This window comes from Neopelma chrysocephalum, unplaced genomic scaffold, assembly GCF_003984885.1.
Source record: "Neopelma chrysocephalum unplaced genomic scaffold, ASM398488v2 Primary Assembly neopelma1_22, whole genome shotgun sequence".
In the NCBI taxonomy this organism is placed as follows: Eukaryota; Metazoa; Chordata; class Aves; order Passeriformes; family Pipridae; genus Neopelma; species Neopelma chrysocephalum.
In genome coordinates, this window is record NW_020897689.1 from 1 (window position 1) to 123,882 (window position 123,882).

General features: G+C 40.5%; 4 protein-coding genes across 7 annotated transcripts; 3 read left to right on the plus strand and 1 right to left on the minus strand.

The window, feature by feature from the left end:
* Nucleotides 1-725: 725 nt before the first annotated feature.
* On the minus strand, nt 726-11,739 carry LOC113963222 (RING finger protein 151-like; the record flags this gene model as incomplete). Its single annotated transcript, XM_027674215.1, has 4 exons — nt 11,642-11,739; nt 4,446-4,585; nt 2,223-2,385; nt 726-858 (listed from the first exon to the last, which is right to left on the minus strand). Coding segments are annotated over exons 1-4 (525 nt in total), but the record flags the coding sequence as incomplete, so codon positions are not given.
* A 153-nt stretch (nt 11,740-11,892) lies between these two features.
* On the plus strand, nt 11,893-77,791 carry RAD54B (RAD54 homolog B). 3 transcript variants are annotated; one of them, XM_027676504.1, is made up of 15 exons: nt 11,893-11,987; nt 15,249-15,402; nt 16,076-16,199; nt 52,854-53,054; nt 56,133-56,420; nt 58,900-59,062; nt 59,771-59,996; nt 65,186-65,393; nt 65,941-66,080; nt 66,594-66,884; nt 68,241-68,416; nt 70,565-70,826; nt 72,119-72,185; nt 72,486-72,692; nt 76,963-77,791. In XM_027676504.1, the coding sequence occupies exons 2-15, from the start codon at nt 15,265-15,267 to the stop codon at nt 77,187-77,189; spliced, it is 2,718 nt and encodes a 905-aa protein (XP_027532305.1). In that variant the 5' UTR covers nt 11,893-11,987; nt 15,249-15,264; the 3' UTR covers nt 77,190-77,791. The 3 variants fall into 3 exon arrangements, with proteins under 3 accessions (XP_027532305.1, XP_027532399.1, XP_027532489.1); XM_027676598.1 differs by having other exon boundaries at nt 11,906-11,987; nt 15,254-15,402; XM_027676688.1 differs by lacking the exons at nt 11,893-11,987; nt 15,249-15,402; nt 16,076-16,199 and adding an exon at nt 37,636-37,978.
* FSBP (fibrinogen silencer binding protein) lies at nt 30,610-37,537 on the plus strand. Its single transcript, XM_027676808.1, has 2 exons — nt 30,610-31,698; nt 36,016-37,537. The coding sequence occupies exons 1-2, from the start codon at nt 31,328-31,330 to the stop codon at nt 36,539-36,541; spliced, it is 897 nt and encodes a 298-aa protein (XP_027532609.1). The 5' UTR covers nt 30,610-31,327; the 3' UTR covers nt 36,542-37,537.
* A 32,813-nt stretch (nt 77,792-110,604) lies between the features above and the next one.
* On the plus strand, nt 110,605-119,035 carry GEM (GTP binding protein overexpressed in skeletal muscle). Of its 2 annotated transcripts, none has more exons than XM_027677012.1 (5): nt 110,605-110,753; nt 112,463-112,805; nt 115,929-116,005; nt 116,477-116,681; nt 117,869-119,035. In XM_027677012.1, the coding sequence occupies exons 2-5, from the start codon at nt 112,472-112,474 to the stop codon at nt 118,144-118,146; spliced, it is 894 nt and encodes a 297-aa protein (XP_027532813.1). In that variant the 5' UTR covers nt 110,605-110,753; nt 112,463-112,471; the 3' UTR covers nt 118,147-119,035. The 2 variants fall into 2 exon arrangements, with proteins under 2 accessions (XP_027532813.1, XP_027532723.1); XM_027676922.1 differs by having other exon boundaries at nt 110,605-110,748; nt 117,869-119,034.
* The last annotated feature ends 4,847 nt before the right edge of the window (nt 119,036-123,882 follow it).

Genomic DNA, 123,882 nt, shown 5'->3' on the forward strand with positions numbered 1-123,882 from the left:
GGACTGAGCACTCCCACCTGAACTGGAGAATATATAAAGTGGGAGTTTCGGAACCTTGGCACCACTCGTGGGATCCAGAGGAAGACTGCAGCTCACCGCTCTCAACCAGACTGAGACCACCACCCTCAACTGGACTGCAATCACCACTTTCTGACCAGACTGCAGTAGCTCTCCCACCAGCAGGTTTTTCCCCTCTCTCTTTACTTTGGACTCAGGGGAGGCCAAGGAACAGCACTTTTGTTCATACCCCAGGGTGCTGGGTTATACATTTGGGCTTTACGGGTTAAAACCAATTGTCTGTCTGTATAATTGTACTTATTGTATTATTTTAATAAATTGTTATTCTGACTTATAATCTCTCTTTTGATTTGAGTTCATTTCCCCTGCTGGTTAACTTTTAAACCAGCACAGTGGTGTTTGGGATTGGGAAGTGTATGCCTTGGTTACACAACCGTCCCTTATTTACATGTCCATTCCTCACTGTGCTGAATAAAGCCTTACCCCCACAAATTTTTTTTTTCTTTTTAAAAAGAAGCAGATAAGCCACGGGAATACAGCACTCAGCCTGCTTCTCCACAGACCTGATTAACCTGACAAAGCTTTGCCAGTTTTGCTTCCCACACCTAATGTCATTCTCCTCCGTACAAGACTATATTTACAAAATAAGAGACTGCTACCACTCAAAAACCTAGACTGTTAAGAGAGAAAAAAAAAGAAAGGAAAACGATCATATTTACCTTTAGTTCTTCAATTTCATTTTGCAGAATACTCTCTTTTTGGACCATATGCCTTCTCTGTGAATCTAACCTTGACTCCATCTCATGTTTTGCCTCCTCCACTCTGCAGATCATTTCTGACCTAAAAAGTTTATTTTTCCTTGTTAAGTCTTGTAAGCATGGAAAAGAATGATTTTCAAATTCCAGAAAGCCGCCTTGCAATGGCCTGATCTGATTCCCTTCAAACTCTACAAGGCACACCTGTAGAGGCATGATTTGTTAATTAAAAAAAAAATCTAGCATAAAGAAGTGCATCTTGCCCAGGGGGACTAAAGTGCCCATGAACACCCTATAGAGGGTCAACTGTATCATATTCCTCAAGCAATTTTATGAGCTCAAAAACATGTATTTATGACTTCAAGTGATTTTCTGCCACTTGCCTACAGTATGTGCTGGCTTAGTATTGCTAAATGCAGGCAGGCAAGATAAAAAGCCTGAATCCTACAGTATTGCTAAACATGTAAAGTGAGACTAAGTAGATATGGCACTTTGGGACACAGTTTTAGTGATGGGCTTGGCAGTGCTGGGTTAACGGTTGGACTTGATGGTCTTGAAGGCCTTTTCCAGCCTTAATGATTCTGTGGTTCTGTGTACTCTTGTCACTTTCATGGTGGACACTAAATGACAGTATGCACTAAACCATATCTAACCACTCACCAAACCTAATCACTCAAACAGCTTCACATCTAAAAACTAGCTTGTACTACATTAACCTGAGTTCAGAAACAGGTAGAAGAATCCCTTGTGTCTCAACGCATTTAAACCATATTTGAGCCTGACTTCACAGCAATGTTCAAGAGCACAACACTTAGAGAGCTGAAAGATAGAAATCGGAGGGAGCATGAGGAAAAAAAACAAAGAGAGTGCAACTGAAATATAATGGAAAAGGAAAGCTACAGAAACATACATAAGAGGAAAAGGAATATGCTGGTAAGAAGAGTCATATTCACTGATTGTTATTTATCTATCAGAATTTTAACAAAAAACGAAAATTAGATCTTCAGCAATTTAATCTACCTGTATCTGCCAAAATAATTACAGATTTTTATCTTCTGCATCTGTAAAAACATAAACTTAATATAATTATTAAATAATGTGACTTTGGGTCTGTAACAGGCCAATGGAAAAATTAAATCGCCAACTTAAGTCCAGGTTTCTTAGGATTTTGTCATTTTATGTAGTAAGCTCACAGTTTTGTTCAACTGTAAGCAATAGCATTTTATAACTTATAGCAACTTAGAAAAAAAAAAACAAAACAGAAAAGGAATCAAACCAGCAAGAATTTAAAGTCTATGCTGACACATAATAAAACTCTGGCCCATTAGTATCAAGTAATTAATAGACCACTTAACACACACCAGGATCCAGTACTAGTATTTGAAGTGCTTTATGCAGTGATTTTAAGCCCAGACTAAAACAAACACCGAAGAAGCAGAAAATTTGTACCGAAGCAGTTCCAGCTCTGTTCTTAGCTCTGCTACACAGTTGTGCTGTGTGTCTTCTGTGCTGAGAATGGTGTAACCACAGCCATTGGGGCACTCACGACTCCGGTACTCACACACAGCCAGGTGACCATCCAAGTTACGCCGCTCAATCTGCACTGTACAACCTGAACAAGGATGAGGAAGGTGAGCCAGTCAGTTACAACTAACAGAAGCATTTTGATGAATTCCAAACAAAAACACTCAAGAAAGGAAGATGCAAAAAGGGATTTCTTTAGAACATGATATATGACAGTTATACACACATAGCTAGTACTACAACACTGTTAAGAAATCTTAAGGTATTTATCCATTAACTGAAAATAGAGATCAGAAGGACGTATTTTCTGTAAAGTCTTCTACTGCTGGTCTGGTATTAAACCAACTTCAGTAATGACAATGCTGACGCCAATCTAAGACACTGGCAGCTTGCATGTGCTTCCATCATAGATTGCAGAGACTAGAATTGATGAAGAATGTGCATATGTAAAAAAATATTAGGTTATCAAATTTAGGGAAAAAAACCCAAAGATATGCGTCGTTGGGTAACTGTCGTCAGGTCTTGGTCCGTGGGGGAAGAAAGACGCACGACACACAATAAGGTGATGAGACACAGTAGGGTGATGAGACAGAGATATCTGCCTGCTCAGCGCAGCAGGCAGCCTTCACTGAGATCACTAACCTCTACTTTCCCACACATACAACATAAACATACTCTCACAAAAACACCCAGGAATTCAAGCACCTGCACATTACCAAACAGTCTTAACCTTGTACTCTTGGCAACTCAAGGCTGTGTCCATGGAAACTATCTAATTAGTTCCACTGCTCCCATGGAACACGGCCTAACTTTTGCAATACCTCAAACCTTTCAAACTTCAATTGTGGGGCTGCGACTTCACCCCACAGATATGTAGTAAGAGAGATGGAATGTAACCTTGTTTTCCTGAGTTTGTTGGTCTTATCTATAATGTACTAGACCACATAAATAAGAAAGAACATTTATGTATGAACATTCAATACCTCATACAAGAATTGAAACATTTCCACACAAATTCTAGGACACAAACTTTGCAATTCCAGAGTGATTAAAAGTAAAATGTAAAGAATCAGAAATTAACACTATATAAATTATCGTTACATTTAACAGTCTCAACTTGAAGTTTGTAGGCTTAACATTTAATCTTTGAGGACCTGTGTGTTGTAATACACAACTGCATTTAATTTGAAGAGAAAAATCAACATAAGGGAACTGAAACAATGGAGTAACGAAACTTTCCAACAAACCATATCAGAAAATGACAAAAGACCCCTCTAGAAGAGCTTTAGTAATAATGATTTGTAATTGAGGTACTCAAACTACACTCCAGTGTATTCTTAGGAGAGAGTTCAAGAGATGTAAGAACCCTCACACTGAATACCAGACATCAGGCATGGTAACTCTCTAGACACTGCTTCTGTAGAAACTAGAACAGGTGAATTTGAAGCATCTGCAGGAGTCACTTACTGCTGAGAGAAATTATAACTTCCAGTAGAGCAATTCTAGCACCTTAATTATCTCATAATTAATTACAGTGGCAGATTCAACTATGCTCTTAGCATTATTAATTAGAAATTAACTTTATCTAGAAACATACAATATTTTGAATGAGATCAACTGGGAAATTTTAGCAGCCTTTTAAAAGGCATGTTTCTTCCTCAGAAGGTGTAGGCTTGTTTTAAATAAACATCTCAGCATGAACAAAACAATTCTAACAAGAATTTAGCTTAGAACAATTCTAATTTCCAAGATACATTTTTGTTAAAACCACGAGACAGAGAGAGCACCAGGCAACCAGTTGTTATAGAAATAAATTGTGACCCATGAGTGTTCTGCAGGTGCTACTGCATTCATTCAAACATCAGAATATGCAGTCAGAATTGCAAAACAAATGCATTGCTACATTTGAAGTCCATCATACTCATCCATTTTGATTAGTTCTTGGATAAGAAACAGCTTTTAATCATCGTGGCTGCCATAAATCGGTACCATGTTTTGTTCAAAAACACTGCTGTAAAGAGCAGATCATGCCAAAGCTTTGAATTTCTGTTTGAAATTAATGGCCATTACTGCAGTTCTGTTGACAGGAAGATTACAAACACATCTTTTCTAAACATAAAGGATTCAACTTCTTTGAATGTTACTCACCGGCATTGGAGCAAGGAATCTGACTGTACTCACACTCCCTTTCATGCCTATCTATAGACTCCAGAGAACAAACCATTTCACAGCCGTACTCTCTGTTTCTGCAATGCAGCTGAAGACGGTTTAGATCATTTTTCATGTATCTATGTTCAAAGAAAAAGAATTTGGTCTTAAATCTTGGAACATTATTACAAAACTTTATTTTCAACTTTTGGACTTCCTAATTCCTCCATCAGGAAAAATTGTGAGCAACCAGCTTAATTTTTTAAAAAGAATTCAAGTGATCATATTGGAAAAAAAAACAGCTTGAAAGAAACAATGTTAAAGGAAAATTCAGTCTCCAAAACTAATGTGCAAATAAAATCTTTATTTTTGAATAATTTCTAACTGTGACCTTTCACTGACTCAGCAGAGATTACCAATAACAAACACCAGGGCTACTCATTCATCATTTAAGTTTTGTATTTCTAAATGTGCTAAACTAAACAGACTACAGTGAGTACAGACAAAATAATCTAAAAATTAAACTCTAGTGCTCTGTCTACACTGCAGTTAACTTCCAGACAGTAAAATCTCATTAATAACAAAACTAGGTTGTGAGTACTAATGAAGTAAATTTAACACCTGCAGTTGAAGACTTTAAACATAACACAATTCTTAATCTGGGCAAGACTAGACAATGCAGGTGTTAAACAGCAAGCAGTATCTACTGATGAAACACTGTTGTGCCGGCAATAACAGGAATTAAGAGTTTAAAACAGAATAGTTTGTTTGGAAAGGACCGACAACAATCATCTAGTCCAAGTGCCTGACCAGTTATGGAAGGCACTTGTAAAAACAGCCTGCTTTACATGACAAGGTGGCTCACAACAGGCATTCTTTTGTCTAAAGACCTTTTTTTTTTTTTTAAAGAACTTGAAGGTCAGAAGTTTGGTTCACATCTCCAGGAATTATTCATTACAAACCCCACTACAGTATGTACATAAGACTGAAAAGAAAGAAGATACAGTGTAGTGACTGTTGTCCAGAGTTGTTTTCCTTGCTTTCTCTAAAATAAAGTACGGAATGTTTTGATGCTGCAGAAGGCATTCAGAATAATGTCCAGACAGATATCTAGAAATGGCATTCAAGACATAAAAAGGTGGAGAATAAACTAAGTATTCTTTCAATTTTGAAATCTAAACACCCTGAAAGTTAAGAAATGCTAATGCTTTTATGCAAGTGATCAGTTTCTGCCACAGGCATACTGGAAAAAGACAGTCTGAGTGAGTAAATTGACAAGAGATGAAGCTGTGCAAGCAAAATTGATAAATCCTAAATTCGTGTAATTTCAACATACAGCAAGATTGTGGAATACCTGTAGAGAGGCCGTAGCAAAGACACATCAATCGCTTGTCTGTCTTCAGGGCAGTTACTGTGATGAACAAGCCAGCCATGGATGCAGGCAGTGCAGAAAGCGTGTTCGCAGGGAGCCTGCAACGGATTCTCTAACACGTCTCGGCAGATGGAGCACAACAGCCCTTCGTTAACGTAGCCCACAAAACGCTCAATGTCATAACCCATGCTCTCCACACACTTTCAACCTATTAAAAAAAAATCTACGCAGAAGTAAAGCCATCTTTGTGCTCAATCTGTATGGTTAGATCCACAAAAAGGCCTGAAAGCAACTCTAGAAACATGGGGACCTTAATGTGAATAAAGAACTTCACAGATGTGAATGCAAACACATACTTTGGAGACTTTGAGATTTCCATGAGAATTTGAGGATTGTACTGTTGGACATCAGAATTCCTATTTTATATCAATATTCTCTGAATTCTGAAAGCAAAGACTTTAGCAGATAGTTGAGCTGCACTTGTTCTGAACTCTGTTATTGAACATAACTGTAGCAGGCACTGTAAAACATACTGTTTCTGTTTACATCAACTCTACTTGAAGCAGAAATATCATCGAAGTTCAAATGCAAATGTCTGCTTTCTGTTTTAATGCCTTTTATGTAATGCCTTACAAGCTTACAAAACTGTGTCCTTACAGACAATAGCTGTGGCACTTTCAACTAGCAGATCACGTATTTATGAACTGCGCATCCCTTAAGATAAGAATTTCATACTTTCATACTGCAAAAAAAAAAAGACTAAGATTCTCTTTTCATTGTAGACTTCCATTCCAGAGGGAACAGCATGAAATCTCCACATGCCTAAAGAAATACTTAATATTCAGGAAGTAAAAGAAGCCAAAACTGCAGCTAACCCTGAAATCATGAGGAGGTAGCGTGTTCTCCTACATGGTCTATTTTATAAAACGGAGTAGCCTTTAAATGGATTTGAAAGCTTTGTGAAGAAGAACTAATGGGTAATCTGTCTTCATCAAAATCCTATAACTGAAAAGGCTAGTGGAACTCAGTAAGATTTCACAGAACTCATTTAAAAGAATATGTTTTAGGTTCCACATTGCTCCTTAACATACAAAATTACTTTTGTAACCCCACTGAGACTTGTAAAAGAGGTTTTCATTAGTTATGAGGTTTTCTAAATAAAACAGAAACAGAAGATATCCTACCTTCATAGATTTTACTACATATATATGTAGTTTGTATATATAATTCTGAAGTATACTCCAGAAACAGTTTTCTGATCAGTAAGGCATATAATACCTCCTTCAGTGTCTCTTCACTGCTTTATTATGCCTAGGAGAAAAATTAGAAAGAGTAAGGTTCAGTAGTGTTTCCTAAGTTACTAAGTCCTATGTCTAACCAGCCAGCTACTGAATAGATGCTATCCTAACAGCCCATTAAAACCAAGTTTTCCAAAGCAAGCCATTGAAAAACCTACAACACAAGAGATCTGACTAGACTTCGGGGAAAAAAAATCATCAGTCTCTCTTTCAATCATTACTGATTCAGATACTTATCACATAACTGAACACTCTGCTGCCATTCAATTTTGAAGCCAGTTTTGTTTGTAAGACTGAAGACAACAGAATTCAATATTATTGAAAAGCAGCACCTGAAATCTGATAAAATTATATTCCTCAAAAAGATGGAAGTTTCTTATCTCATCTGTTTTTAACCAGGCATGACATGCAGTTAATTTTTAAAACAGAACTATTAAAGTCAAGTTCATTGCATTGAGAAATATCATTGCTCTGATGTGTAGCATAACTTGCTACACAAGCTTGCTCACTTAAAACAAAAAAGGTATAGCAAAACATAAAGGATGCCATTACTTAAATCTCTTAAGTTGATACATAGCAATTGCAAGGATCTCTAAGGACTAACATCAAATTTCGTTCTGAAGAGAAAAAAGAACTCCACAATTCCTCTTCATGAATACAACATAAAACTGGAACTTAGAAGTTTTTATATATCTGAGTATCAAAGCATATCTTCACTGATTATGAAATGTGCTTGTGTTAAAAGGCCATTTGCTAAGACTAAAGTTAATAAAAGCTATAATAACAGCACACATAACACAAGCAGGCGTGCACATTACCTGAACACAAAACACATCATCTGCTGCATGGTTTCCATATTGTGCTGTGTTTCTACTGGTACGTTTATGGTACAGCCAGCACCAAGGCTTGCAGAGATGCTTGAGCCAGCTTTAGAGCAGCTGGGACACCTATCAACCATGTAACTTACTGAGTGTTGCCACAAAAGCAGGGACAGGCTCCTGACCATGTCCCTGGCACATTTTACAGGCTGTGTTTAACTCTGTGCTTATGTAGCTACATTGTCACGAACAACACACTGCAAGCTAAATTTACAGGTATCTGGGCTATGCTGTTCCTTCCTCCACAGCATAGACATTCTATGTCTTAAAAGAGTCTTTTTTAGTTTATCATCTTAGAAGATGATAAACAATTATTTTTACACTGTTGTTACTTGCACGTTTTTACAGGTCTCCTGCAGACAGAAAACTCAGAATTTTGCCAGTTCAGTGCAAACAAAATGTCATCTTTGCACAAAGCTGTGATTGTAAGGAAAGCGAGGACCACAAGGGAAAGTTTAAAAAGCAGAGAACAATGCTAATTATCAGTAAGGAGAATGTGAAATCAAACATCAGTTTCCAATACTGATGAAAAGATTGAAACATATATGTTTATGCTGGAAGACAAACAGCATACATAGATTCAGTACTTTGAACTGTGGGCCTATATTTTCATTTGGCTTGGCTGATCCCAGAGGATTCTGCTTTTAGAAAACTTTCAAGGACGCATAAAAGAAGTCAACAAAACTGTAAGTATTTTTGATGTCCTAGAGTCTCTGTTCACTGGAATTGTGGATGCTGTAAGCTACATTTTGCACACACATTGATGATCCCGGAGGACCAAGTCTTCAAGAGGCTCTTTGGCATCTTTTAACAAGTTTGAAGTCTAACAGAACACAGGAAAGAATATTTTTATCAAAAGGAAACAAAAACTTTATTTGTGCCTGACAGAAAAATGAAGTGCAACAAATACATATATATGATGATGTATGTATAAAGCCCCAAACAAAACCGTAGTTCCAATGAAGAGTGGATGGGAACTTTGAGGCAAAAAACACAACGAAGGGGGTTCTAAAGATAACGTCCCAGCTGTTACTGAAGTGCCATACCTCTTCCAGTAAACTTTTCCTGACCTGAAAAACCAGAGAAGTTTTATGTTCTTGCCAGCTTCAAGAGATAGACTTCAGTCAAGAGAAAGGCAGAGAGAGAGAGCATCAGATGAATGCCACTCTAGCAGTACAGATCACTTTACTCAGTATTTCCACCACAAAATGAGGTAATTTACAACCTCTGCTCATTCCCACATACTTCTCTTTCCTCCATTTGGCCTCAAAACTTATTTTTGTATTACAGTTCACCAATTGTCACTCTCTTTTTTTGTTTGTACCTAAAAACTACTTTGTTGACAATTATTAATTGTTTAGCTTAAAAAAGTAACTTTTAAATAGAACGAGCCACTTCACATAGTTACAACACTGTGTGATTTAGTATGCTGTTTACTTATGTTTATTTGCCTATTATGAGTAAGCTTGAGTTGCTGGAAGCTGGCCACAAGCTGTGGACTTTCATCCAGATATGCTTTTGGCTGGAACAGAGTTAATTTTCTTAGCAATTTTCCTAGTAGCCAGTACAGTGCTGTGTTTTGTTCTTTAGAATGAGAAGAATGTTGCTAATACACTGATGTTTTAGATGTTGCTAAGTAATGTTTAGCTTAAGTCTAGGACTTTCCCATGCTCTGCCGGAGAGCAGGTGCACAAGTAGCACAAACCAGAAGATAAGGAGCTCACAGCCATCAGCAGAAGCTACAGCTCCACAAGATAACAACAGTTAATGGCTTGCCTGCATGCAGATGGAGAGAGAATCCACTAAGGTGTTAGAAGACCCCAGACCACAAAGCACCAAGACTAGCAAGGCGCATGAAGAACACATGGGGGAGGATGCATAAATTGTAAAGGGTATAATTGCACAGGGATGTCTTTGTCTGGGAGAAAAAAATAGAAACTATTACATGCTATTTGTTTTCCATTGTTTCACATATATTTTATTTCCCCCCATTGCTTTTGACAAGCAAAAATCTCCTCTAGACTTCACAGGTATTAACTTCTCAGCAATTGTCATCCCATGTTGTTTGCCAGGCAGATGCACACCTAAAACCAGCCTTGAGCTATAGAGCTACTCCCTCTGACTGGTGCCCTGTGGAGTCTCTTGTGTAAGAGAAAGGGAACAGAAGAGAGTAAGAATGAATGGACAGCAATACCAGCTTACACTGATGTAAACAACTGACTTTTTTCAACAAAAGCTTCTATAATGAGCAGTATGAGCTACACAGTTAAGGCCTCTACCAGAAACTGGAACTACTCTGACAAAGAACATTTTTACACAACACGAGTCATTGCACTGCAAAACCCACTCAAAACAGTGATCAATGCACGACCTGACTCTCACAGACCAGAGTCCAGAGAGGGGCAACAGAGCTGGTGAAGAGACTGGAGCACAAGTCCTGTGAGGAATGGCTGAGGGAGTTGGGCTTGTTTAACCTGGAGAAAAGGAGGTTCAGACCTTATCACTCTCTGCAACTCACAGAAGGCTGTACCCAGGTGGGGGTTGGCCTCTTCTCCAAGTAACAAGCGAGAGGACAAGAGGACATAGGCTTAAGGGAGAGGTTTAGGTTGGACATTAGGAAGAATTTCTTCACAGAAAGGGTGATTAAACATTGGAATAGACTCAGGGAGATTGTTGCGTCACCACCTCAGAGGTGTTTAAGGAAAGACTGGATGTGGCACTCAGTGCCATGGTCTAGTTGACAAGGTGGTGTTTGGTCAGAGGTTGGACTCGACAATCCCAGAGGTCTTTTCCAACCCGATTGTTTCCATGACTCTGTGTGAGCACCTCTGAGGCTGTACAGGGCCAGGCTCTGCTACACAGAGGCAGGAGCAGGGTCAGAGGAGCTTCTCTCTCCTCGGGGTTGTGGGAGGGGGAACTTTGCACAGGAAAAAGTGGGAAGGCCTCCGGGTCCGGCCTGGAAAGGCACTTCAGGGAAGGGCAATGATCCTGGTCATGGAGCACAAAATTGGCTGGAAACATCTGGAGCAGCAACCTGACGCTGAGCAACAGCACCTACGTGGCCTCAAGCAGCTACACACACAGAGAGCTGCACACACGCACACACGCAGAGAGCTGCACACGCGCAGAGAGCTGCACACGCGCAGAGAGCTGCACACGCGCACACACACGCAGAGCTGCACACACGCACACACGCAGAGCTGCACACACGCACACACGCAGAGCTGCACACGCACACACACACACGCACACACAGAGCTGCGCGCACACACACAGCTGCACACGCACACACACACAGCTGCACGCGCACACACACAGCTGCGCGCACACACACAGCTGCACGCGCACACACACAGCTGCACGCGCACACACACACAGCTGCGCGCACACACACACAGCTGCGCGCACACACACACAGCTGCGCGCACACACACACAGCTGCGCGCACACAATTACCTTTCCCTTCAACACACGACGGCGACGCCGCCGCCAGCCCGGCACAGAGGGCGGCGGTCGAACGGGCCCTGACAAACGCTGCGCGAAGCGCCCCACGGCTCATTCCCGCACGGCCCCGCTGCCCGCCGCCCCTGCCGCTCAGGCGACCCCCTCCGGGCCCCCCCGGCCCCCCTCCGCTGCTCTCTCACTCACCCGCCGCCACCGCCCGCTGTCGCGCAGCCCAGCTTCCCTTTACGGCCGCTCTCGCTTGGCGGCGGCGCGGCACGCGCCCGCTCCGCCATGCTGTGTGTGGCATTACGCACGCGCAGTCAGCTCCTCCCGAGGGTGGGAAGGGCCTTCCCAGGGCCCCGCCCACCGCCCCCCTCCCGCGCGGCCCCGCGCACGCGCGTCCGGCGGGAAGCGCCACCGCGCCCGGGCGGGCGGGGGTGGCTGGGCAGGGCGCATGCGCGGCGGGGCCGGCGGGGCTGCCGGGAGCCCGCGGCGGGACAATTGAGCGGCGCTGAGGCGGCGGGACCGGCGCGGCATGGGGCGATTGGAGGTACGGAGGGATCGGGGGCATGGACGGGGGGTCTCGGTGGAACGGACCTTAAAGATTACCCAGTTCTAGCCCCCTGCCGTGGGCAGGTACACCTCTCACTAGACCAGGTTGCTCAGAGCCCCATCCAACCTGGCCTCGAACACTTCCAGGGATGGGGCATCCACAGCTTCTCTAGGCAACCTGTACCAGTGTCTCACCACCCTCATAGTAAAGAATTTTTCCCTAATATCTAATCTAAACTTACCCTTTTTCAGTTTGAATCCATTCCCCCTTGTCCTGTCACTACATGCCCTTGTGAAAAGTCCTTACAGCTACTTATCATATGAAGTGATTTTTTCACTGATATCTGGTGGCCTAGTGGTTAGCATGCAGGACTCTCACTGCTGCGACCCGGGTTCGATTCTTCGGTCTCCCGGGCAGATGGAACCCGTTAGCCCTGTGAGGCCATCCATCTAAGAGAAGGTCACTCTAAACAAACCTACGTCCTGAGGACCTCACTGCCATTGTCCAAGCTTGCTTGGCCCCGGCAGATGAACCTTAGGATTAAAGGGTGGGCTCAGTTCAGCGCAGGCTGTGTCTCACCTAAAAAATCCATTGCGCAGGCTGGAAAGATAAAAAGACCTTTCCCCAGATCTTCGTTTGCGAAGACTGGCCATTATGTTCAAGGCGATGCACTCGCTGCCTTCAGTTTAAATGACTAAAAGCTGATCCTGTGTCACACCTTTGTAGTTGCCCACAACCCCTGTTTGCCTCACCATCTGTGCTGGGAGTGCCTTTTCAAACACTCAGGAGAGCAGCCTGTTAAGTTTGGGCTGAGGTGCTTTTAGCAGGGCTCTGTGCACACCGAGTTGGGCTGGATATGTAAAATTTTGAAATGTTCTTTCTATGTGTGTTTTGTTGTAATGCAGATATTAATGTACCAAAAGTACTACTGAATGCAGTGCTTGCCAAACCAGATGCACTCCCAAGACGGTTTGGGCTGTGGTTTCATGGTGCACTGGCTTTGGTCAGGCCAGGTGGTTAATAAAAGGCAAGAGCTGTGCTTTTTGCATTGCTTGCAGGTGTTTCCCTGCAGCTGTTCCCCTGCAGCCAGACCTAAGGGTAAGGCAAGTACAGGATGGTTTGGTATATAGGTGGTGTCTCTGAGGAAAGGGCATAATTGCAAGTTAATTGATGTAGTTGTAAGGTGGAGCTGTTCCTTGCCCTTGCTACATCCACTCTGATCTCATCTACAAACAAGATTTGGCATCAGTCATTTTTTGCACATCCATGATGGTCTATTTTTTTCTGTGTGCTACTGTAAAGATACAAAATATAAACATTTTAATTATTATATTTTGTAATTTTTGTTTTTATTTTATTTTATAAAAGCTTCTATTTTGAAGACAGAGAGGAAGATGTATTGCTGGAAACAATGTTCCATTTTAAAAACACAAACCCCCTAAAGGTTTTGGTAGCTGCAAGTGGGTAATACTGGAAATACTCTTACAGGTTCTAAAATTTACCGTGAGTGAAGTTATTGAGTTACCAAGGGTAGTGTCTTTAAATTTCTTACTATTTTGGAAATTTCCTAACGAGTCTGATTTTGTGGTTTAAGACCAATAGACAGCACAATGCCCAAACGAATTTGGAAACCAAAACACTTCAATCACAAATATGTGCAATTTATGAACTGCACAGCTCCCCTGTTCCACTGAAGATGTGACAAGCTCTGGAAGTGCATGGGCAGGGTTAATGTAGCAGCTCAGCCATGCTATAGATGGTCCTCATGCAGAGTCGTGGGGTGTCACTGTGTATTGTTGGGTTGGGTAGAGAACTCGATCAGATTCACATGGCACCTGAAGCTGGCTGTCCTCAGTGCTTACACTTGCAGTCTGCTCCTCTGGAAGGTTCTTGACTCCTCTGCAGTGTTCACAGTGACTATCAGTTGTTCATACTACGGATACTCCTGTTATAATAACCAAGCTACTCCCTTATTGCATAGGGTTAACTGAAATTCATATGCTAACGCTGTTGTCATGTAGGCCTAACTTAAGTGAACTGCTGCTTACACGTAGTCAGGGGCTTCTTTCCTGTATTTTTAATAACAGTCACAGTGGAAGTGACAACAGTTCAGGCCATTTTGCCATTAAGGTTTGCATATAGTAACAGCATCATACATATCCTAATTGTTCAGATATGGAGGAGAGAGCTTTGCTTATGTTAGTGACTGCGTGTTTGCAAAGTGTTTTGATCATACTCCATTAAAATTTCTATGCAAACCTTGGGAAGAAAGGTGGTTGTGCCCCAGGAAGCCACTGGAGTGCAGAGTAGCACCAAAAAAAGTGCAGAAACACACTGGCTGTTGCAGCAGGATGCAAACATGCCTTAGAGATAGTAGAGAAGTTTGTATCTGCAATCTGTATTATGGTTTGTTTTTAACCTAGTAGTTGGAGGGATCAATTAAAAGAAACAGTCCATGAGAATGAAACCAAAATATGCTCCATAAGTTGCTGTACTGTGCCTGGCTTCTTCATTTCAGCTGCTGTGTTATTTTATTGGAATTTTCTTCTCTTGTTTTGTTTCTGTCTACTGCTTTGAAGCATTAAGATTATAACTCATTATTCTAGTGGTTGCAAGTAAACTTTGCCATATTAACATTGGCATATTGGTTTTGTCCTAAGGTTGTTCAGGGGAATAATATTCTTATACTTTGGGGGAAAACCTATGATAGATTTCTTCCATTATTCAAGTGGACACAACATGGAGCTCCACTCTAATTTTGAGCTTATTTCTTGCCCAATTGTAATCTTATTATAGTGGATGAGACATAACTTCAACATTCATTGTTCATTGCGCACTAATAAAGGGCTTTTCAAAGTAATGTTTTAAGTGTTTAGAATAGTTAGTTTTGCTTCAAATTTTCTTTCTTTTTAGAAACTTATGTAAGTTTGTTAAGCAGCCCGACATTGTTTATCTCCAGAGTATTTTTTGTGATTGGTAACTGCACTATTGGCTTTTTAAAAGAAAAAGGAAGTGTTCAACCACAGAATTTGCTGTACTTGATCCTTCTTAGTACTTAATGCATTGTAACGATACTACTTTTTCTTAAAGTGTATTATGCTTGTGAGTTAAGATTGTTATTTGAAAATATTTTATGATATCCTTTATGTTGTTTTAAAATAGTGCTTGTGTTGTTATCTTTGGATGTATTTTTGTATTTAAAGCTATTCTGACTACAGTTGACTTTATCTGCTTCCTTCCTTCCTGTCCACCTGCCAGAGCAGTAAAACCAAATATGAGGCGATCTGCAGCTCCGAGTCAAGTCCTAGGAAATGCAGCCAAAAAGCCAAAGTTTACACCACCAGGAAAATGTATTGCAGTTTGTCCCAAGAATGAAACTAAGGAGATGGACCAAGAAATGAAATTAAAAGAGGTAAAATGAACAGTGCACTCACTAAAAAGTATATTTGTTTATACAGTATCATGACTAAAAGATAGTATCTGAGCTCACCACAAACAACCTCTGCTTAAATTATCAGTTCAGAATAGATTTTGATAGCTTTACTCTCAACACCTTTGATCTTGTTTCTCAGGTAGGTTTCTCTAACTCTGTGAAGTGGATACAGAAAAATGTTTTTCAAATAAATAAAAGTAATCAGTGTTGAGCCCAAATACAATTTCCAGTGTAGCTGAGGTAAGGATTGTATCTTTGCGTGGGCTTTGTTGGATATTTTTGGTAAAAGTAGTTAAAAACCCAAGATACATGTAATAAAGTGTCAGTACATTGAGTTGCAGTTTTGCTGCGAGGAACTTTACCTGAAACCTTTAACAATAACCCAAAAAAGCATCACAATTTTTATTTATTTATCTACATAAGATTTTTATTACATTCAATTAATAAACTATTGGCACAAGTGGTGTTTGATATTGTGTGCGTATACTTTCTGTTGTGAACGCTGGGATGCATATAGTTGTGTAGGGATGTATATATTTATGTAGACAGTTTGATAACAACAGTCACTATTCTTGAGATCCCTTGCTATTTTCTCTATTTCTCTTCACCTGCATGAAGGAAATGCTATTGTGAACTCATTTCTCTTTTGCAGAGAGATGAGAAAGAGGGAAGTGCTTTGTTGCTTTCTAAAATATGTGTCCAGAATCAAAATGAAAATTTTACGCAGTCTGTGGAGTCAACTGGAAAAGTAAAGACAAAAGCAAGTTTCAGCATTTGTAAGTGTAGCAAGGTGGAAATGAAAACAGTATATGTGCCCAAAGCTGGTAAGATGATATTTCTTATTTACTGCCATGTATCATTAGAGAATTTTAAAGCTTATGAATAACAGGTTGCTTACTAAACTTTCATGGAATACTACTATAAGGGTTGTGCAATGGTGGCATTATTTAGTGTTCTACTGGCTAGAGAGTAAAAGAAACAAGCGTTAAATGACTTTTATAATAAAAAGGGGGAAAAAAGTATTTTAGAAGCCAGTTGATAGTGTCACTATTCAGATTTGTGTCTTCCAGAAGAGCACTATAGTCAACTCACTAATCCACAGTTATAGCAATACAAGAGCTGTGATGCCCTAAATAGTGGGAAAGTGTTGTAATTTGGAGACCTTGCTGACCTTGCGCAGAGAATGCTAATACCTGAATGGATTCAGGTTTTTTTCCAGAATTCATGAGGGTTTCTCTTCTTCAGTGTCTCCAGTGGGCATTCAAGACTCAAGCCAACTCTACCAGCAGAGCAGAACTGGCTCTGCTCATTTGTGTGTGTGTAGTCTAGTTGTTTGTGCTCTGGTAATGAATATTACTCTGAAAAGCTGGGTAGTAAGCACTGCAAAGACACCGAAGTGTCTGAGCTGTAGCAAAGGCACTTTGACGAACCTGAACAACTGTGTGGGGTTGAGTGTCTTCATTTCCCAGTCTTGGTGTGCCCTGACCACAGAAAACAGCATAGTTCTCTGTTGTGTGAATACAACCTCAGAGTCGAGTGCATCTTGAAAGCCTTGCACTTGAACTGGGTTATTAACATTGATGGATGAAAATCGCTCCTTTTGGAGCCAGCTCAGGCATTTCAACACCTGTCTTACAGTTATTTCACTGTTGTTTCTTCATAATTAATGACATTGATAATGATGTTTTAGGGTTCATTTAATTGATACTTTGTGTAATGAGTAGAGTTTAAAAAGAGCATTTCATGGCCACTTATCACCTTGAGTTGTTGGAAATATAATTCAGAAGGCTTTAACAAAGTCTTATTTTATTTATGATAAAAGTTGCTAAATCTTGAAGCCTGACTGAAGCAAAGCTGCCATAGCTTTGCATCCCAAGGTCCAGCCAATAGTGAGGCTAATTCCCAATAGGGAATTATTCCTAATAGGCACTCATACATCCAATATACGTATACACACGGCTGGTAACACAGGCCAACGCAGACAGAGAACACAGCATTTGGGCAAGCACAAGCAGTGCCAATGGATGCATCTTGTTCCCCTCTCTGGTGGATTGGGGTGAAAGCCTATTCATGGAAAATAAATGAACATGGACACAGAGAATACAGATCCCTCTGGTAACTGATCTTATGCACTCAGTCTGTTCAGTAACCGGCTCGTTGATTTGCTGGACACCCCAGCTGTGGGCACATGAGCCACAAAGGCCCACAGCTCCCAGTCCAGGTGCTGGTACGCAGACCTGCCCTCCCACAGGTAAGAGCACACTATAGTTCCCTCAAGTACTTGGCCTTAGCCACTTGGTCTAATTAGTGGTGGGCTCCTGGATCCACTTGTCTCCCAGCTGCTTTATGCACAAGGGATGCACAAGTAAAAATATGTCTGTCTGGTAGTGAGACTTACCAGTAGCCAACCCCCAGGTGTCCTGGTGTTGAGTAACTTGCTTGGACTTCTTAGTCCCGTCAGTAACCAACTCTCAAACCCCCTGGTCTCTCCAGTAGTTGGCCCAGACTCATTGCTGCTCCAATATTTGGCTCCCAAGCCTCTTATCCTACTGCCAACTAATCCACGTTGGTGTTAGCCAGCGATCACACACTGACACCTGGATCCAGGCAGTGTGTATGGTTTCTGGCCTCTCTGCTGACACTTCACATACCTGGGCCCTATGACCTGTGTGTGGTCCAGCTCCAGCTGCTGGCATGTCCACTTCCATACACACTTTTACACATAGAATAGAGTCCTTTCACCTGGGAAAATATTTAGAAATGTAGTTTAGTACAAAGGTGGGACTGGCTCCGGCAAGAGGATGCAGTGTGTTGCTGAAGAAGCTTACTGATCATCATCACCTGTTTAAAGGTGGCTGCCTTTTTCCTCTTATTGTTATGTGCTTGGTCCTCCCTGAACCACCTTCATCTCTCCCTCTTGCTTGTCCTTGTGGTTTGCTTCCCCCCCTGCCCCCAGTCAGAAATCTCATTATAAGCCTTGTGCAATCTCTAGATGCCCCTTCTCGCACAAGTTTCAGGCCCTAGGCAGCAACCTCCTCCATTCTGTAAGGTGCTTTGGAGAGGCTTTCCCATTGACTCTTCCTGCTGGGTTTCACCTCCAGAAAAAGGGAGTGTGATAGCCCTGAGAGGGTGCTGCCACTGGCATGTTATGTGACCCAGAGTAATGTATGCACTCTGGATGAGCTAAAATGGAGAAATTCAGCTTCCCTGTATGTCTTTGTCTTATGGCTGGAACTTCCAGTTCCTCTGATGAAGCTTCTACTTGCAGAAGATTCTCTGTGTGCATGGGACAAGAAGTTTGAGGCGTCATGCTTCCCTACAGGTACATCTGCAAAAATTTCCATCTGCTGTCTGACTAGCAGTGCACTTGAAAGATAAACTGTGGATTTATTTCCAAAATAATCTGGGAAACCAGCAGTCTTTCCACCAAAAAATGTTGTGAAATGGAAAAGATACTAAATGCCTTTTCAGTATCATGAATTCTGGGTGCGGCTGGTATGGGTCCTCTGTGATGACTTTCAAAAAATAACCGAAAAGCTGTGGAGTGAGACTGGGTGAGCTGCTTCTGTTGATGTGCTGCTGCCTTTCTAAGTAACTGAACAAGCCATTTTGTGTCAAAGCCTTTCTATGCCTGCAGAATGGAGCTAACCCTGCAAGGCTTCATAAAGCTATCATATAAAAGAAGGATATCTAATGTCAGTGTTGTTATGGTCTTCAGGTTCAGCGGTGATGCAAGCACTGTAGTGAGAAAACAATCCTATCTCCGTTAAATCTTAAGTAATTTCTTAATAACTTAGATTTTCCAAGACGATTTCTGCCCTTTATGTCACTTTTGTCTGCTATTCATTACACTAATGTAGCAATTACATAGATTGTGTAAACCATAGCCTCCTTTGTAGTGTGAAATGAAATTGTTTTGTCGAAGCTGGTTTTGGTACAAAATTCAGAAGTAATGGAAACCATTTGTGAAAGCCAGAGTCAGTTTGGGGTTTTTATCATTATTAATATTGTAATGGAATTATATCTGACTGCCAGTCTCTGCAGCCAAAGAATACTTTCCTGTTAAAGGGGCACTAAAATAATTTTAAGATTGAAAAAGTGTGTGCGTATGCATTATTTTGGTTCGTTGTCTCTGTATCATTTAATGCAGACGATAAACAGTTTGTTATTTTTATATCATGCTCAAAGCTGCTGTGTTTGGGTTTCCAGTGCAGCAGCGGAATGTGTAAATATATACCCTAGTTTCCATTGAAATTCTTAGTGAAACACCTGTGAACCACTGGACAACTGCACACTGTTCACAGAGCTAATCTTTCTGAAACCCAGCCTTGAAAATGCTGCACATTCTTTCAAAAAAGCTTGTTATCTGACACATGGTGTCCATTTCTTGGAGTAGACAAGTAAGTATTTGAATAGACAGCAGCAATCTAAAAATTATAGCATATCTGGCTTAAAAACCCACTTGATTTTCTAGGCTTCTTTTCAAAAAAACTTCTTCCTAAAAATGCCACTAATAAAAGTAAAGCATAAGGGACTCAGAAATTCTACAAGATGAGCTATTTCTAAAGACGTTTAATAGTTTGTAGCAACTGTAAGTGAAACCTATCTATGTGTTGTGATTTTAAGACTGAACTGTAAGATACTGAACATGCAGTTCATTGGGCAGTTTACTATTTGTGATTATAACTTCTGAATACTGGAAAATTATGTTATGTATCTTTGTAGGAAAATGAACTTTACTACTGCTTTTTGAACTGGTATTTGCTTGTGATTGAGAGGCAAAGAGCACAGCAATCTCCTTGGTACCCTTGTTTTGCATTCAGAATACAGTACTTGTTGACACTGACAATGGATCTGGGTGGGGGGAGGTAATTTATTTGACATTGTCATTAGTGTTTTTTCTCACACGCCTCCAGAGAATTCTATCAGCTAAGTCTCCATGCTCTTTAAAAATGAAAATTACTTTAACATTCCTAAACTATTTAACAGTAAGTGAAAACAAAATCATAAATGTGTTTGGAAGGATATTGCACCTCTTGAGTGCTTGGTGTCTACTTGTCCTCATTACATTCTGAGAATCTATAAGGAATAACAAGAAAATACAAATAATTTGAATGGAAGAAACAATGGACAGGCAGATCCCTGAACTGTACTTAGTATCTCAGTGTTGCTGGTGAGCAGGATTGGCCAGAACTCAGGGTTTTACTCACATTTTCTTCTTCAACCTAATGTTTTTAATATATATAACTTTATTTATATAAAACATAATGAATTTAATTGATGCCTATTATCTGAGTTTACAGCTTGCCTCCTGTTGGTATTCTTAATTTAGGAGAATGTTGCTCTGTTTTACTCTTTGAGCTTACTACACCATGTGAGGAAATCAATAGCTCTTTCACCTGCACACTTAGATGCAACATTCCAGTTGGACTGAGATTTCATTGTTTGAACCTAATGTAAGTGAACAGAAAAACTGGATGTAGAGTTTTATTCTGTTACAGCTCACCTCCTGTTTGGTTTTTGGTTCAGGAGTACCTTGTCCTTCATCCGTCTCTAACATCCGTTCATGTGTCTTCCAAGAGGAACTTTGTCAGAAGTCATACTCAGATATTATCTTTGACCTAACAATGAGGACAGATTGTAAATATGTCACAACAAGGTTAATGTGTTCATCCTGCGTCTCTCAATAGATGTTGCTGAATGCTTTCCATGCTGATGATATTAATGGTATTTATTATTTGGGTATAGTTCTGAATATATTTTCTCTATCTTCTCTGCAGTGTTAATGTTTACTGAGTACATTGGTCTGTAAGGTTTGGACTCTTTACACACTTAAGCTTCCTTTTCCGTAATGGGAATCTTTGTTGGCTCCTTCAGCTTTCTAGAACATTGTTACAAGTTTGTCTGATATCTTCTGTCACTTGATATGAATAAAGATCCTCTTAACCAATTAATTTGAATATTATAAGAGACAATCCACTGTTCATTTATGACAGTAGCAATCAATTACCTATCACTTTTAATCAGAGGATTCAGAGGATTAAATGATGTTATTTTCAGGGTTTGTCATATTGTCCAGTTTCAGTCTAACTGCTTACTTTATGTTTCTAGATAACACAAAGACATTCAGGCCTGGCATCTCATAATCAAGCATATTATTGCTAGAATTACTTGGATGTCTGCAAAAGTAGAAATATTAATTCAATTTCTGTTGTTGCACTTTACAGATGAACTGGAAAAGATATTCCAGTGAGGAGTATTTTTACCATCTGTCTATTTCAGTGGTGGAGCTGCATGTATAGCTGCAGCTCACTGTGACCTTGAAATGTTTTTATAAACAGCTGGTAAAGCAGTTAAGTCTTTGGATAAAAGATACTGCATAAACATCTGTAGCTCTTAATAATTACCAAGTACACCTTAGCACAGCTAAGGTGTAACTGGATGCCTGAGTGTAAGTAATTTATTACTGCATTGTTTGCAAGTTAGATTTTGCAAGTTTGTAAATTTGTTATAATTTCTTATTCAGAATATTACCAAAGTACTTTGCTAGCTCTTTATGTTTCATAATGACCTCCTTCTCCCTGCGATGTTCTAGACAGAATAGTTCGTAATGGAGAATAGACACATTAATAGACAAGCTGATTCTCAGTTCAGAATAGTTTCGTTGCTATTTAGTGTCATCTGTACCTGTTTGATCAGGCCATCTTAGGAAATGGGGATTGGTTAATAAAACTGGACTGATGTACATGTATCATAAGAGAAATTGTCTATATCTCTGGTCGGAAATTGCTTCCACAAGCGTTCATTTATTGCATCAGCCACAGTGGGTATACACGCACAGTGTCACTGGCCCAGTACCACACTGCCCAGCAGTCAATGTGTTGCAGGGAGACTTGTCAGAGAGACTTCTGTCCCCTAGATGGCTTGTGTTTTCACTTTGGGACTCTTGGGCGTTTCCTCAGGACAACACCTTTTAGTTGGTGCTCTTCCTTAGGATGTGAGATGATGTCTTCTACTCTGCTGCTGTTTTAAGACCTTCCCTGGCATTTTTCCCAGGTGACTGTAAACACTTGAAATACCCTGGGCTGTTGTCATGTCCCTAACCGTTGTTACTCATCCTGAATTTGGGATGCCCACCAGCGGAGTGGTGAGATACATGGTGCTAATAGAATTAGCAGCCAAGAGTGAGATGGGAAGAAGGAACTTAGAGCAGCTTCACCACCAAAAGCATCATCTCATACAATGTTAAGCAACTGCAAAGCTGCTTTCCTCGACGGGGCAGCCATCGGCAATGCTGCTGTAAAACAAATCCAGACTTGCATAATTCTAGTGTGATATTTCCATAGTTAGTACAACCTAATTTATAATTTCATGTGATCATATCTTGCTGTCATGTGAATAACTAGGCTTTATGTAATTATAAATGATATAACCAGGATATTTATGCATTTGAGAAAAGAGCAGTGAATTGACAGAGAAATGTACTTTTCATTTGTCCCAGTTAACTGTGCTCTGTATTTAAACTTATGAAGATAATGAAAGAGAGAGGAAGAAAACCAGAAATCAGAACGGTATTACATGATCAGAAAATAAAGAAAAAGAGTTATATTAGATGTATGATATTCAACATTTTCCAAAGAAGTTGGAGAGATTAAAATGAAAGTTTTCCAGTCACAACTTGTCTATTGAATGGAACTGGGGCTGCTTCTTTATGATGAAAAATATAAATTGCCAGGTTCCTTACTTTTGAGTAGCGATATATCCACTATCAAAGAAAGTTGTGCTCCATGTAAAGATGATAATCTTTCATGTATTTTCCTTTAAATTGCTAAGTTACTGGAAATTAAAATTTGTAAACAAGAAAAAAAAAGACTCTTTCTTGTGCAGAAACAGAGACCTAATTTTGAAACTGCAGACAGAAAGCACACTCCCCTTTCCAAGGGCTGGCAGGGGATGTGGTGGAAAATGAACTTACTATCCCAATATATTTATTGCAATTTAGCTCCCTGGAGTTGCATGCAAACATACAGCATATAGTCTGCCATATATATAAAAAGAAATTATCTACTTTTTCACTGAATCATTAAAAATTAGGAACTTGGAAAATACTCTGTATAGACAGTATTTTAAACAATTCAGGTTTATCAGTAATAATTCTTTCTGTTCCCTCATTCATTCAGAGAGAAGGTATTCACAGTTTCTTCTTACTTTTTTTCTTGATTATCAAAATTTATTATCAGGCTATGTGAATGTAAGATGGGCAAAAGAGAAATACATGGCTATTCGTGTTTTCTTGCATGCTTTTCCTTTACATTCTTCCACACTTTGGAAAGTCCTAGTTTGGAGTGTTGACAGTTGGGGTGTGTGTGTTCCCAGCTCTCCTGTCTCTAACAGATACAAAGGTGGACTTAAGGGAAGACTGAGAAGATGCAGCTATCAGGTGGAGGGACAAGAAATGCCTTACTGAAGGGAACTGCGAGGTTTTCTTGAGCTGTCATGAGTATTATTGCAGACTAGGCCTGGATGCCTTCAAAGACAGTTGTCAAATCTTTCTGGAGCTGTGCTCATTGTTTGGATTCCCTCTGTTGCCATGCCAGAATAACTGGAGTCCAGCCCCAGCTTTTGGCTTTGGGCCTTAAGTTTTCCCCTGAAACAGAAGCTTTGTCACAATATGACTTTCCTGAAGTCAACAAGATAATAGGATGGTTATCTCGCTGTCCTCAAAATATCCACTGAGCAAAATTAGAAGAATGGAGAATGCTCCTCTGTCTAATGCAGGGAATAATGCATGGTAAAGTATTGAGGTTAGTATTTAAAAGCATAATCTCCAAAATTTACATGTCTCTATGAAAAAATGTCAGCATTGCAGGAACTTGACTTCTCTTATACCATTTCTTTTTCTAGGGATATCTTGCTAGTGGGGATGTGAGAATTTAAGCAAAATATCCTGAGAAAATCATACCTTCAAACATTTCTCAGCTGCTTCTCATCAGTCATCAAAAAGCTTGTTGGAAGAGAGGATCAGAGAAGATAAAAGCATGTACTAGGAATGGACTTACTTCTTAATTTGTAAAGAATGGTGCTCTTAGCTCTTCTATTTTTATGGACCTGACTTATAAAGTGAAGAGCTAATTCATGGTGCCATATAGTCACATAGTATTATAATTTATAGTTCTTTAGCTTTAAGCCAAACTTAGTTTGAAGAATGGTTACAGATCTGAATGTGTGGGCCTTGGAATGTCAGACTGAGATGAAGATAAATTCTTTAAAATTTGGCATGGAAGGCATTTTAATTGTCTAATGGATATATTTATTCCCCATTTCAGTGGGCTAAATGTTGAGAGAATGCCTTATATCAGCAGATGGAACGGAAGTGTAGTTAGGTTTTATGCTTGGAATTTTAGCTGATAAGAGCCTTGTTGTTGCAGCAGTTGCAGGAACTGTTAGAGGATAGAAGTTAATACAGGCTAGATGGTGATCATAAAAATAGATGCAGGAAAAAAAAGAGGTAGAGCTTCCCCTTGTTTGCCCCACCCCCCCCAATGCAGGACAGAGGTTTTAGAATAATTGTACAGGAGAAAAGAAAAGAGTTGTCTGAGAGGTCCAGGTACACCAAGGATAAGAACAAGGAAGTACAAAAGTGATGGTAAAAGTGTTGATGAAGATGAGAGGAAAAAAATCAAGTGACATGAGAAAGCCATTTGAAATACAACTTAAATAATCTAAAAGTACTTCTAAAAGATCTGGTGCAAATGTATTTAAGCACTCTTAACTTCCAGGTGGGGTTGTCTTGCAATTTTCATTTCACAGAACTTTGTCATCTTCAACCCTCTCCTTAATGAATAATGCCTGCATCCCTTAGCTCTAGAGATTGCCCATGAAACAACTGTTCCTATGAGAAATCTCTGGAGTTGAAAGCTTTCTCACCCACCCTTTGCTGCAGCAGGCTCTTAAAGACAAGCAGATTGAATGACCTGGCACTGTCTTGCTGTTGTGTCAGTAGAAAGGACTATATGATGACCTAATGGTCAACTGTCTTGATACTTGCCAAATGTTTCCATTGCCAGTATAGCCCAGTATATTCACTGATGGGTAACATACACCATCCTATCTGCTGAATCTTCTTACAGTTTATCATGAGCACAAGAGTACCAGGGTTTCATTTTAGCTTTGATTCAAATCTTGCAATTGTCCTCTTGTTCTCTAAGACTTTCAGGCTCCTTGGTGATTGAAAATGCTAACTGCAGGTCTCTGTAGAGCTGGTTTACTTGTGTATTACTAAATAAGAACAGAAGTCCTTCAGACTTATCCTGGGGCTACCACTTTGTGGGCAAAGCACCTTCACAGGTCTTAGCAATCTGTTGGTTTGGTATTTTTTGCACTGGAAGGTCCCAGCCTGAATCACTTAAGCTGGTGTCATTCCCTTCAATATTCATGTTTGCTGTTTGATCCAAACTGCATCTTTCAAAACAGCTGCTTTCTTAGGGCATCCTTAATTCTCTCAGATGTCTTTTTGCCTTTGAATCATATGCTTTATAGTGATTCTTTTTTTCATGTCTGTCATGGAGAGAATCTTTCTCAGTTCTGTGTAATAAAGGATCCTCCCTCTCCCTCTAAGATGCTCCCCTGATTTAAGACATTCTCCTTTTCAGGGTGTTCTGTCTCGTAATGTGCCTAAATTTACATGGGCCACTTGATGCAGTTATTGGCCATGATATAAACCTATCACTTGTAAAATTTATGCCCACTGAGCTTTTTCAGCAATTCATACTAATGCAGCTACTTTAATCCCTGATTGTGTTACAGCTGTGATTAATTAATCTCAATAGCTTTCCAGACTGGACGGTTTGTATCTTTTTTTGGTAGTAATTCTAGATGTTTTCACGGCAAAACCCCTGAATTTACCTGTTACCTGTAGTTCTAAGTCTTATTTCCCAGCTGTTGAAGTTCTGCAACTGTTGTTGTCCCCTCGGTTGTGTTAATACAAGTCTTTAAGAATATGGTTTGCGATTCACCCTACAATCATCCAGATAAGAGGCTGAAAAAGCTTTCTTTTTGTGAATTATTTGTCCTGTGGCATACTGGATCAGGGAACTACTAACCCAGCTCAGAAAAAATTATTAATGTGAGGACACATCAGTTCCCTGGTCTGATTTGCTCAGAAGATTTGTGAATGCTCATACCAGCACAGTGAAGGGGCAGGAACATGCCACAGTTGGGGGGAGACAGAAATTACTGTTTTGGCAATGTACCACATTTATGTTGACTTAAACCAATTATTAAATTATTATGCTTGCAAAATAAATAAATAAATAGATTATTCTGTAGCTGGATCATCTTGCTGAACTGGCTGTACCCTGTGTTGCGTAAGCACAAGTGTTGGTGGTGGAAGGTGTAGGATGAAGGGTGGATTGTGGAAACTTTTTTTTTTTTGTAATTGTCTTGGAGCTACACCTATTGTTTCAGCTCAAAGTCTATATGTATCATTAATATCCAGGCTTTCCTCTTTCTGTGATTTCTCATCCAAGAAGTAGCTCTGCAGCATTTAACATCCTGCTTTGCAGACGCTGCTGAGCTCTTTGGGCTGGAAGTCAGCTTAAAGAAGACAGAAGTTCTGTATCAACCCGCATCTCAGGAAGTGTTCCACCATCCCCATATCACCATTGGCAAATCAGAGCTTAAGTCAGTCCAGCAGTTTAATTACCTAGGTAGCCTCATCTGCTCGGGTGGTAAGATTGACAGGGAGATAGACAACAGGTTAGCAAAGGCATATAGTGCTTTCGGAAAGCTTCATAAAAGAGTTTGGTGAAATAAACACTTGAAGAAAAGTACAAAGATCAGTGTTTACAGAGCCATGGTTCTGTCTACTCTCTTATATGGATCCGAATCATGGGTCATCTACCGTCACCACCTGCGACTCCTAGAACGCTTCCATCAACGCTGTCTCCGCACAATCCTAAACATCCACTGGTCAGATTATGTGACTAATACGTCTGTTCTTGAACAAGCAGCAGTCACAAGTATTGAGGCCATGTTGCTGAGAACACAGCTGCGTTGGGCAGGGCACGTCTCCAGGATGAAGGACCACCGCCTCCCTAAGATCCTGCTTTATGGTGAACTTGCCACTGGCTGCTGCAAGAGAGGAGCCCCGAAGAAAAGATACAAGGACTCCCTGAAGCAACATCTCAGCCTTGGCCATATCGATCAACATAACTGGTCTACTCTGGCCTCCAATCGGGAGGTCTGGAGACACACCATCTATAACGCTGCTGATGTTTTTGAGAAAGCACGTAGGATCACTCTTGAGGAGAAAAGACAACGCAGAAAGAATCGAGCCTTGCAGAATATACCATCTAAGGAGTCTTTCTGCTGTGCCTTTTGCAACCGGACGTGCCTATCTCGTATTGGCCTTTTTAGCCACCAGTGCGCTTGTAACAAACGGGGGTAGAGCCCTTCCCAAATCTTTGTTCGCGAAGCCTAGCCATGATGACTGGTATGACCTTAGGCTGATGAGCAGAGCTATTTTAAAAAGGAAAAAAAAAAAGGAAGGAAAAAATCTTGGTTGGCAGCCAGCTTCATTTTTTACAAGGGTTATTTTACAGTCATGCAGAACAATATGTAATTCAGACATTCCATCAGGCACTTGCTCAAAAGAAAACTTTATAGCAGTATTTTGCTATAATTATTTGAGTGTGGAAACTCTCTAACAACATTAAGAGTAAGGTGATAGAATGATACAAGTTTAGGTAGGTCTAATATAAGGAGTTGCTGCATCTGGTAGCCCATTATAGAGGAGACTGCTGCAGCTCCCTGTGGCCAGGACCATAAAGATGTATCCCTAAGAGGCACATGTGCACACTGTATGTGTATATACAGCCAGACATCAAAAAATGCAGCACTTGCACAAATACAAGCAGCTTCAGTGGCCTCATCCTTTCCCTTCACTGGCTGACTGTGATGAAAACTGTTTGTGGGGAATACTTATGTACATGACATGGATCCAGCAGCAAGTGGCCTTAAATTCTTATTCTGCTCAGTTACTGGTCTCTGGATCCCCTCGTCTCCCAGTTGTCTCACAAACATGCACTGGGTCTCTCTGGCAGCTGGTCTGGGTTTATGACCTTGCCAGTGGCCAGTCACCAGGTGTCCTGGTGTCCCTCCAGCAGCCAAATCTCAGACCTTCTGGTCTCTGCAGTATCTGGCCCAGACTCACAGTCGCTCCAATTCTTGACTCCCAAGCCTATTGCCTGTCTAGTCCGGCTTGGTGTTTGCCAGAGGTCACACACACACAGGTATCCAGGCAGTGTGCCTGGGTTCCAGTCTCTCTGCTTGCCAGTGCCTTCAGCACCTGGCCCGCTATGACCTGTGGTACAACTCCAGCTGCTGACATATACGCTTCCATACATTGTTATGCAGAATGAAGATTCCCCTCACACAGGAAAATAGTTTACTACAAATGTAGTGTAACAAGAAGATAGTACAATCTGCAATGATCAGGTGCAGGGCATGGCTGAACAACTATACTGAGCAGCTACCTGTTTACATGCACCTGGTCCCTCTTATGCCTTTTTCCCCCCCCAGTATCTTCTTATGCTTGTTCTGTTCCAAACCACTTCCATGGTTTACCCTCCCTTGTCTTGTCTTCATTTCTTCCTCTAAATATCCTATACTGGCTTCTGCAATCCCAAAATACTATTCCTGGCATCTCACAATGAGTCCCAACCCAGTGGGCAGTAAGCCCTTCCTTCAGTCTGCAAGGTGGCCTAGAGAGAGCCTCTTCTCGGAACTTGTCCCTCTAGGTTGCACCCACGGCCCTGGGAGCAGCCAAACTGAGAGCTTGGTTTCTTTCATTTGGGTTATGTGGGTTCCTCTGCCTGACACTTTTCACTTGTGCTCCTTGTGTCTGCGGGGAGGAGCCTTTAATCACAGAGCCTAACAGTGACTTCTTTTTGTCACTAAAAAATCAAGAGACTGGGCGGGCACTGCACAACTGCTTCAACAGGGGATGGTACAGCTTGCCTCTGACTATTTAATTCTAATACGGCCAGAGCCTAAACTACCTGAAGCACATCCAATTTTTTTTTTTTTTTGGTTACAGAAGAACAACAAAGTGCATAAATTAGGGGGAAAAAAAGGATAGCCACCACCCTTGTACTCTTAATATTAGTAAAGTGCAAAGTGAGAGGAAATAGGGAAGGATTAGGTGTTTAAAAGTGGTGGTTTTCATATAGTGCTTCTAACCACAAGAGTATTTGGTTTCTCAAATTTGAGTATAATAGGCTTCAGACTATAAAATGCTTTATTTAATCTTGGTTTGAAAGCAATTCCAGCAAAGTGGACTGGTCCCAATTTCGTTGGGTGGTACAGGAAAGCCAAGTCTCAGAAAGGGTTCCAGAAGTGCTTGTTATTCTAAATGCTAATTGATTTTCAGCAGTTAAAAGTCTCCTTTTGTTTAATGTGAATTTCTTGTTTTGAATGTGGCTTGTGTCTGCTTTGGGTTTTCTCCCCTTAGAGCAAACAAGTTTATACCTAGATCTTTATAGCCTTAGGATATTTCAAGCTATATAATTATTTCTCTTTCCTCCCCCCCGCCCCCCCGCCCTGCTTCTAGGCTCCCTTGTTTTCAAGGCTGAACATGTTAAGCTTAGGAAGCTGTTGCCACTATCTCAAATGGTGTTTGTTTCCACCCTCCGGACTCTTTCAGTGGAGTACGTAATTTTTCAAACTTAGTTTTTGCTTTTCGTGTTTGAGAGCACCTCTCCTTCCATCTGCAGATTTTTCCTCTTTCTCCCATTTGTTGATTTAGTTTAGACCACACAGATGTAAAGCCTTGCATGCGTTTTTATGTGAAGACTTGGCTTAAGGCGATACGTTGTTGAGCAGACATTAGGAATGCAGGCACGTCTTGCTAACAAAAATCAGATTTTTTTTATCCTGAAAGAATGCTGGATGTGTTATAATAGAAGTCGTTTGTTTGCTGGTGGATATTAGAAGATCCCGGTACCCGCACGCTGTAACGCACTCGGTGAATTCGTCACGACTCGGCCTCAGCCCTTGTGGCTCCTCGCAGCCCGCGGCCGAGGGGCGATGCCGCGGGCCGGGGCGAGCCGCGAGCCGCCTCAGGGCCGGCGCGGCGGCGCTCGGGGCCCGCTCGCACCGGGGCGTTCGTGCCGCTCCCGCCGGTGCCGAAGCCTGGCCGGGGAGCGCAGCGGGCTCTTTAAGAAGCCCCCGTGTCGGTGGCTGTCGCCGGCTGCCAAGTGCGGGAGAAGCCGAGCTTTGCGGCGAAGCCCGAGCGTAACCAGCCGGCTGGGGGAGATGCCGCCCCGCGGTGACTGACAGCAGGACCAGCTCTATGCAAATGGCGCCGGGGGCTCTGCCGGGGCTCTCTCCACACGCCGCCGCCTCTCGCCTCCCGCGCCCCGTAACGCGCCGCGCCTCGCACAAAGCAATTGTTGCTTTTTTGGGGGACGTCGTTTTACACGTAAAATCATCTCCAGCACGGTTTCAGTTTGAGATACGTGTGAGGGAGCTGGGGAGATGTGTCAGAGCTTGTTACTCAAGCTAAATTAGGTAATTTTTAGCTGGGTAACGTGCTAATCTTTAAACCTTTATGTTTCTAAATCCTGCGTATGTCTGGTCTCTTCATACAAAAGTGTATTTTGCTTGTTTCTTCTCGCCTTCTTCAGTCTGAAGCCTTATGTAGGTCAGGCTTGGCTTAAGCAGATTTCCTGAACCTGCGTCAGCTTAAGCTGAAGGAATTTTAATAAACCCTCCCTTGTAGGCGTGGGCCTAAATGAGACTAGCCTAGTTAAGCCTGATCTTTTTCTGTTTGTGAAAAAGAGCTGAGCAGAGCTAGGGGCTGCATGGTGGCTCCAGGAACGGCTTCCTTAATTCAAAGGTAACAATGGTTGGGAAGGCCAGATCTTCTAATTTTACCTTATCTGAAAAGCTCGATTTGCTAAAACTCGTGAAGCCGTATGTTAAAATTCTCGAGGAACATACCAATAAGCATTCTGTAATAGTGGAAAAAAACAAATGCTGGGATATCATAGCTGATAACTACAATGCCATCGGAGTAGATCGCCCTCCTCGTACTGCACAGGGCCTGCGCACGCTGTACAAGAGGCTCAAAGAATATGCCAAACAGGAGCTATTGCAGCAAAAGGAGACTCACTCAGATTGTCAAAGCAGCATTTCCGAGCCAACCAAGAAAGTTGTGGAGATGATTCCACAGATTTCCAATGTGTGTTTAAGAGACAGGAGCGGTGTTCAAAGGTGAGACAATTCTTTTTACTTTGTTACTGAATGAAAATTATGGCGCCTCCTATCTACTATGTAACGCTTTTGCTTGTGCTCAGGCTCCTAGAGGAAATGTTTATCAGAGAAAATTCCCAAATGGGGAACAATGACAAAAATAATACTGCTTTTGTTTTATGGGAAGCTTTATGGTGACTTAGCACTGCATTCTTTTTTTTTTTTGTTCAGCTCTCTTTCAAAGCTTGTTTCAGAGTCTTTGTCATACTCTGGAAAGTGAGGGTTAAGAGAGAATCAAAGGGAAACAGTAGCTCCAACCTCTACCCCTCCCCTACCTTTTAATAGGCAGATTATTCAAACACTGGCAAAGTGATGGCTATTCTCCTCCATTTAAGGTAATACTGCAGTCATTTTGCAACATATGGAACTGTTAGCAGTTCATATAGGATATTTAATAAAGTTAGTTCCCAGAGCTAAGAAACCTCACTCACACATCTTTTTTCTTTCATTTACTCTGGTGTTTGTATGTTACATTTTAGTTGATTCCAACCCTTTAAAAAAAAAAAAAGACTCCACACTGCAGTGCCTTTGTGAGTGCAAATGTTTTTTTAAATTACACTTTTCTTGCATTGACGGTGGTTCCCTGAAGCTGGAGCAAAGCTAATTGAAGTCTAAACTCCAAGCAGTTCTGTGTCTTACATGAGGTAGTTTAAATACAGAGAGAAACTAAGAGGTACAGCACTAGAAGTTTTTTTTTTTCCCTTTTTTTTTGGTAGGTTATTTTTTTTTTTTACTGCTCAGTAAAGTGAGACACACTGTCTAGATTTGAGCCAGACATAATACAGGCAGGCAGCGTTCAGGCTTTCTCCCACAGCTGGCTAATGCCCCTCATATCTGACTTGCAACACTCTGCTGGTTCTGTATTGGTCCTTGAGGGATCAAAAAATGCCTGGGTCAGGTTTTGGTTTCTCCAGATACAAAAACTAAGCTTGGGGGGGGCGGGGTGGGGAGTCAAATAACTCCCCAGCAACCTTGAGAAAGCTCTGATTTTTCTTATTTTCCCAAGCAGATTAATGGGAAGCAAACTTTCCATATTTTAATCAGATGTACTGACAGTGGGTGCAGCAGCGTAACACTCTAAGAAAACCTGGCATGCGCACACTTGCTGAATTGGACTCATGGTGCCACTGGTTGAACTGAATGGTAACAATTGTCTAAATCCCAACATGCCAGATGCTCTAAAAATATGCTGTTGTGGGTCCTTTGCGTAAAGAAGTCTAAAGCAACTGGGCTGTGCTGCTGCTCCTGGTGAATGCCCCTGGAGGAACCATTCCAAAGAATTCTCTGGAACAAAACGAGGCTTTTAATTGCGCTAATAAAGGTTGCAGTGTCTTGACTACCAACTGTTGTAAGGAGGGGAGAGAAAAAATAGTGTGAGAACTTTGGTTTGTAGATCGGCTTATAAAAAGCACTGACGCTTTTAGTGAATGATTAAGAGCTAATGATCTCCATAGTTTGTCTCCTATAATTTAAACAATTTTAGCAATTCTTTATGGGTCTGGGAACACTGACTTGATTATTGCTTGCCCAAAATGGTTCATCTTAGGAACAACCACTACACTGTGTCCTGAAAGAAAACAATATAATTTAAAAGATTATTTTTTTTCCTTCCCAAACACATCATTGTTTGATACTTCTAATTTTAACTCTGAGTTGCATTTTACCCTAGTTTTATAAACCCTGTGCTGGGTTTTAACTCCCTGGGATGTGGCTTATGTTTTGTAGGAGGGAAATACAACTTAAAATGAGTCCAAATTCTTAATCGCACCTTTAAGCAATTTCTAGCTCACTGTGATTAAGCAAAACCTGGTGAATCATGGGTGCCTGCAGGGTTATAAACACCATGCCCCAATTGTGGTAACTGTTGTTTGTCTTTCTTTCAGTCAAGTTGTCAGAAACCACATTAGTAACCACCATACAGGCAGCTCTTTTGTTTCTCAATTCTTTCTTTCTCTATTTGCTGTCTAATTGTTTTCCTCTTAAGAGGCTGACTAAGGGGAAAAAAAAGCCTCATCAGAGTTACCTGAAGATTTGATAGTTTTTTAGTTCTGTGTGGATTACACTTTGAGAGATGGATTTTTTTCACTGCTTGGAGGCTCTAGTCTATGTTAGACTAAATCTTACCTTTCTTTCTTCTATTTAACCTCTCTCACTTTCTCTTTCTGCTCTCTCTCCGTTTCCTTTTGTCAGAATGACCTGCTTCTCCTGCTGGTTGTTTCCTATTTTCTCAGGCTAGAAGCTGGCCAGGAGCCAGCAAATAAGAAGGAGGGAAGCTGTATTAGAAGCCGCAGTTGGGAAGAAGGAGGAAACCCAGAATTACAGTCAGCAGTAAAAAAAGTGAAAATTTGTCTTCAGAATAATGCTTTCGATGCTCAATAAGAGGAGTAAAAGGAATGTGAGAAAGAAGTATATAGGAAAAGGTGAAGCTTTGTGGCATGAGGAAGAGGCAGTAAGGGGATATAATTGATACTCCATAGGCAGCTCAGGTAACAGTCAACAGAATTAAGATTATCTTGGCGTTTTCTTTGGGGGATTAAGGAAAGGTCAGTTTTCAATACCTGCTTCAGATGGACTGTTTTCAGGGTTTTTTTAAAGAATCTTTAGTTAAAATAGTTTGTGTGGTTGACAGGCTTAATTTTTTGAAAATACATTGCTCTGACCCTGATGAACTTTTTTACAACTGGTTATTGAGAGGCTTTCGTGCTTTTATTCTAGCATGAATTCTAGCATTGAATCTAGTATTTTCATGTTAATGGATGGCAGGCTAGTCAGAGTCCTTTGGAAATTGCAACCATGACTGCTTATTTCTTTTAAACCAAGAGTTTTGAAGACCATGGGATATCTAGAAGTTATGATCATGCCACATTTTTATTAAGGAGTTAGTGCATTTACATGAGAATAGGAAGTACAAATTACATTTCTTCTTGCTTCTGGGAATTTGAACCCAATCTATTACTAACCAGGACAGTGTTTTAATAATCAAATAGTGTGTGGATTGTAGGGCTTTCGAGACATTTAAAAAGTGTAAAAAACCCACCTTCTACCCTCCCAGTTTAATAGAGAGCAGCTTGGGTTCTTGTGTTGGGGAGCGCCCGTGAATATTCTGTTAATCACGGATCCACTCACTGCCTTTAACTGCTAGTTAAGTAGTGGCAGCCTAGTTTTCAAAGAGTTGGGAAGTGTCTCAAATCTGCAACCACCAGTTAGAGACCCTGTTTTAGGCAACCATGGCCATGAGGGTGCACTGGCTTCGCTGTCAATACCAAGTTAATATATTTCTGTTCCCATGTTACACTATACTGCCTTCCCAGTCATGCTGCAAGTATTTATTCTTTGCAGATCTGTACTGTAATAGATCAAGAAGCTGATCTGGCTTAAAAAAGCATTACCTGAATAAAGGAGTGATGTGCAGAAGTGTAGGGTTTCAAGCACAACTGATGGTAGAGAAGTGTCAGGAACAGCTTGAACCCTTATTATCATCAAAGCCAATGCAATGTCAAATCATGATTTGAGATGCTGCTGACTCAGGAGTTTACACAAAGACAGATGAGTAAAGTGGCTGTTGTTCTTTTGAAAAGAAATGCACAGAACCATAGGCTTTCTTAATGGAAACACTTCAGTGTCTTCTCTTGAAACTTCAGAAAAATTTTAAGATTGCCAAATCAATGAGAAGGAGCAGGGATTAGCTTGATTCCCAAATTGACTGGCTAAGTCATCATTTGGGCTCTGGTTTCTTCTCCCAAGGCTCTTTGTGTAATTTTATTTAGTGATTATTGTACCTTTTAAAAAAACCCCAAATACTTGGGTGCATGAGTCAGAAACAGGGAGCATATTAGAACAGAGGGAGATTAATAAGTCTATGAGATGGAAATATTTCTCTCCATTCAATCTCAATTAATCTCCTTGTAAAATCATATTATGTATTATATGAACTCTTTCCTCTGTTACTTTCATGACTTGGTGCTTGGGTTTTTTTATATTTTCATGTCACTAATAGCCTTCCTTGCTTCTCCAGTGCCAGAAGGGCCTCCCAAGGGGAGTTCTCTATTGGCCATACTGCCTTTATAGCGATAGATTCTGAATGTGACATGGCTGTGTCTGTGTCACATTCTGTGTCTGTGGAAAGAGAGAGGGGTACAGGTGGTGTTCAAGCAATGAAGTAGAGGGTCCCAGGCATAGATAGCAGAGTAGTATTCAAATGAAGTTTTGGTTACTTACAGCTATGCCTTTCCAAATAGTTTTTAATGGATTATTTAAATATGATTTTGTGTGTTCTAGTGCTAGTATCGATAAAGAAACAATTGCTGGTACCAGTTCACCACAGGCAATGTTGAATCACCATCCTGCGACTGTCATGATGGACTTGCAATCGGAAGAGGATGTCAAACCTCCTCCTTCTTTGATTATAGACTCGCAGCAAAATGAGAACTTAGAACAAGAGGAAGAACACCAGCTGGTGCGTATTATGGAAAGGTCTCCTTCAACATCAGTATCTTCAGTTGATATGAGAGTGGTGATGTCTCCATCCCCTGTACCAAGAAGAGATGAGTTTTTTAGGCTTGAGGTTGGAGAACGCTTTAGACCGATGTGTAGTTATGACCCACAGATGTTACAAATGCTGAAAGAAGAACATGAGATAATATTAGAAAACCAAAGAAAAATTGGTCTTTATGTCCAAGAAAAAAGGGATGGTTTGAAAAGAAAGCAGCAACTGGAAGAAGAACTGTTGCGAACAAAAATCAAAGTAGAGAAGCTGAAGGCAATACGACTACGGCATGATCTGCCAGAATACAGCAATATCTAAATATTTTATTACTTCTGTCATATTCTTTGATACACTTAATAATAAATGCAGAATTGCTCCTTATGTTAATATGGATGGATCAAAATCTGGGCTTGAGACGTGAAAGCATATTTTCCACATTGTTGTTTATGTACCTTAGAAAAATACCTCGTATGCGTTTGAATGCACCAACTCTTCTGGTCTAAAGTAGTCAAATCCTGTACATTTATGTGTTTAGATTGATAAAAATCCAAACTTTTAAAATATTTCCACTTATCTCCATTGGAGTAGTGATGAGCTAATGAAATTTAGTCAGGTCTTGTTAAAATTTTGTTCATATGCATTGTTTTTTCAAATAATCATCTTTACTATCTTAATGAAATAAGATTGTATAAATACTTAATAAATACGTATAAGAAGGAGAAATAAGAGGTTATGTTTAAATGTCTTATTCTTTTCAAGTTGGTAAATCTTACGACAGTGGTGAGATTTTGCTGACGTATCAGCTTGGAAAACAAAATTACTGGATTGTTATATTTTTTTAATGTTCAGTAGACAGTTGAATAAATGTACATATTTTTAAAAGTTAATACTTTTTAATTGTTTCCAGTGGAGGAGTGTTTCCATAGGATATTATCAAAATAGAGACAATGAATGCAACACTTGGTTTTTAAAACTGCATGCATGTGTAATTTGTGTGTACAGTTACCATGATCGTATATTCAGTTATAGTAATTATACTGGTGATCAACCACATAAATGTCTGACTTCCTCTTTTGCATGCATAATTACTACAGTGCATGTGCAACCAAGACAGTTGCAGGTGCCTTTGATCAGTATGACTAGGACTATAAGCTACTGAAAAGAAATCCTTTCTGTATGTAAATAACATGTGACTTGAAATCAACAGAGGATTCTGTATTATTCTGGGTACCTTTTATAGATGCTGTTGTTCTGATCTTTCAATTAGTTTCAAATAAAAAGCCCCAAATAAAAGTAAAATTGATTCTTCTGTCTATCCTAGTAGCAGCTGTTTCCTCTGTAGTTGTGATCAACGTTCATAACTGGAAGAAAAATATCTGGAAAACATCAGTCCCAGATGATTCATTTCTTCATAATTCTAAGTCCTGCCTGTTATGAATGGATCCACAACTGCCTTAGACCTCTGGCTCCTTATTCCCCATAACAATACTTTCCCCTTCCTCTAACCTTTAGCACAAGAAAAGGAAATGAAGCACAGAATCAAGGAAAAAGAGAGAACAAAGGAGATGTAATTCCTCCTGTGCCTCCCATCTCAGAGGGCCCCAACAACAGAATGAACAAAAGCAATAGGAAGGAGACTGTTTCTTCCTTGCTCCTGTCACCAGTGTTTTCCCAAATTTGCTTCCTTCTCCACACCCACAGAACCTCAGCATGCAAGCATGAGGCATTGATCTGCATCAGCAGATTCTGAATGAGGTAAGCTCCTCTTGTGTCTTCTGAGTGAACCAGGTTACCTTTGTAGCTACAGGGATAGGTGCTTATGGAAAACTATGAAGAATGGGAGCATGTGAGTTTAATTGAAGGGCTAGTGGAGCTTCAAGAATTGTGATTAAATTTTGTGATAGTGGACAAGATAATTGATTTTGACTGTCAGGGCCCGGGATAACTTTAACAGGTTACTGGTAGGAAAAGTTGAGGAAGCAAGTCTTTTGTTTACAAACCGAGGAAAAATACAGAACAGTGAAAACAGATGTTGGCAATACGGAGTTCCCTAATACTTTTTCAGTTATTTTCTAGAGAAGAGAGCACTCTAAGTGTCTTGAGAATTTTTGTATGCGCTGAAAATTATGGTGCCTGGAAAAGTGGCCGTCATTTCTGTACAGTCCTTGGCTTTCTGCTGTATTTTTTAGTTCAAGGACATCGATCTGTTTTTGTGTAGCTGGAAACATTTCAACGAGACATTCACTTCCCTGAGTTCACAAGAATCAAAATGCTGCCTTTAATAAATAAATAAGAATTTTATTTGTTCTACTTCTCAGAAATAGGAAACAACACCGAATTATCTGCCCTCATCTTGTAGTTTGGAAATGTCTGATCTTATCCTTTTAGTTGAAAATCAGAATTCTGGTTTCCAGTGGTAAGGAATTAATTTCTATTTCTTGTTTCTGTTCTTAGATATTATGCAAATGAAGAAGTTTTTAATAGTTCAGAAAATAATTCCCATACAACTCATTGTCTTGCAGTGGTTTTGAATTACAGCTAGTCCTATGCTGACCACCAAAATACTCTAGAGACTTAAGAATATTTTCTGTTGATGCTAGATGAAGAGATGAAGAGGTGACCTCCAGGGTTTCTATTGGCATGGTATTTTTATTTCGAGGACTAGAACCAGAGGAATTTCCAGTCTTGGAAAGCTTACAGTCTTTTCTGAACTGGCAGGCAAAGTAGTTGCAAAAATAGGACTCTGAGTAGAGCAAAGTCTCTCTTGTGTTCTTGGTGTTGGAAGGGGAGGAATGCAAATGAGTAAAGAAATAAAATACACCAACCTGGTCAGAACTGTGCTCTTATGGTCAGTGTTCTTCCACGTTTGGTTGTTCTGGCTTTGTCTCATTTGTTAGTGAAAAGCCTTTCATTCTTATCTGCAGGCAGCAGCTCTAGTTCAGAGGTCTCTCATGCTTCTTGTTTGCTTTGTTCTCAGTTTTGTTTCTTTTGGTTTTTGGGGAGCTTGGGGAAGGGGGAGACATCTGTTGATTCCCCTTGGAGCTTGCTCATTTCTTTACTAGTGAGGTGGTGTTTTATTTCCTTTCACTATAGACATGTTTCCTCCTTTAGTGACATTATATTGCTCTCAGAGCAGTGTGTTGCTGACTATATATTATACCCTCTATATTGGTGAATCTGGATTTCTTTCTCACTCCACATCTGCTTTACAGTATCAGGTTATCTGTCTGAGTCAGATTTCACTTCTCTGTGCTGTTCCTGGGGTTTTTTCCATGTATTCCTAATGTCAGGTACATGCACCACAGCTGTGGCTGGTCCTTCTGGACCATGAAGCGCTATGAATTTTTACTGTTCCAGCAAATGATGCTGTGTTAGTGTGTATGAAAGGGATGGTAGGAAGCCCTTCTCTCCTTCACCCTCATTCTTATCCTCTTACTCCCTTCGCTACATCTGGCAGTGCCATTCACTGTCTGCATTTTTATAATGTACATAGTACAAGCAGAGTAATTTTAAGCAAGGACAATTTTCTATCGTATGTTCATGTCCTTCTACTAAGATAACTGAAATAAACTGGCTCTAGAAGTAATTTAATTCTCAACATCTAATGGATTTATGTTTAGGATTTGAATAAAAAGCTGTAACGATGATAACATTGTGATAATTGTGATGGCATCTTGTGTAATTTCATCTATTTGAGTAATTGTCTAATGATCAGTCTATAATTTCATCTACTGCTCCCTAATTATCTTGCTTTTTTTTGTACCTCCCTGCTTCCCTTCTGTAACCTTTTGACTCCTGTGGAGTCATCTCAGTGGATGTGCTTGCCTTAGATCAGAATTCTTATCAGGTAAAACTGGTAGGAGAGAGTATTTCAAGACCAGAAGAGATTATTCATAGCTAAAGCCCTGTTTTCTAAAGTTTTCCACCTCAGTAGCTTAAATTCCTTTCTTTCATATATATATTTCTAGACATTTTCAGACTTGGGATTTTTTCCCCCGTACAATGAAAACACACAGACTATCTTCTTTGGGAAGACTTGTGCCCACTTAATTTCCAATAGGCAAAGCCATTAAGTTGCTTATAAATAAATGAGAGTTGTTTCTGAGTGGGAGGAACAAATAAGGAATTGTGATACCCAGGCTGCCTGGCTAAGCTGTCTTTTAAAATTTCCTGTGTCTTATTTTAAACTGCTTTAGAATGGTTCAGTGTGAATTTTAACTTCAATAATGTGATAAAAAGGCTACTCAGGAAGATGATAAAGTGTTGTTTTCCTAAGATGTTGATTACTTTTCCATTTTGCACATGAAAATAAAAAGAAGACTTTAAAAAGATTGTTTTTAACATTAAAATGCATTAAATGTAGCTTCTCAGTGTCTATCCCTAACTAGTCATGCTACTTTTCTGTTTTAAATATCCAGGTCTTAAATAATTTGAGAAATGTCACTGTCTATATGTTAGATTAAAAATCAAACAAACAAACAAAAAAGTGCTGTTTACAGTAGTTAAAATAATGTCTGTTAGCTGGCTATATAACACATAACTAAATTTCAGCCATTCTGTGACCTATGTTTCTATCTCTGATAAAAACAAAAGTGCTTGCCTTGGCGTTGACCAAGTTGCCTGTGTATAATGATGGTTGGGGCATCCAGTTTGTCTGGGCAAAATTTTTTCCACAATAAAGATACAATTTCCTGAAGTTCATTGAATGCTAGCCAGCAAAATGTGAACTCTTCCTTGCAAAAGCTACAGTTGTTCAGTGGAAAAGTAGTTGAAAACCTCTGTTCTGATCCGTGTGTGTAGGAAGGTGGATGAGGGTCAGAGAACCCAAGGAAAGCTCAGCCATCTGTAGGCATTGTCATTCCCCACCACCCCTGCCTTTCTTCCCTGCTGTGGGATTTCACACTGTTTTATCCTAGTGATTACACAGAATGATTTGTTGATGTGTCCAAATATCTCTGAGTGAACATAACACCTTGTTTGACTCTGTATTACTCACACAAGAAGAATGTCATATAATAATCATTGAATACTTAATCAGCAGTTACTCCACATAATAGATGATTTTTATTTACTCTTCAGCAAAACTGCAGACTTGGAAAATGCTATTGAATTTTTTGTATTTTACAGATGCAATTAAATTTATTTTTTTAAAGAAATCAATTGTTTCCTGGCCATTTCCTTTTGGCTCTTGATTTTCATCTGTAGTTAGGATAATTGCAATAATTAGCATAATTAAGCATATGTATAGTGAAAAAATAATTCCTCTGGATTATATTGCCCCTCTAAACTCAGTTGATGTCAGGACTTAGTTTGGTTAAGGCTCAGTCATTTTCACAGAATCACAGAATTTTCTGAGTTGGAAGGGACCCACAAGGTTCATCAAGTCCAGCTCTTAACTGAATGGCCCATATGGGGATCAAACCCACGGCATTGGTGTTATTAGCACCACACTCTAACCAACTGAGCTAATCTCAGGGATTTTTTTGTGTACTGTAGCCTGTATGTTGCCATTTGTTTACTTTGTATGTCGTATAAGATCCTTGTCTGTATTGCTAATGCTTTCTCGAAATACATCAGTTTTTGAAGTTTGGAACTTTCTGCATGGTTGAAATAAGAAAATCAGTTTATAAATTACTGATTTTTTTTTGTTGTTGTTTAAGCTTTAGTTTAACAGTGAAGCAATAGGACAAAATGTTTATCTAGTTTGGGGATGGGGAGAAGGGATATGGGAGTGCTAGTGGTTAGTTACAACATTATTCGTGTCCTGCAATTGCATCAGACAAAAACTGGCCATAGTGTCAAGTTGTATTTGTTATTAATCACTGATGATGTCATGTGAAAGAAAGTAATTTATAACTCAACAGCAGTTTGCAGGTAAATTTTATGTAGCCCACTTGTTGATACTATTAAAAGTATCATTTTGTGAAGTCAAAGCATTTATGTGTGGCATGTACTGGAAATACAGAATTAAAATTGGTGTATATACATTGCTATTGACACATTCTCTATCATAGTATGGCATTTGCTTAGGACTGCACTGTAAGGCCCCCATCTCCCCCCCAAAATTGACTTGTAAGTTGTGCAGTTTCACCCAGGTGATCGTTGCATCATTTTGCATTGTAAGGAAGCTTTGGCAGTAGGTTGTACATTGTGCTGGACTTACAGATGACATGAGTAGCATCAACTATCAGTTTCGCCAAACTACTTTATGCTGTTACTCCCTCTTGGGTTATAATGTATGTATTCTGTGTATGCATTTGTACTTTTTTATGTCTCAGTTTTTTTCTGTGAAACAGATTACCTGGAGAATACTCTGTTTAGGATATACTGAGTTTTGATTATCTTTCCTTTGTAGTCTTCCAGTTTCCTTGTGCTTTCGAAAAAGTACTCGAAACGTGGCATCAAGCTGGTCTTTGGCCATTCCTATAAAACCTCATTCAAGTTTGTCTAATTTGTAAGTCATTTGCAAACACATAATTTGGTAATTTTCAGTACAAGGTTGTTACACTTCGGATGTAGCCCATAATAAATGAATTCTTAGGAGAACCTGTCCAGCCTGAGCTCATTGAGCCATTGAGAGTGGATCAAGGACTTCTCAGCTGTGAACGCCTTGAATGAGAGCAAGAAAGTCTGTCCCTCATTTTGCCACTAACAGGACAGACAGGCTTAGTAAAGGAACCACTTTGTTTAGATCCAGAGAGGATGACAGCAAGGATCCCAAGCACAGCTGTCCTTCTCTTGGGGCAGTAAGTTTTTAGGAGGTGTTGAACTGTCCAGCTGGATAGGTAATGGCCCAGCTCTTTTGCAAAAAACCCCAGCAATAGCCTGGAAAATACTGTTTGTAGCTCTGGGATTCAGAGTGCTGCATAGTATGTGCGCAGAAAAGGAGTGAATTAAGCTCATTTAAGGAATTTAGCCATTGCTCTTTGTTATAATTATTTCTGCTAGATAAAATCTATTCCTTTCAGAATAGTTTTTGTTATATAACTGTATGTGCTAATTTGCTGTAGTTGAGTTTTGAAAACACATTATTCCTAAGTGAACTCCTGAGATGGCGCTAAAGATGTTTTTCAGCAGTCCAGAAGTTAAATATATTTTAGGAGTTTCAGATACTTTAACTCTGAAGATCTAGTGGGTATCTGTAAAGATTGTTTTCAGATTAAATATAGTAGAGGTAAATTTAATCTTTTTCTAAATCTCATCCTTCTCTGTTGAGCATGCACATGTACATATGTTGGTAGGCACATACAGACCCAATGAGATACACATATGGTGAGTTGATAAGGAGCTCCATGTGCTGCAGAGGCTTTACAGTGACATCAAGGGTCAAAGAAGTCCCTTGGGAATAACAAGTAGAGCTGGTCTGCTGATGGAAAGCTGCCACATCTCCATGTCTTCTAGCGTTTCCTTATATAAGTGGTCAGCTCAGGACCAAAAATAGGCAGTTAACACAAAGTAGACTCTGCTAAAGGCATAATGAATTTTAGGGTTCCTGTATGGAATCATCTTATTAACTTGCATTGGAATTTCTATGCAATTTAAGTTGTATTCAGTTTTCTTACATCCAGAGCCAGCAAAGGCAACACAGTGAGCACTGCTTACCTCCACAAGGATGAATTTCTTCTCTTCCCTCCTCCCTCACCTTCCCTATTCCAGTTTTGGTTTCCTAGTAAGAATTACAACTAGAGCTCTAGGTTTTTGTGTTTGGGTCATAAATATTACTTTTTTGCTTGGACTACTGAATGGATTACACTTATGTAAATCAAAGTTATGTAACTTGATTTGGAAAGATTACTCTTTCCCTTTCCAAATATTTCATCAGCCACACTGCAAGTAATCATTGCTGCAGAACACATGAAAATTCTAAAAAATATGACTCATCCCTTGTGTGCCTCTTCCCAGGGTAATGCCATAAATTTTAAACACTCCTGTTTAAATAATTTAGGATAGGAATATATTGTGTTTCATGCTTGTGACAGTGGGCGCAAGTTTTATTGGTTATTTGTATTTTAAGGACTCTTTGCTGTAATACATGGACATCAAAGATGGCCATTAATAAACACAAACAGTACATTAAAAGTGTTTTTCCTTCCAGTATATGCTAAAACAGATGTTAATACGAAGGAGACATAATCTTAATAAATCCCTTTCTGCCTGCTTGCGTTTTGTTACAGATCTAAAAGTCTTTGCATTTTAGGAACAGAGATTTTGTACAGTACAGAAATAGTTTTATTTTTGATAAAAAATGGTAGAAGTAATAGCAAATGCTTAAGAGAATGCCAAACCATGTATTTTCAAAGTATCACGTGGGATTAGCCACAAACACAAAAAGATGCACACTTACATCTCTGCAAGCTGCTTCAAAAATTAGTGCTTTTTGAGAAGGTTACAATTAGCCTGTGATTGTGTAATAGCTGATTAACTATTTCTTAGTGATTTGCTTTTTTTGGTAATTTAAATATTTGGAATTTTTTCATATCCCATTTAGACTATAATTTTTTGCAACAACATTCAATATTTACAGGACCCAAGAATAAATTTTACTTTCAGATATCAGTTTTGCATTTATTTTTTGAAGTAAAAACCTTTACTTCACAAATTAATCAAAACAACTTTCGATGTGGATGGCAACATTAAAAAGTGTAGTAAACAATTGATTTGGATGTCATTTGACTGGTTCCAGTGTTTTACCGACCTGATCTGGCTCACTGCACCAAATGATGCCTGCAACCTTTTAGAATTCTCAATGATGCTACTTTTTCCTTTGATAATAGGAGTTGCACATCTATTTCTGTGGACTTGACAGAAGCTTTCAGCTTAGTTCATTAAATTTTTACAGTGAAAGCTGGAGTCAGTTGCATTTTTAGACGGTTGAGAGGTTTGGGAAGAATAGTTTTCTACCATGGAGCTATAATTTTGAAAGTATGTGCTCTTCGTCCCTTGAGAGGTAAATGTTTCATTAAATGGTGATGATAGGATTGTTCCTACTTGTTCAAATTAAGCACATCTGCCATCTCTGTTATTGTATATAGAAGGTTCCTATCTGAAAATAAAATTAAGTTTACAAGCTCAAGTACCCAAAAACTTGCCAATAGCACAACCTGAAGCCAGCTTTCACATTCTGTTGGATAGAGTAATTAAGTACATGATTAAGGGTTGTATTTCTGTACTCTTCCTTGCCAATTCCAGTTCACAGAATGGACTGTGTCCCCTCAGTGAGTCACTAATCAGTATTTTCTTTCTACCTCTTTGTTCTGTTATAGACCTACCCCTTGTTCTCAGCACACTATTCAAACTATTTTGAATTAATTAACTATTTTTTTTCCTCTGTTGCTCATCATGATACTATCTGAGTGCCTCCCAGATGTAATTATGTTTCACAACAATCCTTGTGAGATAAGAAGTTGGTATAATCTCCACTTTTTAGGAGATAAAGCGAGAGTTGAGGCACAGAGAGAATAAAACCAAAAAGCCCCATTTTTATGGAAGGTGCAGACTGAATCATCGAGCACTGCATTGTCTCAGTACTTTACTATACCGTACAGTTAGTCTTTCCCAACTACAATTTCCAGTTACACCCGTGAGTGTTCACTGTTAATACAAATGAGACTGAATCACAAGTCAGGTGCTCAGACAAATATTTATTGCTAAAATTGAGGTGAAATGACTTCCATTACACCACAGAGGAACTCTAGAAGACATGCAAGTAAAGTCCAGTTCTCTAAGGCATTATTCAGCTTATTTAACCACAAGACTGTACTATCAGTCCTTGCATTCTCAGCCTCCTTCATGCCACACCTTTTGCGTATACAACAAAGCAGTTCAGGGATGGCGCAGGCAGCACCAGCTTTTTTTCCTGCCACCTTTCCTGCCTTTCCAGCAGTTCAGTTCTCTGCACTGAATGAGCGAGAGGTCCCCATGACAGTGTAGTGCAGCATGTTTTCTGTAAAGGCTTTATCCTTAATGCATATGCACAGTGGGGCAGATCAGGTCACTGGAACACTGTTATTTTTGACATCTTCAAACTCTGCTTGACTTCACAACCTTAAAACTATTCACTTAATGGAAGGTGGCTTATGGGGGTGATGAGTGGGTGGGTGACGTAGTTTTGTACCACTGGGTACAAAATGGGTAGATGTTAATCTTTTGGCTTTTAGAGCAAATTAACATTTCTAAACAGATTATTCCATATCATTTGTTGTTTTCACCTGTGTGAGACAGACAAGGTTGAAAATCTTATCTTTCCCCTTCAGGGTTATGAAGTGAATTACTATACTAAGAGGTCACTGACTTCAGTGTAGACCATTAATATCATGGCATGCAGTGTTTTGCCCAGTGAGTTTTGCACATGTTTGCTCACAGCAAAGAAACTGAAAGACTGAAAATTTTTCAGGTTGAAGAGCAGAACGTACCGAAGGGACTTCAGGGAAAGTGATATGATGATCCAAGCTTTGGATCCTGCTTTGCCTTCATGGACTTGTCCAATAGAAATTGTTTGATTCTGAGTCTTCTGCTAGTCCTAAAGTCAGAATTGATTTGGGTTTGTCTTGCAGGGTGTGATCTGTCAAACGCAACCAGTTCAGGAGCTTAAGTGCCTCCATCTCTTACGTTGCATCTCTCATTGCAGCCCTATCCACCTGTAGAGCAGCTACCAAACTTGGGTCTGTAAAATTACATAAAACAATGTAACAATTATAGTAGTTTTAAGTTCACTACCTTTAACACTACCTTGGTAGTCTTCAAAATTGAATTAGAGAAAAAATTGAACGATAGGTGAAGAGAAGTTGACCCTGTTTACCACGAGGCTGCATTGCTCTGAGTGCTCTTCATGTCTTTGTGCAGTCAGTACCCTTCTGCACTCAACTGCTTGCCATTTATTATGTTGCATTGCCATGTTGCCCTTATTTCTTCTGTTGTCATTTTCCGCTTCTATTTTCCCTGTCATTGCCTAATCTGCTCCTGTTCTCATTTCTTCCTCCCAAGTCATCCCTTGATTTCCCTTGATGGCTTTCAGCCATATGTTTTTTTTAGTGAACCTTGAATTTTGAGAGTCAGAGATGAGGGACAGTTTCTCTTGCACCAGCTCCTGCTCAGAAAATCCTAATTCTCTCTCTGCTCCTTATACTATACCCTAGTCCCAGTCTGTCCCAGTAGTTCTCCCCATCTGTCCTCCTAACCTAATCTGTTGTCTTCCTACTCTTTTCATTCCCTGTAGGGTTTCTTGCCTTTTCCTGCGTGCTTTGCTTCCCACTCAGACTTACGGTCTTTTACTCAGTTGTCAATTTTCTACTGGTTTAACGTCAGCCTTCCTTTTCAGCAATAATCTTCGTTTTCAGGCTTTGTCTCCCAGATTACTTTTCCTTGTAGACGTCCTTGTCCCCTCTGCCATTTTTCCCTGTTTGTTGTCAGGACAAGGGATGATGTATCTAAAGGAGAGGACCAAGGAAAAATTCCCTGCTGGCACGCATGGAAGAAACCCAGCTTTGGTCTGAGCAGTGAGAGCTGTGACTACAGAGAAGTCTATTCTCAGCCTCAGTTAGAGCATGTCCAGTGTATAATCCTCAGGAAATTAAGAAAATGTGCAAACTGCATTTATTTCCAAGAGCTTTTAGCTTTCAGGGGTGGAAAAGTTTTACCTCAGCCAAAAAAAAAAAAAAAAGGTGTTATCTTCTTTGCAGATTTTTAGATTCTTCTCCAAAGTATTGAGTTAGTAGAGCTTCTACAAGAAATAAGAGTTTATTGTGGCTATGACTGCATGACTCTGTTATTTTTGTTCTCATAAACAGTGATTTTTCTTTCATTGCCAGTTTTTGTGGACATTGTTCATGTGTGTGAATATGTGTGCTTAAACTGAGACAGCTAGCATGGAAGATGTACTATGGACTGATAGTTATTAGCTATGTAAAATAAAATCTACTAATGGAAATCCCCATAGTATTGCATGTTCAGCAATCTAGAGGCTAGTTTGATTGGCATTTCAGATTATAAAGAGACTTTGACACAGAAGTTTAAAAATATTTACATTTTTGATCATTTGTAGTTTTGTTTAAAAATAATTTTGGATGTAAAACAATAATTTGTTTTTCAAAGAAAATATTCCTGCTTGAAATATCCATCTGTAGGTGAGTTTGCTAACAATGCTGATATGTTAATATATTAATTAATGACATAAACATTTTGTGTTTGAAAGGGATACAAAGCACTGGGTTGTAATCAAGTGACTCTGAGATATAATCCTAGCTGTCATTGATTCCTGTGGGTTTAGGGCAAGTCAGCCCGACTGTTACCGGTTGCACTTCTAACAGTGTCACGGAAGTGCTGTGAGAAGAGTTGATACATATTTTTCCATCTCAGAGGCACACTAATATACATTTACATATTAGCTTAGTATTAAGTTTTATTGTTAGACTGAAGTTGCTTTGCAAATGAAGGATGATGCTATCAGTCTCATATTTAAATATTCCTGGGATATCTTAGGAATGTTTAACATGTACATATTTCATATGCAACTAGACATTTAACTACTATGTAAACATCTGTTCTCAAAATGTTATGAATTAATTCAATGAAGAAACTTTTTGATTACTTCCTCTGCTCAGAAGAAGGAGTTGGTACTGGCTCTATGGAGCAAGATCCATGGCACATGTTTAGAGTGACTGTGGAGGCTGCAGCAGAGCACTGCCATCGAGTTTGGGCTGGGATTCATTCAAAGCCCAAATCTCCTTTTACAGTGGTCCAATTTTTTTGCTCTGCCTCCCTCCTAATTATTAATAATTTCCTAATTATTCCTTAGCACTATAGAACGCAACTTGAATCAAAGCTGTCTTCTTTAAGTTGTAATTTTTGCGTTGTGACAGTGCTTTTTATTGAGAAGATTCAGAGCAGTTGAGGGAAAATTCCCCATTGTTCCATACATGCTTACAATGTGGAAGTTTATGGAGCTGTTGGGTTAACTTGACAGGTCCTATGGTTTCAAAATCACCCCAACCTAACAGCTGCTGGAGAAGAATGGGCAGACTCCCAGTCTCCTTGTTCCAAACCTCATGTACCCCTTCCCTGTATTGACTGTAGTTGCTGATGGGATTCATTGAGCTGGCTTGCCTGCAGCTAGTGGATGAGAAAGCAGAAGGGGAGAGGAGAGGAAAGGTGAGCTCTTAGGGTTTGGCAGCAGCCTGCAGCTGGATGGGGTTAAGCCATCCATTAAACCACACCTCAGGCCAAGGTGTCGAGTGCCTGGCTCTCTGGACCCTGTGTCCCTCACTCCTTGTGGTAGTGTGTGTGTACTTACAGTGCTGCAAAAGCTACAGTGCACAGTCCCCTGAAAATGCACACTTGAGTTACCTTCTGTAGTCTTTCATAATGCAGCTACTTTCTTGCTGCATTGGAAGTAACCTAATGCACTTAATTGATGCATTTTCTCTAAATCCTGCTCATCAGAAACTGGTTAAACTAGTTTGCCATTGGAATGCTCCCCTTCCCCTCTCCTGGATCCTGTCCCGATTTCTGTAAATCATCACCTTCCTGAGGCTGCTGAAACTTTTCCTCATATCAGTTAGGCTGTGGTTTATATCTTGAAACTTAAGCCTTTGCTTTCTCAAGCAGAGAGAGAAAGCTTTATTTGTGGAAGTTTTTCAAAGCCCTGTTAGCCATGTCTTTAAAGTTCCCAAGGCCTTCATTCTGGGAGGAGAGACTTTTGCCGCTTGCTGTGGTTTCTTCATGGTTAAGCAAACCACACTGCCAGGCCAGGCGGTTTGCTCATCGGGAGAGAAAGGACTGGGCATGATTTTGTGATGTTTCTCATACCATGGTGCATGCATAGTTCCTGTTACTTATTATTTTCACTCGAAACTGATTAACAGCAGAGCTCAGAATGTACAACTGAAGTTTGTCTTCCAGGGTCTCAGCAAATCCAGCTCTGTTTCAGATACTAAGGTCAGTGAGCAGCAAGGGGTTTCTGCTGAAACCGCTGCTGTCTGTACCCCTACATCAAACACTGAACTTAGTTGCCATGAGTAACATACTAGTCTCATTTCAATTCCTGAAATGCTCATGACACTGTATTTATCAAATTTGAATATTCTGATATTGCACTGGAATAAATCTTTGAAGTTAAATAGGTGTGATACTGAGACAAACAAACTGATAAGATAAAAAGAAGGTTGAATGAAAGTACCTAATCAGCATTGTTGGTGAACAGATTTAGGTTTTCTATTCCAGGAAATTATATGGAAGATAATTTTGAGAAGATATAATTATTTTTACATAAAAATGTTTAATTAAAAAAAACCCCTTACACTTTTATCTGAAACTAAACTGTAGTTATAGGTAAAAGGAAAATAATTTATGTAGCATAGGAACAAATTGTTATTGAATATTTCTATAAACAGAAGTTATGATAATTCAGAAGACAAATTGAGGGAAGAAATCTGAACATTGCAGAGTCCATTTGTTTTTTCATTTTTCCCATAGGAACATAGTAGTATTGTATGAAATATTGGTGCTGATTTGCTTCTCACTGGGGGCAGATTGCTTTGGAAATCCTTTTCACTAAAAGTCACTATTACAAAAGGCTAGCAATTTCCAGCTCTGTTTATAAATTATTGGTTTTCTAATTATTTTAAATGAAGCAGGGATAAGAAGAGTTTGAAGACTTGTTATTGCCTTGAAAGTTAATCTGCCAGTGGTTCAGATAACACCATGCAGGACTCCCTGAGTAAAAGAGCAATGACCATAAAACAGATCTCAGGGGTCACCAAACTCATGCGAGAGGTCAGTGGAGGAGACAAAGAGGTTTGTTTGTGAATGGCCATCCTTCAAGAGAGAAGAAGAAAATTCTGCAATGAAATCTCCAGCTCTTGCAGTAACCATTTAAAATCTTAATACGAGGGAAGAAGTTGCTGATTAAACCAAGAGAATCAGTTGGGGAAAAAAAAAATCTTGTATTTGTCTGTCAAATCAGTTTGCAATTAGAAGCTCAATATAGAGTAAAAGTAGTCTTTTGTATTTTAGCAAGGTACAGGTTCCCCTCTTCCCCTCTCTCTCTTTCACTGCTCTATATCTTATCACTTGTGTTTATTGAAGATCCAATAGAACCTTTTTACATTTTTACAGAACTGCAAGGATTTATTATTGTTCTTTGGCTCGTTTACCAGGGTTCATCTATAAAGAATCTCTGACATTACAAGAAGGACTTCTCTGTTCCATTTTCTCATCCTTCTGTGGCATAGCAGTGTTCAGTAGTTGCTCTGTTACTCTTTGGACATGGGGGCATCTGCCACATGAAAGTCTACAGATGTTTGGCTAATGCCCTAAAGAAACATCCACATATGGAAAATCCTATCTGCTTTAGGCACTGTATTAGCATAGGGTTGTATACAGACAATACAACTTTCAGAGCACTTTGAAGAGAAAATTGGATTCAATAAATATAAGCGTTTTTCATTTAGATAATACCTTTTTAGTAAATGCTAAAATGCACGTGTTTTAGGCATGTAACTTACAAGTATTTTGCAGTTTTCAGAATATGTAGACAATGTAGAAGTGGTAAAGCTGCCTCTCTATTGGACCATTATTGTGAGCAAAAGTTTCCTCTTGCTGCTTCTCCTTTAAATACCAGCACACTTGGAAGTTTTGGAAAGTCTGTGGCATAAGCACTTTTCTGTAAGAGATTTGTATAGTGTTGAATCCCAGATGGAATCAAAGGAGCAAACCGATTTAAGCTTTTAACCAGAATGCAAGGGTATTTTAATGAAAATTAGTCTGATTCTCCCTTTGAAGCTGTGCATGTGCTGAAAAGGAATGCTACAGATATTCCTTTAGGTAATGCTGGGGACTTATTTACCATTACTTATCTCAGATTGCTAACTCTTGAAAGCATGTGTTTATTCTTAATTGATATTATAAGCAACTACTGTCTGTTCTATTATGATTTCTTAACCTTATAAACCTAAATATTTCCTATTAATATTTACATCTGTGACTCTTATAATTGGGTAACTGCTGACAAATCTAAATCAATCTAAGCCTGGTAACGACATTTGAGTTGAACTCAAGAGATGGTCTGTTTCAAGATTTACACAATAATTTATTTTTCAAGGGTGCAAGGAAAGGAGTTGAAATAATATTTTGCATTACTACATTTATGGTTATTCTGCCACTTAGTATGGATGACTTTAGCTCCAGATCTGGTTACTGGCTGCCTGTGTTCCCTTTCCTGAGTTCTGTGTTCCTGTCCTTGCTTCCAGAACCTTGCCCAGCACCATCTCACCAGGACTGTGCTTTCATTTTCTGCTATGGTCATTTCCCTTTTGCTTTTTTCCCAACCTTTCCACTCGTCTTGTATATGTGTCAAATCAGGAGCTCACTTACTAATGCACTAAGTAACCTGCTTTCCCTGGAAATGCATGCTTTCTGAAACAATTTAATGTTTTGGGTTTTTTTCAGGTTGAGTCCTGATGTACTCTTCTCTCTCAGTCCAAATTTACCATGAGCGGCTCAAGACAGGAAATGCACCACATTGTTTATATAAGATGAAATGTATAGATTATACTTGATTTTTTTGAAATGCAAATGACTGTATGCTTTGTCAGGATAACCTGAGATACTCTTTGTTATTTTATTTCCCTTTTAGATGGGCTCAATTTGCCAACATCAGGGACTGCAAAGGAAGAAGCAGCTCAGGAAGCACCTGACTGCCTTGCGAAATATTTCAGTGTTGTGTGGTGTAAGGCATCAAAGAAAAAACACAAAAAGTGGGAAGGAGATGCTATTCTTATTACAAAAGGAAAGTCAGTAATATTGAAAGATATGGAAGGCAAAGACATTGGAAGAGGTACTGTAGATTTGCAACTTGTGTAAGGGAGCAACTGGCATAAAAGCAGTTTGTGCTTTGAATAACAGACACACAGCTCTTCACATAATTTGGTTCTCCATACCAATGTTGATCTTTGGGATGAAAAAACAGTTGGGTTTTTTGTTTTGGTTTTTTTGTGTGTTTTTTGTTTATTTGTTTGTGGTTTTTTGTTTCAGTTTTTTTTTGATTTTTTGTTTTGGGTTTTTTTTTGGGGGGTGGGGGTTAGAAAGGCTGCAAAAAAGCTTTATATTTCTTACATATAGGGCAGATGCATGGGGGAGGCTGGAGCAGGCTGAATAACATTATTCACAGAAACACCAAATGCTAGTCCAGAGAGAGGATCTGGAAATCAACGGCTGTACTAATTCAGCAGTAATGCCAAATGAGGGATGAGTAGTTGAGTTGCTCACATAATGCGGAAGTGAAGGTGTTAAAATTAGGGGAAAATATACAGTTAAGTTCCTTGTAGATATTCCAGTCAGCAGTGCGGCAACCATGAATTTCAGAGGTTGGATCTCTGCTTTTCAGCCACTCTAACAGCTAAAAATATTATCTTTGTTGGAAAGACAGGCAAACAGCTACATTTTCCAACACAGCCAAAGTCAACTGTGTAGCAATTTTTAGTCTTGTAGTTTTAGCAGCAGCTGCTGCTGTAAGACATAGTTTGGGTTGATATCAGAGTTAAAAATAAGACTTGCAAACCATAGGCTGCAGTCAACTTGAAGCAGTAATTTTTTACTGAAAGCAAAGCAAGAATTAACTTTGCTAACCGAGCCAAAAATATTCTGTAAGGGAGTAGGATTGAACAGTGTTGCTACAAAACATAATTTGATAAATTTTAGGTCTGCGATGGCTTTTCTGCTCTTTTGTTACAATCATGACTTTGTGAGCCAGGCAGTTTTGATTTGCAAATCAGTTTGCAACTTAGAAGTTAATTTGAATTTATTTATAGCAAAGCAATATATGTACAGACTTGCTTGTTTTTGAAAAAGGCAGAGAGAAAAGAGAGTAATGCCTGGAATGCATCAGCCACCACCCTGTTGTTCTTATGTTTTTTTCAAGTCCTGTCTTCTTGAATTAGCAGCAAACACAATGGAAAAATGAACATTCCGATTTTTGCTGGTAAAAGTCTTCTTGCCATGTTTGATGGTGTCAGATAACACAATGATACCACTGTCATTGGTGCTAACTTGCCCATTCGGAGTTGCTTTCAATGCTTATTGATTCTAAGAAAATCATAAATTGATCAATTTAAGCAGTGTGAGTTTTAAATTTGTGCAATTACTTAGCCCACCGAGTGAGAAGGAAAGGTCCAGTAGTGGTGCTTACTTCCAAAATTGGATTAAAACTCAGAAGTTTATACTAAATGTATGAACATTCAGGATTGTTATTTTTAAATGGGAAGAAAAAGTCAAAGGAAGAATTTTTGTCTTTTTCATAGGCTTACCAGGGCTGGATCTCAGATGGTGCAAGGGAACCTAAAATCAGCACAGGCTATAACTTGGTTTTGAGGCAGCAGAATATCTTGCTGTTCTCCTCTGCAAATGTCCTAATTCCTTAATAACACATTACAAAGAATTTAGGGGGTGGTCTCTTGTAAATTGGTGTATGTTACAGAAACAGTTATTTCTGGCAACTGCATCAACAGTTGAGCTGTGTAGGATGTTTTTTGCCTTTCCTGTTTCCAAGTACCCTTAAAGCCCATCTTGTCTTAGAATTAGACTCTTCATACCAAAATCTGCACAGGGATACACCTGTATTCAGTATGTTCACCCTGAAGCTATGTGAAGGTAATAATAGAAAGCAAAAACGCAGAGCAAAGGAGAGGTCATAAATGCCCTCCCCAACCACCTTGTTTAGGAAAGCTCATGCATTCTTTTGTGTTCAAGCTCTTTTCTGAAACAAGTGTTCTTCTTTCAAGAACGAAACAAGGTTCGCTGTGTGCTTTTTGAATACATTTAGAGGAGAGGAAGAAAAGTAACTCCCTTTCCCTTTTGGCCAGACTATTTTTCAGCACTTGCTTAGATTGTGAAACACCTCAGTTATTTTTTTCTCTTAAAAGAATTCAAATCCAGACCTTCACCTTCCAACCTTTCACATTCCTAGAAGTGGGAGACCTGAGCTTTGCAAACAGCTTCCAGCAGTCTTTATATGTAGTGTTTGTTGGATAAAATAAATGTAGAACCTTGGGAGGCCTTGCCCCTTTGTTCACAGCTGAGTGATTTAACTGCTGGTCTACACAGTCATGCCCTTTTTTTTTTATTTTGACCCAGCTGAGGATCCAAGCCTGTTTATCCAAACTCACACAAATTCATCAGTTGTGCTCAAGAATTCTGAAGTAATTAACTCTCTGAGTTAAGAAAATACATTATATATGTCCTCTGTTTCTTATGTGAGAGCTTCAACCACTAGAACGTTTGAAAGAAGGAACCCCCACTCTTTCCTACACTGTTATCCTAAAAGAAAGGAGCAGCTCTAGCTGTATTTTGTAATGAGACTGACAGTATGTGTAGCTGCTCTGAGAATGCCCATTCCAAAAGTCCACAGACTTTTGAGCTAACTGATAAATCCTGCTAATAATCAGAGCGTATATGTTTTGGAGCATGTGTAGAAGTAAAGATTTCAGATGCGTCTGAGTCTTTAATTGTAAAAAAACTAATTTAGAATTGTTTTAAAAGAAGAAGGTGCTAGGGGAGTTCATGGTGGGGCATGAAAAAAAGGAAGAAAGGCATAGAATGGTCATTAAGGCAAGCTGCTAGATTTTATGATATGGGGCAAGTTTTTAAAAATTCTCTTAAATGATTATCTGACATTCAGTAGACTTGATTGTGGATGAGGATGACTTGATTATTGGCTCACGTATTCTGCTACCTAATTCTGATTGTTAGCACTCACACGTCAATCTCTGTTAAGGAGAGAAAAGCTTTATGTGTAACAATCAAATGTTTCAGAATCAAATACCTTTTCACAGGTTTTCCTTCCTGCAGATGAGTACTGGTGTTAAGGAGGTAGTATTTGCTGTGTTGTCCTAATTCATAAATATTTATATTCTTTTAGGTACTGGATATAAAGCTAAAGAGCTAGACAGTCTTGAAGAAGGTCAAACACTGATGGTTGGAGGAAAAGAAATTGAAGTGATGAGTGTAATTTCAGCGGATGACTTCAGCAGTGGCAGGTGTTTTCAGGCTGGAATAGGGACTCATGACACAGTCCCAACTGCATTATCTCAAACTAATGTGAAACCGTTCTGTAAACCATTCAAAAATGTCTGTCAACCCAGTAGTAAAGACAATATGCTCAAAGATACTCAAAGCTACAAACCTCGCCACGATCCAAATGCTTCAAGTAAGATGCAGATTTTTAAGTTTCTTTAAACATCCTCTGGCTCTCAAAAAATGTTGAACGTGTAACCAAAATTTTCATGTTCTCTGGTGTATTACTGAAATATTTCTGACATACAGTACTAGTGTCTAACCATGTTAGGATTTTATCATGTGTGTTTCTAACAAGGGAAATACTCTACTCTGCATGAAGTTCCTCAGAGTTGTTACAGATGGCTGTGGAAACACATTAGAGTGATTTCTGAGAGTTTTGCCAAGGAAAATGAGTTATTGATCAGAGGAACAATCTGACACATGCTGGGAGTTCTAGATGATTTCCAGCTTCCCACTGGGGTCAGTTAAGCACTGCCATAATGTGGCAGCACAGTAATTGCAGTGGAGCATCAGTAATAGAGAAGTTGAACCAGATTCACAGAATTGCTTCTGACAGTGCCTGGTCCTTCACAGGCAGCAAGTGTAACTGCACTACTCAAACTCAACCCGATATGTTTTGCAATAAAAGTTTTGGATTATAGTGCTCAAAGTATCATGTGCTGAAGACCCATGGAAGTTCACATATTGGAAGTTCACATATTGTGTAGAAACAGGCTGGTTAAAGCAGTTGTGTAAGAGGGACTCTATAAATAATTGATAGCTTCAGGAAGTGGTCTTGTTTATCTAAACAGAAATACTCTTTTGTCTGTCAGTAATAAACCATTTATATTCTGCTGGTGGCTCTGTCTTTCGGATGGAAAGACACTGAATTTAGAAAATGTTACTAAGCAGAGCAATGCATATTTAAAAAAAATACAAATTTTTTCTACGTTCTGAGTATAATACCTCTATACTTCTTGCCTCATATGTTGATAATATTGAACTTTTTGAAGCCGCTTCCTGGCTGCTATGTAAATAAACAATGAAATCTTAATCGAGTGGTAATAAGTGATATAATTTGTAGGGGAGCCTTATTAAGACTAGCTTCTGGTCTGAATTTAACTTGATTATGTTTTATCTAAGAATGTTCCTTCCTGTGGTTGCAAGATGATGCTGCATTAGCATTCTAACCGAAAATCTGGAAAAAAAGCTGATATATTCAACACACAAATTAACTTCTTTGCTGTTTCTGCACTAGTCTGTTAAAATGTTACATTTTATTCTAGTTGTCTGCTGTGACTTCTGGTGAATTTGAATACCTCCCAGCAGATTTTGAGAGCCCTCAACACATCAGTAGGTTGGACTCTCAGTCATTAGATTTGGTTACACAGAGGAATCACCTTATTTAATGCCTGATTGCATAACCTCTTGCAGAAGTTACTGAGATACTTTACAAGACCAGGAACAGTCCAAGGTTTTCATGTTGAAGTCTATGACTATAGTTGATTAAAATCCAGCTTTTTCAAAGTCATTTATCCCTGTTCTCAGCAGAACAAAGCACAGTGACAAAGATGTAAAGCTGTGCCTTCTACGTATGATTTCTAAGCTTTTAGTCTATTGTTTATCCAAGCCTTGTTTATTCCCCATTTTCATCCAAATTTTTGTCAGAAAAGTTATCTTTTTGTCACCACTGGCTCTTAAATATATACACTTGCTGTTTGATGTAATCTATCAGAACTCAGCCCCTTGTCAGTCAGAAACAAAATCTCCCTGATTGATACAAACCTTCAACCAACCTATTCCCATGAATAAATTATCAGTATAGATCTACTCTAGTGACAGAAGATTATGAGCAGCTATAAGCTGCTTTCTCATTCTGTCCTCTGACGATACAACTTTTCAGTGAAGCTGTGTAGCATCAATAGAAGCAACCCAATATGGCCATTGTCTAGCAGAATTAGGATGTTAGAGTTTGTAAAAAAATTATGGCAAGCAAAACTACTATTCAGATGTAGCCCAATACTTCATGCTCTCTTTGTCTCTGTATGTCTTCAAACTTGTCAACCTCTTTTATTCATGCTTGTGGCAGTCTTTTCAGCTCGTGCTCAGTCCTTGCCTATTTTTCTTTAACAGATCAGTGCTTTTTACCTCTGTTTTTCAGGCAGAGAAGTCTTTTCTGGGAAACTACAAGAATATCCCCTTGAAATGTAGTGTCTAGACTTTATGCAGGTCATTGTTTATGTTCTTTTTCTTAAACTTTCAATTCAGAAGTCTTTTGAAACTTCTGGTTTAAACCTATGCATTCAAAGTCATCGTGCAACATTTATTAGTTAGGCAGTTTCACCCATCATAAAAAAAACCCCCTCAGATGTCTCAGTTTATCACCTTTACCTTTGAGAAAAATGCAAACTATTTGGAAAACGTTTGTAAAAGGATTTTTTGTTTAGAAAGCAATCTAGGTACTCTGTATATGCATTTTCTGGCTGAGAATGGTCAGTGTATTAAACAGTATCTTGAACAGTCATTATATCATTACTTTATTCTGCAGCTGAGTTAAAGACATAATACCCTTTGCTAACAGACTAAAATTAATGTTTTTATTCCATACTCACGTATGCTTTGAATTTCAGATTCTCTAGTTATGCCACGACCAAATGCAAGTCATCAGTGGACATTCAATAAGGCTGGTTTGCCAGTGGTGGATGTAGTTGTAGATCCTTACATTGCAAATAATCTCCGACCACATCAGAAAGAAGGAATTATATTCCTATATGAATGTATAATGGGAATGAGGTAAGATGAAAATTATCCTTTTGGCTTTCAATACCTGTAATATTTTCATGCCCATGTTTGAAATTCAACAATTTGAATGGGAAGATTTGAGCTATTTTTCAATTAATTATTATTACTAATTTTTTCCCAGTAAAGGCTGCACAAGTTTTTTCTGACCTGAACGTTTCATCATGCTTGCCATGATTTTGCCAGATGTGATGAGAAGCTAGTGCACCAAATGACCTGTCTGGAAATACCGAGTCTTGTACACACAGATACAATCAAACTCATGCTGAAGAACACTGCTGTCTGGGATTTATAAATCATAGAATTCATCATTATTCATGTAATTTATAATTCAGACATTTAGAATAAACAAGCTGTTTTGCCAACCTGTTGAAAAATACAGGAATGTTTTCAAAAGTGTTTTCTCAAGTCATAGATTCCTTAAGGTATACACAACTTTTAAAAATATTGGATAATAATTTTAATTCTAAAAGTAGATTAAGGCTCTTTAGTTTTGGAGGACTAATGCAATAATGTAGAAAAGGATTTTCACTCTAAGATCTTCTGATGTAACTGAATGAAACCCTCCAGTAGAGCACAGTAAGTATAAATAGGTTCTGTATACTTCAGAAAACAACCACAGAAGCAAGTTCCCTAAACTAGTTGTAAATAATTATAGATATGTCTTTTAAAATATTACCACTGCCTCATTATATCTTACAGAGTTAGTGGCAGATTTGGAGCTATTCTTGCTGATGAAATGGGCTTAGGAAAAACACTGCAATGCATTGCACTTGTCTGGACTCTTCTGCGTCAAGGGGCCTATGGATGCAAACCTGTACTAAAGCGAGCACTAATTGTCACCCCTGGGAGTCTGGTAAAAAACTGGAAAAAAGAATTTCAGAAATGGTTGGGAAGTGAAAGGATCAAAGTCTTTACAGTTGATCAGGTAATAATTTATTTCCAAAAGGGGGTTAGGTAATAATATTTGGCTCAGAATATAGGAATTGTGATTTTTTTCCCCCTTTTTTTTAACTAGAGACCAAACCTAGTAATTCTCTGTTAATATTTATTTGTAATACTTTATTTCTTCCTCAGAGAATTGTCCATATGGGCATTTAGCTGTCTCAGTAACCAGGACATAACTCAAGCTCATCTGCCTGTGTAGCATATATTTGTCTTATCTTTCCTCAGGTTTCTCCTGTGAAGATGTAAAAGGTGACACACTCCTCCTTGTGCCTCTTCAGTTAAAGGAGTTTTCTGTTGTCTATCAAAGTGCCCACCTTCCCTGCCTGATGTACCAGAGCATCTACTTTGTACTCTGTTTCTGTGGTAGTTGCTTTTGTTCTGTACTGAAAACTTCTGATTTGTTTCAACTGTGTGTTTTGGTTACTTCAGAAGGTTATTCCCTTTACTGTCACTGTCAAGAATCAGATTTCTGTAGGGATGGTTTAAGGTCTCATGAGTTACCAAGCCTAGAGTCTCAGTGTTAGGTAATGTGAATATCTCTCGCCTGTAGAAGAATGCAGACAAGTACAAATCTCATTAAGAAGCGGGATGATGCTGATCCCTGTCCCCTCCTATAGTGAAGCTGTTCCCGTTGGTGTTAACATTGCGGAGTTCCAGGGAAGTGGAGAGCTTATAGTACCTGCATTGGTGCTTGCAACAGAGATAAAGATACTTATATTCCAAAATTATTTTTTAAATCTAATAGTTTCATACTAGTAGCTTGAAGAAACAGCTAGTACTTCTTTCTAAAGGTCACCCAATTCTTACATCAACCAGATTTGCCTTTAGTGTCTTACATTATCCTTTTTGCCTGTGTGGAAGAGTGAATATTTCAGATGAAGTGGAAGTTTTCAACCTGGTTTTTTTAACTTCTTGGTAGAGTGTAGAAAATTTTGTAACAATAATTATTTCTTTAAATTCTACTCGGGACCCCTGGTGGCCTAGTGGTTAGGATGCGGCACTCTCACCGCTGCGACCCAGGTTCGATTCCTGGTCCCCCGGGCAGATGGAGCTCGTTAGCCCTGTGAGGCCATCCATCTATGAGAAGGTCACTCTAAACAAACCTACGTCCTGAGGACCTCACTGCCATTGTCCAAGCTTGCTTGGGCCCGGCAGATGAACCTTAGGATTAAAGGGTGGGCTCAGTTCAGCGCAGGCTGTGTCTCACCTAAAAAATCCATTGCGCAGGCTTGAAAGGTAAAAGACCTTTCCCAAAATCTTCGTTCGTGAAGACTGGCCATTATTATTAAATTCTACTCATTATTGTTAAACTCTTTAAATGGCTGATCTTCCACTGAAGACAATCTACATGTAGGAGGTGCACTTGGCATCATTTGCTTTTATTAGTAGCTTGTTTCAAGATGTGAAAATGAAGCAAACTGACTTGTTATGAACTGTAATGTAATATAGGTTAGGATGAGAAATATGGATGTTTCTAAAAGAAGCAGATACAAGGGAAAATACAATATGGCAATATTTTTACCTGAAAGGATAGTTAGAGGTAATTGAATGTTTTCTTGCATTTTTTTCTGAATAATGTTGGTAGGAGAAAGCCTGAATTTGATGACAGTTACTATGGCCCAAAATTACAGTAGCTTGCATTTTCTTTAAATCTAAATAACTTTAATATTCTTACACATCTTGTTGGACCCATTTGATTGAGGACACTCAGCAGCTTTTAAGATTTTGTTCCCAAATAGCAAGAATACATTGTCATGCAAAATGAAGACACAATATGACTTGCCTGGGGTGTAATGACAGCAATTACCATACTGTTACTTCTCCAGTATAACTCAAAAGGAAGAACTTGTCTCAAATGTTTTTTTATCTTCTTGCCTTTGAGGAATGTATTTAAAGAGCTGGCAGCTGTTTTAAAATGTTTTCCTCACTTCCACGCTGAAACACCACAACCTGATCCGAAGCCTCGGTAATAGACTTTTCAAAACACCGACCATTATCTGCTTTCAAAATGTGATTAGAGTTTAATTCTGTTAAAATGCAAATGTCATGTAGAGGACATCTCTTTTAAAATGAAGGCATCCCCACGAAAGTTGATGTTAGGTCTTGATAATCCATGTTATCACCATTTGAGATGTGTTTGAGAGAATTATTCCTTTCTGTGTTTGCAGAGTATCACTTCTACTGGGATTGTTTTGATTTGTTTTTTAAGTCAAAAATCTTGAGAAATAATTCATTGTAGGTTTACACTGTTTATGATTCAGCATTTTTGAATTTACTCTTCACCAGCTACATTGGATTTAAACTAGTGCAAAGAAAGGTGTATTCAAAGAGGAAGTCTGGGACATTATGGAGTTCTAATACTGATTGACAATTGCTCCATATGTGGCTCCAGGCAACTTGCTTAAACCTGTCAAGTCACTTTGGGTAATTGTGAAAATGGAGGCTATAATACAGACATATCTTGCAGCCAGTTAAGAGAATGAATTAATTACTTGAAATTAGCTTGTAAATTTATTTTAATTTTTAGTCCATCATCCACTGCTGTTTTAATATACAGGGAGAAATATATTATATTTGTCTGCAGGGGACTCACAATATGCCAGGACCCTCCTACTTTTCTTTTAAGAGGTTCAAACAGTCCAGAAGAGTTGATTATTTAGTAGGGGAGGGATGCTGGAGGCTGTTTGCCAATGTCTCAGCACTCTCCTGCAGTCTCACCTCACAGCCTGAAAGTGTAGGAAAACAAAATGTTTTCTGAACTCTGGGCATCTTCTGATGCTTGACCATTGCAAGAGAAGTTCAGAGAGGCATTGCCTCTGTGTTCAAGGCTGCAATGTGGACCTGAATACTAGGCAGGAACAACATTGAGTGTTGTCTACAGGGCTTCTCTGTATCTCTGTTCGTGTGTTGGGAAATTTTCTGCTCCTTTTTTAAAAATGTCAGTAAAAATATGGCCAGAAAACAGTCAGTTAACTACAGTACTGGGAACAACAGGAATGCTCGAATCCAGTCCCAAACACCCTGGGGAAATAGGTGCATGCCCTTGTTACCTGCCTCTCAGTATTCTTTGCTTCATTCAACATGTACTGGGCTTCTTTGTGAGCAGCATGTGGGGGATTGATCCACCCCAAGGTACTTTGAGAGATTAATGTGCCAGATTCATCCCATAGATTCATCTGATTCACCTGCTAGGAGGCTCTAAAGGTTGTGATAATTAAGTAGTGCTGCTGCTTTTACAGTATATTACACTATCTGGCTCCAGACTTAGTTGTCTGTGTTTGGTAACTGATCCTGTTTGGAAATAAAAATATCTTCTGAGGTTCTAGCTTGATTTACTATCATGATTAAAGAGGTTCTTCAGCTTGTCAGCTGCACCCATAGCCTGCTTAGTTAGTGAACACCATTAGGAAGTAGGAAGAAGCAGGCAGGAAATTGGCATCTGGACCCAAGCTGAAAGGTAAGGGACGTGCCCAGAATAGATTTTTTCATTTTTATGCATAATTGCAAGACAGGTAAACAACTCTAGTACATTCACAGGTCTGCACAGAAAGGTAACTATTTCTAGGAAGCCTTTTTTGGAAGAAACTTGCTGTCCCATTACAATGAGTTTTTATTCAGTGTGTGTACTTCCTTCAATAGACATGAAAATTCTTTGTGCCTGTTGAAGGAAAAGGGCTTGAGTGGTATGTAAAAGAGGAGATGCTCACAGACATTTTGTGACCAGTAGTACCAGGTTTAGAAATCTACCAAAAGACAGACAAGTTTTCTGGGGCTGGTTAGGGACTCTATTTCCTGAGTCCCAGGGTACCCTTACCTGTTGGCCAACCCATCAATGTTAAGGGCTAGTAACAAAGTAAATGATAGAATAATCATAGAATACCAGGTTGAAAGGGACCTCAAGGATCATCTCTGAGATTAGCTTGGTTGGTTAGAGCATGGTGCTGATAACACCAAGGTTGTGGGTTTGATCCCTGTATGGGCCATTCATTTAAGAGTTGGACTTGATGATCCTTGTGGGTCCCTTCCAATTCAGAATATGCTGTGATTCTGTAATCTGATCCAGCCTTTCTCGGCAAAAGCATGGTCTAGACAAGATGGCCCCGCACCCTGTCCAGCCAAATCTCCAAAGTGCCCAATGTTGGGGAACCCACCACTTCCTTTGGGAGATTATTCCAATGGCTGATTGTTTTCATTGTGAAAAAATTTCCTGTTGTGTCCAATTGGAATAATCTCCCCAGGAGTACCCATTACCCCTTGTCTTTTTCTATGTGACTTCTGGTAAAAAGGGAGTTTCCATTTTCTCTACAGCCAGCCTTTAGGTACTGGATCATGGTGATACGGTCTCCTCTAAGCCTTCTTTTCTCAAGGCTGAACAAACCCAGTTGTCTCAGACTTTTCCCCTGTGACAGTCTTCCCAGTCAGATGCAGAAGCTTGCAGTTAAGCCAAGGAGGTCTCTTGCTCCACCTACTTCCCTTATCCTTAAAGGGGATGAACTGTTTTCATGCTTCCAGGGGAATGTTCTTGAAAAACTCACAGCACTTGTGAGTTCCTTTACCCTCCATGGAAGCTTCCCACAGAATCCCTCCCAACTGAGTTCTGAGCAATCTGAACTTTGCTCTTCTATAATCTGATACCTTAAACATTTTCAATAGATTCAATAATATTTATATAACATAATATTCAATAATATAATATTCAATTTAAAACTACAAGGGGAATTTTGGTAGAATGCAGTAACTTCCTATGGGACCACGTTACTGCACCTTGCAGGTTGAAATCCCAAAGTGAATGTACAGGGAGCTACCTATGGCTCTTTGTTATCTTGGCTTTAATTATTCATTTGAAGCTTACCCAAGCGCCAGCACTGGGAAGCTGTTGCAGGAAGTCTGTGCTTTTCACCTTCACGGTAATGTGTCTCAGAGGATTTGAAGGCCTAAAAGAATAATAAATTTTCTTTTAATGAGGTGGTGAAACTCTAAATTGCTGTATCAGATCCCATATCTCCTTTGTAAATTAGGAAAAAATCAATAATCCGGACTCATGAAGGAGATAGTAAATGTCTTGTGTCATGCTAGAAGAAATTTCTCTGGATACAGGATGTTTAAGGAATATGATGAGTGATCTGCAAAGATATATGTTGTCTGATGTATTTTTCTTTATGCCTGCAGGACCACAAAGCAGAAGAATTCACTGGTTCTCCACTTTATTCAGTTATGATAATCAGTTATGAGATGGTATTGCGATCTTTGGATCAAATTCAGGCTGTAGAATTTAACCTCCTAATCTGTGATGAAGGACATCGTCTGAAAAATAGCACTATTAAGACAACTACAGCCCTCACCAGTCTGTCTTGTGAGAGGAGAATTATCCTTACTGGTTAGTATCTATAGTTACTTTTAATATTTTGCTATGCTAATAGTGCTAGGTTGGGTAAAGGAAAAAGGTATTCTAAGTATGGCAGGAGATCAATATGAATTTTGACAATGGGTATTAAATGCAGAAAAAAACAGTAAATTAAATTAAATGCAGTAAAAATAGGTTATTTCCAATGTTTTTTAAATAAAGTCAAAATTTGTCAGGGTCCAGGGGCAAGCAAGGAGCCTGGGAACTTCTATAAGGAAAGCAGGACTCTGTTTGCATACGCTTATTGTTTTCCTTTGTAGTTATTTAATAAAATTGATTTAGAACTTGACTTTTTAAATTCCTTTGTCAGAAAATTAGATGTGCAGTCTGTTTAGTTAGGAGGACAGTATCTTGTTATTCATGATAAAGTCTTAAATCAGTTCAGGACTCTGAGTAATTCCCATTGAAGCAAAACATCTATTTTCAAGATGCATTGTCAACATTAAACCCTGCATTCAATGGTTGTACTTTCATCAGTTTCAAGAAAAAATTATTGAATGCAGATTTTTTTTTTTTCAAGGTACTCCAATCCAAAATGACTTGCAAGAATTTTATGCTTTAATAGAGTTTGTTAATCCAGGAATACTCGGTTCTTTATCCACATATAGGAAGATATATGAGGAACCAATTGTCAGATCTAGAGAACCTTCAGCAACAAAGGTACTTTGTTGAAAAAATGCAGAAGAAAAACTCATAGACAGCAAAGTGAAATTTGCTTTCTATGGAATAAAGTGAAGCTCAGGAGTACACGCATGTTGATATCCCCTCATTTCAGCTGCCTATTAATTTGCAGGCAACAATTGTTCTTCCAACACTTGCATTCCCCAAAATACCATGTGCATTGCCATGTGACAGTACTTCATTAATGCTTAGTTTCTCCACAGCACTACAAAATCTGCATGATTTTATTGCACCTTGAGAAATTCTAGAATATAATTCAAGCCTTGGATGTCATCTGGGACATTATCTTCCTTTTTTTAAGACTTTAGAAACCTGATGTAGAACTAAGCTAATGCAGTGATACTAATTGGAGAAGAATTGGTCATTACAGTCCCATGTCAGAAAGTGGTATCATACTTTTAAAACTTTATTTAAATACCTAATTAAAATAATACAGAACATTATTCTGATGAAATACAGGATTATAATTAATTTTGTGGTTTGTTCTTTTAGGAGGAAAAGGAATTAGGAGAAAAAAGAGCAGCAGAACTGACACGCCTCACTGGACTCTTTATTCTAAGGCGAACACAGGAGGTTATCAACAAATTTCTGCCCCCCAAAAAGGAGAGCATAATCTTCTGCCGACCAACAGCACTGCAGCTTGAATTGTATCGAAAACTGCTTAGTTCTCGAGTTATTACATCCTGTTTACAAGGCAGGCTAGAAAACAGTCCTCACCTAATATGTATAGGAGCATTGAAAAAACTTTGCAATCATCCATGTCTTCTGCTTAAAGCTATAAAGGTATCTATTTGCATGGGGGTGGGTGCCTGCAATTAGCCATTTCAGCAGACAGAGGTTACTAAAACTATGTTATGGTCAATGTGCATGTCACTTAAGGTCATTTCCATACTCTCACGTACAATTTGCTTTAGGAAATCTGCTTTCACAAGCAAATGTTAGGAAATCTGAATGTACTCAGGGAAGGTATCTCATCAGTTTCCTATTGCCTTATGGTATTTTTTTCCCATGTATTTTCCTTCTTAATCTTGTCTTTGAATATTTACAAAAAATGACCCTAAATGTGAATTTTATGAAGGACGCTGTTAACTAGAGATTACTGTACATACTTTGTCTGCTGGTTCCTCTGAATCCTCCCTGTGTACATGATAATTTCACTTTCTCAAGCTCAGTGACACTGGGAGCTGCAGGCTGAAGATTGGATGTCTCCATTTCCACTTCTCCTGGGATCCTATCGTGCTGTAGACCTTGTTATTTCTATAGAAATGTTCTCATTCCTGTAGGTAAATAATATGATAATTAGAACTTGGTAATAGTAACTTCTATGGCCACTAGTTGAATTCCAAGTAAGGTGTGTGGAAATGTAAATCTTTCCTAAATTACATACTTCATGACTTTGTAGGAATGTCCGCAGCACAGACCTCCCTGTAATTTTCAGCACTGCCAAGTAAAGTTCATTGCCTTTACTTCATAGTATAAGCATTAGAAATTTTTCATACGCAAAAGCATAAGCCTTCAGAAAATACAGGGATGAGAAGGACTGTATGTGCAAGTCATTTATTGCCATTGTGGTTTTGACATTTAGTCTGGCTTTTTCCTCCCTGTGAAACATTGATTTTCTAAGATAGCAAGATATTACCTGTATTTCTTCTATTTTATTGATTTTGCTTGCTAGCTTTTCTTCATTTGCAGTTGTATAACTGAATCTTAATGACAGCATTTTCCTAAACAGAGTGAATGAGTAGGAAGTTCATGGAAAATTTTATGGGATTTAGAAAGAATAAACAGTGTAATGATTTCCTCTTCACTCCCAAGGTTTAGATATGGGTTTTTTCTGTGGATATATATTTGTGTGGTTGTTTAAATAGAGAAGTTTTATACATTTTTCAGTTTTGAGTATTTCAACTTTCTACTCAGCTGCAAACAGTGGCTTAGATTAGAGGGTGTAAACCAAAATGAACCCTCACAGTATTTTAAAACTTTGCTTTCAATCCAGTGTTGAGAGGTTGTCATGTCACATGATACACTACTTTGTGGCAGCTTTTGATGCCTGCTTTTGTTGTTGTAATAAAATATAGCAAAGTTTAAAAAAAATATATTAGAGGGGGTATAGAACTGTAATCCTTTTATTTTCAATAGGAAAAAAGCTGTGATCCTATGTCTGAGGAACACGATGAGTCCAGCCTCTACGAAGGTGTAATAGATGTCTTCCCACAAGATTATACTCCGGACACTTTCTCTGAAACTGATTCAGGAAAATTGCAGGTGCTGGTGAAGTTGTTAGCTGCAATCCGTGAGCTCAACTCCTCTGAAAGGCAAGTGTGAAAGAAAAGCTGGAAGGGAGGTAATGGGAGTGACCTTCTCAGTATTGATTTGCTTTTCAAATGCATGGGGGCATAACATTCAAAATAAAGGCATTGCAGGTATTTGCAGAGGTGCCAAATGTATTTATGTATTGTAGTCCTGGCTCTTTCTTGTTTAACTAGGACTTGCAGCTGACATAATTTTCAAAGATGCTCTTTGTATTTTTTCCAGATAGAAATACTTGTATTTTTCACACCAAATTCCAGCAAGTAAGATAATTTGCTACAGCCCTTGTAGTATATTAGCTTTGCTTGCAGAGAGTTTACAATGCTTTGTATCTCTTTGAGGAGATGTATCAATCTATTACATTGCACTAAAATATTTTCATTATTAGATTATAAGTTATACTGCTCAGTGCTTGCTGCCTTTTCTGTTCAGGGCAACCAGTCTCAACAGATGAACTTGCACAGGAACCACTTATTTCCCCTGTGGTATGCCACTGGCATGTAGGAAAACCTCTGTTTATTATGGAGTAATGGGATGCGCATGATTAATTTCTGTGCAGTTGCTGATTTGTGGAAATCTCACATGACTTGGTGTCACATGATAATTTTTTATGGACTCATGCCTTAAAGTCCAGCTGTTCCAAAAGTATTTAGCTTTTCTTTCAACTGATGCTTAAATAGGACATGTAATTCACTAGTGGGAAGTAACAGGAGATCTGTTGACAGTGATGTAATGCAGTATGAAGATATTCTCTTTTTACAAATCAGAAAGATGAGCCTGTTGTTGGAGTTGATATACCTAGAATCCACTGAGACCAGCAACAGCTAAATATCTAAAGTACTAGCTTTATTTCTTGTAGGTCAGAAAAAACAGGGGTATCAATAAAAAGCACATCTCCCTGTAGCAGTACTGTAGGAGATGCTGAGTTACAGCTGTTGTTGAGGCATTATTTAACACCTTTAAGTTTTGTTGATTTAATTCAGTGCTTTCTTTTGTTCCTTTTTCTTTTGTTTCTCTGTTCTCATGGGTAGTAAATAGTAGTTTTTGCAATATACAGACTCAATTCTGGTCCTCTTCTGAAGTTTATATTCTATTTTTGAGGGAAAACAAAGGTGTGAATGTGGTGTTGATTGAGAAAAAAATAGTAAATCTTGCAAAGTCTTTAGAAACAAGTCTTGGATGTAGTTCAGTTGTAAAGTGTAATAATAAAAATATTCTAAAACATTTAAAAAATCTTACTATTTTTGTTTTTTCATGAAATTATTTGTCTAATTCTTCAGAACTTGTTTTTAATCAAATAATTTTTAAAAATAATGAAATTTGTTACACCTACTTTGGATTACAAAAGACCTCCGAACAAGATCTGGTAGAAAATGCCCTAACTGTCCCTATTATTTTATTTATGGCTTAAATTCAGAAGATATTTGTCAAATTAGTAGAATCATCCTCAATATCTGGGAGGATAGAAATGTTAGATTTGCAGATCTCTGAAACTTACTTAGGCAAAATTTCAGAGAAAATACACCAACATTGTTTGGGTCATTAGATCAGACTTATTTTGTTTTTCAAAAAAATAACAACAGGCTACCATAAACTGTATTGTTTATGGTATCTTTCACTAGCCTTCATCCCAGTTCTTTTCAATCATAAAATGTCAAAAAGAATCTTGACTTTCCTACTCCACTTTCAGTATGTTTCTTAGAATTTTCTGAGGTTTTCTATAGGAGTTCATAGTAGCTTTTTCAGTAAGTGGAATCATATATATATTATTTATTAGTTCCTACAACATGCTCTGCAAATTCTGCCTTAACAACAGCTGTTTTGTAAAAATAGAGGTTTCTTTTGAAAAATCTGTCTTTGTGATTGGTTCTGAATCCCTGCAATCTGTGCATTATGCCAAATTCTGTTGCAAAGGGAAACATTAATTATTTAACATTTAAATGCTTGACAGTAGGTATAAGACATCCAGATCTAGTATGTGATTCTAGTTAATAGGAAATGTTTTATTTCTTAGGAAATAAAAGTAACCTCAAGTTAATGTGTAATCTTTGCTTGACTTTTAATTTTATTTTCTTAGATGTCTTCAGTAATTTGTTATCAGATTTTAATTTTACCAATGTATCAGATGATAACTTTGTTTTACTGTTTGACAGAGTTGTACTGGTATCCAATTACACTCAGACATTAAACGTATTACAACAGACGTGCAAACGCTATGGATACTCTTATACCAGACTTGATGGAAATACTCCTGTCTCCCAGAGACAACAAATTGTTGATACTTTTAACAGTAAATTCAGTCCAGCTTTTATCTTTTTGCTGAGTTCAAAGGCTGGTGGAGTAGGACTGAATCTGGTTGGAGCATCTCATTTGATCCTGTATGATATTGACTGGAATCCAGCTACAGATATTCAGGTGTGATAACAACTATGTATGTGTGGTTTGGGATGGGCATCAAATGAATTCTTGATTGATTTTGAATTGCCTGTCTTATTGCTTCCCAGTTGTCACATTGTGTCTAGACAAGTAAAATACTTAGGGAAAGCTCTTTCTGAGAAGAAAAGAGGAAATATTTATCTGGCATATTGTATATATTGGGATCACTGGAATGTCTCTTGCAGTAAAAAATAAAACGATTAAATTCTGATTTCTTTGGAGGAGTGAATCATGTATCCTCTTTGTCTCCTGACATCTTTTTAACTGGAGAGTTGCTGTGTTTCTAAAAAGAAAAGGAAAACAGGATTAGATTGCATAGGAGATGTTGCTGTTGATTTGCAATCCCTGAGAAAAACGGAGAGATTCTGATCAGAATTACAAGAATGAGAAAATCCCTTGGCTATGATGCCAAAAGAAAGAAAACAAAACCAATGCTGTGCTATTCTTGTAAAGGCACTGTTCGCCTCAAGGGATTATTTAGTTGGCATAAGAGTATTCAGTTAAAATAGTTCTTAACAATAACAATTAAAAAAATCTTTTTATGAACTCAGTAAGAAACTTTTTATTGTGGAGCAATACTGTGTGCTTAGTACCTGAAATAAGCTCTGATTCTTGGCCCTGTTCCTCTTCCAAGGGTGAATTAGTACCCTCATGTGGTCACTTGTCTTGTTGCTTGAAACAATCTGCTAGATCAGACTGCTACAGGTTGCCAGAGACTGCAAACCATATTGTTGGTACTTGTACCCAGTATGTAGGTGTAACCCATACCATTTTGAAAAAAATCATATAGTAGTACTCAGTTTTACGTTTTCTTTGTTGAAGAAATAAAGGGCATACAAACCACCATTTTTATATTTTTAAAAGAAATGGAAAAGTCACTTTTAAAGACATATTGTGGCAAAAAAACATTTTGGAGATGTGGGAGAACAAGGAGTATTCCTGAAATATTAAATGGTTGTTAGTGCTTGGAAAACAAATACGAAGAGAGGATTTCTGGCAGGAAAGAGTTGAAACCCCCACTTTCCTACTATAGTGTACAGAGAGAAAAGGGAGCATATATGGCAGAAAGTAAATTAGATTTTCAAAACTGTTTATAGTTAATACCAGAAAACTCACAAAAACAGTCAGTTATTGAGGAATGCTTTATTTGGACAACATCTTTTTGAACAAGCAAGTGGAACTGGTAATTCAATCAGTGGAGGCTACAGATTTTATTTCAAATATCATTGTGAAGTAAGCTGTTAATGCCCTTCATCTTTTTGCTTTTTCAGGCAATGGCTAGAGTGTGGAGAGATGGCCAGAAACATACTGTACATATCTACAGGCTGCTAACCACAGGTCAGAGATGGTGCTCAAAATTACTCTTGAGTTGAAATTTTGTCCATAAAAGAAAGGGAGGGAGTGTTTTTGGAAATAATTCGATCTTTAAAAACATATTATTTGTTCTGAATTCAGTTAAAATGGAGACATCACATTGGTTTATTTGCCTTTGCTTTGCTTTTGCTTAAATAACTGAATATAATGGTTTAGCATTTTCTATGTATACTGTTATCAAGAAATGGATTTGACTTCTTCTTTGCAAATACTGATGAAAAATTATCCCAATTTATGTATTTTTCTTTTTTCTTTTCAATACAGGCTCAATAGAAGAAAAGATTTATCAAAGACAGATTAGCAAACAAGACCTTTCCGGGGCAGTTGTAGACCTTTCCAAGACGTCTGAACACATCCATTTTTCCACTGAGGAGCTTAAAAATCTCTTTACTCTTCATGAAGATTCCAGCTGTGTTACTCATGATTTGCTTGAGTGTGACTGTGACTGTATGGGAAAGATTGACCATCAAAGTGAGTTTGTTTTTCTTTATCTCTGGCCATTGCTGAGGAATCCATTCTGAATATACAGTCTATCTCTGGAGAAAACCTTGATGCTCAGTAAAATAGGATTTAAATAGTGAAGTTCATTATAGGGTCTTTCAGATATTGGCTGATTTATCTAATCCGTAGGAGCCCTTGACAAAACTAAGATGAGAAAAGATTAATTCCTTACAGTAACAACCAGTTCATTTATCATGCCTCTTAATTTGAATTAGCTATGTCCAGCTCAACTAATGATTCCTTACAATCAAATGACACAATATGGTGTTCTGTTTCTAAATATTGAAGGACACTAATGAGTAGCTGGTAAGGACTAGTTAAAAAGCAGGTTATCTGAGGGAAGCTATACCAGATGAAGATCTGCACCAGCTCACTGTATATAAGCCTTCATTTCTGAGCTATTAACTAAAGCTGATGCAGAATGATTAAAATAGTTATTTGAGAAATGCTGGAAGACTCCCTGGCAGTTGTAAAGCCAGGTTGCAAATATTTGCCTCTATCCTTTCTGTTGGAACCTGTCTCCTGTTCTTTTGGCATATTAAAATTGGTTTCATACCTTGCTGCATACAGATATATAGGTTTAAGTTAGGAGAAGGATTAAGAAAAAATAAATTGTCATAAGGTGTGTTTGCATCTTATCCATTTTAATTTTCATAGTTCATCTGGTTTCTTAAAGGAAAGTGTCTGTTGCTCTGGTATATTTGCTTTGGGCATGAAATATCCCTGTACGCTATTTACAGGTGTGATAGTGAGGTACCAATACTGATGTCTTCTAAATGCACACAAATACCTCAATAAAAAGGACTCATGAAATGGGTACAAGAGCGTGTGTTCTCAATAGATGTGGGCAAGAAATGAAGTAATGTGTACCCAACATGGGACTATTTTGCTTGATGGTTTGCATGTTCTTAGGTAATAGGCTAGAATTCTGTTTCTTTCTCATCTCATTCTACCCAGAATAGAGAGGACTTTTGCTAGTGAAAGCACAGGGCTTCTGTAACCATAAGAATTTGATTTTCTCCTTTATTTTTGCTCCACATGCTGATTAAATCATCTTTGTATCTTTCTTTAATGATTGAAAAATTAGACCTTCTGTTTTTGCGTAAGCAATGTTCTAAAATATACCAGCCTCCACTTAGGTACTATTACAGGATCTGTGTGGGAAAGGCACCTTTCATGTTAAATGTTACCCAGATTTTCTCAGTGGCGTTCAGTGAGGCAGGTATGGCTCCTGGACTGCAGAAATCCTGAGAAATTTTGTGTTGTCATTGTGAGGAACACTGGTGCGTGTAATTTTATTTAGCATTTACAACTGTCTTAACACTCTTGACTTCTTATCTTATGCTTTGAACATGTCTTAGTTCCATCAATTCAGCCAAAGCACTGGTCTCTTGGATTCTGTAACTGGAACTTCCTTGAGGGTAATTATATCCTGGTCCCAGTGAACAGAAACTTTTGGCAGTAAATCAAGGAAAAGCCTGAAGGCCATTCTTAGACTTAAGTGGTGGTAATGATAGAGTGAGGGGAAGGTTAATTTTCTAAAGAGCAGATGACAAGCTGGCTCATCGTTTCCCTAATGAAATTGTTTGGAGTCATGGTCTTCAGTTTGATCACCCCAGCATGCAGCTACCACTAGTTGATCTCTGCCTTTCCTAAGAACAGAAAACTGTTAAATTACTGCATCAGGGAACATCTGTGCACAGAAAAGCCAAGAACTCTCACTGATTTGTCTCATCCATTTTTAGCAAGTATGATTCCAAACAATATAATACAGGCTTCACAATATGAGCTTTTCATAATGATCTCCATTAGATATACACCAGTAAGACTGGATATTCTTGACCAAGCTCCTGTGGTCCATTCACACTAGGACCATCTTTAGGAAACTACAGGAGCCTTGAAAGGAGAAAATTACCTGTGTATGGATCATGCAAATGTGTTGCTTGCTATTCTGCTGGCCTTCAGATCAGCTACAAAACTGTAAGCCTATTGTTTTACCTCATCATATTATAATTTAAGGAGTTAAGAAGGCAGAATCTCTAAATACATCTATTCTAAATTTTCTTCTGGCCAGTAAAAGAATATATTTCAAGTCTACTTCAAATATGCATCATATGTCAGTGTCATGGTTTGAGAGCCCTAAAATCCAATTCCCTAGTTCTAGCCCCCCTCCCACATCTCAACCCAGCGTGAGATGGGTTTTCCAGACACCACACGAGACTCAGAATAGGGGGAAAGGGATATATTACAATGACTGTACAAAATAAATACTACAATACATTATATGCAATCTTAACTATCTCTACCATGACAAAACAGTATTTACAATGGATCAAATCTCTTCTTCCTCCAAATAAAAGTCCAGGAGGGAAGAAGGAAGAGATCCTTTCTACTCTCAGAGCAGCAGTCCCTAGGGCAGCAGTTTCTCTTTTTCTCTTCCATGCAGCAGCTGTAGCTGGATCTCTGCCAGTACGCACAAGGGGGTCTCCAAGCCCCTCGCGGCCCTTCGATACAGGCGAGGGTCTTCACTTCCATGGGCCGTGTTCACCAGGACAAAGGTCACGTCACCACCTCATATCGCAAAGCACAGGGGTCTTCGGGATGGTCCTTATCTTCAGGAGATTCAAGCCCCTTGCAGAGCTTCGGGCTCTGATCTCAGGCTGCTAGCTTCTTTGTAGCTGCAGCGAGGGGGAGGCCCAAGGTCACCCCCACACACACATTCCATCGGCCGTCCTGGTCCAGCTTTCCAGGGCGCCTGAGTTTCTTAGCTCCTCTTTCAGCAGTGCTGCTGCACTTTAGGACTTCCATTCAGTAGGAGTCCACCCCCTCCATTTTAGGAGGGATCTCAAAGGAATTTGGGGTTTTGGTTCAGTTCTTACCCCAAACTCTCTCTCTCTGTAGAGCTTAGTCCTGCTCTCTCTGCTGCTGGCTCTCTTTCCTTCAGGCAACTCTGTGACTCTCTTCCTTGGCTACATGCTGTTTCTGCTGCTTCTTCAGTTCTTATCTGTTGGCTCTCTGCCACCTTCCCTTGGTCAATGCTGTTCTTGCTGCCGCTTCTGCTGCTCACGGTGGAGAAACATCCCCCAGCCCATAGCTACAGGTATTTAGCCCAGCCTTACACTGTTCCAAGTCCCTGTAGCCCCCCAGCCGGGGGCTGGGGAGGGGCGCAGCCCCCAACGGGCTCCTGCCCCTTCTCCTCGTGGCTCTACAACATGGCTACTTCTCCAACTACAACTACAACAACTACTTTCTTTTCCGGTCTAAGTGTGATATGTTTATATTTTGCAGAAGCGCTCATTGGCTCAAACCCCAAGGGTCACCACCCCCTGGGAGTTTACCATTTTATAACTTCAGGGGGAAAACTGTTTTCCCCCACCACAGTCAGTCAAAAGGAAAGTCTTGCATGTATGAGTCTTTATGGACTCTTCAAAACTTTAAAAAACTCAGGAATACTCTGAGTCATGCTACTCACATCACTGTTCTTTCCTAAGGAGCACGTAATGCTGCTATGAAAATACTTGGTGGCAGGTTTTAAACCAGTAACAGCAGTGATGCAATTTTTTCCCATCCAAAATAATTTGTTCATTTTCCTATGCATCAGATGAATCATAAAGCCATCAATCTGTGATATGCCCTGCAATGACCTGGTACTGTTTGGGGCTTTAGGATCCTTTGTTGAAAGTGAATTCATCTCTTTGTGCTTCACAGCAATTTCTTTTCCTTACTGTGATATATAGTATTGTGTATATTGAACAACTTGTCATAATCTGGATGTACAGAGTGTACAGATCTAGTGTGCTGAGTCAATGAAAGAGCTACATAAACTATTCTTAGCTGTCTGCAATGATTCCTCTGGGAGGCAATTGAAGCTAGTGTGAATTCTGCTGCACCATACATCTAGATTCAGGTTTACTTTAAGAATGGGAGCAGCCCAAATGTCACAGAATTAAGGAAGATAGAGGAAAGGAAATTGCCAGAAAAGATATTTCCTGTCCCATCCATGTGTAAAAGGATTTGTCTTTATGCTAGCATGTGGTGATTTTGATAAACTCAATCACTGAGCAAGAAACAGCCTTCCACCTCTTACTGTGAATACATATGTTTGGGTTTCATTGACACAGAAGGATTATATATGCTGTTTTATTTTCTCTCATTTGTTATCACCAACTGGCTTATTGATTCAGACTGAAATTTTCTGTCTTATTTTTCTCTGATTAGTCTACTGCATCATTTTTTTCAGATACTTCCTCAGAAAAGCCTTCTGTATCTAGAAGTTGCCAGCTTGGACAAAACCATGGGAAGCCTAATTCAAAGAAATCACTCTCCATGTCACAGTTGATGCAGTGGAAACATTTCACTGGGCAACGTCAGACTCTTGCTGATCCTTTCCTTGAAAGAATAAAGGAGAATGTTTCTTTCATTTTCCAGAATGTAACCGATTCAACTTCCCCACCTAATAAAACTTAAGTGCCTTTCCCTGCCACTTGCATCCTGCTGGTCATAGGCCAAGTAAACAACTGATGTGCAGTTACCTTTTGTTCTTTTTGCCTAGTTCTGTTTTGTGTGTTTCTGATGAAGTTTCTGAGTAAATGTGATTCCTGATGTTTATACAAAGTTACAGTTACATAATTGCTGTAATTATAATACAGATTTTTAAAGCTAACTTTACTTTCCAGTCTTCTGTTCCTTTGATTACAAAATTAGTAAGATTGTTTTTATGCACATTCCTACTGTAAGTCTGCTTTGGTTTATAGTTTCCATTTGATCATAATGATTTACTGCTTGTAAAGCTGGAAACTCTTCAGCCAAGTTTTACAAGATTAGGCAATGCTACATACAGGTATATGCTGTTAACAAGATTCTGTTTGGATTTCTGTTATGACAGTGGAAAATTATGTATCTGTATAAATGCGGCTTTAGAACAAGGTAGATGTTTTTTCCCTCAAATTTACAACTTGATGAAATTTAGAGCAATAGTCACTGAAGTCCAAAAATCTGAGGCCAGAGATTGATACTGTGTCAAAATATTCTGAAATTCTCTTATTGCTTTTACTTGGGAAAATAAACTTTATTCTCAGATGTACAGAGTACAGGCTTGTCTACATTTAGTTAACTCCTTTTAAGGACACTTTCTACCAAACACTGAGTACTGAGCATATTTTCATGGTTTATTTTTTAATGACTATATTTTCCTTCTTCTTTGAAAACATAAATATTCAAAATCAGTTCGTAGCTTTTAAGTGAAGTATTTTGAAAGGCCCACAAGAGCAGAAATTGGATAATTTTCAGAAGTACTGCAAACTTACAGAATTTGAAAGACCTTGAGCAAGGGCTCCATTGTGGTAATTCTGCATTGCATCACATGATGTACAACCTCTTGATATTTGGTGTATGTGACAACAGAGGTCAAAAGCTGAACTAACTTTCAGAAAACAGTTTAAATTGGTTTATTCTCCATGTTATAACAGTTACTGCTCCCTTTTTCCCTAGGCTGTCACTGAGTTCAGAGTCCATCCTAACCCATGATCAAACATTCTCTTTGTATTTTGATGCAGTTTGGGAACTGAAAGACGTGCACTGACCTCTGTTTACTGTCCAAATTCACTTCAGAGGGTTTTTTGAGGTTTCTTTGACTCTAAATGCTGAATGACACTAAGAAATAGTGAAGACCAAAGTGAGTGAATGATTGAGGAAGTCATCAATTCTGAGGATCCTTTTGGCATGCAAATTGTGCTCTTGGTAGCAATTAGAATTATGCTAATAGGTAGAGTTTAATTCTTTAATATTTTAGGCTGACTGTTAAAGAGTGTGTTCTTCCCCCTGTGCTTGGGGAGTGTGGCAGTTTGTCCGGGTGCTGTGCTGCTGTGGTGCCCGTTTGCTGTTAGACAAAGTTCCCACAGCTTATTTTACTTAGCAAGGACAAGGTTTGCTTGCAGCTTTGTAACTCAATAAGGAGATTCTAGCAAATCTGTATAATAAAGATTATTGTAATTAATACTTATTTGAGACTGATCACACTTAGATCTGTGCTGCCCGTAAGTTTCTGCAAGTTCACTCCCATCCCTGTCTGTGGGAAGCAGGCCAGCCTTCTCTGTTCTCTGCTGATGCTGATCTCGTATGTGGTTTCTTGCACCTGCATGGACGAGTGTATGGTTCCATGGAACCAGTTTGGTTCCATTGCTCATTTGTTTGTGGGACCATGGTTGTCTCCACTGAACACACATGAGCCCACTCTGGTTTGGAGCAAACCAACTGCAGTGCTGTTGAGGAAAGCTGGGCGTAGAAGAAAAGTTTGCTTTGGGATCCACACCAGGTTGTTTCATCTTCTCTGATGAATGTAGCCCCTCAGGAGCATCTCAACAGGCCTTCTGACCTCACCTGTGGAGTCTTGTCTCAGACAATTGTGCTTGCTGTCATGCCATGCACCACCCCACACAATACAGCTGGAGCTGCATGCTGGCTGAACATGGGTCTGACAGAGAAGCGCTTTTGTTTGTTGGCCTCCAGGGTAGTTTCATTCTGGCAGTTTTTAAATTAAAAGCCAGTGGTGGACCACCATGGAGCTCTCAGAAGGCTAGAGGAGAGGAGCCCCTGGACACATCCTGCTGTATTTGTGAGGGTGATCCAGGTTCAGATCATTGTTCTGGGAAATGGGCTATCACACTAAGTAACGTTACTTCAAGGTTAAGAAGGCCAAAGCAGCCTATACAAACACACATAATTCCAGTTAATGCTTCAGTGTGATTCCCTGTCTGTGCCCTGCTATGCCAGGCTGCCCCAGATCTCTGGCAGTGGCAGCTGCATGGTGATGCTCAGTGGAAAGCTCCTCCAGCATCCACCCAGCCAGCCAAATGTGTCCTTCTCATTAACCTTTCATGACTTGGGCATAGTGGAAGTATGCATATGCTTCTTGTTTGTTTGGGTAAGACAATAATACCCAAATAACAGGTTGCACATGGCATTACCTGTGATGCAAATTGAAAATCTGATTCTGAAATTTGATGTATCCTGGAAAATTATGGTTCTCACTGGAAAAATAGGTTGTTGAAAATATAGTAAGCATGAAGACAGACTCTATTGTGCCATATGTGATTGTCCCACAGCAGTCTGCAATAGCCTTCAAAATGAGACCTGCTCATGTAATCATAGTATAATAATCAGTGTTTTCATACAGACTGCAGCAAGTGGACATGTGAATTTCTTCACCCATAGGCAAGAAATGTCTCCTAGGAAAAGTCCCTGTGCCGAATTTACCCTAATTTGACTGTTGACTGGTAAGCTATATTGGGAATTTCAAGTCTCTGACAATGTCACGTTGCCCGTTCTCTTAACAATTGTGAAACCCTAGAGGATGAGGAGGTGGATGGTGCTGAAAAGCAAGTATCAGGAGGACCTGATACTAGGTCTAGCAGATGGTCTCATCTGTGGCTTTGGGATTCGCTGCCAGTGATGCCAGCTGTAAAGCACTATGTAGTTTATGTTGCATGATCCCATCAGTCAGTTCTAGTCTCCTGGATCCAAGACTTGCACTGCTGAAAGGGGAAGGCAAGGGCTGTTGAAGGGCTGTGGTCTAGTGCAGTGCTTGAAATACAAGATGTTGATTAATATACTTGGTTGCCTTTTTCAGTTTTTGAAGGATGCAAGTGTTCATCCCCCAAGTGGTAATTCTTATGGACACATGCCAAGGAACGAGGCAAGTCTGCTGAACAATAGGTCTCAAGAAGTGCTTCTTCAGTGCAGCATGAAGAGCAGCAGATACTACAGGTGTAAGCACAATGACAAGGAGCTTATTTTTTCAACAAATGCTAATCAAAGATGGCCAGTATTTGACATTAGTGCTATAGGATCAGCATGGAGGTATGCCTGGGGCAGCAGGTGGTGAGTGCAGTGCCAGCTAAACATCCTGGTACCTTTACAGGTGTGAGATGTTGGGGGTTATCAAGTCAGGGTGTGCCCCATCTGAGCTGAGATTGTTGTTGGGCACTCCCTGGAATGACAGTGATTTGAGCTGATTTGCACCAGTGGGCCCTGAGAGGAGTGCTTACCCTGTCAGAAGAAGGGATCACAAAGATGTGTTCTTAGGGAATGGTCTGCTAATCTTAGAGTGGCTGCTGCAGGTCTCTGAATCACAGTGGGCATGGAGGCCTATCAGCCAGTCCTCAGATTCAGCAATCAATACTGTTTTTGTTCCTTGCCAGCTCTTAGATGGGAGGAGGGGATTTTGGAGAAATTGAGTTACTTCTGGTACAGGGCATGCTGCCAGAGAGACAAGTGTACTGCATGTTCCTGCCTGAGACCAACCCTGATTTTAAAAAGCAGAAGGAGTGGTGTTTTATTTATTTCTGTACACTTCAGCAGGGTTTTTTTTTTAACTGGTTTCATATGACTGTTTTTGTTGATTCAACTTTTAACCATCTTGGCTCAGGTTTTCTTGTCATTGAGATGGTGACCCTTTATCATTATTCAGTTGTAGAATAGCAAGCAGAATTGTAGCTCCATTCACTTGTTGTCAGACAAGGAACCGTATAACAAGCTTTGGGTGTCATACAAGTTTGTCTGGCAACTGCCATAGATACATCTTGCAGTCTGACAAGAGGTTGACATCAAGTGCAGTTAAAGGTCTGCCTTTTTCAAAGATCATAAAGTTCTTTCACTCGTCATCTGGTACAGAGAGGTACCAAGTGGTGACTGAATGATTCTGTAATGGAATAAACTCATGGGAATTTCTCAAAATGCCAGATATGAAACAAGCTTTGACAACTGCCTGGGGTTACCACTAGGAATTTGGAAAGACATACTCCAGCCCTCGCAGGCAAGTTACACAGAAGGAAAGTACTTCTTTCATGCGCTTTCCATTGAATGAAAAGTTGACGTAAATCATTATTGTTTATGTGTGGCTTAATGAAATGATGTGTTTGTGGCTAGAAGATCTGGGAAGGCTATAAAGAGCAATGAGAAAAACCACTTTGGGCTTTATAGAGTAACTGAAGAATAAGCTGAATTGAAATCTGTTTTCAACAAGACCTTGTGTGCTGTTACTTAGTACAAAAGCGAGACTGCTTTTGTAGGCATAGGTACTTCACAGGACTTAAGACATATGGTACAGTGTTCCACTCTTGAGGTGACGTGTTTGCACAAGCAGCACCAGTCAGGATCAGATAAGTAATCCTGAACACTGCAACCAACTTGTGAGAAGCTTCCAGAAACTTCCCTTGTTAGGTACATTGGTTGCTGCTACCTTTCAACAGGCTTTTCATCAACACGTGGAAATACAGGCTAATTTGAAGGAAATATGTCTGTCTAAAAGCCTCTCTGGCTGTTGTTGCTTCCAGCCTTTTTTCCTCTTCTCTCTCAGCCTTGATGTCAGCCTGAGTTCTCCCTGTACTCCTTTGTTTGCTTAGTTTGATTTACACCCACTTGACAACATATGCTCTTCATTCTCCTCTAATTCATTTCCTTCCAAATAGGCAAAATGTCAGTCACTGTGACAAAAGCCTGGGCCCCTACAAGCTAGATTTTTGGGTGTTTTCTGTCAATTAGCCAAAAATCTTTTCCTTCGCTTCACGGTGACTGCCTTGGCCCAGGTTTTAGTTTTCTAGAGTGTGAGTTATGGCACATAACAGTGAGTTCCCTCTTGACCCTTGAACCTTTTCAAGGTTCCTTTTGAGCGATAGGGTTTGCTCAACAATAGAAGTGCAGCCTGAAACTTCCTCCCTCCAGCTGAAAGGTGTTGCCTTTTGTGGGGTTTTCATCCTGTCCTGTAGCTAGTTTGGAAACATGGGGCTCCACAGCCTCCTTGAGTCAACAGAGTTCTGTGCAGGAGTCAAGACTTATCCAAAACCTTGAAGACCTGGGATCTAAATAAGATCACCAAATCAATGAGTTAAGCAGGTGAACCTCTGAGGGTTGCTCATGCCAATGCTGTATTTTATATGCATTCTACAAATGTAGAAGGGGTTAACAGCAATTCTAGCTAGACAGCACTTTTCTCCTTCTGTTGCTACTTTGAAACTTTTCCTGTTTGGACTAAATTTTTCCCCCATCAATTTTGTGCTGCCAGGCTGATTTACATTTGTGTTGCGTCAAAAGCTTCAGCCAAAATGGCTGATCTGTTCCTGAGACTGTGGGTAGGAGAAAACAGGTTTTTTTGTCCTTATTCCAAAACTGGAAACCCTTCTGCTGAAATGCCTTCTTGCCTTCATATTTTGGATTAGGACTTAGAATAGAGGTGGGAAGAGATAGGAGGAAAAGGCATTACTTCTGTATTAGCATGTTTTTCACTGTTCCCCTTAGATTCTGCACCAGTTTATAAATATTTGCAAAAAACAGGCAGTAGGAATATGTATGGTAAAGGCTTCTTTCTTTTGAGCAGCTAAATGTCTCCTGATTTCTTCCACACCAGAACTGGAAAAACTGCAAAGTTTTACCAGTTTGAGCAAGCTGCATTCAGAGCTTCTACCTGGGATCAGGCCCTGAATACCCCACATCCCACAGGTTAACTAAACATAGTCTGACCAGAGTTGTTTCAAGAGGTTCTTTCTGTAATTCTTGCTTCCAGTTGCTCTCTGCTGGGCAGGGCACAGTGCAGCAGCTGACGGCAAGGAGCTTTCTTATCTGTGTCCTAAATCAGCCTACCAACATCTCATCCACCTCCAGGAGGAAGAAGAACCAGGTCACAGCAGTAAAACTAGAGCCAAGGTGGTATGGGGTAAGGAAACCAGTGAGATCAGGATTGTCACAGAGAGAGAAAAGGAAGTGGGGAGGACTTAGGGGAGCAAGGAGCTGGTAGGAGGGAGGACCAAGACTGGGCAAACAAAGGGTAAGATGGTGTCCTCCAATGTGAGTCTTTCCCACGGGCTGCAGTTCTTCAAAAACTGCTCCAGAGTGGGTCCCTTCCATGGGGTGCTGTATTTCAGGAAGAAACTGCTCCAGTGTGGGTCCTCTGCAGGTCACAAGTCCTGCCAGCAAAACTGCTCCAGCATGGGCTCCTCTCCTCATGGGTCCACAGGTCCTGCTGGGAGCCTGCTCCAGCTCTGTCCTTCCATGGGGTCACAACCTCCTTTGGGCATCCACTTGCTCTGGCCTCCATGAGCTGCAGGTGGATCTCTGCTCCCCTGTGGACCTCCATAGGCTGCAGGGACACAGCTGCCTCACCTGGTCTTCACCAAGGTCTGCAGGGGAATCTGCTCTGGCACCTGGAGCACCTCCTCCCCTCCTGCTCTGCCACTGTTTCTCTCTCACTCCTCTCCTGCAGTTGCTGTTCCACATTTCCTGCCCCTTTCTCCCTACTCCGCTTAAACATGTTGTCCCAGAGGTACCACCACCATTGCTCACAGGCTCAGCCTTGGCCAGCAGCGGGTCTTGAAGCCGGCTCGCATTGGCTCTATCAGACATGGGGGAAGCTTGCAGCCCCTTCTCACAGAAGCCACCCCTGTGGCCCCCCTACTACCAAAATCTTGCCACTTAAACCCAATACACCTGCATAGTCACTGGCAAAGTGATTGTTTCCTCTCAGCTCATGTCTGTAAGCTTTCAGTCATTGAATTCTTTGCTATTGATTTGTGAATCACTGGAAATTTGAAAGTATGGTCCAGATGAAAAAGTTTGCAACGTTCATTGCAGCATGACCTCTTAAAGGGCACAGATACTGTTTTGTAAGCTGCAGGTGTTCAGGATTAGCATTGCCTTGTGGACATTTAACAGCCCTGTACACATGCATCGCAGTGAAATCTTGCATGAACACATATTCTCTTTCCTTGCTTCAGCCAGCTAAGAGGATGGACAGCAGCCTGGGAGTAAGTTGTGTTGCAGCTGATGTGAATCCAATTTGTGCTTTCTACATATATAGAAATCTGTTATCATTTATCTTAACAGTGCATTCCAAAGTAGCAAATATCTCTGACTTTTAGTTGCTGTCTAGTTAGGCGCTTATGTGCCACCTCGTAAGTGCAGTTAATAACTTTTCATCTGATAGCAGTGGTGTGAAGATAAATTAATAAAATTCTCTGCAACACTTGGCTGTATATGGGGGAGGTAAAAAATCTGATCTGTGATTTAGAGAGAAGGTGCATCTGAACTCTTATCAGAGGTGCACAACAAAAGTGTAAGAGGAGACAGCTATTGACTTAAGAATTAAAAAAATTGACTGGATATAAATAATATAAAATAATAATAATTTTTAAAAAACCACAAACCAAACCAAAACCAAATCAACAAACAAACCCATCAAAAAAAAAAAACAAAAACAAAAACCCACAGAAACCCCCCCAACCAACCAACCAAAAAAACCCGAACAAAAAAACCAAAACCAAACCCACAAAACAAAAAAACCCAAACAAAACAAAAAACCACAGCAAAAGAGATTAACTCTGAAAGAGGCTTCTCAGGTGACTGTGGAAGCTTCCTCCTTAATGGTTTTTCAAAACTGGACTGAAGAAAATCCTGAGTAACCTGATCTAATGTTGAAGTTGGCCCTGTTCTCAGTAGATGGTTGAACAAGATGACCTCCAAAGACTCCTTCCAATGTAAGTTCCAAAGACCTCCTGGACTGTATTAGTAATATGGAGAAAGTACAGATCTGCAAGGTCTGTGACTCACTGACGATCGTCAAGAGCTCCTTGGGGTCTAAAACCTGTGAGAGATGTAGAGCAAAATCTGCTCAGGAACAGTGAGATTTTAAAATTTCATATGACTAAAGAATTCAGGAATCCTGCTTTGTGGAGGAAAACTCAATACAACCATATGAAATCAGCAGCCTGGAAAGAGTTGTGAGGTCTTACACTATGTGTTGGCAGTTTCCAGAAGCCAGTATTTCCCAAGGAGCCTGTGGCACGCAAATGAATAAGTGGAAGGTTGCCTAAATCCAAGAGCCACTTGAAATTGTAGTGCCAGCTTTCCTGAGGATGCTTTTAGCAATGGCTCTACTCTTTGTCTCGTCATTGACAAAGTATGTTGTTTTGCATAGCTGTGCAATAAAGACAAGCGTAACTCAAAAGCAATAATAGTCAGTGTATCTCCTCCCAAAGATGTTGCAAGATTTAGTGGTGTGAAAAGCTCTTTAAGAAACTGCTAAAGTGTTCCAAGTTCTGAAACCTCAACTTTGATTTGAAAGCTAAACACAGGCCAGAAATTACCTTGCTATGGCTTTTCTTTGTGAAAGCCATGATGGTCTCAAAATCCATCAGACAAAATATTAGAAGGGAAGAACATACTGGACATAGAAATATTGCTTAACTTGACACTTTCATGAACAAAACTTGTTTGGAAAATAATTTCTGTTTGCACCCTACTGAGCTCATCCCTCCTCCTGCAACGCTGCAGCCCTGGAATCAAGGAGGGACACTGCCTGCCTTCAGAACAACACCCTGCCTTACAGCACTGGCAGTTCCTCACTCACTGCTCTCTCATCTCACCTGTGTCAAGGCCTGTGCCCCTCAGCTGGTACAAGCTCATGTAAGCGGTGCCTGGTCATATAAATGCAAGCAAAACACTTGTTAAAAAGCAATTAGGATTGCTTGATGCAGCACTTTTTTCCAGCCTTGGCCACAGTAGTAGTCTGACTGGAAATGCACTATTACTGCTGGGGAAGAGAAGTGTAAGGGTCTGAGTGTCTAAATCCAGCTGGGAATTTGCCTGGGGGTGTGCAAGTGGGGAATTTAGGTGACTTCAGGCCACCTCCTTCTTTAGCTCCAGTTTCCAGTTTCCCTCTTGCAGTTCCAGTCCTTGCAGGTATCGCATTCCTGGGGCAGGCACAGCTTGTTTTGAGCTATGTGTTCCTGCAGGCAAGATGCAGCTGCCTGGCAGGTTGCCCAGGTGTGCTGGGCTGGGAGGGTTTTGGGTAGCAGAGAGCTGAGGCATCACACGGTAGAGAGGGACTGTGTGCTGCTCCCTGGCTGCAGGTTTGCACTGCAGCCCCATTCCTGAACCTGAAACTCAGTTCTGTGAGGGGACTCAAGCACTGGAACAGTCTGGCCGGGAAGGTGGTGGAGTGGCACTTGGGGACATGATTAGTGGGGAACTTGGCAGTGCCAGATTAATAGCTCTGAAAGATCTTGGAGGTCTTTCCAATCTAAACAATTCTATGATTCTATGACTGTGGCCCTGCTGGTGCTCCTGCTGCGCCACTCACGTCAGAGGTGCTTCTGCTCCTGCTCTTATGTGGAGCATTTTAGGGCCTTGACGTACCCACAGCAAGTATTGCCAACATGCCAATGAGGTGTGAGAGTCTCAGTAGCTTTGCTGTGTTCGATTTTAATTTCATTTTGTTTTAGAGCCAGCAAAGGCAGAAGTCGAGGTTTCCTGGAAGGGTGACCTGAGGGTGGCAGCAGCTGCTCACGGTCCGTCGGTCCGAATGCCGGCTCAAGGAAGCTGCAGAGCCCTTGGAGCGCTGGGTTATCGCCAGCCCGAGGGACCTCGCAAAGGTGAAGGTGACAAAAGATCACTGTCATGCATCCGGAGCGCCTGTGACCAGGAAGGTGACTCTGCTACAAAAGAAACCTTATGTGAACCTGATTACTGCTTCCAGACAGCAGTAAGGCACGATCACTCCGTTTCTGCAATGAAATCAGTGAGGTACCATTGATCTGGTGACCGGCTTTGTAATGAATTATGATGGGATGATACCTCCCAGTGAGGAAAGGGCAAGCCGTGCAGGTTGATAACTGATGTGAAAGACCACAGTTTGTAAGTTAAAGCTGCAGCTGGCACCTGACAACCCCAGGACCGTGGGTTACAGCAGCAGAGGGATTTGGGTGCCTAAGTACTGCCTTAGTGCAGCTATAGGCACTGAAAAACTCAGAGTCCTGAAACCGCTCTGCAGCTGCAGGCTGAGCTGTGAAACATCTGAACACACTAAATGCCCATTGGAACCAATAAACTCCCTGAGGGTAATCTCAGGTTGGTGTTTAGTTGCCAAAGACTTGTCACCATAATTAAAATGCCCTTCTGATTTTTCCTGATGGTATAGACATTTATGGACCCCACTTGAGGTACCCAGCTCTCTCCAGGCATTGCAGTGTGCCTGTGCATTTGACTCAGAACTGTGATTTCTGAACATGGAGAGAACACTGAAAATCTTGGTGCCATAATGGCTGAGTTTCAGAGCCCCTGTCTCTGCACATCTATCTGATTCTGGCGTCCTTCTCCAAGGCTTACTTATGAGCCAAGAGGGAAAAGTAGAAATTACTGCATAGAACTGCTCTGTTCTTTTCATTTCCAGGACCAGCAGAATTCAGTAGGAGCTTATAAGTAATTTAAGACAGTCTGAGCACTTTCTAAATTACAATGTCTTGTAATAGTTTCAAGAGGTTTTTCCATCACAACCCATTATAGCCTTCAAAACTGCCCTCAGTGGTAGCTAAGACCATGGAAGGTCCCAACTTTATCCATTACCAAATTTGGCCGCTTTGCATCATTCTATCAAGATTCAGGATCTCGGGGTTTTGTTTGGGATGGTCAGAGTCCCATGGGACATAATTCTTACTGCATTACCATTAGGCAATAAAATCTTGAGACCACACACAAAAATTTCTTTCAGGCCACATTTCTCCTGAAATCCTTGGGTAAGAACTGAGCAGAAGAGGAACAACGCTTCAAGTTTGGCTCTTTGGTTTTCTACCAAATCATGGACACGCTCAGAGTCAGTTCAAGCAAGCCTGGCAGTCTCCATCTGCTTTTCCCTGTTATCTGTGAGGCATTGCACCTTAGGAGTGCTCAGCTGCAAATAGAACAGAGTTTAAGGTACGGAGAGCTGACCTGCTAAGGAAGGTATCCAAAACTGCTGTGTCTTGCTCGTTTTGCCTCTTCAGATATGACCACTTCTAATCTACCTCCAGGTGCTCACCATGTGATTAGTATACATCCCACTAAGACATATCTTCTACAGCATCCAAGCCAAACCTGACTAGGTTGATTCCAGCGTGATGACATCAGAAGGGCATTTGTAAGAATCAAGGTAGTACCACCTGAGAAAGGTCACAGGGAAAAGTTTGGTAAAATGTGGGGAAACATTTCCTAATAATCATCTATCAAAGTGGGTGCTGCTTCCATTTTATTTGTCAGTGTGCCAGGCAGATAAGTTCTGGTGACCAGAAATCCCTTCTAGAGGTTGCACATTCTTAGGCAAAGCTGTGTGCTGCTCTGCTTTACCCAAACACGAGAACTTGCTGAGCCACCTGGAGATGGAACTGATGAGAGCTTGTGTTTGAACAAGTGCAGCTTTTAGACCATCTGCAGAGTCAGGTTTAATGAAAAGTTAAAATTAAATATCCAGTGTCCAGCCCCTGACTGCTACCAGCAGCTGTCAGCAGCAGGTCCTGGGGTGGCAGCAGGTTTTGGGGTGGCTGAGGGTATGCTGGGCTGGTTGTGCTACCAGACAAGCAGAAGCTGTGTCTGGAGCCACTACAGGCTTCTGCTGAGCTCTGCAGAACATCTGCTGTGGGAACCCTTTTTCTCTCCTTTCTCCTTTCCTACAGAGAAATAGGTCAGGAAGCAAAAAAACAGGAGCTGGGAAGGAGGATGAGAAGTTACAGCGAGCAGGTGTTCCTCTTAGACTGGAAATGACTTGCTGGGAATAATGCACTCTCAGTGCTGAGCTCCTTTGACATTCCCTCTGCCTGTGGGAGCACCACTATTTGTGGTCATGGCCAGCAAGGAGCTGCAGACATGTCAGGGCGTGGGGACCCACACCAGCCCTGGGCATGGCAGAGTGGAAAGGTAATGGCTTTCTTTCAAACAGACAATATTCAAAACAATGTTACCCCCCTCCTCCAGCTCCCACATGATTTGGAAAGCCAGGACACCTATGGACCTTTTTCCTTAGGGAATCTGATTGAAAGAACTCAGTACATGATTTACAGTGAACAACAGTTATGCTGGTGAGTTGTTCTGGTAAGAAGTTCTGATCTTACACTGCTTGCACTGCCTTGCAGTGAAGGCAACAGTCCCCTGAGGACTGTCCCAGTGCACCGAGGCTGTGGCTGTGGACTGGGAGGCTGTATGGAGATGCTGCCAGTGCGACCCCAGGCCAGGTGTGGTGGTTTATTTGCTGCTGCTGCCACGCCACTGAGTTCCCATGAGAACCCACCCCTGTGTCTTCCCCCTACTACCTCAAGTTTTCCACCTAATGCTGCTGTGAGTGGTCAGGCTTGAGGACGAACAACTTTCAACAATCTTTTGGCTGGCCATCATTAATAAAGGGTCTCTCTGTCCTTTTTAGGAGGGGAGCCACACATTTGTGGTGCTAGAAATGTGTGTGAGAGGAGGCCTGCAGAGAAGATGGTGGTGTGGCTGCTGACATGATGTGCTGGTCAGAGGAGACAAGTCTGATGAGGAATCATCCCAGCATCCTGAATGGGTAGTGCAGTGCTGCCCAGAGGGAGGAGCATCAGCATTTCCCAGATCACTGTGGCATGCCTCTCATTATCAGAGGATAGTTCAATGACAATAAAATGCATTTTATTATGTTTAAATGAAGAACTAAAAAAACAGATTTCTAGAAGTAAAAAATTATTTGCAAGTGTTAGGACAGAAACATATGTTTATAATCACTGGTAACATGGATGAGGACTCCTGAGACCACCCCTCCCTTTGTGCACTCTAAGCTCACAGAATTAACCTGAAGCTGTTAAAGTTGTCCCAGTCCATCAAGTCCGCCTTCATGCTCTAATATGTGATGCCAGGTAGGGGCCATAATCCTGAGTGATTTCTCTTTGTGTATATTATTATTTCCTGGAGATCCACTGGTTATAAACATTCCTTGGGCTTCCTGGTAGTGTAGTGTGTTGAAAATTAATTAATTACTATATAAATTTCTGCTCCTCCTGTTAATTAATTTTAGCAAAGAGCACGTACACTGACCTCCCATAGGTGAGGAAGCACAGCAGGTGGGTGCACATTTCAAAGTAAAGCAATTAGTGGAGGTAAATAAATGACATTGGTGGTGGAGTCTCCTGGTTTTTTATCAAGTGTAAACACTGAAAGCAGATACTTTTCTCCTCGCGCTTCAGGATAGCTGAGATGCCTCTCTCTGCTAACTTTGCTTAGCTAAGATTTTCTAGTAAAAGATATATCTTAAAAAACACAGGGGTACAGATATTCTGAAGTGGCACCTTAAAAACTTGTCAATGCCAAATCAGGCAGGGGGATTTAATGTAATATTGCAGAAAGTGGTTTTGAGGGTGGGATGTCACATTGCACTCACTAGTACATCTGAGAAGCTCCAGTGCTGTTGGAATATGGGGTCTGGAAACTACTCTTACGTAGATAGTGTATGTCAGAGTGATAAAAACTCATGAAATTTGAGAATGGCCCTGCATCCTGGATGGACATTCTCCGGTTATTTATCAGCACTTAACGCTGCACAAACTCAGTGACACAAGTTCAGTGTTTAGGTGCCTTCCAGAAAGGCATAATTTGTGCTCTGGAATTCCTTGATGTTTGCTGTAGTGGACACATTTGGAGCTAAGGTTTGACTGGCTGGCTTCATCAGACTTTTGGGAAAATGGAAGAGTTGCTAATTAACTATGTATTTTAGCATCAGACCTTCTCTTCCTGCCTGCTGTGACTGTCTGTTGGTCATGCTGTTTGTCCAGCCACTGATGGTATCTCAGAGAAAGCACTGAAGTAGGTAATGTTTCCTTTAAAGCCTTCTGAGCTCATGAGAGTGAGATAGTGCATTCCCATGTGGTTAAGTTATACACTCACAAGCCCCAGCTAGAAGTGTTAGCAAAACAGCCTTGGGTTGCTAGGAGGTGCTATGTGGGGATTAATTAATCAGGACGGTTGTGCCTTCTGCTTGCCATCATTGCTGATATAGAGGAGAGGTTTTCAAAGCCAAAAGTTGTGATGGACTCTTGCTGGGCTGAGAGATTTTGCATATAGAAACACACATTAAGACAGTTGCGGCAAACTTTAGTCATTGCAAAATACTGCACAGAAAAAAATCTAAACTGTGAGGCCCGTAAGAGGCTCTGTCTCCTCTAAGCTGCTCCTCTGTGCATGGTGTTATGTGCAGTAGCCACACAGAAACAGCTGAGACTCTGCTAGTCCAGAAGATTTATGTATTACGCTAAATGGGGAAAAGAGGATGATAATTAGCTCAAATATTTTTATTCTGATTTTGAAGCAACATCGTAAACTTTCTTAACGCACAAGTAAGAGAGTTGTCTTGCCCCTTGCAAACACAGGGTATGCTACCACAGGTTGCAGCCCCTTTACTGTAGCCCGTTGAGCTGCCCAGATGATCATTTTCTGATGTATTTCCATCTATATGGAGTAAATCAATAGATGGGGAAGGAGATGGGATAACAGTAAATCAGCAGGCAAAACAGAAAAACCATGAAGAGACTGGTGAAACCTAATAGAGCTTGGAGCAATCTCTTAAACTAGATCATGATGAGTGCCCAAAGCTCCAAACTATAGTAGACACAAAGCAATCTTGACTGCATGCACACACAGAGAATTGAATCCACACAGCTTTTAAATGTTTTTAGACATCAAACTCATCATACTCACAAGCTTTTGGCTAGTTGTCTCCAAGCATTCGTTCTCTGGGAGGTACTATCCAAACAAAAATACTTAGTTTCCCCTCAGCTGAAGTCAGGTATTTCCTCAGCTCTTTGAGAAGAGTGTAGGAGGAAGGCAGGCATGGTGTTTAGATTCCGAAAGCCCTTCACTGGTGACCCTGCAAAACGAACTTTAAGACAACTGTCCCCAGGGTCCCATATTCAATATGCCCAGAACCAGAGATGGGTGCTCTAATTCTGCATCCCATGGGGCTAATGCTCCTCAGAACTGATTCCTCGTAAGTCCTCTGTGAGACTGGGATTCAGAGTTGCCCACAACTATTGTCTGGTGCATGAACAGGTCAGTGTGTGCAATCACAGCAGCATGTTCCACACGTGTTTAGCATGTCAGGAAAGGAGAAGGCTGGACCCAAAAATGAGCAGGTGAGCCCTTCCAGTGCAGTGGAGGGGGAGCTAGCCTTACAGAACAACCCACAAAATCACACCTAATGCCTGTGTGCACCCTGTTGTGTTACCTTTGTCTCTCTTTCAGCCATGAAAAGAGGCACCTGCACAGAAGGTAAGGCAACCTTTTGATTAATAGTCAGTTCCTTACACTGTTCATTCATAGGAGAGCTCCTTGTCCTGAAGGAATTCAGCTCTGCAGCTTCTTCTAAGGAGCATGCCTGAACTCCTGGTTTATAGAAGCATTGCAGGTGACAGGGAGCAGCTTCTCGCCAAAACTGACACAGTGGGCTGATAATATTCATGGAAACACTCTAATATATAAAAGCAGGAATGTAGTCTAGTGGCTAAAAGATTCAGTGTGGAAAGATGGGCTTGAGCTTCCTCTCTGGGCTCTGTGTTGGTTCCTCAGGGATACATTGCAGCAGCAGCCCAGGGAGTGTATGGCTTTGAGTCCCTTCCAGGGGAAGAGAGGAGTCTATACTGCTTTCCCATTTCCTGCATGAGTGCTGTGTCCACAAGGCTGCTATGGGAAACCTGTTGGAATTCATTTCAGGATGGAAATGACTACTGTTTGGGCTGGGATTTTTGTTTGATTGTTTTTTGCTAAATGGATATTGCTGAATACTTTAGACGTGCTGGGAATCCCAAAGGGACCAGGCTGTCAAGACAGTGAGCAGTTTGTGATTTTCAGACAAAGAGGTATGATAATCTTGGCCACAGAAGTGGCACCCAAGGGCATGCACAGTGAAGAATTTTAAGCATCTGAGAATATTGTTAAGGCAAAATCCTTTGCGCCTATAACCCCTCAGGTGTACTGCTGTTCTAGTGAGGTTTGGTAGCTTGTTTTGCCAGTGCTAGTCACCTATATTCCCACTTGTATTGCACTTAAAGAACTCATGCACACATTTCTGTTCCCTTGCACCAGTGTTGGACATGAGGACTGATACAGTCATTGCCTTGACTGTAGTCACAGTAATATATGGGTTATAAGTGCTAGATGTGATCATAGTCACTTCTCTCTCCTGTACACTGAACACTTCCTTGCTAGCCTCAGTGTAGAACGCCTGCCTGAAGTGGAGAAGAGGGAAGGCTGAGCAGTTTTTGTTTTGTTTCCTGCAAGGGGTTTGAGCCCAGGCACTGCAGCATCGTTGTTTCAGCTGCTGCTCTCACAACCCTGCAGCACTGGAGTAGCACAGCGTTGGTAAGCTGGTTTGCAGCCTGCAGCGACACTGTCTGCTCTTTGTAACAAACAGGGTTACGGAAATACTGCAGGACAGCAGTCAACAGACCTGCTGCGCAGGCCGTGGAGCTGCGGTAAATCAGGGTGTGGAGTTAACACACGCAATTCCAGAAAAAGGATGTTATGCTGCTGCTGGAATAACACATTGCCCCACTGGTGCTGACAATTCTTTCTGACCCCTGTAGCTTCTAGCAAAAGATGTGTATAAAAGAGTTGTTACTGTACAAGCCTCTATTTCATACCTGTGGTTACCTACACCTACAGGGCTCATTGTCTCGTGCCCACCTGTGTTAAGAGATGAAGTGACCATCAAATGGCCTGCCAGCGCTGTGGCACAGCTCAGGGCTTTTGGAACTCTCATCAGTACAGCCAATGAGGTTTATTAGTCACTGTTAAGAGTGGCTTTTAATGCAGCTGCTTACAAACTGGTTTTTACTTTGTACCTTTTGGGTGAGTGATGGTGGCCCTCATTCTGGCAGTTATTTAGGTTCCTGCTACTGAAATCTGTGGAGGCACACTGTCTAAATTTAATTTTTCAGAATGTGAGACCTGTGGGACTGTTCTACTTGCTGCAATTCAAATTCATAGAAGGAACTCTATAAATATTTCATGGCCTCAGGGACAAACTGTGATGTGGCTCCAAAACTAGACACACATACATCTCCAGAAGAAAAACCACATTGCAGCAGCAATGGAGAAACCCTGCTCCTAAGCTGTCAGTACTTACAGCTGACAGATGCAGAAAGACAAAGTATAGTTTATGTTTTAGTAATAGGCTTTGCACCAATATAGGTTTTCAGTTTTCAATATGCCTTTTAAATGAAGCAGAAATTACATGCCTATCTGCTCTCAGATTTTCCTCGTTAGCATTAATCAAGCACACTTGACTTGCTTACAAGTGCATTTGATTAGGATCATGTATACTCTTAGGAACCAAAAATAATGAATCATGACTTGAGTGTACGTGCTGTTACAGCCAACATTGTTGCTTGGTGTCTGCTGCAGCAGTGAACTAATAGAAAGCTCCTAGAACTGGGTTCCAAATCATTGGCAACAGGAGGTGGTAAATGGCACACATGAAATAAAGCAAGACCACACAAAATGGAAGGCTACAAAGTGCACAGTTATTTAAATGACTATATAATTGGTTCAAATTCTTTATTTTCTGACATAGAAAGAGCTGTAATGGAAACTTGATTTTGTCTACATACATATACAAATATTTTTGCATATGTTCCAGCCTCTGGCCCACAATGTGTAGCTTTTAGATCTGTGAGCTCACTTACACATCTCATTTTTTAATGCCAACAGATTCTTCTGTTCTTTTAGCACTGAAGAAAAAACTCTGTGTGCAAATCATTTTTTACACATTCACTTCTGCACATGTAAATTCATGCAAAGCCCATGTGCTCAAGCACTGGTTCAGAAGCCAGCAGGGGATGCAGCATTGGCTGCCTTTAAAAATGTTTGTTGATAAAAAGACAAACACAGAAGAGAAGAATGTTTCTGTTTTGACAGTATTGATATTCCACATAATTTATTCTGACCTGTCATCCTCCTTTTTTTTTTTTCCAGTTAGTTTTATTGTGCAGTAATTCTTATTCACACTCATCTCACCGGTGAGGTCCATGAGGACTGTCTGTGTGATAGAAGGATGCAGGATTATATGTAATATCTGTTATCCCTATTATCATGACAGCTGCCTGGCCTTTGACAGATCTGCAATCTACTGAATAATTTACCTAAGTGCCAGAAAATATCTGTTAGAGGAGAAGTAGACATATGAAAAGTGAATAATACGTAAAGAAACATCTGCATTGAGATAATTTGTCATTTTTGGAAAGGCTTTGAAGAACGATACATACATTTAGTACAGTGTCATGCTCATGACACTATGGGCCTTTTATTCAACTGGCAGGCCTTATCTGGCATGTATCAAGCTTTTATCATGTCTGTAGGATCCCTGCTGTGTGCTCTGGCCGCAGGGCCCTCCCTGACCCTCCCCAGTTCTCACACTGGGTAATGAGACACTGCCCTTCTCGCTATGCCATGCTTTGCAATGCTTAGTTTGCGGCAGGTGCCTTTTTCATTAGCTGCTTGCTTTTTTTTTCTTCTGCCATCTCCCCTGTTTACCAAGCAAGCCCCTGGGGCTCTCTGTGCTGTCACTGCTTTCCAGTCTTTGTTGCCGTTGCTGCAGACCTGGCTGCAGGGTGATTTTACCCCAAGCCCCTCTGTCACAATGATATCCTGTGCCTTCAGATCCTCCAAAGCATGTTTTAAAAACTGCCTTTTCAGGAACAAAATCTGCCTATGTCAATATATGCCATGACCAGAGAAGGTAACTGTGCTGCCAACAAGCAGAGGATGCCAGGACAGCAAGTGCTGGTAAAAGATTTTCACACTAATTCAGATCCCTGACAAAGAGTTGTAGTTACCTTGAATTCTCTTTGTGATAACAGCAACAGAAAAATGACCATGGCATTCCACAACTTCTTGCAAGACAAAATGCACAGCTAGGGAGTCACCTTGGAAAGGAACTGAAGAGACAGTGTCCTAACTGGCTGTGGCCATGGGCTGATGGTACAACTCCCTCACTCCCACAGCTTGCTGGTTTATGGAACACTGGAATGGCCTCGAGGTTAGCTCGCTGGCAAATATTGAGCTATTAGGGGAATACACAAAGAAAGGAAAGTTTGAAAAGCAGAAACGTATTTCATACAGGGTTTTAATTGACTTTTTCAAGGGTAGATGTGCCAAAATATTTCCACTGGAAACTTTATATAAAATTATTAATATAAAGGGGTTCTGCAATCCTGGCAACTCTCTCCCCTCTCCTAAGAGCTATCATAGCTCATAACAGCTCTGTTTTGTGTACTGGGAGCATCAGCAGCTGGGATTTATCATTTGTTAGTCTTAGTATTTCTGTAGCTCGTTTCAGAAACTCCGCTGGTAATGACAGCTCTTGCCCTTTTACCTTCAGGACAGCTTGGAATTCATCTTTTAGGGCCAGAAATCACTCAAGCATCAAATTTATAACAAGAAGAAAATAAAAAAGCATTTAGTAGAGTATCAGACCCGATCTTGGCATTCCTTAAATTCCTTCAAAGGACAGTCAGAGGGACGGAGTGTCATTGCAGCTCTGGGCTCTCTTTCACCACTGCTCTGCAATTGAGTGATTCTCTTCCTAAAACCTTCCCCTTGGTTTTTAAGTCTTCCTTGCCTTTCTAAAGATTTTACCCAAGAGTTTTCAGATGCCTCTTGGACTAATAACTACCTTTTAACCTCAGGGCTCTCTAATGAAGTCCCATCCCTTTCTTGCAGAGCTGGGCTCCTGCACACAGATGTGACCGTCCTTGGCTGCCTACTTCAGCTCCTGAGCTATGGTCTCCTGCTTTGGTGGCCATGTGGTGAAAAGCAGCTTTCTCCAAAGAGGGGGAGATTAGGGATCTGCAAGTTTGGGAAGCACAGCATCTCCCAGGGCTTCTGATAAGGTGGATTATGGGACACTTATTTTGATTACAGCTTTTCTGCAATGTCAAGGTCTGCTGAACAGAGGGTTTTCCTGGTGGCTATTTGCTTTCTCAGAAAGTTGGGAGGATTATATTTTCTCTTCTTTCCTGGTTCACAAGAACTATTTCCTTGAAAAGGCTGACATAAATTGAATCATAGAAAACAGAGGGACCTTCACTCCATATATGTCAGAGAAGTTCTTAGAATAAACAGGGTAAAAGAGAATAAAGCTGGCAGCTACAGCCAGTGACAGCAAACAAGGTGGCTTTTCCTTCCTCTCATTCCTCTGAGCATTGTGTTCGCTCTGCTTCCTGATGACTGGGTCTGTACTCTTGAGCAGTGCAGCATCCTGAGGTCCTCTTGCCCCAGATGTTTTAGACCAGGGAACCATAGTGGCTTATATGTATCTCTGTGTGGAATCTCCTTCCAGATGGGAGAGGATGCATGTTCATGCCTTGTCCTCAGAACATTTCCAGCATGCCTACCCTGCCTCTGGGACAGGAGTGGCACTGCCAGCAGGGACCCACTGCCACCGGGATCCCCCTTTGCCAAGTTCTTACACAGCCCTTTTTCCTACTGGTGCTAAGGGTGCCTGTTGAAGGAGCAAATGAATCTGCCACAGGAATCTCTTGTATTGGGATTACATGTGCTATTAATAAAAATTGCCTTCAACTTCTAAATCAAGGCACTTAAAACCCACAATGAATGCATTCTGCAGTAATGAAAAAACCCACCAACTTTTTTTCTTGAAATTTAAATAGGTCCATGAACTTTTGTATCACGCATGCTATTTTAAAACTGTAAATCTATTCCACTTTTTCCATTGTGGTTGTTTTTATGTTTCATTGTCTTCTTACATAGGAAAGTCTTTGGTCTTTTAATATAAAAGATTTTATGTTACCAGGCACAGGTTTTTGTGCCCAGCTCAATATGTTTGGTAAGAAACCAGTTTTCTGGCACTATTTTTTCTATGGTATGAGGCTAAAAAAAAGGAATTGAAGAGAGTACCAGGGCATCAGGAAATTATTGTTAACTTGAAGTTATTGCTAACTTCTGGAAATTTAGATTAAGGTGTTTTAAACGTGTTTTAAAAGTGGAAAAAAAAAAAAAAACAAACAAAAAGGGAAAAATCCAAATACTGACAAGTTAATTCTTTTCTTTGATTTCTGAGAAAACCAAGCAGAACTCAGGCTAACAGACTGTCTAAGTCCAAATGTTATTACGAACATGGCCTGAAACTGGATGATAAAATCTGTAGGTAATGTAAAGGTGTCCTGAAAGACCCAAAGCTGTTTAGAGTTCTGTTAGAAAATGCACTCAACTCTGCTCCCCCTAAAAAAAAAAATCTCTTTTCCATAGTGATGAAGGAGAATTTGTCTACAGTTTTCACTTTTCCATACTTTTTCCTCTGCTGTCCCCTGTGCTTAGAAGATCCCTATAGACCACAGAGCTATTTCATTCTCTGTTAAAGTCTACATGAAAGTCATTGATTATTCTGCAAGTATTTGATGGCTGCTGTGATGCTGATTTGCTCTGACCACTGTCTTTCCTGCTGACCAGTGTGTTCTCTTTGCTTCTGTTTCATGTGCCTCTAGTTTAATAATGAGGCTGGCAGTTGTCTGAGACAAGGACTATATTTTTGATATATGTTTGTATAGTGCTTGGCACGATGTGGCTTGGTTTCTGACTGTGTATGTCAAATAATAATGATTTTGTTTCCAATTCTTTCAATCTCCAGTTTTGTAACTGTTTCAGAACTTTGCTTTAAACAGTTAGAAGGAAATTATTATTTAAGCAATATTTTCCACGTCAGTTATGATTTCTTTTAATAATTTAAGTGCTTTTTCCAATACTCCTCACAAGCACTGTGTTATTCCTGTGTCATTTTACTGATTTAAAGACAAAGACCTAATGATACAGAGATCTGCTCCAAACATCTGAATAAAACTGCACAGTGCAAACACTGAAAGCCAAGTGCTGCTGCTCTGGAGGGAGTGCCTTGTTCATGAGAGGCATCACAAGGAGTACAATGGGTGCCTTCTGAAACCTGGTGTATGCCCTCAGTGTCAGAGATAATTCACTCTTCAGTGTTATTCCCTTGGAGTATTTACCTGTCTCATAATACTTAAGGGATGCCCTTTTCTTAGCACAGGAAATGACGTAAACATCAGAGGTGTCAGACCACTGTCACTGACAAACATCCCTGACCAGTGAAAGCCGCTATTCGCTGGTTCGTCACTCTGTGTGGCCTCTGTTGTTATTGTCAAGTTAATCTCTTTCTATTTCTGAAGTGGAAATCAGGATCTACTTCTGTGTTAAGCCAGTCTCTAATCCTTGTACCCAGCTAAACATAACCATAACCTATTTATATATTGGGCTATCCCCAATTAAACCAAAAAATAGTATAACCTAGTTCAGCCATTGGGTAACACTGAGTATTAGCAGTGGTTATTTATATCTTTAAGATGTTTCAGACTTGCTGCATTAAATAAAAGCTTGGACTGAGCTTTTTAATGTTTGCTGTCACTTACAGCCACATGGGCTTGAATATGTAGCCATGTGATGATAACCTCAAATATTCTGGGCTGGGCTGGCTCCGCTGCAACCTCCTGCACGTTCCCCATCTGGGGTGGCAACTGAAGTCCCTGGCTTGCCTGAGCCCTACAGGAGAGAGCTCCTGTGGCAGCTGTGAGTGTTCTCATGAAGTTTTGAACTTGGCAGCTCCTTCCCTCCACTGCAGCTGGCAAAGTGACAGTAAGCAGGAGGGTCTGTTCAACCTGCTCAGGAATTTCTCCATGTACGTTGGTGTTTGATAAATCATTTTTCCCCGAAATGCATATGGGACAGTTTGTGTATTTAAACAGGTGGGTTTTGGGAACTCGCCGCTCCATTTGCAGGGAAGTATACACTCCATGAGTGCATCATGGAAAGACAATAACTAAAGTAGTGACGCAGACTTTAAATAAACAAAAAAGTTATTACCAGGTGATTTGTGCAGCTCTAATGTAATTAGTAATTAATATTAGAGACAGCATGTTGCATTTGCCTCTGCAAGGCACTATATCTTACTTTGGGTTTATTATGTCCTTTGCATTGCTACAGGATGCACAGAGCTGGTGTGGCTGTCAGTCTTCAGACATTGCTATGACTGTTGTTGTCACTGGGTTTCTTTTTTTTTTTTTAAAGAAGATGAATATATGTGATTGCTACTTCCATTACTTCTAGACCAAGCCAGGGCCAGGACCAGGCAGCTGAGTTTCTCTCAGTATTGGGTGCTGATCTGGTGAAGGTAGAGAAGTATCTTCAGCAGGGGACTGTGATACATGCAGCTGCCACTGAGAAACTGCTGGTATGGTCTGGAGGTGAAATTAGAGTTGTAAGGCCAACAGCAGAGTGTTGCCAAGTATGTTCAAGATGCAAAGCAACCCATAACATAGCTCGCTTCCCACTTGTTGTCTGTTGAGTATCTGCCCTTTCCTTTACATGACTTTTTTATTGCACTTTTCTAAAATTCAGGAACTTTTCCACTCACTGTGCAAAAGATTTTCCAGTGTTCTTCAGAAATGGAAAATAAAATAATCCAAAAAACAGATCTTTGCAAGCCAGGTATGTCCTTCACGGAAAGTTACATTTTGTGTCTGATACCTCCAGAACCTGACGTCTTCCTGGGTGAGGGAGAAGTAATCTCATTTTGTCTCAACTTTCCTCTCATCGTTGATAAAATGTTGTTAACATAGACTGTCCTCATCTCCACATTCTCATCCTCACTTTCTCCCAGTTCCACAGACTTTGGGCCTGAAGTTGATCAAATGTGCATCTTCCTTTTTCTATTGAATTTGAACAAGCCCACACATGACTTTGTGTATTTGCTCCACAGCCCCTGGTGTGAAAAGAGCAGCTGATGCTCACTTCAGGTAGAGCTGAAAGGGTTTTGGAGTCAGCCTGTGTGAGGGCACCTGCAGGGAAACTTCTGGTTTATCAGAAAGCTGAAGAAATACCTCCCCTGCCTGTATGCTGGGTGAAAATCCATGATAAGGATCATTATGTTACTGATGGTTGAGGAGTCCTTTGGAAAGCCAAAGTGGTGGAGGTCTTAGGTCTCTCCTAGTCGTTTTGGGCTGCAGAGGCTTCGCTCCTTAGTATAGTCACATGACTGTAAGCAATAACAGACAGACACTGGGAGCTGGGAGCACTTTCCTGGGATGCTGGCAGAGTAAAAAGTGCGAGTGACACTCCACAAGTGATATAACATCTTCAAATAAAGGACAATGCTTGAACCTGCACCATCTCAAATAGGCTATTCTGAGAGCAGGACATATTTTTCTGATTCTCTGTCTCTTTACCTCTCTTCCTCTCCTCAGTTTTTCTTTTTTTATTCAGCTAGAAGGTTAACAAGTTATATGCAACACATAAGGACGATACTAATCATGTGGTTAATCAAAAAATAACTCAAAGGTGGAGTTGAGGGCCTCCTGGGTGAAGACAGCAGGGAGAATCCAGGGAAATGAAGGCGGTAGCTATGTTCTCTTCTCCATGAGAAGTGTGAGAAGCATCGAGGCACAGGTGTTGTACAGTATTGTTGAACCAGAAATGTGCAGATATATGAGACAGGGGGTGTTCATTCCCTATGGAACATGTGGACTTTTGTTTTGCCTTTGCATAATTTGGACATGTTTTTAAATATCAGTTATGCTTGCTATTGACCTATTTAAGAGTGACTTCTGGTGTATACCACTGTAAGAGAAGAAAGAGGCATTTCATAAGAGCAGATATTTGAAGATGTTCAGGTAAACTGTCAGACAGAGTTTTTCTATGTGATCCTCTAATGAAAGAATGTTTTGTCCACTAAGGGTGCTTCTCATTTTAGCTTCATCTTTTCCTTAAACTGTGAGTGAGGAAGAACATGGAAGGCAATTCAGTACCAAAACCAACTTTAGCTGCTCCGCTGTGCCTGCTGAAGAAGCCCGTTTCCCTCCACTGACTCACTCAGCTGAAGTTGCTCTTGTGCATACCCTGCTAACAAGGCAAAGAGCTACTGGAAGCAGCATTATACTGGCCAGAAGTGGTGATGTAATTGCCAGCAGCCGTCTTGGGTCAGAAGTCAACCAGAAGTGGGCTTGTAACCAGGAGATCCAAATATTTTCTCTTCCTTTTGCAATGGGACGTGTCCGTATTGTTCCCCCTGGTTTCTCTCTTTGTTCACTATGATATATTTTATCATCTCAATTCATGTTTGTGTTACACTGGGTCTTACTTTGCAATGTAACGGAATTGTTTAAAATCCGTCAGACCAGGGTTGCAGGGAGGGCACAGTGTGGCGGGAGGGACAGCAGGGCCGACTCACTCGCTCAGCTCTGGTGGCCGAATTGTGAGCTACATAGAACAGATTTGTAGAGCATCAACAATCAGATCTAGTTTATGAGTCATCCTAGAAATACATTCCTTGAGCTTGTGACTTTGAATTAACTATTTTTCTTTTAGCTTCTAAATTTGCCATTCTGGCCTTTGATTAAACTTCCAGTGACACACCGGATTTGTGAAAAACAGGGCTTTAGCTACTTCCAGAGGCTCAAGGAATCAAAGCTTTTTGCTACTTGTTTCTCTAACCTTGTACTTTGTGGGAACAATGCATGTCAGGTATCCAGCTTCAGAGCAGCTCACCTGAGAAATGTTCTTGAGCAAGTGACAGACATTCCCTTTTATAGTCATCTACATCTTTTAGTCAGTAGCATGCTCAGTGTAGTTGGCTTGATGAGCACAAGTCCTCCCATATTCATGGGAAATTTTAGTAGCTTTCAGTGTAGAAAATAATCAGAAAGCATTAAATAATATGTTAATTACCATGAAGGAGGAAAAACATGTGACAGAGTCCTTGCAGATCCCACTGCTTCTGAAAAGAATGGTATTGTCCTACACATTATCACTGAGATGTACATTTTGCAGACACATGATTTGCGCTGGAGAACAACGCAGTGAAATTATTGAAGTTTCTGCTAGCCATCAAAATGATGATTTATTAATTATGGCTTTTTTTCTTCTATACCCAGCTCCTGTGTTTACTGCCAGCTTTCAAAATTAATAAATTTTATTAAAACAATAGAGAAGAAGCAAAAGACAAACTAGTGGTGGTTGTAGGAGGTCACACAGACAACTTCAGCATTGTCATACATGTGTGCAGGTGCGTGTCCCAGCTAGAGGGCTCAAGAAGTTCCTGCTGTAGCAGTGCCACCCGTTTCTGCCTCCTATGGAATGTCAGAGCCTTCAGTGACAAGGAACTGGCTTTGTGGAGTAAGATAGAAACTGACAACATTGTAACTGCTGCTATTTTATTGAGTATGTTCCCTGAAAAACATGCTGGATGTGATATTCCTTTTTCAAGAGGCTGGCTGGCTGGACCAGGACATATGTCTGTGGTGATGCAGTGACAGCACACTGGCTTGCAGAAGCAGGGCAGAAAACTCCACAAGCCATGATACCATACGTCTAAGGCTGTGCAGAAACAGCAGTTGGTGCTCCGTCAGTGTGGATGGCAGCAGAAGTAATTAGTCTCCGGAAGTGTCCCAGCAGCTACTGCAAAAAGACCCCTCTTACCATCCATGTTGAACATGGCTCATGTACTGATATCTCCAGTTTTGTAACCAAGTTGCTTGTGCATTTATGCATCTCCTGTACTACAGCAGGAAAGTTCTATTCAGCACTGTATATGCAATGATTACATCTTAAACCTTGTCTTATTTATTTGCCATCTGAAAAGGCACTTGTAAAAATCAGCCTTTAGGCTGTTAGTGATGTCTTCATTTCACTTGACTGCCAGTATAATTTTCAGACAGTGCAGTTTAAGGCCAGCATTAGTGCAGAGAGACTCATTTCCCCCCCTCTGTTGTCAGTGGGGAGAGAGACATCTCCATGATTTGTGTAACCTGTGTTGGATGAATCACCCTGAAGCTACTTGGTTAACCCTGTCTGCTTCCCTCTGGGAACAAAGGTGAGTAGTTTAAATGAGGTGAAGTGAATCCTACCTGCTGGGCCCAGTGTTCAGTTGTCCTGCTGTCCTGTCATGGACACAGTACAACAGAGATGAAGAATTAGATCTTCAAAAAGAAAATAAAAAACATATCTTCACTTATATGTTCATTATCACATCTTACATTTTGGAAAAGTGGAAGGTACATGCTGAACGACATGGGAGTAAAGCCGTGTTAATAAAAGAGATACTGTTGTTCAATTAAATAGACATTAAATATGCCTGACTGTGTAGAGCATCTTACTCAGAGGCATTTCGTACGGCTCCAATCCGCTTACAGCCTGACAGTGGAGAGTGTGTATTTTGCTGATAAACATGAACCCAGGAGCCAGAAAATCCAAACAAGGCAGTGAATCACTGAGCAATCGCATGAAGCATCACTTTACTAGGTGCTAGTGTGGTGAGCGGGCAGCCAAGCGCTGAACTAGGGACACTGGATGGGTGATACTGTAAACGGGGAAAGATGAGAGCTCCCTCCAAGAACACCATATTTAGCTGTGGTTTTGTTACTGCTAGTTGACTGCACAGTAAAGATGGAGCTGGGGAGGGATATGATACCCAGACACCATAGCCCAGATGTGACTTGATCTTTTGGAAGAAGAGCTGGTTTAGCCACTGTGCTGTGTGTTTTAGCACGTCACATTTCTACTGGTGCAAATGTGAATAACAGCCCTGGTGCGACCTTGACTGAAACCAGCCCAACCAAACTCAGCTCTGCCTCAACCATGTGCCATTACATTTCCTCAAGGAGTGAGCCAAGTTGGTGTTGGGTCCTGAAGACACCCACAGCCTTGCCCACTCTTCCAGGGCTCCCCTGACTTGCCCAAGACCCCATGTCAGCCCCTGCCCCAGCAATGGGACTCCTCCACCCAGGCAACAAGCCCAAAATACTTTTTAATGATGTGAAACAGAAGGTGTTTTGCAGGCTGAGGTGGGTTGCAGAGCTCAGTGGTGCTCTCTTTCCATCCCAGGCAGGCTTGTTGTGTAGAATGCAACCAAATAAATAAATAAATAAATAAGCAAACAATTAAATGCAATCAAGACCTCAAAGTCTGGCCACCACATGGAATATTTTTAAAGTAAGTTTGCTTCTATTGGTTGGTTTTTGAGGGCTTCCTTTTTACTTTTGTGTGAATATGCCTGAGTATTGATAATTATTGTTGGCTGCACTCAATGTAAGAGTCTTGGGCACCACAGTGAAGAAGAAATGGTATTTGGACCAACAGACCTTTTCTTGGGTCTTCCTTCAACAGTTCTGAATTCCAGAGGTCCATTGTTCTATTGAAATTTCTAACCTACGGTTTGCTGATGCAGCAGTTGCCTGTTGTTAAATTACCACCATCACTTAGTGCTATAAAATCAAGTTATTGAATTCTGTGAATCTTGCAACTGCAAAGGAGACCATGGCTTCTGAACCTGATTGCACTGAGGACTGTGGCATACTACAAAGATCAACTGCAAAAAGTTGTCTGTGCTGGTGCCATTTGTCTGAAGATTTTTTAACTCAGTATTCAAAGAACATTTATGTCTAGCTCACATCCTACTATTATTAGTATATTATGATTTTTTTATTTGCATTGAAAAGCACATCTATTTATGTCATACATGACTTAATCCTGTTCCCTGGACAATTATTGGCAGAATTCATTAACGTCATTGAGTGCAGGAGTGGAAAATAGTCAGTGCTTTTGCTAAGTACTGAAATAATCCAGTTTTGCCGTTTGCTCTTTTTTCTCCCCCCAAAACTGACAGTTGTTTTAATTTCCTTTCAGTTAACTAGACTGAAAAGTAACTTGTATTTTATGATGAACTGAACTGCACTGCTTCCTCTGGCTGCTCATTTCTCACTCCCTGCTGAGACTTCAGCTGTGCTGGCTTAATGAGTTAATGGGGAAAATACCTTTTGGACACCTATTATAGTCAACAAAGCTCTGCAGTGCACAGATATAGAACACACCTTCCTTTTGGTTCATCAGAATCCAGATTATCTGCAAGTAATAGACTAATAAGGAGTTCTCCAATGAGTCAGCTGATTAAAGGCAATCCTATTCCCCGAGAGCTCTAATGCTGGCTTTTACAGCTATCTCATGCACAAGGACTACAGATCACTGGTTCTTACCTATCCTTGTGCTCCCTCACCAAAGGATCATGTTCTGCTTTTAGTGCTCAGTCAAAGAATTGTAAATGCTGCTGTGATGTTGGAGGAAAAATGTTGGTGGAACAAATTCAGTACTCCCCGCAAGCAATTGCTGGGAACAGTCTACCAAATCTACTCTAGTGAAGGGAGTAATGGCCTTTTTTTTAGATTGGATGGTGGCACTTTCAGGTGATCCTGACTGTTTCCCTTAAAACAAATCAGAGTTTTATTATTCCTTAATTTCTAAATGTCTTTCTCTGCCCTGTGCCCCACTTAAGACCCTCAGCAGTTTACCTCAGGCACATAATTCTTCATTTCCCTACTTCATACCTACCAATCTCAAAGTATTTGATCCCTTGTACCTTTCTCACTCAGTGTGAGACTTCATACCCAGTCATTGGATGTGAATTGGGACAGGCAAAGACAAAGCTGTGGACATGAATTGGTGTAAATAAGCTGACGGTCCCATTGCTGTGGGCCTAATCGTGCTTTGTCCCACATCTATTATTGCTTTTTGTTCTACATTTGCTCACCAAGATACCTGTGTCCCCCGTGCAGCAGGAATGAATGATGGCAACGGAGCAGCTTCATTAGGGCACATAGTGACTGTGGGCACTCCCAGCGTGTCCAGCAGTATCCAACCCAGCACCTAAATTAATTTTTGTTCATAGCTGATGTTGCTGGTGGGGTTGAGAATAGCCAAGGGCCATCCAGCACTGCCAGAGGTGAAAGGCAGAGCAAAAGTGAAATGCCACAGTAGTCTGGAGGAGAGTAAGGTGGGTGGACTTCATTCAATGCCTGTTCAGGCAACTCACCACTGGGAACATGGTCTACTAAATCACGTCTTCTGAGGGGAAGAATGAAGATGTATTCCTCCACTAAATACACAGGGAGAAAGTGCACTTTCAGACAGGTTGCATTCAGTTTCTATTAAAATAAATTTGAATTTTGTTTTTCCTTCTTTTTTTATTTCCCCCCTCCCCTTGCATTTCTTTCCTACTCCAAGTTGATTTAGGTCTTCTCTATGGACAACCCTTATGTCAGAAGGTGATTTGAGGAACTACTTTTGCCTTCATATACATAAATACAAACTAGCTAAGTAAGCGTCAGTTAAAAAGCACTGCTGTTTTATATCCAATAGAAAATTTCTACCTAATTGCTTTGTGTATCACCTTGTCTAATCGTAACTGGCTGGGGAAGGATTGCAGAGCTGCTACTCTGTGATGTTTACTTCATTTTGGCTGCAGGGAGAATTCCTTGAAGATATGATTATTGAAACAGAGAGTAGATAAGATGGGTGAAAAACAGTTGCTCTGAATTTTAGTATTGCACTGGGCGGTTACGTTCGAGCACTTCTTTTGCCTCTGTCTTGGGCAGTCTGAGTTGAAGAGGTGTCAACCAGGAAAGAGAGGAAAAAGGGCTGAACAGACCAGGACTGCACTGGTCTGCATCAGTCCATGGGATTGTATTTGGAAATCCAAGCCTATACTCAGCCCTAATGAAAAGGACTCAATTCATGTATTTCATTAATCAACCTGCTGTTATCCCTGAAGTAAGTACCAGAAGGCTGAAAATACTGCACCTCTCCCCAACTTTAAAGACAAGTAAGCAAATGTTTTCCCCACAGATAGAGTAGTTGAAGTTCATGAGTGCTGATGGTATTCCTTGAGGAAGAAGAACATCATATGGAAGAAGACAGTAGTACAGAATAGGACCTGGAGAGCTGATTGTCCAGTTGGAAAATCAGAGTAGGCTCAGAAGAGATAGTACAAAGGGAAACACCCGTGCAAGTTCCCTAAGTACAAATTCTTCATGCCATAGTTGGGACAACCCTTATGGATGGCTTCATGGAAGAAACATATTGTGTGGTTGCTGGAGAGACGTGTTTTCTTTGTCTGTCTTGAATTTTATGAAGAGAATGTGAAAGATGACATCTAGCAATTCCTAATTTAACAGTAACTACAACTAAACACAAATGCTTTTCTGACTTTGGTTTATTTCTTCTGTCTGCACTTTCTGTTATAATGTATGTCAAACACTTGGATGAGATGTTAGAGGCTACAGTTCTGCTGAAATCAGACTGGCCATAAATCTCTCCAGTCCCGCAGCAAACAGGTTTTGCTCTTTTACTCAGCAGTGACAAATTACAGACAACTTGTAGAGAGTAAGTAAACCAGAGGTGCAGAGCACAGTACTCCAACCACCCACTCACCTTCATGATTTCCAGCATGTTTCAAAAAAATCAGCTATTTCAGTTGAGTATGCCAACAGCAGAAGTATTTTTGCAAACCACTGTCCATGCCATAAACCTTCCTTCAAACAGATGTTGTTATGTTTTGTGCAGTAATTATTACAAGCCCCTCTGTACATCCTACACAGTTGGAGGTGGCACTTTGTGATCTTTGGGACTATCACGCAGCAGCAGAGACCCAGAGGCTGATGTGTAAGAGACAAGTGAGGTGGAGATGCAGGACCTGGGACCAAGCACTGAAACACAGGTGAAGAAAATCAGGACATATTTTTTCTCAGTTCTACCGTTGGTAGAATCTGCATGATTCCAATGTACATTGATGAGTGCCTATTACTTTGGGAAAAGCTCCTGGCCCTTCAAACTTGAGAATGGCTCAGGAGGTCCCTGAAAATCCTCATGAAAGACACAGAAATTCAGTAAAGTCAAAGGGGAAACAAAGCAAGCAGATTTCAATTGAAAAATTTTGTAAAGGTCTGCTTTTTGCAGAAGAAAAACCATTTTACTGCGGAAGAATGTGCTAGGCTACAATCACAAAAAGAGATGTTCTTTTCTGCATATCACTGCTCCCTTCAATAAAGGTGCATCATCAGTTAAAGACTTACTTGCCTGCAGTACGAAAAAAATTTTTCCCCTCCTCAAAACCAAGTTGTTCAGATTTTCTACGTGCAGGGTAAGAACTAGTCCTATTAGATTCAGGGACTGATAAAGTAAGAAGGAGATTGTAAACATAAAGGAAAGCTGTAGGAGCTTGGTTTTGAGGTCATCATACTTAATCCAGAGCCTGGATAATTGACAGCTGACTACAGTGCTTACATATACTTTTTGTTGTGGTAGCCCTACCAAGTAGTTTTGTGACAGTTTCTTATTCTTCATTTGTTAATCAAGAAGTACGTTGTTGCAAGTGTCACACACTGCAAGTTTGGATTTTTTTTCCTTCTGGCAAAATGTCTTCTGCTAATCAGCTATGAGACTGTAAGAATTTAAGGACCACACCCTGGGTCTCTGGCATGTACACTATATATTCATCTCTCCTGTGGACAGCCTCAACACTGTGTGTCTTTGTGCAGAGTTTGTGTGTTCTGATGCATCTTTGCTAATATCCAGCTGCAGTAACACTGAATTTCTAGTTTTATGTCTTTTCAAGCCCTTGCTAGTAAAGGGTTGCAGAAGAAGTGAGAGCTGGTTAAGCAGTTCAGGAAAATGGGTGCAGTCACTTTGAGGCTGACAGAGAAAAATAGATTTGTAAACATCTGAGCTTTGAAAAACAAATGAACAAGCAAACTAACAACTCACCCCCCTCATAATATTCCTACTTCAAAGATAATTCCAAAATAACATTGAGATATTTTATTCCGAAGAAATGTTTTATCCAGCGGGGGCTTAAGTGTGTTTTGCAGACAGAGAACAGATGCATAATATATTTAGAGAATTAAATGCATTAATGAAACTTAGGCAACTTTTTAATCATCATTAATTTTGATAACATATGTATTAAAAACTGTCTGAGGCAAAATGGCATGTATTATTTTGCTTTGTTCCACTTTCCTGTTTTCATCATGGAAGAAACAAATGTGTTTATTTTACTGGCAATATTAAAGCAATCATATGATTTTAAGTCTTTTGAGATTGTTTGCAAGTTTTTGCTCTTCTGCATGTCTGCTTCCTCCCAGCTGGGGGCTGGCTGTTGTATGGAAAGGCCAACCACGTCACGGAAAAGCCCTGTCTCTGATCAGATGGGCTTAATATAAACCAGGTTTGCTGAGAAAGAATTAAAGGGGCAGCCCCCAAGCAGGAGAGGATTTACTTCAGCAGAGCAGCTCAGTGCATCACAGCCCACTGAGAGAGAAGGGCAGCGTGAGCGAGGGACTGGACTGCCTGGAGGAGCCTGGCACAAGTAAGGCAGAGTGGATTCTGACTGGTTCTTTTACTGAAGGTGCTAGAGACTCAGGCAGCTTAAAGCAGTATGGGGTAACAAAACCAGTTTGAACCTGGAAGGCAGTGTGTGACAGGGGCGCATTTGGCTTTGTTTAATGAAGTATGGTAATTAGTTAGAGGCTAAATCGTAAAATGTTTGTGTTTGTGATGGTTTTGTGAGTGACTGTTTATTGCAGATTGTGAGTTGTGCTTTGTTGTTTGACTGAATCAAAGCTGGCCATTCTCATCTGGTCTTTTCAATAGGGATACTGCAGGGGAAAAACGCATTTTAAAATTCAGCTGTAGTAAATATTTAATTTTGTTTGTGAAGCAGCCTCTACTGAGTGCATGATTTCTAGTTTAGATATATTTCTTGCCAACAAAGTTACCATGACTAGGACCATGCATATAATCTCATTTTACCCTGAACTACTGCACATCACAGAGAAAATATTGTGTATGCCGTAATAAGTTGAGATAGTACTTTTTCTGTATATTTGACCTATGTCCTTTTGGGCACTTATTCACAGAAGTTTTCAGACAGTCTTGTGTGAAGAAGAATAGTAATTTGTGCATGTTGCTTTGATGCTTTGCTGTACTTTTTATTGTCCACCACCTATTACAGAAGTCTGAAAGTGATTGGGTGCATTTTATGGACAATTATCCTATTTACTAACGTGGAAGAGAGAGCCAAGAAACAGAGAAATATGGCAAAAAAGCAAAATGTCTAAATAACTGTCACTTTGGGAGCTGGAATGTATCAAAGTAACTTTCCTAAAAATGGTAGCTGTTGGCCTGTGAGAATGACATCACTGTTCTCTGCCTCCAAGCAAGGCAAAATAGAGTTTGTTGAGTAAAATGTAATTATGAGCTATACTTAGACAAGAAGAGTGAACTTATCTAACTAATTGTGCAGTAAATGAGGTTATTGATTTAATATCTATAAATTAATGATAGTGATACCTCCTGTAGCAGCTATAACCTGTACCTCCTCAGAAGAGCTGTTGGACTTCACTGTGTTGTCCCTCTTACCAGACAAAAAGTCACTTTCTGAGGCAGAATCATTCTTTGTTTACCTGGCTACAGACAAGACCCAAACTCACCCCATCATAGCAAGACTTGCTTGCGTGGCTCTTTTCTTATAACAGGGTTGTCTAAGAGTGCAGTGAGTGATGCTTTATTGTTTTCCCAAAAGTTTCAGCTCTTAACTGAGACAGTGAGAAAGATGCTGTACACCTGGTCGCACTGGCAGTTGGAGACAACTGTGACCAGTGCCTCTGTTTGCCTCCAGTCAAGCCAAAGGATAGGGAACGTTGCCTTTGCCATAGACAGCCTCTCAGCAGGCCTACAGCTGCTGTGTACAACAGGTGTGGTGAGCACTGCCCCTTCCTTCTTCTCCTGGGACATAGCAATGCCTCCCTCTCTCCAGGTCTGCAGCTGGCATATCTGTGAGCTTGTAAAGGCTAAACAAGATAGGATTTAGCATGTGAGGGTGGCATTATCTCTACGCTCTGACTCACTAACGAGTAGTATTTCTTTGTGTACTAGCAAATACAAAAGAGTGCAGAAAGGCTAACTTTTCTTATATACTAGGTCCCTACAGAGGATGTGCTGCCTTGAAGTTTGTAAGAGAGCATTAATGCATTTCTAAATGTTTTGTGGGTAACATTTGTTATTTCCCTATTTCTCACTAGGAGTTCAAAATGACTCTCAACAACGTTACCATGCGTCGCACCCACAATAGCAGTCTGCACCAGCAGCAGCAGCGATGGAGCATCCCTGCTGATGGAAAGAATCTGCTGGTCCAGAAAGATTCCAATGAGTACAACCCACAAAAGCGATACACCATCAGTCCCGATGAATATTACAGAAGGAGCTGGTCCTCGGAGTCGTCTGACTCTGTCATCTCCTCTGAGTCTGGTAGCAACTGCTACCGGGTGGTGCTGATCGGGGAGCACAGTGTGGGGAAGTCCTCGCTAGCCAACATCTTTGCAGGGGTGCATGACAGCATCGACAGCGACTGTGAGGTACTGGGAGGTAAGTAATTATGTCCTGGGGTCTTTGTGTTTGCTTGCAGTCAGCTCTGCCAGTAGTAATTGGCACAAAAGAAACAGAGACCATTTAATAAAAAACAGAGGTAACAAACATTTGGATCTGATCATCAAAACTAATTCAACTCAAGCATCTCTTTTAAGAAGACAAGAAAGGAAAATGAGATAAGTAAGATACCAACCATGACTGAAAGCCCCTGAAAGAGAGCAAATCAGATTCCCATGCTATTTCATTCCAAAATACCTGTTGAAAACTGCCTCATTCCTGCCTGTGATGATGCTACACAAGAGGCTGTTTCAGCTTTCTTGCTGGTCCAACATTTGTGTCACCACTAGCTTCACGTGACTGACTCCATCTTTCTGTGTGGGAGAGAAAATAACTGAAGGTCCTCATGCTCTACAAGAATTAAATATTTAGGAATTATATATAAAGAAAAAGTCACATCCAAAATATTTGTCATTAGAAGTCATCTCAGCCTTTCTGTATAAACACATTGCCTCAGCACAGGCTGTATGGAGTTTGAGAAAAATATATAAAATTTTGAGTATAGGTCTCATTTCATGTTGCTTGAACAGCAGAGGTTCCCCCAGGGGGAAAGCAGATAACAGTCTTTCAACAGAGTAGGAAAATTCCTATTGCCCATTGGGGAGGAAAAAGCACAAGCTGTAGGGTTTTCTTTGATGCTTCCCCCTTGCTATCCTCCTCTGCTTTGTTTAGGATTGCAAAGTGTTCTTTAATCTGAAAGATCAGATCATGCAGAAGGTGAAGCTGTGGCACCAAGTCCTGAGCTATATTGTGTGCAGGATGTTGATGTGGAAGTGTTGTGCTGCCACAGAAATCTGCAGTGGCTCTAAGGATTCAGTCGCTGTTGCTTTCAGGGGACATGCAGTTTGCTGCCTGGTTTTGCTTATCTGCAAGTATGCAGGACTTTCTTTGTCTCTCCAATATCCCTTTCTTCTCCTTCCTATAATCCCTTGGTGCAATGGTGCCAGTGCTAACACTGAGAGTTTCTGGGCTTCTCTTCCAGCCTTCAGTGGGGCATAGGCTGGACAACTTTTTTTCTGTCTTTAACTCCCCAGATGGGAGAGGTTTTGCCCGGGATTTAATACAGCCCAGCATCAGGAGAGTCAGACTCATGTTTTCCATGCTTGCTGTCTCAGACTGGGGGCACAGATCTTCATGCCTTTGGGGGATTTGAAGTTCATGGATTTAGGTGTGCTCTGCCTTCAGCTTCTGCCATCACCTTTTCCTGTAGTCCCACCAGCTCCTCAGCCTGTAGTATCTCTGATAAAAGTTTTCCTAGTGCTAAAGGAATGACGTAGAGTAGGTCTGTGGGGCAAACAGTCAGAAAGTGCAGCTGACTTGCTTAGCACACCCCTGTCAGGCAGTTTTCTTCTCCTTCATGTGAAGCCGTGTGGTTTCCTCTTTCCATTGCACTCCCAGCAACATTGCTTGGAGTGTAGCAGTGACAGATTTTCAAGGCCAGCTCTGCTGAGGTACTGGAAAACTTGCTGTTGTTACATCTCTCCATTTTTAGTGTCAGCTTCAAAATAAGCACGACATGAACTAAGATCTCACTTTCAGTGTGTTTTATATTCTATGAAAGTTCCTTAGGATTGACCAAGGTGCAAATCAGTGCTGAATATGACTATTTAGGCATAGTATTTTCTAGGAGTACCTATTTGTACTTTCTTTGTGTGTAACAGAGTGGAGAAGGAGCCTTTCAGATGTCTTCTGGTGTACATGGAGCTTATTCTCACACAGATGCTCAGTTACTTGAAGAAACGATTCTCCAAACTTTAGCTAGTAAACTGGAAATTTTATTACAAGAGGGGATAGTTTCGGGGTAGCCAGCTCATGGAGGAGTACAGCTACTTTTATAGACAGGCTTTGCTAGTGACTGTAAGATGAAGCTAACCCACGAGCACAGATGTCATGATATTGGGTCTGCAAGGGAAACCACTCCAAGTGATTAACTCTGTCTTTTTAATCTTGCCATTTTAAACTGTTTCAAGCATGGGCTCTATTTGATTTTATTTTAAATGTGTAATATTTTTGGCTCATTCTTTTTCATGAATTCCTAGCTTTGAAGAAAGACTGATTACAATTTAGGGGAAAGTTCACTCCAGCAATGCCCAGTAGAAGTATTATGAGGCACTGGTTAGACACAGTCCTATCTACAAGCATGGTTGGGGCAGATCCTTCAAATGCTACAGTGAGAGGGCTGGTATGCTCAGAAGCCCTAAGACTGGCTTTTTTCACTGACCAGTAACGTAAGGTTAGAAATGGGTCCAACTCCCTTATCGCTCATCCAAATGCCCTCGACTTTGTGGAAGAGAAGAGAGATTAGTATTTGAAGCAGAAGCTAGACTGAGATTTCACAGCAAGGGGTGATCAAAATTCAACCCTTCCAGAGTGCGAACAGCCTCCTCAGATCTAGGCAGCATTTTGCCACATAGCGTTTATAATCTAGGTATGAATTTTTGTGGCCTCAGTACAAAATAACTGACCTTCTCTGGTTTGTTGATTCTTTTGCTATTTGACATCAAAGGTAATGCGGGAAACTGCGAAATGGGAGAGAATTAGGGTGCAACAGAAGTCTCAATCTCCCAAAACTCAACAGCTGTTGTCTCACACACCCTGTCCCCATTGCTTGGTAGGCTGTTGGCTGTATTGCTCTCAGCAGCAGTGACTGTTCACCCGTAAACTGTTCATGCTAAAGCGAAAGCAAATATTTTCCATTACTCAGCCTCACTGGACTCTGCAGCTCCCATGGGGCAAATGTTCAGCCTTAGGTTATTTCTTCCACTGGTTCTATTTTCTCTCTCCCACATAAGATAAAGAGAATATCAGCCAAAATAATGAACATTTTGTGTCCTGATCTTTCAGCCTCCTTCATATATCATGGAAAGTAAGACAACCAGTAATGAACAGAGTACAGGTTCAGTGCTGATGGAAATGAGGAAAGAACTGAATGTGAGCCAGCCTAAAATTTGGCTCAGTAACTTTAACTGTGAACAAGTTACCCATAATCAACCGCTTGTTTTTTTGTAATGTACATGATGCCACAAAATAATATATTACCAACCTTTCTGCTTTTTTTAATAGAAGACACATATGAAAGAACTCTGATGGTGGATGGGGAAAGTGCAACCATTATACTGCTCGACATGTGGGATAATAAGGTACTTTAATTTGTTCTAGTCAAACACTGAAAGAAAAGTGCATATGAATGACTGCTAATATCAAAAGTAGGTATCTTTTGGGAAAGAAAATACGTGTTTTCCATACAGCAAAATCAGGGAAAATATAGGATTAATGCCACCCCCACACAAGGCAAGCATGCCTAATGGCTCTGCAGTGTGAACCTGAGAAGTGCAAGTCTTCTTCATCTTTTCAATGATAAAACAAAACATTCAAGCTTTTTTCCAGATCATGTTCATTCCAGCACAATGAATTATCTGGGGCAGGTTTTGCCCTCCTTCATCGTGAAGTATTCATACCATCACCGCATTGGAATTACTTTTAGTATAACTGTGATTCAAACCATACCCATTACAGTTTACAGCAGGAATGTATTTGGATTCTCTAATGTTTTACTTTCTAAGTAAAACCTGCTCTGGACATAACGATGTCTGACCATTTCATTTGAACAGCGTGAGGGAGAATGGATTCGGGACCACTGCATGCAAGTGGGAGACGCCTACTTGATTGTCTACTCCATCACAGACCGAGCAAGCTTTGAGAAGGCCTCTGAACTCAGAATACAACTCCGCAGAGCACGCCAGAAAGAGGATATCCCCATTATTTTGGTTGGCAACAAAAGTGACCTTGTCAGGTGCCGTGAAGTTTCAGTGGCAGGTAAGGAAAATGATAAGCATAAACCCAACATAAACATTAAACGTCATCTGGTAGCTTTTGGGTAAACTCTGGCTGGGGGAGTACACTGGGATCAGGACTGGGCAATAAAAGAGCAGTAAAACAACAGAGGACTGGCAGGACAGAGTACTGGGTGGGGTCTGCCACATCCTTAAGCCTCTCTTGGTAACGCTATTTTATGTCAGATAATCCCTTTTCTATATTTATTAAGTACCACCATATGACACAACATAACATACAACAGTGCGATCTCAGTGCATCAGAAACGTGGGTTTCTCTGTTTTGACATTTTCTTCTCTCTTCAGCTGTTCTGCTCTTCTGTTTCCCAGCTGAGCTAGACTAGCTTTTTTCTCTGGGTATGTGCACAGTTCCTCTGGCTCTTGTCATGGTTGCCCCAAGTGAAGAGTTTGAACTGAGGAGTTCATAGAAAGCACAGGGATGGTTCTCATTCCTCTCTGCCCAGATTGAAAGTTCTTTTGAAAGATGGTAGATGAATTCATGTCTCTTTAGTGGTCCTGTCAATGAGTTCACAGCATGCCTGAAGGCAACATGAATTGGCTTGTGTGTGAAAGACAGCTGTCAGGTTTAGCTTAGCTTAGGCTCACGTAACTGAGGGTAAGAACTATGATTTCAGATGCACCCCTAAAGCCACAGACATAGTTCTACCTTTATTAAGGGTTTTGTATGTAAGTCTTTTCACACCAAAGTTGCTACTGTCCCCAGCCCCCTGTTTACACCCACAGCCCATGGAGGAGGATGGTGCCCTACCTCCTATGCTGTGCTGTGTGCCTGCAGGTCACCCTTAAATGCAGCTTGAGGGAGCCTACATCTAAGATGGCCATGTGGTTTTAAGCGTTCCAGCCTTTGGTGTCTCAGCTCAAGTCGGTCAGTCCCAGCTTCCTTTGCAGCCAGCAGGAGGGCCTGGGGTTTTCCAGGAGGGGATTTGCCCCCCCCTTCCCCCCGGGAAGGGACTGTGACACAGAGCAGATGAATCATGGGCTAACAGGCAGCACGAGGTGATTAAAGACTTATCTGTGCCTATATTAAGCTTGAGGAATTCCCTGGTGGCTCTGACTCCTCCACACATGGCAGCTTGTTGTTCCACTTCCCCTCCTGCTGCCCCTGGGGCTTGCGACCCGCCGTGACATGTCCACCTTGCAATTTTGCAGAGGGACGAGCCTGCGCTGTCGTGTTTGACTGCAAGTTCATCGAGACCTCAGCAGCTGTGCAGCACAACGTGAAAGAGCTGTTTGAGGGCATCGTGCGGCAAGTCCGGCTCCGGAGGGATAGCAAGGAAAAGAATGAGAAGCGACTGGCGCTACAGAAGCGGAGAGAGAGTATCCCCAAGAAAGCCAGGCGTTTTTGGGGCAAAATAGTTGCCAAGAACAACAAGAACATGGCCTTCAAACTCAAGTCCAAGTCTTGCCATGACCTATCAGTACTTTAAGAGTACTGGACTCTACCAGAGCTTGTGGCATTTTATGGACATTATCTAACTTTGTCATGGGACAATCAATCAATCTATATTAGATTGGGCTATCAGTGACTTAGGTTCACAGTTGTGATTATGATGATACGTGCTGGCATAAGAACAGCACAGTGTATGGAAATATCTCTCTTCCTTTTTTTTCCCAGTAGTTTTAAAAGAAACATATAGACCAGAATGACCCAAAATTATGCTGGGAACTGTTCTGGAATACCTGTTCTTTCTCCCCTCACCTTTGAATAATAGTGTAAGAACTTTGAATGCCATGACTTGGGAAGTGAATACTACTGTTTTTACTCTCTCTGTTATTAATATTTCCTTTTTAAAACTGTGTAAAAAATTGAGGAACTGACTGGGGATTGGCCCCTTGCTAGTTGGCTGGTCAGGCTTGGGCACCCACAGCTGAAAAAAATGCATTTTTGTAGACTAGCTGCCAAGATACCCATTGTTTTTATTTTTAATTGAGGATGAGTTTCAGTGAGTTTACACATCTCTTACTCTGAAAATATTTAAAGGAAAAATCCTATAATCAAACAAATTTTCCTCTCATATTTTAATATTATGGGTTTGTTTAAAAATCATAGTAAAATTAAAAGTGCAAGTTGTATCAAAGTGCATCAAGTGCAGGATGCCAAACCTTTATAAATCACCTGAGCTTTTTTATGAAACCACATGGACTTATTGTATCCAGTCTTGGCCTTTCTCCATGCCAGAGCTATGCTGTATTTATTGTTGTGCAAAATAACAAGCATTTTAATGTTGAGAGGAAATGTATTTATTACCAATTTTCTTAAAATAATAATGTTAATTTTATTACTGTTTTCTATCTAATATCTTTTTTCAGATATGCAAGTTTTTACTTACATGCCTTCTAATAAAATAAATAAAATATATGAATGCCTTCGAGCCTCAGTGGGAAATCCCTAAGAATGTTTTCAAGTAGAGAAAATATTTTGAATGCTGGGCAAAATTGCTACTTGAGAAGTGCAATGAGGATTCCTTACATCTCTAAACACAGGCTACTTGGCAATCTAGTATCTCAAGGCAAGAATCACCTGGAGACTCAAAGATATGACTGTACAGTATCCCTCTGATAGAAATGGGGTTGTGGTGACAGTTAAAAATAAATCATTCCTAGAAAAGGTATTTGGCCTTTAGCCTGGAAATGTAGATAAGTACCATTACCTCAATTTTGGAGAGAAGTGAAAGGCTACATTCGGGGACAGAAAGCAGGTAGCTGTTATGGTGTGTCCTAATCCTCACTTCCTGATGGGTGTAATTGTACTGTTTTCCTCTCGACTGTGCTGGTTAGAGGCACAGTCATCACACTTTGCCCGCATATGGTTCAGAAAAGCCAGGTCTCCAGCCTGGCAGCTCATCTTCCTTGATGATGAAGGCAACAAGATGAAACACTAATACGGTGAAAACTGGATTTCTTATTTTGAGCTGTACAGCTATCATGCACAAAGTGCTCTGGAAAGGAGTGAGCTTGCTGAGTCTTTGCCCAGAATTGCCTCTGCTGAGTGGATGACTTCTAACAGTTCTCTAGGGGTAAAAGATCACACTGCAGTATGACTCTGTGCTAATGAGAATTCTCTGGAAGGGTATTCCTAATCTAGAATAAAGTGTTGACAAGAACAGAAAACAAAACTTTTTGAAAAGAGCACAGACAAGATCCATGTTGCTGAATTTTGAATTAATGCTTTTGAGCTGTTGACATGCAACCTAAGGTCAACTCGGAGAAGTCTGGGGAATTTAGTTTTCGGGACTTTTAAACTCTCAGAACCTTTTCCCCATTTAAGAATGGAAAAAAATTGCACAGAAAAAGAAATTTTTAAGATTATATTTAGGAATTGGAAGTATAGCTCTATGCAACCATCACATTTCTTTAGCCTATTCTATATCAGTCAAGCTAGAAATCTAAACTAATCAGGTTTTGAAGAAATGTAAAATGTCCATGTTGATCATACAGCCTTTAGGGATAAAACCCGTCCGTGTTCATAGCATCACTTGATACATAGATGGCATCATAAAAATTTGGAGTTACCTAGTAAGTTTTCATGTCCTCACTTGTCTCTTTCCACTCCTTCCAGGATAATGAAAATTCCTTCTAAAACATGATTTAAAAAAGAAAAAAACAAGTGATAGGGCCATTCCTCAAAGCTGTCACAAGTTGCTACAAAGAACCATGTGTTGGGCACAACGTGTCACCTTGTTTTTCCTGTGGTTATGGTGAGCAAACATCACTGCAATTCTGTCTTTGGGGGCTGCTGCTCTGAAAGGCTCAGCACTGCCTTTGGACCAAAACAATTTAAAGATATGCTTCCACCTTGCGTGTCCCAGTCATCCTCTCACTGGCCCTCTTGCTTCACCCTGCAGGCTCCTGGCTTGCCCTGAGCTTTCAGGGAGAGCACAGGGGAAGCTTTGGGGTGAAGAAACACCAGCAGCAGCATCCGCTCCATGGAGTTGTTGCTTCAGTTCACTCAAACACCATTTACACTCTCTGACCTCTGGATGTGGAGTGAGAGAGCTGGTGCTGAGTATCCCCACTCTGCACATTTCAGGGGTTTTTTTGCTTTGGACTCAGTCTAATCTGGTTCTGTAGATTAATTGTCCACCTGGGACTGCAATGCCTGAGAAGCACTCCTGAAGGACACTGTGAGTTTCACCTGAAGGAGACTGCAATCACCTGCTGTGATCTGCACGGCTCCAGTGAGGTGGGCATGGAGGAAGAGCTGGGGCTTTCCTTTGAAGCTTATAAGATGAATCTGAATCATGATTTTAGTTGATCATCACCAGATTACCAAATACAGCAACTCTTACTATATATATAGTAAGATATATATATATATATATATATATATATATATATATATATATATAACTGCTAGTGTACCTGGAATGACTGATTAAAAGTAATTTAATCTGAAATGCTGAAAATCCCTCTGTTCATCTCAGATGTGAATGTCCAAAACCATGGAACAGATCAATCAGCAATTCTAATCACTCTTCTGGCTATTTATTAAGTCAGGGCTATAATGACAGATCCTAATGCAATAATTACAATACTGGACCCAGAGATCTGGCAGTAGCTGTGGAATACGTGAGTCACAGCAGTGAGCACACCAAGGCCAAAATGGCAAAACTCACAGAGTCCAAACAAAATAAAACAAATATAGAAAAAAAGTCTAAGAACGCACAAAATGCCAATTATAGTGCAATAACTGTCATAAAAAGCTCTTTTCAAGAAGATAGATCAGATCTGCAAGTGGAATTACTGGGTATGTCCAGCTTAATTAATTTAATTGTGACAGACAAACTGCAAGAAGAAAGGTTTACTTACGCTTTGGGACAAAAAAATCACACTAAACAATTATTTGTTATTATGGCACTATGTGGATTTGCAGGGTGTTACATGCTTTTGACTGTGGGAGAATTATTGATAAAATTTAGTCAGGTAAAATAAAGAAATTTTCAATTAAATCAATGGATGTACTCTGGATTTAACCCTCACATATTCAAGCCTTTCAATATCAACCCCTTGGAAAACTTTAAAGACCAGACTTCTCTCCCTGAGGCTGTTAGGAGTTGAGATAGAAATGGGACAAAGGGCTCCTGACAGCATCAGTCCTGGTGATGATAGTGAGACCTACACAGAGCTGCCGCAAAGGAAGGAAGCAGTTAAGTTCTGTGCAGTATTGTCTTTATAATCTGCTACAACTCTTCTTTCTCTCTGGGAAGGCTTTTTAGAGAAAGCTGTTGCACCCAGAGAAGAGGCAAGGTACTGAAGAGATCCCTGGATTAATAAGTTATTGAATCTTCAAAAGTGAACCCTACAACTCACGCTTTGCAACACCTCTGAAGACTTTAGAGCTGAAGGCTTTGTTTAAATCATTCCTGTGCCTGACCCACAAATGTAAGAGATAAATGCTCATGAGAGCTGTGAGGCTGGTCCTCCTCAGGCTCTCCTTTGTGGACTAAGCATTCCTCAGTTACAAGGTCAAACGCTGTGGGCTCTGATGGTATTCAGCACACTGCAGGTATTTATCAGATGTGACTTCAAGGTGCATTAAATAATATTTAATGAGAACTGCCCACCTTGTCTGCAGTCCCCTCCATTTCTGGTTCAGTGGAGTTGCTTTCAGAAGGGACCATGGGTTAGATGTAGGGACGGGATGCAGGGTAAGAATGGCTGCAGAAAATATGGTGAATCCCAGCATATGCCACGACAAGAAATTCCATTATGTTAGTGTGCAGCCTGACAATCCCTCCACCTGCCCTCTCCTTCTGGTGTTCTCACTCCAGAAATTTCCCACAGGTGTTGCAGTGAGCCCAACCTCCTCTCTCAGTGACCAGGAGCCTGTATTATTCTGCCTTTATCCTCTGTAATCACGTATGTAAGATCATCAAGGTAGTGGTTTTTTGCCTAGAGACACTGATATTCAGTGTACTGATTACTTGTGATTTTAGCAATTGTGCTGCAACAGGTTCCCTTTTGTCAGACAGCGAGAACAATGCACCCTCAAGAGAGCACATGAGTCCTGTGTGGCTCACTTTACAGCACCACCTGTAACTTGGTTAATGATTTGCTAAGAAAATGATTAGTTTAACACACTTCCTCCAAGTTCTGAATTTTATGCATGAATAATTTTAAAATGGAATTATTTTTTAAGTAACAGTAATTTCTAAGCTGATACTCTGCATGTGTGCACTCAAAAGTGTCCTGCTAGACACAGGTTGCCCAGAGCCAAACTTTGACTGCTCTTTGGGCCAACAGGAGAAAGGGAGGTGGGAATTTTCAATGAGAAAATTCAGACTGTTGCATGGTTACACTTAAGGATGCCTGACTTCAGCTCCTGCATCTGTCCTTATTGCATGCAGGACTAGCATTTCTTCCCTCTTGCACTGCTCTCTTAGTGGGTATGGTGAGCCCAGATTGCCACATCCCCCACTGGACCTGGCATTGCCCCCCTGAGGCCCAGTTAGCAGTGAGAGAGCGGGGAGGAGCAATGGGAAGGCACTGGGCAGGCAGCCATCTCATACAGGGGTGAGGGGGAGCATGGTGACCAGACCTCCAGCTCTGCTGAGGTCTCTGATGCTCATTCTCTAAATCTATGTGTGTTTCACTGAATTGCTTAGTGGTTTAACTTCCACTGAACTAAGTATGAACCTCAATAATTTTGACATGGCCAGGATGCTGTTTCTGTGTCTACCTGTGGCTTTCAGTAGTGTGTGTGTATTTCTACAATTCACAGCTTTGCTCTAACGTTGCTCAGGATGTATTCCCTCTCTAAATACTGTCAAACCCCAGAGAGATGCCCAGTAGGATGTTCTCAAGCTTTCCCACCATAATATCATTTTAGTTGCTTTTATCCATACTTTCAGTCTTCTGTGTTTTAAGGTTTTCCTCTTCCCCTTGATGCAATCTTGTGTCATGAATGGCTGCATTTGCTGCTCCTTGACTTGCTCCATTCATGAGTAAGCCATTGGAGCTGGGATGCTCCCTTAGCACCCATGGCAGAATTTTTGCCAGCAGTAGTATTTGGAAGTCACCCAGCCCCACCAGGATGTGTGTAAAATCCTTTGGCACATGGACTTTGACAGAAGAAGCTTCACTGGCATCAGTGCTGTGGCTGGGATGGTGTGCGTAGCTGATGAAGCCCAGGGAATGGAGGTGCCCAGTGCAGCTGTACTGAC

Bases quoted from the DNA above. Each gene is read 5' to 3' on its own strand.
- RAD54B (XM_027676504.1), top strand. From the start codon at position 15,265: ATGAGGCGATCTGCAGCTCCGAGTCAAGTCCTAGGAAATGCAGCCAAA. The intron at 59,063-59,770 runs GTAAGATGAAAA...TATATCTTACAG, and splicing joins GAATGTATAATGGGAATGAG to AGTTAGTGGCAGATTTGGAG. The intron at 65,394-65,940 runs GTTAGTATCTAT...TTTTTTTTCAAG, and splicing joins GAGGAGAATTATCCTTACTG to GTACTCCAATCCAAAATGAC.
- FSBP (XM_027676808.1), top strand. From the start codon at position 31,328: ATGGTTGGGAAGGCCAGATCTTCTAATTTTACCTTATCTGAAAAGCTC. The intron at 31,699-36,015 runs GTGAGACAATTC...TGTGTGTTCTAG, and splicing joins GACAGGAGCGGTGTTCAAAG to TGCTAGTATCGATAAAGAAA.
- GEM (XM_027677012.1), top strand. From the start codon at position 112,472: ATGACTCTCAACAACGTTACCATGCGTCGCACCCACAATAGCAGTCTG. The intron at 112,806-115,928 runs GTAAGTAATTAT...TTTTTTTAATAG, and splicing joins CGACTGTGAGGTACTGGGAG to AAGACACATATGAAAGAACT. The intron at 116,682-117,868 runs GTAAGGAAAATG...GCAATTTTGCAG, and splicing joins CCGTGAAGTTTCAGTGGCAG to AGGGACGAGCCTGCGCTGTC.